At 41.8% G+C, this 127,872-nt stretch overlaps 6 protein-coding genes across 13 annotated transcripts; 2 read left to right on the forward strand and 4 right to left on the reverse strand.

The window, feature by feature from the left end:
• The first annotated feature begins 2,005 nt into the window (after nucleotides 1-2,005).
• LOC110478247 (tubulin beta-2 chain) lies at nucleotides 2,006-4,631 on the forward strand. The gene is made up of 4 exons (XM_021544783.3): nucleotides 2,006-2,137; nucleotides 2,642-2,750; nucleotides 3,008-3,118; nucleotides 3,339-4,631. The coding sequence occupies exons 1-4, from the start codon at nucleotides 2,081-2,083 to the stop codon at nucleotides 4,397-4,399; spliced, it is 1,338 nt and encodes a 445-aa protein (XP_021400458.1). The 5' UTR covers nucleotides 2,006-2,080; the 3' UTR covers nucleotides 4,400-4,631.
• An 11,189-nt stretch (nucleotides 4,632-15,820) lies between these two features.
• On the forward strand, nucleotides 15,821-18,571 carry LOC110478245 (tubulin beta-1 chain). Its single transcript, XM_021544780.3, has 4 exons — nucleotides 15,821-15,939; nucleotides 16,586-16,694; nucleotides 16,966-17,076; nucleotides 17,297-18,571. Exons 1-4 carry the CDS (start codon nucleotides 15,883-15,885, stop codon nucleotides 18,355-18,357), a joined length of 1,338 nt encoding a protein of 445 aa, XP_021400455.1. The 5' UTR covers nucleotides 15,821-15,882; the 3' UTR covers nucleotides 18,358-18,571.
• A 151-nt stretch (nucleotides 18,572-18,722) lies between these two features.
• Nucleotides 18,723-37,945, reverse strand: BPHL (biphenyl hydrolase like). Of its 2 annotated transcripts, none has more exons than XM_021544782.2 (7): nucleotides 37,811-37,945; nucleotides 34,727-34,830; nucleotides 32,533-32,699; nucleotides 28,177-28,330; nucleotides 25,791-25,853; nucleotides 21,929-22,052; nucleotides 18,723-18,944 (listed from the first exon to the last, which is right to left on the reverse strand). In XM_021544782.2, the coding sequence occupies exons 1-7, from the start codon at nucleotides 37,918-37,920 to the stop codon at nucleotides 18,857-18,859; spliced, it is 810 nt and encodes a 269-aa protein (XP_021400457.2). In that variant the 5' UTR covers nucleotides 37,921-37,945; the 3' UTR covers nucleotides 18,723-18,856. The 2 variants fall into 2 exon arrangements, with proteins under 2 accessions (XP_021400457.2, XP_021400456.2); XM_021544781.2 differs by having other exon boundaries at nucleotides 25,722-25,853.
• A 6,878-nt stretch (nucleotides 37,946-44,823) lies between these two features.
• On the reverse strand, nucleotides 44,824-69,900 carry RIPK1 (receptor interacting serine/threonine kinase 1). Of its 4 annotated transcripts, none has more exons than XM_021544779.2 (12): nucleotides 69,820-69,900; nucleotides 64,247-64,458; nucleotides 62,390-62,543; nucleotides 61,337-61,474; nucleotides 58,793-59,021; nucleotides 57,809-57,958; nucleotides 56,577-56,653; nucleotides 53,500-53,590; nucleotides 50,754-51,311; nucleotides 49,193-49,264; nucleotides 47,235-47,399; nucleotides 44,824-46,561 (listed from the first exon to the last, which is right to left on the reverse strand). In XM_021544779.2, exons 2-12 carry the CDS (start codon nucleotides 64,396-64,398, stop codon nucleotides 46,275-46,277), a joined length of 2,073 nt encoding a protein of 690 aa, XP_021400454.2. In that variant the 5' UTR covers nucleotides 64,399-64,458; nucleotides 69,820-69,900; the 3' UTR covers nucleotides 44,824-46,274. The 4 variants fall into 4 exon arrangements, with proteins under 4 accessions (XP_021400454.2, XP_021400453.2, XP_021400452.2 ...); XM_021544778.3 differs by lacking the exon at nucleotides 69,820-69,900 and adding an exon at nucleotides 68,873-69,031; XM_021544777.3 differs by lacking the exon at nucleotides 69,820-69,900 and adding an exon at nucleotides 68,758-69,031.
• A 2,902-nt stretch (nucleotides 69,901-72,802) lies between these two features.
• On the reverse strand, nucleotides 72,803-81,482 carry LOC110478241 (ribosyldihydronicotinamide dehydrogenase [quinone]-like). Of its 4 annotated transcripts, none has more exons than XM_077785967.1 (7): nucleotides 81,384-81,482; nucleotides 80,981-81,033; nucleotides 79,421-79,585; nucleotides 78,398-78,540; nucleotides 76,787-76,900; nucleotides 76,305-76,406; nucleotides 72,803-75,175 (listed from the first exon to the last, which is right to left on the reverse strand). In XM_077785967.1, the coding sequence occupies exons 2-7, from the start codon at nucleotides 81,021-81,023 to the stop codon at nucleotides 75,002-75,004; spliced, it is 741 nt and encodes a 246-aa protein (XP_077642093.1). In that variant the 5' UTR covers nucleotides 81,024-81,033; nucleotides 81,384-81,482; the 3' UTR covers nucleotides 72,803-75,001. The 4 variants fall into 4 exon arrangements, with proteins under 4 accessions (XP_077642093.1, XP_021400451.2, XP_077642100.1 ...); XM_021544776.2 differs by having other exon boundaries at nucleotides 78,398-78,528; nucleotides 81,384-81,475; XM_077785974.1 differs by having other exon boundaries at nucleotides 80,981-81,040; nucleotides 81,384-81,455.
• Nucleotides 81,483-85,297: 3,815 nt separating this feature from the next.
• NQO2 (N-ribosyldihydronicotinamide:quinone dehydrogenase 2) lies at nucleotides 85,298-91,806 on the reverse strand. Its single transcript, XM_077790854.1, has 6 exons — nucleotides 91,724-91,806; nucleotides 90,498-90,662; nucleotides 89,490-89,620; nucleotides 87,885-87,998; nucleotides 86,462-86,554; nucleotides 85,298-85,587 (listed from the first exon to the last, which is right to left on the reverse strand). Exons 1-6 carry the CDS (start codon nucleotides 91,728-91,730, stop codon nucleotides 85,414-85,416), a joined length of 684 nt encoding a protein of 227 aa, XP_077646980.1. The 5' UTR covers nucleotides 91,731-91,806; the 3' UTR covers nucleotides 85,298-85,413.
• Between the last annotated feature and the right edge of the window lie 36,066 nt (nucleotides 91,807-127,872).

Here is a 127,872-nt window from a genome sequence, read left to right on the forward strand (position 1 = left end):
GTCCCCTGCAGCTGCTAATCTGCAAGCTATTCTTGAACAAATAATTATAGATGAGGATGTTGATTATGCAGTTAGCATGCCACAAAAGAATGTTCGCTTGGAATTACAGCTACACATTGTTTGTGAAGCGTAGTCAACCAAATAATTAAATTGTTCCTGGCTTAGGCCAGTAAAAACAGATTTCACAGGGACTGCAAATGATCGGATTAATTTTTCTCAAAATCACTACTGAAGAGACAAACGTGATTCTGTATTTTCTAGCATGCCTTTTGGAGATGGGATGCCTTCTCACCGTAAGGCAAACAAAAGAAAGGTGTGGATGCACTGGCATATCAATCAGAGGAAACCGGGCTGTGGTGAGGATTGCCTTGGAAGAAGGTACAATTAGATCAGGAGTAATCCATAGGCAAGGTTATCGATCTGCATAAACCAGGTTAGAGAGATTAGGGATATCGGCACGTGTACAGAACAAAGGAGGGAGAAAGAAGAAGAAATATATAGAATAAATATTGGTTGAAAATGGTGATACACTTTAATCTGCACCTCTAGAGTAGCTGAAGCATAGAATAGATGAAGTAGCCTTCCTCTAGCGGGTCACTAAAACGGGATTTAGTGGAGTCCCGCCCGGCGCTGGCTACGGGGATCTTGCCTGGGCTGTCGGTGGCTCGGAGCAGCCTCCCGAGAGAACCGCTCCCTCCCTGCGCTGCACACGCACACCGAGACCGCGGTGAGAATCAGGCGATGCCGAGGAGGAGCCGCCACGCCGGGCTGACCGCCCCGAAGGGCACCGGGCACGGCGCGAACCGTGCCGCGTTGCCCGTGCTCTTCCTCCTCGCCACCTCCTCCTCCTCTTCCGGCGGCCTGGGCAAGTGCCGTGCCCTGCCCGCTGCCGCGGCCCCCGCCTGCCCGCCCTGCCACCGCTGTCATGCCCGCGGCGGCATAGGGGCTGCTCGAAAATAAAGTGAGGGATAAGAAATCATCTCTGGAGACCACATGTTCAACAGTCTCCTGCTCCCCGCCCCCCCACCTTCCTTTCTTCATCCCTCGGCATCTGTAAATCCGCAATGAAGCGGCGAAAAGCAAGACCCGTTTGCTGCAGAGCTCAAGGAACCACCCCACTCAAGCCCCCGGCCCTGTGCAGCAGCACCCGCGCTATTGTCTGCTTGAGGGTCGCTGGTGGCTGCGGCCGGACGGGTGACAGCGCGGAGCGGGGCGCTTGGCTGGAGCGCGGCTCCTGCCTCATCTTCGGAGCAAATCCAACCTTCTTAGGCATAGAAAGAGAAGCCGAGCTCGGTAGCGAGGAGAGGCGGGCGGGAACCGCCCGAGGGCAGGCAGGGCTGGCGGACAGGATCACCGCAGCCCGTGCTGGAGGGAAGCCCACCCGCGTCGTGCCGGGGGTGGATAAACCGGGTCAGGGCGCGGGGCTCCTGACCGCCGGGGCGGGCTTGTGCGGGCAGACGGGCGGCAACCACGGGCGACTGGTGATGCCGGCGGGCACACGGTGCCTCCACGGGGAGGGAGTCTCCCGCCGGCACCTAGTGAACGGAGACACTGGCGGGGGGGCGGAGGCAGCCGCGGGGTTCCCCCTCCCACCCCCCGACGGCAACGCCCGCTGCTGCGGCAGGGAAGGCTGCGCTTCACGGGGAACAAAAGGCTGCGGCGGCGGCGGCCGCGGGAGGGCGAAGAGCGGGACGGCGGCCGCAGGGAGGTTCCGCGGTTCACACGTGGGCGGCTCGGCCCGGCTCGGCCGCCCCATCGTGGCGCTCGGCGCCTTTGTCCCCGCTGTCAGCGCCGGAGCGGGGCGGCGGCGGCGCGCCCGGCCGCTCCCGCCGGCCACGCCCCGGCCGCGCCCCCCGCCCCGGCCGCGCCCCCCGCGGGACACAATGCCCGCGCCCGCCCCATCCCCGCGCGCTCATTGGCTCCGCGCCGTTCCCGCATGACGTCACCGGCGGGCGGAGCGCGGCGCCCGATTTAAGGGGCGGCGAGGGGCGCGGCCGCCGCAGCGGCGAGTGCGGGAGCGGGCGGAGCGGGCTGTGAAGGCGGCAGGAGCAGCGGGGCGGCACCTTCCGACACCGGCACCATGCGTGAGATCGTGCACATCCAAGCCGGGCAGTGCGGCAACCAGATTGGCGCCAAGGTACGGACTAGCGCCCCGCTCGTCTGCCCGGGACTCCGCGCGTGGGGCGGTGCCAGCTCAGCCGGGCTCCGCGTGTCCCGGGGATAGCGCTGCCGGGCGGGAGAGTTCTCGGCTTCCCGATACGGAGCACCATCGGGCTCGCCCGTCCCCGGGAGGGTCCGCGCGGCATGGTTCCCGCCTGTTCCACCTTACGGGGAAGCGCGGAGGGGCTTCCGCGCCGTGGGCGCGGCATGCCTTGAGGAAGAAGGGAAGGGCGGGGGCATCAGCTGCCGTCCATCAGCCCCTCGGGGGCTGCAGGGGTCCCAGGCAGGCGGGGGAAGGGGCGCCGGGCAGTGCCACACCCCTCCCGTCGGTGGAGGGGGAGCGTGCAGGGCGCGGTAGCGGCTCGGTCTGGCGGGGGGGGCGCACCCACGCGCGGCGAATCCCCGCGCGCCACGTGGCGGGGATTTGACCGGGGGGCGAGAGAGGGGCGTGGCGGCACTGACCACCCTTCTGTCCCTTTAGTTCTGGGAGGTCATCAGCGATGAGCACGGCATCGACCCCACGGGCAGCTACCACGGGGACAGCGACCTGCAGCTGGAGAGGATCAACGTCTACTACAATGAAGCCACCGGTAACGCCCCTCTCTAATGAGCTTCCCGGGGGAGTGGGCAAGGGGTGTGCAGGCAGGGGTCCCCCAGCCCTTCTGCACAGTGGGAGACGCCCCAGCACAGCTTAAATGGCTGCTTTGTTTTCCCATCTTGGATCTTTCCAAATTCCCACACCCTCCATGTCCTCATCAGCAAATCCTGGGGAAGCGGATGGGAGCACAGCAGGGCTCCTGTGGCTGCCAATTGCGGGTTGTAACGCTGCTGCTGGTTCCTCCCACAGGTAACAAGTATGTCCCCCGTGCCATCCTCGTGGACCTGGAACCCGGCACCATGGACTCTGTGCGCTCTGGCCCCTTTGGACAGATCTTCCGTCCCGACAATTTTGTCTTTGGTGAGTGACTGTGGTGTGGAGGATTTCCCAGAGTAGGAACTCCTCACACAGAAAAGGCTTCGCGTGGGCATGCAAGTGACCCTGACCCTGGGGAACATGTATGTCCTTAGCAGAGTGGGGATGGAAGAGAGGGGTGGGCCCCTAGGGAAGGGGCAGGGGCATCATCTGAGTTTGTCCCTGGGGCGCTAATGTGGCACCTGGCTTGTGGTCTGCCCTGTAGGTCAGAGCGGGGCTGGCAACAACTGGGCCAAGGGGCACTACACGGAAGGCGCTGAGCTGGTGGACTCTGTGCTGGACGTGGTGAGGAAGGAGTCGGAGAGCTGTGACTGCCTCCAGGGCTTCCAGCTGACCCACTCGCTGGGCGGAGGCACGGGCTCTGGCATGGGCACCCTCCTGATCAGCAAGATCCGGGAGGAGTACCCCGACCGCATCATGAACACCTTCAGCGTGATGCCCTCGCCCAAGGTGTCGGACACGGTGGTGGAGCCCTACAACGCCACCCTCTCTGTGCACCAGCTGGTGGAGAACACGGACGAGACCTACTGCATTGACAACGAGGCCCTGTATGACATTTGCTTCCGCACCCTGAAGCTGACCACTCCCACCTATGGGGACCTCAACCACCTGGTGTCGGCCACCATGAGCGGCGTGACCACCTGCCTTCGCTTCCCCGGCCAGCTGAACGCCGACCTGCGCAAGCTGGCGGTCAACATGGTGCCTTTCCCGCGGCTGCACTTCTTCATGCCGGGCTTTGCCCCGCTGACCAGCCGTGGCAGCCAGCAGTACCGCGCCCTGACGGTGCCCGAGCTGACGCAGCAGATGTTCGACTCCAAGAACATGATGGCCGCCTGCGACCCCCGCCACGGCCGCTACCTGACGGTGGCCGCCATCTTCCGGGGCCGCATGTCCATGAAGGAGGTGGACGAGCAGATGCTCAACGTGCAGAACAAGAACAGCAGCTACTTTGTGGAGTGGATCCCCAACAACGTCAAGACGGCCGTCTGCGACATCCCCCCGCGCGGCCTCAAGATGTCGGCCACCTTCATCGGCAACAGCACGGCCATCCAGGAGCTCTTCAAGAGGATCTCGGAGCAGTTCACGGCCATGTTCCGGCGCAAGGCCTTCCTGCACTGGTACACCGGCGAGGGCATGGATGAAATGGAGTTCACGGAGGCCGAGAGCAACATGAACGACCTGGTCTCTGAATACCAGCAATACCAGGATGCCACTGCTGATGAGCAGGGCGAGTTTGAGGAGGAAGGAGAGGAGGATGAGGCGTAAAGTTGAGATGGGTAGGAGTTAAGTATAGTCTGAGCAGGCAAGTATTCATTGAGAGAAGGAATCTGTGCAGTTGTGCTGAAGCATGCATTTTTTCATTTGGTGCTCTCCACTGTTGCTTCTGTCAGCAGTTTTGTATCCTTGACTGTCCAATGTAACAGTAGTTGCAAAATTCTTCAGAGTCTTCTGTTGAAATGGTTAACTTCTCAAACATAAAGGCTTTTTGTGTCCTAAACTGTCTCCTCTACTTTATTTCTCTCTTGATTAAGCAAATAATTCTTGTGTAGTTTTCTGTAGTTTCGCTTCTCAGTTTATTCCTGTACCTCAGTGAAAGGCTAAACTGAACAAAAAAAGAATTCCCAGGCTGTCAGTTTAGCAGCACGTGGAAACTCACGTAGTAGCTCAGCTAAACGTGCCAGGTAGTTTATACAAAATCCTGTGTTTAACAGCTTAGCTATTTGTTAAGGCAAAAGCTGCTTTATCTGATAAAAACAAGTCACTGCATTAGAATCATACTATTTGTCTTTATGGACATACATGGTAGAGAAGTCAGAGCGAAGGTATTGAATTCCACATTACTGACTGTCAAAACTGATTTGACGGGATAGCTGCGGGCTTCCGTATGGGCATTCAGCAGCTTATTTAACTTGTTCCACAGACTGTAGTACAGGCATATGGGTGGCTGACTGTGATTTGACTTGATGCTGAGCTCACTTCTCTTCCCCTCAGCTCTCCTCTCTAAATACAAACATTCCATACAGAGAAGCATAGGTTGGTACTAGCAGGCAACTTGAGAGCTCAAGTAAAAAACTAAGCTTTTTCTCTTCAAGAATAAAATTTGTGTTTCCCAAAGATAGCCACTAACCTGCCCTTAATTGTAAAAGGATTGATTCTACAGGGCAATCAATTCCCTTTAGGAGATAGGAGGTAATGAGCACATTTCTAGGCTCAAAAGTGTGTCTAGAGCATACCATACAATCTTAGTCAACTGTACACCCCCTGACAACAGCTGTCTCCAAGTTACATGTTTACAGGGCAATTGTTTGCTCCTGGTTCCTGCAGCAGGAGATGAACCTCTACCCAGGTAGGGGAGAGCAGTGCAGCTGCACCCTCCTGTGCATCTTTGCAAAGGTAAGTGTTATTTCTTTACAGTGAGGGAGGGGGGATTGATGTTCTTATGGGATGCAAGAACCCTGAATGAATCTACAATGTTGTTAACAGTAGTTAGCAAAGTTTCATAGATTCTAATCCTCCTACAGAGCAAGAATGAAATCCCTCCTGGAGTTTAACAGTTACCCAATATATAAGCTTAGTCCTTAGTTCATCCAAACACCACTCTAGGAGAGTGGTCCTGCACTAAAAAAAAGTGTTGCTATGATAACTGCTACCAATACTACAATTACTGCAGTCCTTACTGCTCTGAAAGAGCTGGTATTCACATGTGTTCAGCCTCTATTGTGAGCCTTTGCTGAAATGCTTGCAAGGCATTACTGGAAAAAAGAATTAAAAGGGAGCTGCTGTGCATGACTAATATCTTGCCTGAGTCCTCTGCCTGTGGATGCTGCTCTGAATGTGTGCTGTTCTTTGCCAATGGGCCTGGCTGCACTGGTGTGTGTGGGACAACAGGCACTTGCTAAAGCTTTTCTCTCATTTGTAGGTTTGGTCTCTGGTGTACAGAGGAGTGAGAAGCTCTTAAACTACCTGGGCTGTCAGTAAACAAATACAGCTGTTTATATCCACAACAGTACTTGTATTTCTTAATGCTTGAGCCATTCAAGGATTAAACATTAGACAAATTGAAGTTGTTTTAGTAGCTGAGTTAATACATGCTGCCTCAGGCCCTTTGGGGAAATAACACTGTATCTGGTTGCCACAGTAACCTTGCCTTGAAATTACCTAGCTGGGTTGCACTTGAAACTGTTGTTCATATAGCTTTGAGTCAGCAAACAAATCCAAACAGTTTCACTAAAAGAGAAGACCTTGGTCTTTGATAGTAATGATCTTGCTTTCAGCTGTGACACTGTAGCAGTTTTCACTAGTATTCAGCATGTCTAGCATCTAATTCTTAGTGTAATTACACTCTGTCTCTAGCTAATCCTTAAATATAGCTACCCAAGTGACACATTTCACTACAGCTCCCTTACTAGAAAGTAGGACACCATCCTACATGGCTTGCTGTTGTTTTTAGTCTGCCTTTTTTTTTTTTTTTTTTTTTTTGTTCTAGTGGAAGAAAACCCAAGAATAGAAATACTCTAGAAAGAAGCATGTCCTTTCATAAATTCTACATGTCTTATTTGCCAATCATAATCATTAAAAATTCAAAATCAAACCATCATTTCAGTAGGAGTTGAGAAATATAGAAAAAGGGGATACTGAAAGATTTGAAGGGGAAGGTTCAAAGCCTGGTAGGAACAGTAAGTCAAATATAAGGGAGGTTGAGTCTCATGGGCCTGGGACTGCAGTACCTATTTTTGTTTATCTTTGATCTTTAGCTGTATTTATTCCCCATGAGACCTTTCATTATAAAAACTGGAGCTGAGTGCTGTATGCCAAACAACAAAGATGTGTCTTCACCTGTCTTTATGGTTGCAATTTTTCTGTTTCACAAAAAAGCAGAACCACTGGAAGGATTTCAGATGAGGTTATCTGACTGACTTTACTTCTTCTGGCTGTAGATTTATATTTGTCCATGTAATGAACAATACATTTAGGGCTAAAGGTCTTGCATGAGGCATCCTAATTGGAAGAAATGGAGATGGATAATACAAATTTAGTGGTCTGCAGATTAAGCTGCTTATAATGTCTGATTTGTGTTGAGATATAAGTTAATAGCATAGAGCAATCTATTCTCATTTCAATAGATCAGTTGTGGCCTGAAGGGTAACATTCTCTTCTTTTGACAATTGGAGCTGATTGTGTTGGAGAAGGGAACAATATGTTTTTTTTTTTTATTCCCTTTTGTTAAGTGTGTAGAATTTTTAATCATGTTAGTAGAGTCTTGACCAAGAAAACCAATCAGTGTTTGACTGCTGTTAAGTACAAGAAGGTAAAGATAAATAAGGTCATAAAAACAAGGAGGCAGCATGCAAATTTAGTTTACATAGAAATGGCAGGAGTCATGGTAGCACTGGGATGCCCTCTCTCCTAATTTCTCAGACTTCAGTCTAAACCATTGTAGCAACAGTGTGGTGGAAATATAAACCAGTATGTGGTTTGATATTTCAAAACTTGCAATGGGATTGTAAACATACATCTGTTTTCCAAGAGAGGTTTTCCAGTCTTTCAAGTGGGATGATTCTTATCTTCCCAATAATGATTTTCATCTTCCCAAGATACATCAAGTGTGAATATAAATCAAAAATTGGATTGCATTAAGTATAAAATTGTCCTGATGACATGATAGTCTTAGAATCAAACCGGAGGCCCATTCTGTTGAGAGATGTATCCTTCCACAAGGTATGAGGTAATGAACAGAATAAACCAAAGTAGCAAAAGGATTTAAAGCCTGAAGAAAGAAGACAATCCATATGTTTGGGTTTTCTCTCCAGTGAATTGCCTGCAAAAACAGGGCAAACATCTAATCTGTGCAGGGAAATCTGCTCATGGATGACAATATCATGTGCTACATAGTTCAAAAGTGTGTGGTTCTAGTAGGTTTTTCTAGATATGCAAGCTCTCTGTGCTTAAAGAAAGTGTGATGGACTGACAGTCCCTATGGGATGGTGCTGCCATGCACTACTGCAAAGCTCAGCTCTGGTCCTGGAGTGACTTTGGCAAAATGGTGCTAGAGGGACAAGTTTTCTTCCCTCACTTGAAAAAGCTGGGGTTTCTTGCAATACTCCCTGCATTAGAAAGAGTTCTCTTGTTTCCTTTGTTCTTTGCCTTCCCTGTAATCCCCATAGACAAGTTATGTGTAAGATCAGGATGAAACCCAGTAGGCTTTCAGTAGGGCAAGTTACATGGTTGTTCCACTGAAATCACTTTCCAAATAACACCCCCTCCCACCCAAAAGAACCCAAACCCAATCCCCCACATCTCATGGTTTTATTACTATATTTTAAAGAAGGGCTGTTAATCTATATTAGGTTCTGCCTCACAGTGGGAGGTATTTTTACTACTTTCTGTTCAATGAAGCCTAATATTTTTCTTTGCTATTGTAGCTATGAGGAGGTAAAATCTTCTCTGGAGAAATCATGTGACTATCCCCTATAATTTGATACACAAATTTTCTCCCAAAGGATGTTATTCTGTTTTTCCTCTCCACATTAAAGCATAATGAGCAAATATGTTTCAGAAATGGTAGCCTGCACAGGAGTTATAGGTAACATTATTCCTCCAAGCCTGTTCATTGTAGGTTAGGCACAGTCTTCTGTTTACAAACAATCTCCTTCTCAATCATCCCATTTGTTTTTTCAGCTGCTTCTACATTTCTACAGAACAAAGCTTGTGGCACCTTTGATGCTTTATATGTGCCTGGGGTAATCCGAATAAAGGTTATTTTTCTCCCCCTTTCTTCAGCTAAAAATAGATCTCTGCAGGAAAGGAGCTGATTTTGAATGTGGCTTGAAAAAAAAACAAAACCAACTTCTGAGAATTTTTCACCTTCCAATAAAATCCATTCATACTAAGCACCTGCCTTTTGATACTTCAGTGATCACCTGTCCTGGTCTGTTATTTTTTTTAAATGGGAAAGAGCTCAGATACTCCCACTTAAATGGGTCTTATCTTTAGCTTGCCTACAAGAAAATTCAAAATTGAAGCATTTGGTCATAGGAAAGTGCCTCAGGGCATGATGGATTTTGGAAAAACATTTCTTGGCCGTGAGTCTCCTGGAGAGTTGTCCAGCTGGAGCCCTCTGAGCAATGGAAACCAAGGCAGAGGGAGGGAGTGGGGTTTGCTGTGAAAGCCTGCCCATCCCCAGACATCCTGCCAGCAAAGCACACAGTGCAAGTGACAACTGCTCTCCCTGAGAAGTTTAACAAGAAGTGAACTGTTTCCTTGCTCCTAGCTTCACTCCTATTTTAAGTATTTTATTTGTGAATCTGCCAGAAAGCAAAATTGTGCCTCTTTGAAGTGTGTGTATAAGAAGGCTATCTACTTACAGTATCTAGGTAAAAAAAGAAATAATTTAAGAGTAGGTCATTCCCTCCGCCCCACTCAAAAAGTCATTTTTCCCTTACGGGCAGAATTCCACTTGTAAGGGAAGAAATCAAGTTAACTCTGTTAAATTCTTGTTTATTAACATTTGATTCTTCTAGTGTAGAGATTTTCCAACTGGCCTCAATTTATCCATCTGTCATCCTTTATAATCTGGTTATTTTTCTCACTAGTCTTCCTTGGAAAGCTTAAGGCAAAGGTGGTGTTTTTTTTTTTGTTGTTGTTAGTTTTTTGTTGTGTCTTTTTTTTTTTTTTTTCATTTCTGGCAAGAATGCCTCTATCATTGAAAAAAAAAAAAATTCAGTTTAAGCAGAATGTGAAAAAAACAACTTGTTCTGGAGTGGCTAAAGTGAAGTGGCTACCCTAAAAGAAGTTCTGTAGCTTATTCAGTAAGTTCTGTGTTGTTTTGCAGTGAAAAATATTTTCACATTTTCCATTAATGTAATAGAAAGATACTGCCTACCTCCATAGTGAATAATTAAACAGGGGTTTCAAGCAGCATTCAAATGGTCTCACAACAAGCTTTACAAACACTTAATGAAATTCATGCACTGACTTCTTATAGCATGCTTCTCTGCATCTAGCCTAATGCTGGTCTTATAATTAATAAAATTATTTTGTGGCTGGTTTTTTTTTCTTTTTTTTTTTTTTTTTTTTTTCTTTCTGAAACTTCAGCCAAAAAATTTCCAGCTCCACCCTAGCAGGCAGGGATTAGAGGTTTTATTGACATTGAGAAAACTGTCACTTCCAAAGGCAGGGCTGATTCAGTATTCTCCAACTGCTGAGAAGGATTCCTATTCCCCTTGCCCCTCTTCAGGTGTTACCTCTGGTGTCATTTCCCCTACCAACTCCAGGGCATGTCTGACCCTTTTACCAGTCTTTTCCTTAACTCCACAGTTAATGACAGAAAATTGAGGGGGTGGGAGAAGGTTTTTCTTCAATTAGGTGGTGTGCCAGAGGGAGAACATGTACAAAGGAGGAGGGAAATGCGAGCAGCTGGAAGGAGGAGAGAACAAAACAAGTTATTTGGTTGATTCAGCCACCACCTACTGCAACATCACCCTAAACTCTCCTGCAGAGAACCCAGGCAATTTTAAACAATGTACACTGAATCCCACCACAAACTATGGCATCTCTTAGCAAACCTCACAAGTAGTAGTAGCTCAGTTTGCCCACTGTCAGTTTGAGTTACAAGTAACTATCAGATTGCAAGAAAAAAGGAGGCTAAGGAACAAAAGAAACAGTAACTAGAAGATCAGTCTTTATCTGTACCTTGTTCTCAATGACGTGCAGGAAGTGAACTGCCCTGGGAAACATGGTATCAGCATTTCATTTATACTGATGCTGGAAGCTTAGTAATCTTTTGACTGGAGGACTCAGTTCGTAGGGATATGAGATGTGTTTCATCTACTGAGCAATCTAAAAAAGGTAGATGGAGCCTGGATGGGGGCAGGAGCCATCTGGCTGCTACCCCATCACATCTGGTGTGCCAAAAGGAAATAATGAGACGCTGCATTGTTTTGCTTTTCTTCTAAGTAAATTGCTGCCTGATGATGATCGCCACATTTTCCCCTTTTTGGAATTGTTTTGTGATGTGATCATGTTTATTATGGTGGTTTTGAAAGACAGAGAACCAGGGTTCTGTTTGCTGTGTCCAATACAAGCACATGCACAGAAATGCCTGACTCTCAGAGGTTATAATCTAAATTCACAAGAGGAACTATATGGTGTGGAAGAAATATTAGATTCACTGAGAAACTGTTCTCCCCTCTAAAGGTGCACGGGTTATTTTAGAATTGACTGTGTCCCAAATTGCTCTGTAATGTGATTTTTTCTCACACACTTATCCTTTCTCCTCTTTTGTTCTTGGCAAAACACATCGACCCTCAGGTATAATAAATACAAGTTCAGAGGGCTCTACAATGAAAATGGTTTTGCTCATTCATAAAAACACACTCAGTATTGTTGTATTTAATAGCTTCTGATTCCTGCAGTGAGTTGTAATATTGAAATAAAAATAGATTTCCCTTTAGGTATTTTATTATTAGCATTAAAATCACTTTCACAATTATTCCAAATATCCTCTTGCTGGCAGAACATCCTTCTATCTTAATGCATATTGCAAATTATTAAGCATCATGTTCCAAAGGTGACTTCATACAGTCCTCATCAGCTGGTTATGTCATAGTTACCAGGTAGAAGGCAAATGATAATGTATTGAACAGAGCCTGCTCATTTGAGTACCAACAGAAGGACTCAAAAAGCCATGTAGTCTCTGATATAAATATCTGAGCAACACATTATATCACCCATCACAAATGACTGAGAATAAAGCCGTGGGCAGACATTTTGTGTGCATGAGAAGCTTTCCTATCTGTACACTTGTGATTCTTTCTCAAACAATGGGAAATCACAGACAGATATGAAAATATTGTGGGATCCCTGTTGCCTCCCTTGTGCATCCATCGCCAGGCTCCACCGTTGCCTTGGAAACTGGGTAGGCAGGGCTTGATTCAGGCAGGGAGGAGGCTGTGGCAGTTTCAGCTGCTGAGGGGTCCATGGATGTTCCTGGGCACAGCACATGCCCTGCCTTTGTATGAACAGGAGAATTTTGGCTTTCATTTGCAATTCTGACAACTTAGAATTTATAGAGCTGTATTCAAAAACCCCAAAACTGTAGGGAACTCCCATATCTAAGTATCATTGATGGATAAGATTTGTTAAAGTGTTTGCCATAAGGAAAGGTTCTGAATTGACATTCAAGTAATTGACATTTAGTTCGGTTCACTGTGTGTTCATGGATGTTCAGCATTGCTGAAGATGAAGGAACTTGTATGCATAAATATGTACTTCCCTCTAGGTACACAGAATAAAACCTGGAGCTACCAGCCCCACCCCGAAAGAAACAGTGGGAATCTACAAAGAGACCACTACTATGGTACCTAAGAATTAGTTTCCTAATAAAAGAATTCTTAGTGGAATAAGTCTAAAGGAGGTCACTGTGTGCATGTGGGAAGACAACATCTCAAGGAGTGTCCAGGTGTCTTCAAGAGAAGAATCATAATACTTCAAGCCAAGCCTTTGTGGATTGCCAGGAATATTCTGGCACCCAAAAAGCTCTTCAGTGTCTGTGTGGATCTCTCAGAGATACCAGAGATGCAGTTGTGTTGCAGTTCCACCAGTAGTTAGATGTAACTGCTGCTGCTGCCCAAAAAGGTGGGTTATGCCTAGAGCAAGTACAAATGTATATGCATAAGTGGTGTGAACAATAACAAAGACTGCCTGTGATTAAGTGTTGCCAAAACATGTCAAAGGAAAATACTGATGACAGCTGGGATATAAAGAAAGAATTTGGTGAAAAGATCTCAGTGCCTGCACAGTGCTGGATATTTTGTGATTGCAAAAGCCACATGGAATAGCACCACACTTACCTCCCTGTGTTGCAAAGCTTAAGCCAATCTGTGCTCATGACATTTCACAGCAGCTGAGGTTTCTGCACTATGGAAGAAAATGAGCTACAGTTGATAAGAAAGTCAATTCACTGGAGCAAACTGAGAGCTACTTTTGAAAATATAGCCAAAGTACTTTTTCAAGGTCACAGCAGCCAAATTCCAGGCTAAGATATGGCACTTCTTTAGCCACTAGGATTTCCTGCTGTTGATGAAAAAAAAAAATAAATAAAGAGTGAAACTGGTGACATTGTGCATTGATTTATATTGTGTTAAGCATAGCTAACCTGAGTATTCTGATCATTCTGGCCTTATTCTTGATAGTGGTAATGATTTCCCACATCAATTATTACCTCACTTTTGCAAAAATCTTCCTGTTTTGAAGGTGTTGTAATTGCAATATGATGTTATACTGTAGTGAGAAACTGAGATGAATAAACTGTCAGTCTGGTGTTGCTGATCAGACACAGCCTCCCACTCCTTTCTTTCCCTTTCATACAACTACACAATTGTGGAGGTTGGACAGAACCTCTGGGATCATCTAGTCTAGTCCTTTACTTTGCCTGACAAGGTCAGCTAAAACAGGTTAATCAGGGTTGTCCCCACCAGGTTTTTGACTGTCTCCAAGACTGGACACCACAATCTCTCTGGGCAACCTGTACCAGAGCAAAGTGGTTTTGGTTTTGGATTTTTTTTTTTTAAATATTCAAATTTCTGTATTTCAGTCTGTTTCCACTGATAATCATGTGATATCATGTGTTGCTCAGACATGTCCACTGCCTCTCCTCCCATTACTGTGCACCTCTGAGAGGAGTCTGGCTCCCTCTTTTTTACTGCTTCCCATCAAGCATTTATACACACTGATAAGAATCTCCTGAGCCTTCTCTAGGAAAATTGGTCCCAGCTCTCAGCCACTCCTTGTATGACAGATGCTCCACTTCCTTAACTGCTTTCATGGCCTTTCATTGGACTGACTTCAAAATGGCCATCTCTCTCTTATACTGGGGAGGCCAGAATTGGATGTAAAACTCCAGATGCGTTTCATCACAGCTTATCCCCTTCATTGACCTGCTGGTAACAATCTCCCTTAAACAAGGACATTGCTGGACAACTCATGCTGTTAGGACACACTGCCCACTCACGTTCAACTTGGTGTCCACCAGGATCTCCAGGCTGGTTTTGGCCAAGCTTCTTTCCATCTGGGTGGTCACCAGCACGTACTGTTTCAGTGAGTTGTTCCCTTCCAGGTACAGGACTTTGCACTTCCCTTTGTTAAACTGCATGAGGTTCCTGTCAGCCCATTTCTCCAGCTTACTGTGGTCACTCTGGATTGGCAGCATAATCCCCTGGTGTGTCAGACCCTCCTCCCAGTTTTGTATCATCAGCAGACTTGCTGAGGGTGCACTCTCTTGCCATTTAACTCACTAATGAAGCAATTAAATGGTGTAGGCCAAGGATCAGCCACTGGAGTATGGCACCAGTGTCTGGCATCAACATGAATTTTATGCTGCTGATGTTAAACCCTGCAGCTTGGCAGTTTAGCCAGTTTTCACTCCATCTCACTGCCCATTTATCTAGGCCATACCTCATCAACTGGCCTACAGGGATGTTATAGGAGACAGTTCAAAAGCCTTCACAAAATAAACAATGTTAACTATGTTGATACTTGGCAAAGTTTTAGTGCTTGCATCACCATGTTGTCTCCCCTTTGTGCTTTAATGTTGTGCTTGAGGTGAACACTCTCCAGTTCCATTATGCTGAACACAAGGTACACTGTTTTGCATTCTCTTTACCAACCTATTCCTTGCTTCATTGTGGGCTGTCATCTCCCTTCCCTGGTGCTAGTGTAAAGCTGTCCTTACCAGGGTGGCCAGATGAGTAGCAAAGTTACTTTCATCTCTGAAAAAAAAAAAAATAGAGCTGTGAATCAAGTACTGTTTTATAATCAAGTTCAGTAGTTTCTGCACAATCAATTATAGACCCTGCTGAAATGTCAGATGTTCTCTCCTTGGCAGCAGTGCAGATACAGGTGTGTATTGCAGTTTGTTCAGTTATATTCTCCTGTTGTCCTTGAACTGTTCCTCCTCCCTTGGTCATCCACCATGTACTTTTCTCAGGGCTTTTTTTTTTTTTTTTTTTCCTATGAGAGATCGAGCAAGATACTACTAGCAGGAAGCAGCATAAAATTTTATGCAAGCCCTCTGTGTTCCTGAAATTAGAGCCTCTTGTATATATGTTTAGCAGCACTATCTAAAACACAGTTTCATACTAGAAACTGGTTGTGGGCATTAACATCACCACCCAATGTCTGCTTGTTTCAGGTGCCCAAGCTATGGAAAAATTATGCTTGTGCTTTAGACATATTGAAATATGATAAAGCTGGCCTGAGCTAGAAATACAGGCTTGAGGGTACTACTAAAACATAGCAGCATGTGCTTTGCTGCTGTGGCTTAGCAGACGCGAAGGAAGCAAGGGCACGAATTCCAACAGGTGCGCAAAGACGAGTTAGGCGGTTTTGTTTTCTTTTTCACTTTTTCACTCCAAGATAAGCCATGTCTCATCCGATCCCGGCCTTTTCCCCGACGGCTGGATGCGAAGTTCCCGCAGCACCCCAAGCCAGCGGCGTTCAGCATGCGGAGGGGCCCGCAGCCTGCCTCTCCCAGACCAGCCCGGGCTCGGACGGGGAGCCAGCCGGGACAGCGGGGCGCGGGAGACAATGCCCGGGCCCGCCCCGCGCCGCGCCGTCCCCGCCGCACGTCACCGGCGGGCGGAGCGCGGCGCCCGATTTAAGGGGCAGCGAGGGGCGCGGCCGCTGCGGGTGCGGGAGCGGCGGCGAAGGAGGCGGTAGCAGCAGCAGGGGCAGCTTCGGACGCAGGCGCCATGCGTGAGATCGTGCACATCCAGGCCGGCCAGTGCGGCAACCAGATTGGCGCCAAGGTACGGACAGGCGCGGAAGCGGGGTGCTGCTGCCGGTGGTGCGCAGCCCGTCCCGAAATGAAAAGCGACCCGGGGTTTGCTGAGGCGTCGTGGCTAGTGTTACCCCTCGTCCGTGCCGCTCCGAGCTGCTGCGGGGCTGGGCGGGGCAGGGATATGCCGGCGCTCCCGTCCGGCGTGCCCGGCCTTCCCGCAGGCAGCCGCGGCCATCCCGTGCTGCCTCGCCCCTCTGCGGCCGCGGCGCCAGCTGCCGAGGGAGGGAACGGGAGGTGTTTTAGTGAACCACTGATCGTGTGCAGGTGTTGCCATCTTGTCGTGGCTGCAGGGTCTTAAGCCAGTGCTAGACAATGGGAGGGCACCAAATTGATACAGCCAGAGATGGTTACTGTTTGGATACAAACTACAAAGGAATTAACTTGCACTTCAGTGCTATGGCTCCTCGTCAGCCTCCTGCTAGTTCAGCTGCTGTGGCCAGCGAAGCCCTTGTGCACTGACTCACCTTCCCACCCGGCAGCTGCTCTGCCATGCAAGGGAGTGGTCAGGGCCACGGAATGCATGGGCTGCACCGGGGGTGTGTGATTGGCACTGGCCAGCTGTTTCCACTGGCACTGAAAATGGCCAATTGTAATTTTTCAAAAATTTCCTCTAGTTCTGGGAGGTCATCAGCGATGAGCATGGCATTGATCCCACGGGCAGCTACCATGGGGACAGTGAACTGCAGCTGGAGAGGATCAACGTCTACTACAATGAAGCTGCTGGTAAGTGCCTGCTTGCTCAGATGTCCTCAAATAAATGGGGCAGCCATGACAGTTCATTGAGGCTGGAAATATCCCTGAGCATGAGCTGTCATCTGCCAGTGACTCCTCTAAGAGACCTTTGTTCTCAGAAAGGCTCTGATAACACGGCAGTCTTGATTGTGACAGTGCCTCTCCAGAGAAATGCAGGGGGGTGGAAGGGAACACAGCAGGGCTCCCATGACACTGGCTGCTGACTGCAGGGCTGTAACGCTGCTGCTGGTTCCTCCCACAGGTAACAAGTATGTCCCCCGTGCCATCCTCGTGGACCTGGAACCCGGCACCATGGACTCTGTGCGCTCTGGCCCCTTTGGACAGATCTTCCGTCCCGACAATTTTGTCTTTGGTGAGTGACTGTGGTGTGGAGGATTTCCCAGAGTAGGAACTCCTCACACAGAAAAGGCTTAGCATGGGCATGCAAGTGACCCTGACCCTGGGGAACTTGTATGCCCTTAGCAGAGTGGGGATGGAAGAGAGGGGTGGGCCCCTAGGGAAGAGGCAGTGGCATCATCTGTGTTTGTCCCTGGGGCGCTAATGTGGCACCTGGCTTGTGGTCTGCCCTGTAGGTCAGAGCGGGGCTGGCAACAACTGGGCCAAGGGGCACTACACGGAAGGCGCTGAGCTGGTGGACTCTGTGCTGGACGTGGTGAGGAAGGAGTCGGAGAGCTGTGACTGCCTCCAGGGCTTCCAGCTGACCCACTCGCTGGGCGGAGGCACGGGCTCTGGCATGGGCACCCTCCTGATCAGTAAGATCCGGGAGGAGTACCCTGACCGCATCATGAACACCTTCAGCGTGATGCCCTCGCCCAAGGTGTCGGACACGGTGGTGGAGCCCTACAACGCCACCCTCTCTGTGCACCAGCTGGTGGAGAACACGGACGAGACCTACTGCATTGACAACGAGGCCCTGTATGACATTTGCTTCCGCACCCTGAAGCTGACCACTCCCACCTATGGGGACCTCAACCACCTGGTGTCGGCCACCATGAGCGGCGTGACCACCTGCCTTCGCTTCCCCGGCCAGCTGAACGCCGACCTGCGCAAGCTGGCGGTCAACATGGTGCCTTTCCCGCGGCTGCACTTCTTCATGCCGGGCTTTGCCCCGCTGACCAGCCGTGGCAGCCAGCAGTACCGCGCCCTGACGGTGCCCGAGCTGACGCAGCAGATGTTCGACTCCAAGAACATGATGGCCGCCTGCGACCCCCGCCACGGCCGCTACCTGACGGTGGCCGCCATCTTCCGGGGCCGCATGTCCATGAAGGAGGTGGACGAGCAGATGCTCAACGTGCAGAACAAGAACAGCAGCTACTTTGTGGAGTGGATCCCCAACAACGTCAAGACGGCCGTCTGCGACATCCCCCCGCGCGGCCTCAAGATGTCGGCCACCTTCATCGGCAACAGCACGGCCATCCAGGAGCTCTTCAAGAGGATCTCGGAGCAGTTCACGGCCATGTTCCGGCGCAAGGCCTTCCTGCACTGGTACACCGGCGAGGGCATGGATGAAATGGAGTTCACGGAGGCCGAGAGCAACATGAACGACCTGGTCTCTGAATACCAGCAATACCAGGATGCCACTGCTGATGAGCAGGGCGAGTTTGAAGAGGAAGGAGAGGAGGATGAGGCTTAAGCCACCTGGTATCAAAGGAACTTCTGTAAAGTGGGCATGCACCTGAATGACTTCTGATAGTGGTGGTGAAGCATGTTTTCTATAAACTGTACCCAATTATCCTCTCAGCTTTTGTGACCTTGCCAGATTTCTCAATGTAACAGTTCTGAATCCTAATTCTTACAATGTTTTTTGTCCTTTAATATTAAGAGCACATAAAGGCATGTATTCAAGATCATGGTTTCTGTCTTTCTTAACACCTCTATTGGACAAAGACCAGCTGTTCTGCCTGGGTGGCAACAAGTAAGTTTAAAGGCATGTCAGAAATCTAGCAGTACAGTGGTATGCTCTGATCACTGAGGCTTGCGTGTTCTTAAGACATATGCTTCTCATGCAAATATGTTTAATGTTTTTCTTACGTGATTCAAATCTACCTATTACTCCATTGAAAATGGAAAGCCAACCAAAATTCCTAAACAAGGCAAAGGCTAAGCACCTCTGACTTGTTTTACAGTTCATGTCAGCGTAGAAAATTTTCCACTTCTCTGTTGAAGTCCTTTGCAAAACGCAGGTGTAAATTATGCTTTCCTTCTGGCATCAGAAGTAACCTTAAAAGAGGAAAAAAAAAAAACCCCACTGATTATTCTGTGGGCATGGGTAATTAAAATGCTTGTTTCATTTTCCTTGCTCTTGGTTATCCCGTAAGGAATTGTAGTAACTCTTATTTTAAGTACTGTCCTTATGTATGTGGTTGGATTGTGAACCACAGCAACAGTTGGAACAGCAAGCATACTACTTGTCCCACTCTGGGGAGGGTAAAATAAGCCTAAATCAAATTTTTGGGTCCTAGATCCAGTTTCTAGAAAACTTTCTGATCTTCAGAGAAGGTAAGTTCCAAAACTTATGTAAGATGCATTTTGAAAGGTGTGTAAAGGACCTGAGCATGAGCACTTTTGCCTCTTTCAGAGAACAGTAGTTGTGCTGGGCAGTGAAATGTAGAGTTCCTGTCATTTCCTAAGCTTAGTTAGTTTGTGTAATCTTTCTGCAAAAAGACCATCCAAAATTAAAACCATTTATCCCTTAAAATAAAAAGGAAGTCAGAACTTCTCTGGCTATACCAAAAGCTTAGAAGTAGCACCTGCGAATAAGGTTCAATTTTTATAATATGAATATAAGTTTCACATGTCTAAAATTCTACTTATTTTTGCTTTCTGAGAAAGACTTTATCTATCAGGGACATACACTTCTTCATATGGAGGTGGGAAATTTTTAAAATTGTTTTGTTTTACCACATCCTAAGCAGTTCCTATAGAGCTAAAACCATTTTGACTGATACCATGCTGCCTCCCTGTCTAAGTCCCACTATAGCAAGAGGAATCAACCTCCTTTTGGTGGTGACAAATGCTGTTTTGTTTTGGGAAAAGAGCAGCAGCATGTGAACATATCCAGATTTTCTAGTGAATTCTGTCTGAATTTCATTGTCTGTTTCTTGAAAGTTAAGCAGCACACTGATGCACAGATTAAAGCACTGTGCATGTTAGTTCCTATATCTGTTAATGCTTCTGACTGCTGTAATGCTACTGAACTCCAGCCATACCATGCAAATGCAGAATGATGGCATACTCTTTCACCATGAGAGAAGCCAGCAATGTATCTGCACTAAAATCAGAAAAAGCTTTTTCTACTTTACTACTAGACAAAAATCAAGGCAAGAAAACCTGATGGTAGAAGCCTGTGTTACTGAAAACATACTGAATTTAGGCTTTTCTGTCTGCTTCACAATGGAATTTCTAATGCATTTCTAATAGGACCATGTGCCCAAGCATTAATTTCTGAGAACACCATTAGTGTGGTTTATTTTCTGACAAATAAGCATACAGGGGAGCACTTCAGCACAAAGACATGCAAAGAATTACTGGTTTATATTTCACTGGATGGCGTTTTCTAACAGTGTTTCATCTTTGACTTGTCTTCCAAAGAGAAGCTATCAGATTCTTGTTGATTTTCTTGGGATAATTTGCCTTAGGTAGCATCTAGAGTACTTTGGAGCTCAGTGAAACCAAGCTGTTCTGAACAGGGCATGTAGGAGTGATAAACCAGCAGACATGAAATAAAACACCTGCATGTGGTAGTTACAAAGATCTCTTGTTCTCATCTTTCCTGTAGCAGAATGCATTATTATAGTCAGCATAGTAACACATGAGATATCATTCATTTTTGCACTGAGATGACACCAGCAAAACAGCTTCCTACACTTCGCATTCATAAAAATACTTTTTCCCCCCCTCACTACTTCTGTTCTCCAGTGCTAATCATCACAGGCTGTTATTAGGTAGTAATAGAATGCTTGCATTTGTGTGCAAATTCATGAAGAAAATTCAGCTGGTAAAATCCCAGCTTTTTATAGGAAGCCTTTCTGGAATTTTCAAGTTGTGCAGGTTTTGGCTGGATAGAGTCAATTTTCTTCACAGCAGCTGGTACTGGGGCTATGTTTTAGATTTGTGCTGTAAACAGTGTTGATAATACAGAGATGTTTCTATTATTGCTGAGCAGGGCTTGCATGGCATCAAGGCCTTGGCTTCTTGTACTGCCCCACTAGGGAGGAGACTGGGGGTGCACAAGGAGCTGGGAGGGGACAGAACTGGGACAGCTGACCAAAGGAATGTTCCATGCTATATGGCATCATAGTGAGCATACAGAGCTGGGGAAAGAAAGAAGGGGGATGTTCAGAGGGATAACATTTGTCTTCCCAAATAAACTGCTATGTGTGATGGAGCCTGGCTTTCCTGGGGATGGTGGAACACCTGTGGGAGGTGTGAGTTAACCCTTGTTTTACTTTGCTGGCATGTGTGGCTTTTGAATTAGCTATTAATCTGTCTTTATCTCAACACATGAGGGTTTTTTTTCCATTTTTACTCAGCTGATTCTGTCCCTGATCCCATGAGTAGGTGAGTGAGTAGTACTGAGTTGCCATCTGGGGTTAAACCACAACACACATGAAGCAAATTTTTCTTGATATTTTTCTTGTTTAAATAATAATGTTTCTGAGCACACCTGTACCTTTTTTTCTTCATTCTGCTTTTCTTATAGACATTGAAAATTCATGGGACAGGTGGAAACAGAATCTTTGAGGTTGTTCACATTATTAGGGCACAGCAAACAGAAGCAAACTGTGTTTCTAATAACTGGGAATCTCTCTCTATTCATAGCATCTAAATTCCCTGTTCTACTGAATGGGACAGAAATGAGATCTCTTGCAGCAAAAGGAATGCAATGGTCATAACAAACAACTTTGCTTGCTTTGATAAAGCTTAGGGAGTAGTAGTTCTGTTTGCATAGTGGAAAGAGGAAAAGGGAATTACTTGGTTTCTCTCAGAGGGCTTTAGGAAGGAGCTTATTAAAATACTGTACTTTTTATACTGCAAGAAAAGTCCAGCTACTCTATTTGCATTGTAACTTGCTAGGGAAGTTCAGAATCACTCTCTGTGTGGCAGAGACAACTTGTCCAAATACTTTTTTTTTTTAACAGTGAGTTTGAACTACTTCATTCCTTCCACAAGGATTTTTATAAAAATTCCATCATTTAACTTACCGAGAGCCTTTGATGTGATTATGAATGTATTCTGCATGAGCTTGTGGGACCAAAGGGTCTTTCTCACCATGAATTATAAATGTGGGACATTTAATATCTGGCAGCAACTGTTGGCAGATATTACCTAGGGAGAAAACAAACGAAGGTCACACTTTGGTTTAAAATTGTATGAAAGATGAAACAGCTTCCATAAAGGACTCTGAACTCCATTGGTTCTAGCTATTGCCTCTCCTTGTGGATTGTGTGATTAATCTACAGAACTACATAAGCAGGACTATGATTAATATTTCTTTCTCCAAAATCTTACTTCACTGCAATTTGCTCCATTAATGGATACTAGCACAAAAAGATACAGAAAATCAAGTACTTCTGTTCTATATTTCCCCCAGGCTCCCTTTGACTCTTCAAAGCAAATGCATGAATCTCATTCCCAGCTTTGTTCTTCTTAACCTTAGAGTCTTGTGGTCCTCAGTTTAAGCTGCATTTTGTTGCAGCAGTTGCCAGGTTACAAGATTTGCTACTTTTTTGGAACAAATTAACTTAGGCTGTGCTCATACCTGTTGCACTTCCCAGGCCCGTTGCTGTCTGCAATATTCTAATGGACTGACCCTGGCTGGATGCCAAGCAACTACCTAAGCCTCTCCATCACTCACCTCCACAGGTGGACAGGGGAGAGAAAACAGAATGAAAGGTTCCTAAGTTGAGATAAGGACCAAGAGAAAGATGAATCACCAAATACCATCATGGGCAAAACAGACTCAAATCAGAGATATTAACTGAATTTATTACTAACAAAATCTGAGCAGGATAACGAGAAGTAAAATAAATCTTAGAAGCTTCTTCCTGGGTTCTCCTGTCCCTCTGTGGTGCAGGGAGATGGGGAGTGAGGGTTGTGGTCAGTTCATCACAGATTCATCACAGTTCCTGCTGCTGCTCAGGGAGTCCTTCCACTCCAGTGTGGGGTCCCTCCCACAGACAACAGTTCTCCATGAACTTCTCCAGCATGAATCCATCCCTCAAGCAATGGTTCCCCACAAACTGCTGCCAGGTGAGTCAGCTTTCCACAGTGTGCAGTCCTTCAGGCATAACCTGCTCCAGCATGAGACCCCCAGTGGGTCACAAGTCCTACCAGGAAACCTGCTCCAGGGTGGGCTCCTCTCTCCATGGGTCTGCAGGTCCCAGCAGGAGCCTGCTCTAGCAAGATTTCCCACAGGTGCAGACAGAGCCCTCTCTTGGGCCCACACCTGTTCTGGTGTGGGTTCCTCCAAGAGCTGCAGGTGGATCTCTACATCCCTGTGGACCTCCATGGGCTGCAGGGGCACAGCTGCCTCACCAAGGTCTGCACCATGGGCTGCAGGGAAATCTCAGCTCAAGTACCTCCTCTCCCTCCTTCTTCCCTGACCTTGGTTGCTGCACAGTTGTTCCTCTCACATATTCTCACTCTGCTCTACTCTGTCTGCAGTAACATCTGTGCAGTAACTTTTATTCCTTTCAAAATATGTTTTCACAGAGGTGTTTCTGCCATCACTGATTGGCTTGGCCTTGGCCAGTGGTATTTCCATCTTGGAGCAGGCTGGCATTGGCTCTGCTAGACACTGAAGAAGCTTCTAGGCACCCTGCAACTCCCCTGGTACCAAAACCTGGCCATGCAAACCCAGTACAAATGCATAACCATTTGATATCAATAGTACTAAAGCTATTCAAAAGTTGTTTTCCCTGCCCATTCATAATTTTATGTTTACTACTCATTAATCTCATTAGAAGTAATTTTAATGGTTTTGCTTAAAGACTTTGCTGAATTTTCTCCCTTTTTTTTTTTCCTAATTTCTTAGTAACCCAATTTTCAAACTCATTGCCGAACTTCCCACATTCTTGCAAAGGAATCTTTGGGCAAAACATCCTTGATGGGCTTTATATTCCATTTTTCTTTGAGATAACTTTGTCTATTTGTAGTTGTCACTTTGCAGCTACAAACAACTCTAAGATTAATGCTCATACATGTACACTTTCCTTAGCTGTAAAGTCAGAGACTGTTTCACAGTTTTTCCAATTGTTTGGTTAGTTATGCAGTCTTTGTTTGCTGTTCTACTGGTTAAATATTTTCATTTAGAACATTTTGCCCATAGTCCTCTAAAGCCTGCAGAAATGTTGACTATTTTTCAGAATGAGCACCAGGTAATTTTAGGTTATTTATCTAGGAACATAGTTGGCAGTCAAACTATTATTTCCCAGTTTTCATTACTAAAATAATCACTAAATTGTATTTACTCTAAAAGCATGGAACAGCAAGAAGAATCTTGGATGTTGCAACTTTATGCAACTTACTCAGTTTTATTAATTGTTGTCTCCTTCTAAAAATTCATTTCTTATGGTATTTTACACTAAAAGCTGTCTCATTTAGGGAAAACAGTCTACTTTTAAAAAGAGCTTAAGTTTTTGACCAACATTGGGTTTACTGTCCTCCTTTCATCTCTAATGGGTTTTATTAACACCTTTTCTTATATCTGCTGTAACTCTGCCTTTGTTGCAGTGTTTTATCTTTAATTGCAAGGTGATCTGTTTGTAATCTAAATTGGAAAACTGTTTTTCCTCTGGAAAAAAACCTCTGCAGTCTGATAGCTGTTATCTCTTGCAGCAAACATTAGGCTTCTCCCAGTATCTGACCCAGTTTCAGCATCTAGGCAATTCAGCTCCTTGTTGCATGTTTCTTGCTGGCTTGTTTTTCACAGTCACTTTATCTCAGTGTCTGAGGCATGTGCAGGCTGTGAAGGGATGTCACAGCCACAGATTCACCAACCTAGGCTTTGCACTTCAGAAAAAAATAATTCTAAGGAGATTCCAGAAAAGGTAAAATAAAATTGGAACCTAATTTGTTACATCACTTTACTGGGAGAAATCCTAGTCCTGTGTTGATCCTATATAAAAATTTATGGCAAAAATATGACACAAAGGAACATTTTCCTTGTAGTACCTGCTGCTGTTAATGTACATCACCTTCTATCTTCCATTGTGAGAGCTACAGGAAAACGTGGATAAGAGTTACAAACACCTTTTTTATACATTATGTATTACTGCGTTAGGCAAATTAAAAGCAAATTCCCTCTGAATCAAAATAGAACTGCAGATTATTATTCATAATATCCTTGGCTGAAAAAGTCTATGTAGAGTAATTGCAGAAATCTTCAGGAATAAACAATTATATTGTCTAGTTTAACTTTTTTTTGTTTTATTTTTAAACATCTGAGCTGCTTCAATAGTGTTTTTAAAAAGTGCCTTTTTAATTCCAAGTTCTCAGAATCTGAAGTCCCTTCTTTTTTAACTAAAACATTGCTAAAAGGATTGAAAGGATGCTAAAAGGTTTGAAAGAGTATTTCAGCTCTGTTTTGCAAGAAGTGGAAAGCGCATGCCTTACTTTTGGTACATCTTAACTATGCCACCAAGAGATAATCCTTTGACACAGAGACAGAAGAGGAGAGAAAGATTCTGCCTGAGCAGAACCCTTCCTATTTAGTCTGCACAAAAGCAATGACTTAATAATGCAGTTTTGTGGTGGAACAAGAGGAGAGACTCGTCAGCTAACGTTTTCCATAAATGTTTTCCTCCCATACCTTTCTGGTTCTGTGAACCATCTACAGAGTAATTGTGTTATTCCTGAGTGTGAGTCAGACACAGCTTTTAATGCCATATGCAGAGTCCTTCCTTTACTGGCTGCTAGAAGTACTGTTAGAGTAGTAGGCAATTCTGGATTAAAAAGAATTCTAATTGCCCCAGTTTAACACTGTGAAAGTCTTACCATCTGAATTTTCAGCAAAACGCGATATTCCATCTACCCAAGCCTCACAGGTTTCTGCAAAGTACTTATGTCCATACAGCTCTTCCAGTGGTTTCCTGACCTTTTCACTCCATTTGGAAACATCTCGGATGCCTACATAAAATAAAGTTGAAATATGTCATGTCCTTTCCAGCAAAAAGGTACAAGCCACACCTAATATGGGGAAGTTCTCAAACCAGACTGCAAATATGTATTTCAAACTCGAAAATGTAATGGATGTTTTAAGTAATTCATAGTATGGAAAGAGTAAAAATTACAGTTGTACAACCTCTGCTGTGGTCTTCTGAGTTGTTGAGGAACATCTGAGTTGTAGAGGAACACAAGGAAAACCGGAAAAAAACATAATATTCGAAGGACTCAGTCCTAAAACTTCTGATGGTTCTTTCTTGAAGGCTTTCATAAGAGAAATTCAAGGGCTACCTTGTGTATAAAACTGGGACTGTTTTATAACAGTGTTCTAGACCTGGCAGTTTTTTCATATCCTTTAACCTTTTGCATGGCCTCATGGATGGAAGTTCTTCCATGGCTCCTACCAACTCTCAGAGGAAGGAAGCTCTTACTAAGGCATTCCAGCAAGCTGACATCATGGTACATTTGCCATAGTTTTACACAAAAACAAGTGACTCAGTACAGATCTGTGACTCATGGCAGGCTGGCTAAAACTGTACAAATAATCTGATATTTTAGTTATTTATCAGATTTTTCTATTTTTTTTCCTCTAAAATTTTCAGTACTGCTCACAAACTAGGTATTCAAAAGGGTTATTTTCACTAAACTATATTCCAGCTGTGCAGCTTTGTACTGACAAAATCTGAAACAAAGTTGGCACAGCAGAGACCAGGACAGTACTGAATCATCAAACTGCAAAATATGCCACTAGCAAAATTTTTAATTGGTTTCAAAAGTTAATTAAGGGAAGAAAGGAATGAGATGTTAATTAACAAAGAGAACCTGTCCAGCCAAATGATAAAGGTAGCTGTGACTGAAAGTATTTTATAACAGCATCTGATTTGAAACGAGACTGCTCACCCCAGGCTAGGTGCTACTGAACAACTGTTTCCCATATAATCTACTGTTTTGTCTTTGTGGTGGGCATTAATTTAAAAAGAGAAGGGAGAAGCCAATGTTGAAAGGACATAGACAACAAATCAACACCTTTCTTTCCTGCTAAACCCTCCAATCCAGCTGACATGCACTGATAAGCCAGTTGTAGAAGACTTGTGCTGCTACTCTCTGCACTCCATCAGCCAGGGAGAGATGTTGAAAGCAACAATTCACAAAGGACAAAGGTCAATATTTCAGTGGGCACTCAATGTAAATAAGGTTTCTTTTTTGTTGTTGTTTTGGGTTTAATTTTTCTTTTACATTTTAGTCTGCTGTGCAGGGAGGAGGTGTCCATTTCATAGTTATACAACAAAAAATTCATAAGTATAAAAACATGTGAAGCATTTTATGGAGCTAAAAAGTATTTTGCTTTCTGACATAAAAAATATATTGCTATTACCACTACCACTTTGAGTTTTAGTATAGGTGAGGTAAATACAGATATGCAATATATACACTTGTAATTTTGCTGAAGCAGGAGAGATTTCACAGCGGATATAAATCAAACTGCAGTCACTAAAATGAAACTATAATGGGTTACATTTGGTGAGAGCAAACATGGTTAACTCTTTTCACTTCTATGTTCAACAGGAAATACGGCCCCTTTCAGAGCTCACCAGCCATTTCTTCCTATTTTTCTTTACAGTGAGCAGTGATCTCAGATTCTATTTCACATGAGTGGAATAAGGACCAGAAACCTCATATTTCTTCACTTTGCAAAGGTTTTCTAATGATAATAATTAACTCTGAAGGAATGCAAATGGTAAAGACACCTTGGGACATTTACTTGAAAGATTAATTTGCTTCCTGAACTTAAAAGGTAAGTTATGAACTTGTTTTCTTACTGTCTATATTATATAGCCCCTAGAGGCAAAAGCTGTAATGAGCTAGCCCAGTAATTATCTGTGGACCTGGTTTTAAAAAGGTTGTGCAAGATGTGAGATAAGAAATCAAACCTGGGGTTTGAGAGCATTATTTGGAATTTATTTTTAGAAATTTGTTATAGCAACAAAACTTTCACTTTCTGAAAACTGCTGATAAGCTGCTGTTAGTCCTACTTTTCATCATGGTAAACCGGAAAGGGCTTACTAAAAGATCTATTATATTACCCTTATAATAATTGTTAGAGAGTTTCTCACTATAAATTTAATCTATCTCTATACCTAGCAATGCAGTGAATTTTGTGTCCTGTCTCTTTAGGTTTGTTTTGTCCTCAGCTCTGTCTCCACTTAGCTATTACATGACTAAGATCCTTGGGTCAAGTAGAAAGTAAAATAATTTATTTAGAATACAATATGCAGTTCATACATACCACCGTAAATTCTCACATCCTCTTGAGTAACGCTGGCATTTGCTCCCCAGACAACCAACTTGTGGATAAGATTTGGGTACTTTGCAGCAGCAATGAGTGCTGTAATTCCACCATCACTCCACCCCAGCAAGGAGAACTTCTCAAACTTCAGTGCCTTGATTCATACAAGAAAGTTATATGCAAATCATCAGCTGGCTTTACAGCCAAATGTCAAGTATTTATTGAAAATTAACTCTACCATTTTAGGCACAACACTACGTAGTTAATCTATAGTTAGCTTTAATAGTTAGAAAACATAATTTTCTTACTATATATAAAAATGCTAAAAATAGTCAAATATTTAGAAAACAAAAAATGACATCTGCCATTTCAATTTTCTATAACTCTTCTATGAAACAGGCAGTAGTCCTATTAGATTCTTGCTGCATTTTAAAAAGCCCTCCAAAAAAAGAAAAGTTGATTTAAAATGGAGAGTAAAGACCTTTTCAGAGAGCCTGATAATACAAAGAATCTGTGGAAACTCTTGGTGTGAAGTTGGCAAAGACTACCACAGTGTGGATGGTAAGCAATCCAAGATTAAGCTAAACTTAAGAAAAAGAAAAATGTAAGACTTGAAAAATGGAAGCCAGTTATCTGGTTTACTGATGCTATCTTCTTTTTGGTAACAACCAAAAACCAAAAAAAAAAAACCCAAAAAAAAAAAAATCTGCTTTTTGGTAACAACCAAAAAACGCTTAAAGTATTTTCTAAAGGAATGTATCAAATTTTAGTTGCTTATTCACATTTTCTGAAGCTTGTGAGTGTATGTTTGAAATGTTACTTCACGGTCAGTTGCAATTTGAAACATGAATAACTAAATGCCTCTTTCTTCAAAAGGAAAGCTTAGGGCAAAAACTTTTACAACCAAGACCTTAATTCATTCTGACCAGTGACAGGACCCAAGGGACCAAGCATGAAGCTGAGTTGGTGGAGGTTTAGGTTGGATATCAGGAAGGGGTGAAACTGGAACAGCTCCACAGGGCAATGGTCACAGCACCAAGCCTGACAGAGCACAAGAAGCATTTGTACAATGTTCTCAGGCACATGGTGTGAGCCTTGGAGTGTCCTGCACAGGGCCAGGAGTTGTACTCAATGATCCTGATGGGTCCCTTCCAACTCAGCATGTTCTGTGATTCTATGATAATGCTTTGTTCTAGAATTTCTAACTCTTGTTTCCTCATAAATCACTATATGTTGTAGGGAGTACTGATAGTCACAGGTGAGAGAATTTTGTGTGTGTTATGTTCAGTGAAGAAAGAGTGGGGAAGGTAAAGGCACTCATCTGAAGGTTGTAGAGGAACGATGGTTAACCAACAGTACAATGGTTAAGCAATATTTGAAGTTTTGCATACAGGAACTGCGGTTTGTGAACTCACTCACAAGAAAATATATTTCACAGTGTGTTTTGCTTTTGTTCTGCAAAAAATACAGCCTTTTAGATGTAATTAAGGAGACTATTGTACTTTTGGAGCAAAAAGAGCAAGTTAGTTGAATGAGCTGCTTTGGTGCTTGCTGGTGTCAGAAATCCAGGCCTGCTTTGTTGTGACAGAAGAAAGCAAAAATGCAGGCAATGACAGAAACAACTCTCCCTCATACAAAGGGAGAAAAAGAAGTTTCTACTTTGCTAGTAAACTTGATGATCAAGTGAGGCACAACTTTACTAATCAACTCAATATTTAGCAGATTTCTATCCCTATAAGGCTTTTCTGTTTTTGGCTTCATCCTCAGTATTCTGCTCACTGTAGTTTTGACCAATTTTAGATTCCACTCTGCAAATCTGTAATTACTAAACAGAAAATAAATAAGGTAGGGGAAAGAAAGGGACATGTGAAGTAAGAGCTGACAACAAGAAAAGAGAACTTTGAATTTTTGCAGCTGATCAGAAGCTGGCCTTGGTGTGATGAAGAGGTAGTTCATCTGTGTCCAACTTTCACTTTGTGCTCCTGAAGGGTTCCTGGTATCTTGGCAGATTCTGGGGGTTTGCAGCAATGCTTGTAAAGGCTAATTTTTGATGTTGCCACTGTTCCCTTACTGTCAGTAGCAAATGATGGGGCTTAAAGTTGGCTGATGGATGGAATAGCTGATTAAATTTTTGTTCTTCATGCCAGGTTATTTGAGATCTGTTTGCCTCCAGTATTTCTCATGTTTACTAGCCTTTATCTTGATGCATTCTTTGGGGTATCTCAGGATGCCTTTCCAGCAGGAGGAATTTAATTTATCCTCTGCAGCTTTCAGAAAAACAATGTGATGTAACAGATGTGCTGGATAAGGTGTGCATGTTTGCTTGCTTTAATTTTTAACTACTTACAGTATAGGTCACTAACCTAACATGGCCGATACCCTGAAAGCTGATTGCACAGCACAGTTTTGTGGGTGATTTTCTGCTGCCTTTACTCAGTGAGTGAACAAAATTTATTTTGAAGTCACCTTCTCCATCCAGGCCTATGTGAAATGCAATCCAGTGACCACATACAACAGTGAGCTGCAACACATCACTGTGCACTGCATGTATGCTTTCACTGCATCACAGGGAGTGTAGCACAAACAAAAGTTACAGTTGATGTACAAAAACATAGAGAAGCCTAAGCCCATCCTTTTGCTAGGACAGTGGCTCTGAAGAGTAAGAACTTCTTAAATATAAACACAAATTATTTACCTAATGATTTTTTTAATGCTATTGACTTTGCTAGCATTAGACATTGGGGTAGAGGGCAGCAAAGTGGACTCAGGTGCAGTATATTCCTTCTATTTCAAGTAAACTCCTTCACAGAAGACAAATGGAGATACAGAACAGTTTCTTCTGCATAAAGGTGCTAAATACTCCACAGAATTTCAGCTTTTGTTATTTCACAGAAACCTTGTATCACTCACAGCTCCAGCAGAGACACCAGAATATGAAGGAGACTAGAACAAAGGTGCTGAAGGCTCACCATAGGGATATGTTTTTTGGATGATTGTAGGTTGGATGATCTATATAAACTTATATTCTGGAAGTCATAGTTAGAATGATTCCTTGGGATTTGTGCTATCCTTTATAATATCCTAAAATAGAAGTAAGTCATCCATGCTTGGAAACACTTTAGTAAGTTGTTATTATATGTTTATATTGAGAAACATCTTCAATAAAACAGGATGCTATGCCTCATTTGCTTTGGCAGCTCTAGAGATTGGTAGGCTGCTGTTCCGTTTGGCTGGAAGCTACATGGTTACATTCCCTCTGGGGAAAACTCTGTTTAATATTTTGCATTTATTAGTATTTGATCAGAGACAAGAAAGGGGGACGACCATTTAGACTGCAAGTTTGTCACCTATTCATGGCAGCATCTTTATTTTCTTTGCTAGTGTAGCAGAAAAAAATTGAAGATTTACAGTACAGGGAGATAGCTTTTATGGTTAGAGGGCAAATCTGTGTCTTAATCCTGATTCTACTGTCAGACTTACTTTGTTTCACTATGCAGAATCCACCTGGAAGGCCACATTTCCAGTTTCAGATGGGTTTTCAGCCAGGTTATTGTTTACTACAGAAATAGAGTTGGACTGACTGTCTGAATCTTGCCTCATATTTTTGGAATTTTAATGCTCTGTCAAATTTCTTAACATGGTCAAAGAGACTGTATATCTTAATATAAAAAGACAGAATATTAGTTAAAGCTAAACCATAAAATAGTGTCTGCAGTTATAGGACAGAATAAAAGAGGAACACAGAAACACAGATTAGAATAAAAAGTTCTGCAAGAAGGAGAAATAATAACAGCTTTAGGCCATATTCTTTATAACCACAATAGCAGTATTAATTAGTAAGATTTGGTATGGTCACAGGAAGCCTTTGATTTCCCACAAAAATTACTTCAGTAATGTGCTGTAAAATAAAGCATCAAGTTAATTTTTAGAATCAAATGTTGCTTAAAATGGGCTGCTCCAGGCAAAATGCCAAGATTCTATTAGATAGAAAATTTCCTAAGAGCCCTTCAGTTAAAGGGCTGGTAATCCCTTCAATTAAATTACTTTGCATAGACTTTGTTTCTTATACACATTTAACTAAACTTATATGGTTTTTGGCTGCAAACCTCTTAGAGCAGGGCCTTAGAACAAAAGCACATTGCTTTATATTAATTCCCACTGCTGAACCTCTATGTATCTTGCAGAATAGGTGGAAGAAGAAAATATTTTCTAGAATAGTGTGTATATCCTTTTAAGCCTTCATTTGTATGGTCTTTTCATAATCTGCTGTCTGCTGGAAACAATCTTCCTCCTTCTCAAAATTTAAGGAAAACAACTTAAAAAAAAGAAATAATAAAAATCTCATCATAGATTTACCTGCATAAGATCCACAGCATCTTTTGCATCCCTCTCAAAGAAATCTGGAGGAAAGTCTCGAGATGGAGGAATGGACTTTCCATAACCCCGAGGATCCCAAGCAACAATTGTGAAAAGTTGCTTATTCATAGACTTAAGCTGAGGTCCAAAATCAGTTTGACCACTCCCTGAAACATTATAATTTTTCAATTTTATTAACCACCATACTGCATACATAGTATACATTCTTTCAAGGGAAAGTGGGGAAAATTTGTAGCTTCACTCCAAATAAGAGATTATCCAACAAGTGAAGTACTCTTTAATTGTAACTATCCATTGCAATTCTTAGACAGGAAGAACCACAACTAAAATCTTTAGAAGCATCTGCAGTATGTTCAGAGCAAACTGTTTCTGGTAGATGTGAAAGGTTTTCAAGAACAGCATTCTCATGTATGATTAAATACAATATCTTAAACTGAGTTACTTGAGTAGAGATTTATATTTGACAGATTTAAAGTACCAGCAAGGTCATTGCTGTTTACCTGGGCAATACAGGCGACACTGAGAGGGCAGGAATATTTTGCTACAAATTTGTAAGTGAAGAAGCACTGTGCCAGATGGTTACTTATTTGATAAAGCATCTCTTTTGGTGCTTAAAGCTGACCTTTAAATACTTTGTTGCCTGAGGAGACTGTGGTACCACAGAAGCATAAAATTATGTAATTTTAATTTTTTAATATGTAAAATTAAGACAAATACAGCCTTTTTTTCTGAGGTGGACCCATTTCTCCTATAAATGATTCAGACCTTCAAAGGATTTAAAAATTAAGTACTCCTGTCTATTACACTAAGCTATCTATGAATGAAGGTAACCTAGCATGAAAGTAAGACTGCAGTTTGTGTTGCTTGTATTGTGGTCATGTGGTAATAGTATCAAATGCTACTTGATTAAAACTTGTTCAAATTTAATGTGCTGAAATATGAAATTTGCTACCTGTTGCGATATTAAAAAGCCATTTAAAGGCATTTTAGAGTTTTTTTTTCTGTTGACTTGGAGAAATCAGTCCTCAGATACCATCAACAGGTCTAAGTTATAAAAGAGGCTTTATATAGCCTGCTATGATGATATCAATGTATGCATAATAACAAAAATAATCAATAACAATAATATTGCTCACAACTGCAGAAATACATTATTTCCATTTAAAGAGTTTGCATTGGCAACAGTATTGCTAGTTTAAAAAGCTGTTTAAAATCAATAGATTGAAACATATGACTACTTGACATATGACCAGTATTAATTTTTTCCACCCTCCCCTTGAGAATTCTTTGAAAGAAAGAACCACACCATGAAGACTTGAAAACATTGCTGCCAAGAAGAAAATGTTTCCTGCTCTTCAGTTCTTGACATTTTATCATCTTATCCAGCAATTCAATTAAGCATTTGCCCAACTCTGAGCACAGTAACAGTCTTACTGACAGCCTGCCATGAACTGTTGGTAAGTCTGATGGATCCTTTAGAACTGCAAGAACCCAGAAAAAATAGGCTGTGTTAATTTTAAAAGGTTGTTATCAAAAACAGAGTTTTCAATGGACAAACACCACTCAGCTAGCAGAACCTGTTGTCAATCTCAAAAAAATCACTGAGAATCTTAATGATGTTGCCTTGAATAAACAAAACATGAAAATACATCTTTAAGCAAAAAATAAATTTTAACACTGACTTTTTCACAATAAACTGTAAGGGTTACATCATGTCTATAAATTCAGTTGGAATCCATCCAGCTTCTAAAGAGGAATGCATAATTCAGTCTGCCTAACAAATATAGCTGACCTGTTTTTTCCTCCCTTCTGCTATTTTCCACCTTGTGTAGCTATTTGCCACCTGTCCTGGACACCACCTTTGCACAGTTAAATCCAAAAGTCCAAGTGACCACTAGGTGAGTCAAGACATCGTATAAAAGGTGCCTGGTAAGATGAAATATTTTAAAAACTGTTAACTGATAGCAACAACTCTGCAATTTCCCTTCTGTTTTAAGTGTAGCAATTTTTTAAAAATGACAATGCTCCATAATCAGGAGCATTGTCATTTAAATTGTTGAATGTCATTGTCATTGATGTTGAATACATTACAAAATAGTTTTGTGCATTCTTGCTGGAGACCACTTGGATAAAGAAGTGGGTGTTCTACAAAGACAAGATAAAATCTCCAAACCTAGCATTCCTGGAAGCAGAAGAACTGCATGGCTTCCTTCTCCTGTTTGCTGATAATGCAGGTGAACTCCATTCACTTGGATTTTGGCAGATGTTATTGAAGTACTAGGGACAGAGAAAGAAGAGAGAAATAGGAAAACATTCAGAGAGTTAATTTTTATTACTACCTGGTCACTTCAGGAATACAGAATAATTACTTTTCCTAGATATTAATGACACCACTGTGAGATTTTAATGGGTCACTTGCCTTTCATGGGTGCATAGAAGATTAAAAAAAGCTTCTCAGGAAAAGAGAATAATTCAGTTGTGACCATTATGTAGCATCCATACCTAGGCTAAAGGATTGGGGGTGGGAAAACAGTTTTGATGGTGCAACCAGGAAAAAATAAAGGCAGCTTTACATGGCTACAGAAATATTGAAATAAATATATTAGAGAGGAGAAACCTCATTCTGTCACAGCATAACTTTCAAAATGGCTGGTGTTCACCTTGCTATTACTAAACTGAGCCTCTTCATCTGCCAGAGAAACCACAATCTATTGTTGCTGCTCCTCATGAACCACAGGGTCTGCAATGAAAACCACTTTGCACTGAGATGAGAGCAGAGAAGAAGAATGTGATAATAATATTTCTGTCAGTGTAATCTCACCAGGAGATAATGCTTAATTGAAAAACACCACATGAGCAATAAATCCACACACTAAAAAATCACCACATAAACTGACTGCACAGGCCATCTCTCAGCCCCAACACTTAAACCCCTACACTAATCTTCAGTACAAAGGAAGACATATGTGTAAATGCAAATAAGTGACCTAAGAAACCATGTCCAGATACAAACCCCTAGTGAGAAAGCAGAAGTAGCACAGATTCAAAGTATCTTCTTAAAAGTATAAACCATTACATCTGTTCTCCCAGGCAAATTTATGCCCTAATGGTTGCAAAACATCTTTTCAACAGCCTAATTAATTTTATTTAAAGGTAATATGAAAAAAAATCTTGTCATTTGGTTACATATGGCTATTGAGTAACAATAATTTCACCTAGATTAAATATTCATGCCCTATGAATTCAATCACTGTGAATTTCATGTACATAGAGACATGTTGTTTTCCAGCCTCAGATATAATAACAATCTCTATTCCATGATATGCACTGGACAATTCATTAGCAATTTAATTTTTATATATAAAGTCTGAACTACTTACAGTATGTACAGAGGTGAAAGTGGTGGATTACAGATAAAAGCAATCCCAGTAATTTAAACCCTTTTCATAAGAAAAATGAACAGTAGCTTGCAAACGCAGGTTCCTAATACATAAGTGGCAGTTAAACCACAGAACCTCTTCAACATAAAGCCATTTTAATTTTAAGTAAAATCTTGGATCTGTGTAACCCATCATGCCACATGCCTGAATAAAAGCTGTGACTCTGAAGAATAGTATCAGCTCCTTATGTGCAGATCCAATTTGAGAACTGGAGTACAAATGCAGATCTGTGGCAAGAGTACAGCTCAAAGAAACTGTGTAATTATAACTTCAGTGAGTTTTGCTAAATTGCTATGCTAATGTGATTGTTTGCCTGTAATGCAATATACATATATAATGAGCACTTCCTTATAGTCCATAGTCCATCTATCACATTTGATGTGGTTTATTACATCTTACAATTCAAATTCTGCATGTAGCACTCATATGGCTGCCTTACCCCCTTTTTGAATACTGACTTTCACTTTTTTTCTTTATAAGGGTTTTGTTTTTATTCTTCATATGCCATCTTTTCTTTGCCATCAATTTCAACAGGCACTTTATTATACTTCTCACCACAGTGTATCAGCACATTGCTCTTATTAAATTTTAAGAATAATGTGATGGGCTTTTTTGCTTATGATTAATAATTGCCAAACCCACACTCAGTTCCTAACAAAACAGAAATAATCAATATCTTGTTACTTTTTAAGAAACAGGTTAGCAATGTACAGTTTAACAGACAGTTATATATTCTACTTTCCTGATTCAGATTTTTTTTCCACATAGTTCTGTGTTTTTAGGATTAATTATTAACATCTGGGCCTTGAGAATTTTGCTGAGTCTGTGATGCTTTTCCATTCTTGGATTATGCTTTGGTGTGAAGCTCACTGAAATCCAGGAGTTTCACACAGAGGGTATTTTCAATACTTTTTGGACTAACTACAAACGAGTTGGGGTTTTTATGCACTGAGAAATTGTATTGGAATTGGCAACATCTAAGGCATACTTAATCCTTCCAATACCAAATTTCTGGGAGCCTGAAATCTTCAGGCTTCATCAGTGTGCTTGTCAGTAGGATGACTTCACTTCCGTTAAGGTTTTGTAAATAATGTTTTTTTCATTGGTTGAAAGAATTGGAAACTGTGGTAAAACAAAACAAAAAAACCAAAAACCCCACCCTGGTGTTTTGGATTATTAATGTTAAGGTGTACAACTCTTTGAGAAGCGTTGGATACATACTGCCTATGTTTACCACAGCAGCACAGATGCAGAGTGGGCAGATCTTGTTCCTCGTACTCTTAATGAGTGCAGGTTAATCTGGGAACTACCTCTGTTCCAGCTTTCTACAATACGACCTGCTCTTTATCTGTGCAGGGGAAAAATATTATGGTACTATGTCAGTTTTCCTCAACAGGATCTGCGGAATAATCGGGATGATATAGATTAGATATTTGATTAGGCGAGTGCTCTCTTGGCTACCTCGGCGACCTCCAGGGAGCCCCTTTCCAGCAGCAGGCGGCGGAGGGCTGGCGGCCAGCGGCACGTCCTGCCCTGCGGGGACCGCCACAGGGGAGGGCGACAGGCACTGCCCAGACGGCGCTGCGGAGCCTTCCAGGTCCGGATCCCGGCAGCGCAGGGAAAGCAGGAGCCGGCTCCTCAGGACACCGCCCGAGTCCCCGCTGTGTCACCTCCGCCCTCCCGATCCCACGCACCACCCCCTCTGCTGACACGCTTTGTCTATCCCGCCGCCTGTCTGACAAATATCCCCTTCCCCAAGCCGCGGGAAGGGAGGAGGGAGCTGGGGAAAGGGAGGAGGAGGCGGCTGTGGATTTTACCCGTAGCAGGCGGCCGGTCCGCGGGGCGGGAGCGGCGCTGCCCGGGCGGGCGGCTGCAACTGCAGCAGCGCCAGAGCCCGCAGGGCCCGGCCCGCGCTCCGCCAAAACATTGCACCCAGCGAGGCCGGCGGGGAGGGAGGGAGACGGGGGAGCCGGCCCGCCTCTCCTCCCCTCCCGCCCCGTGTCCTGCCCCCATCAGGGCCGGCCCGCCTCTCCTCCCCTCTCCTCCCGCGTCCTGCCGCCTCCCCTCCCGTTTCTCCCCCGCCGGGCGGGAGGCGGGGCCACTCCAGGGCCCGTGCAGGGAGGGGGGCGGGGCGGTGTCCGCGCTCTGATTGGTGACCGCCGCTGTCACTCAGGGCAGAATGGGCGGGATTGGCCGCTGGGCTGTGGCCCCGCCCCCCGCGGCAGCTGTGGGGCCGGAGCAGGTCTGTTGGTTCCTCCTCCCGCATCCTTTCCCGGTTCCTGATCCCGCCTGGGAGCCGTGGAAGGGATAGTACTGCCCCCGCTTGAGAGCAGGAGGCGAGGGTTGAGGGCTTTGCCCTCACCAGCCTCCTGCGAGAGTAGAGCAGCGCCCAGCGCAGCACAGGCGTTTGGCTGCGCTATCGGCCGTGGCTTGGAGCGGGGCTCTGTGAGCGCCTCCCTCCTCTTCCAGAGGCGGAGACAATGGAGACGCGGCAGCGCCCGGGATGTCTGCAGGGAGCAAAGATCCCGGCCCTGGAGATAATGGGAGCTGAAGCCATGAACTGCCCCTCCGGCACTGCCCGTGATGCAGAAGCTCCGTGGGCTGTGAGAACACAGAGGACACGGGATCGCCTGTGGCTCCAGGTCTGCCTGGGAACGCTCCCCGGGCAGCTGGGGCACTGAGCTGTGATAGTGCAACCTCCCCGGTGGCCGTGCCTTCAGCGTCTCAGCGTCCAGGCGTCCCCAAGCGCTTGGCAGGAATCATTAACACTGCCTCACCAATGTTATTGTATAGGGCCTGCTTGTAGGGAACATCTGGAAAAAGCTTTTGCACTGGCAAGTCCCCGTACTCATCAGGGCTGGCCACTTCTGAAGCAGCCTGGCTGCTTTCATTTAATGCAGCGCTTGGCCTGGCTTTCCTCTGCATATTCTCACAATTTGCACATAAAACACCAAGGAGACCAACTGCTTTCCTTGGTGTCTAGCTGTGTTTCTTGGTGTCTGTTTTCCAAGCATGGAGGAGAATGGATTGAGTCTGAGTCACAGCCAGCCAGGGTGATGGTGGAAAAGGCAGTTAGGAAAATAGCAGAAAGCTGCAGAGCTGATATAAAGCTTGAAGCAGACCTAAAGGTCTCCTGCCTTATACCTGGATGAGAGGAATTTCCTCAGGATAGGTCAGTGTTAGGTATTCCAGCCCAGCAGAAGCTCAGTGGCTGTCCTGAGAGTGAATAGTTGTCATCCTTCTCACCCCATTGCCATATGTGTGCATGGAACTAACAAGTCTTCGAGACAAATGACAGTCATAACAAATCCCAGTGCATAAAGAGATTAACTCAACTGTGTGAGCATACTGGTTCGGTTTATCCCCTGAGCAGATCAAACCATTTAAGATTAAGGTCTTTAGAATGGATAATTACAAGCAATCCTTCATCAGGACAAGCTGTCTTTGCTTTTGCCTGGTGACATTTACAAGCCCCTGCAGTTTCCTTGGTTCTTAGGCTACTTTCAGAGGCTCATCTTTGTTGTGAGTCTCACTGTCTAAGTTTCTTTCTGGTAGAAGATGACTGGAGGAGATGGCTGACTATTCTGTAGGACAAAGAAGTAGCTTGGTCTACTGCTGTAAAAATGTAATTTTTTCTGAATTTTATATTTTCTGTGAATCAAAAGGGGCTCCTATCTTGTGTGTCACTATGAGCTTTCAGAGGGAAAGGTCTCCACTTGTATCCAATTTCATGCTGGTTAAAATGCCTTTCAATCTATTCTTCCTCCATATCAACTACTTACTAAGGCTGAAGGAAACAACAAATTCTCAGAATGTGTGCTGAAGGGAAGAGGTAAGTAGAAAGGTAAATCCAAATGCTCTTCCCGGATGAGAGAAAAGGGAGATGGGGAGATTTATGTACCACCTAGATCTGGGAAAGTTTCAGGTGGGTTAACTCCATTGTCAGTGTGGCAGAAATTGGGAGGTGTCTGTGTAGAAAAGGCTGTCACATTTGAGCTGTTGCACCGTGCATCTCCAGATGCAATCGCAGCTCTGGAGCATAGGAGGCCTGTAAAGCAGCCATTCCTCTCCCAAGTGCCTGGACCATGCAACCCCTCCCACAGGTAGTGTCCTGCCTTCTTTGGCCTGAAGAGAAAAAAATAGTGTAGCAGTTAGGCAGAAATGGCATTGGCAAAAAACCTTTGTCTGTGTGTGTGTTAAATCACTGGCATTGTGAGGGGAGCAGGGAAACGGCCCCACGTAGAGCTGTGAAAACAGGACTTTGCCAAGGCTGAATGCAGGTGGTGGATGATCTGAGGACAGTGTAAACTCACAGATTCAAACTCTATTCAACCTGCTTAGCTCACCAGAACACCCGGTCTTGTTAGTAAAGCAGATTTGCACATTGTGATGGGCACCTGGGAAAATACAGTATTTTGGTTCAACTATTTCCTCAAATACATTTTCATAAATTAGTGGCTGAAAGGAGAGGAAAAGCTTTGAGCAACCCAGACACAGGCTGCTCAAAGGTTTTTGCTTTGCTTTTACACACATGAAAGAGTTGAGAACAACTGGAACACTAGTTTTCCTGACCACTCTCATAAAATATTTTTATTTGTCTGATTATTTCTGATGGCTCAGGCTAGAAACTACCTGTTTTTGGTCATTGCATAGAGGAGAAAAGAAAAAAAAAAAGAAAAAAAATGAAAAGGCGATGTTTAGAAGAGGTAGCACTGCTCTGTGGGTGATGTGTTCCTGAGAACAGATTTCCCTTTTAACTGCCCCTTCATTTTTTGACCCCCTAGTGTACCATCTCTTCACTGTGGTCATCGACTACTGGCAGGGTTTCCCTCATATCCAGGTAATGCTTTGCAGGGCATCACTGCTGCACAGTGGGACTTTGTCACCTCTGAGGAACTATCACAGTCCCTGCAGAAGACCAGGGAAAAGTTTTCCAAAACGTCTCGTAAAGGACAAAACTGCACAACAGTGAGATTTTCAGTATGCCTATTAAATTGCAAGGAGGAGTCTTCTGACTCATGGTTGGACAGAAAATATGTTATCTGCTATTTCTGTACTTCTGCAGGTTGTAGAAAATCTAGAAAAGACCTAGTCAGTTGTTGACATAGTGGGTCCCTTGGGATCTGCTGAATCATCAGGCAGAAAGCCTAATTCCAGTTCTCAAGAGGCATTATTTTCATCCACACATGGGATTCTCCTATCAGGAGCTGCGATCCCATACAAGACACTGGAATTATCAGCATTAGCAGGGATCTAACTCTGGAGTTTTCAAGGAAGAGCTCATTTGTCAGGACCATCAAGGCACTAAGAGGCTAATGGCCACAATCAGCCTCAGCTGGGGTCTCTCCCACACCCTGGCTCATGGGTCCTGGAACCTAATTTCAGCTTACCACAGTGCTATCAGTCCCTGCCCCTGCTCCAGCTGTGTTACAGCCATCTCTGTGACTCATTGGGGTCTCCAGTGATCCAAGTACTGTTGTAGGCATTGCGTCCTGAGTCTGTGAACACAATGGCTGATTATTTTTATCTCATTTATTTTAGCTGCTTCTATGAGGTGAAATATCCTGCTCTTTCAGGACTGTTTTGTTACTTGGGCTCTTGTGCCTCTTGGATGTTGATTGTTATGTTTTCACCTTAGGAGAAAAGTCTTGCTGCTTCAGCTCCACAAAGAGGTAAGATTTGGGTAGTTGGGAATTGCCAATTCAGAACAAAGATGTGAAAATACTGGTATTTCTGTGATTTGGTATTGACCTTCCAAATGAGAAAGACTGAATAAGGCATGACTTTTGAAGCTGTGAAAGTATGTGGTTTTGTAGCAGGAGACCTATTTATTTAGAATATTAACCAAACACAAAGGAATGGATGCTTTGTCATAAGCAGAACAGATTGTAGAAAAAGATCCCAGATACTTTGGCTCAGAGAACATTTCAGACTGATGAGGAAACTAAAACACAGTATGTAATAATTTTCTTTGCTTGCCTGCAGTTTTCTTATGCTCACAAAGGATAGTGTCTGTCAACTTAAGCAGTGTCTGGATATCTTTTGTATTTTCATGAATAACTGCATTATAAATCTAACACACCTGCACTTGGGTGCTTCAACGGGAGGTGGTTTCATAATTTCAAAGTTGAATATAATCTCCATCTTGTAAATCCAATCATAATCTTGGTATAATTTCTGACCATATTTAGGACATTCTAGACACAGAGACTTGAAATTACTTCAGATACTCTGGTATGAAGGCAGAAACAGATTGTTCCTTGGAGAAGGCAAGAATTACATCTAGAAGATAGTTCTTGATTTGTTTATGGAAGGGGTTGTGTCAATCTATTTTGATGAATTCAATGACCAAGACATCCTTTCCAGTGCTGCATTTAGGTCTCTCAGCTAATGAGAGAGGGGTGTGAGTAGGGTGTACAGGAGTTGCAACCCATCATTCAAAACCCAGCAGTATTTCTGGTTAATTAAGGAAAGTAGTGTGGGTTTTTGTTTCAAGCAGCTTTTATCAAGCATCTCTGAGCTCTATAGGCTACAATGCTTATTATCAGATCACATTTAGTCCTGGCAGAAGTTAGTGTCTGTACAAACATGAGGAAACTGTACTAAAGAGAAAGGAAGTGACCTACTTAAGAGTTGCAGAGGAGGGGGAAACCCAGCATAAGTCAGAGCTCTGGTCCGCTTTGTTTCACTCATAGGCAATACTTCCTCCAGCACAAAGATCACTTCTAGTCTCTACAGCCTAGAGCCTGTTCTGATCTTGCCTTCCCCCTTCCCTTTTTCCCAGGGGCTGTATTAAGGGGCTGCACTTTCACTAGCTGCTCTTGTTTGTTGAGGAACAAATGAGCGTGGTCGGCTGACTCCTCCTATTGCTAATTGGTATGCTAGAAGGGAAACCTAGCATGCTGCAAGGAGCACTTTTTGTATCTTGTAGAGATTGCAATGAGGAAGGGGTAGGAAAAAATGCTTGGAGGACACTAAGATCCCATGAAGAAAGCTCTCCCAAGTGCTGCTTAGCTGTAATGTGTCCCTGCTTGTACTGGATGATGCTTCCTACTTTGCTTTGCTGTAGCTCCTTCTCACTGGGTACATGGCTGAGCATGTTTCAGAGGCTTAGGGATTCTTGCATAATTTCCTGTGTGCTTCCATGCTGAAAGATGGTTTTCATTTATTATTGAACGGTGCTAAAAAATCCATCAGAGAAAAGTGGCATAGTTTACTTAAAGCTGTTGGATCAGTCAGAGGTTAAGTGCTGACTGTTGCCTCTCCTTGGAAACTGGCCTCTGAGGGAGAGGAATTGTATGTTGCCAGCTCAGTTCAGAGGTCACGTATCCAATACTTGCAAAAATGTATAAGTTTTTAATGCAGCATTATTAATTGGTATTGTTTTGCAACTATTTTGGAAGGTGTAAAAATTCCTCATATTTCTTAGCTGCTTGTACACTGTTAGTGGCAGCATAGTAACAAAACTGAACAAATGAATTGCTCTGAATTACATGGCCTCAGTCCTCTCTGCATGTAAGAGTTTCAGCACAGACTGGCTGCTGTGTGATGAGGGTAGCTAATGGGCAGGGGTAAATCTCTGTAAAGCTGCTGCATTACTGCTGCCTCTGCCCTTGAGGCTGTTAGCTTGCCAGTTTGATGTGAAATTTCTCTTCTGTCCTTTCTCTCCTTTTGTTTTGCCATGAAAGGTATCAGATCTATGTCATCATACATCACTCTCTTTCATCCTTGTCCCCATTATTTTCCTGCATTTTTTATCTCTTGTGAAAGGTTGGTTTTTAAAAGTCAACTCCATCCTTAATTTTTTTCCTTGGTTTTTATTTTGAGCAGGGAGAGAAGGGTATGGGGTGGTAGATTAAATGAGCAATCCAGTAAATTAGTATTAGCTTCTCTCTCTTCCATACTTGATGTTTCTGTAAATTTTTAGGTTGAGGAGAACACTTTTTGTTGGACCTCTTGTACACCATTTGCTTTTACATTTCACCTAGTTTACCTTGTATTGAGACTTACAGCTTTGATTTCAATTATAGCCATCTTAAGAAACAAGACCAGTCTTAATTAAGAGATAATAAGAATATCCACAGACTCCCTAGGTAGTTTATCCCAGTAATTCATCATCCTTATGATTGAATATGTATTCTAGTTTGGCATGCCTGGCTGCTGCTTTCAGGCATTGTGTCCTGCAATGTGGTTTTCCACAATATGCTAAAGGACTTGTAGTACTTTAGCCCTTCTGCCCAGGAAGCTGAATCCTCTCTGTGTTTGAGTTGTGCAAGGGCTGTAGTAAAGGAGTTTGTCTCTAAGTGAGTTTAGTTTTGTTCTGTATCATCTACAGTGTCACATGAACTTTGTAAGCACTAGTCTAGAACTGGATTGATAAGCACCAAAGCTAAAACGACCTTCATCTTCCAAGTCCTGCATTAAAGACCTATGACAGCTCTATGCCTAAGTCTTGTTCTAAAATGCTTCATGTTTGTGCTCTACATCTCTGTTCTTGTTTCAGAAAGTAAGGTCCAGACTTGCTTTAATAAAGAGCAAATGAAGCATTTAATGTAGGCCCATTAAATTATCACCATTCATTCTGTGTACCAAATAAGACAAAGATCTCATGATTGAAAAAATGCATATTGTTTAAATAAAGACTGCAGATATGGGAGACTTTAAAAACCAAGGGGGGTGGAGGAATTGATGTAGCAATGCAGTGCAACCAGCGTTAACAAAACATAAATGGACCTTGTGATCTGTTCAGAGATCTGTTTAAAGAACTAACACAGTAACTGCAGGCTGTAGCTCTGTGGACTGACATAGAGAAGACACCCCAACACCCATCTCTCTGTTTAAAGAATAATTTTTCTTTTTCTGGGATGTGTATGCGTATTACATTAGACAGATAAACCACATCATTATATTGTACTCAAGAATTTATAGAAAATTTAGCATGTTGCTAAGTCAAAACTGTAAGGCAATGCAATAGATTTTAAGTAGGTTTAAAGACACTTGCTTTGATTAGTTTCATTTTGCTTCCACTGAAATGGTGGGTGCTGTATCAAGGAGCAGAAATCCATTGTAACTGCACTCCATTAAGTTATTAGCTTTTTTTTGACAATTAAAATTAATAATTATGAACACCTAGTGCTCTATGTACAGCTTAAACAATTACCTGCTCCAAAACATCTGCCTGAAATATCTGTAAACCTGATGGAACAGGAAGCATTGTCCATCATAAGAGGAGTTTGGCATAATTCTTCAGACAAAAAACTTTAAGTAATTCTTCTTTCATAGATACTGCACACTGAGATTATGTCAATTTGAGGAAGTCAGAGTGACAAGGAACACTTCCAGGCACTGGGATATCATCATCTGAACTACAGAGCTGTTCCAGTGTTCCCCAGAAACAACCTGAGTGCTGTGAAATAGTCTTTGCACAACATTTTGGAGAATTAAAGAATGTGCTATTCTGGCAGCAGGCTGCAGCATGCCAGTTTAACCTCAGCATCTAGTAACATTTCAAGGCACATTTAACTTACTAATATAAATGCAGCCTAAGAGATTCAGAATGTAGTGACACTGTGCCCTCAGAGCAGGTAGGAAACTTGGGTCTTCAGTCAAGAGGTAATAAGGCACCTTTCCCTTCCCAAAACTCTTGTATTATTGAGATTTTACTTTGGATTGCATACTGATTTAACTTATTTTTTCATTATTTCATAAAGCAGATGAGACTTTTACCCTGCAAAATCTTTTCTACCAAATGATGTAAAAATCTAATGCAACATTATAAAATACCAATTACAGACTTTTAAAGCCAGAAATAGATTTTGCTTTTATTTATGCTGCTGTTCTGCATAATTCTATACATCCATATTTAATAAAATTTATAAAAATATTTGAAAACCATTATTGACTTGGACCAGTAAATTACTAGCATGATAAGTATTGGCACTTTTGGTAAAATATAAGGGTTGATTTTGGTTTCTGTACAAGTTTTTCAGGCAATAGGTCGATCTTCGGAACTGAACAAGACTACCACATGTTTCAAGATTAGAATGTAAAAATTTTGTGTAATGCATTCTCCTTGAATTGATATTTGTCTTGCATTTTGTTGTTGTTATCTTTGGGCAATTGTTCTATTTGGAAGGAAGATGCTTTTTTTTTATCCTTTGGAATATGAAATACTGTGACGTGAACTTTTTAATTTATTGCAGGTATTAACTAGTTGTAAAAAAATAGGTTCCAAAAGTCTGTGCAAAAACGAGAACTCTAGAAAGTCTGTTCTCAGTAAACTTATTCTTCCTGGATTTGCATCAAACTCCTAAGGAGATCAAGTCTTCGGCAGCCAACAAGGGCCTTGGCGAGTTTTCCAACTGTAGCACCTTTGGCGCCTTCCCTCATTACCCACTTGAGCAGCATTTGGTAAACTTTTTCTTTTAGTCCATCTCGTTCATAGTCATGATCAATTTCATCAATCTCAGGATCACCAAAGCCCAGTTTCCGAGCACAGTGCTTCCACTGCTTAGCCAGATTTTCTCTCACTAGATTCAAATGTTTTTCTGTCAGGACAGTAGTATTGTCTGCAAAAAGAAGAGTGTAAGAAAATGGCATCATTCAACAGTTCTTCTGTTCCTTTCACTCCCTCTCTCCTGTCCTCCCCCAGCTACTTATTGGTAATATCTAGAGACAGAATCTTAGTGATGCAATCAGAAGTGGATTTCATGGAGGCAGCATAACCCAGTGATGGTAGGCAAGAAATGTCCAGACAGCACATGTGTAGTCACACGTCAGTTGCTGGATTTGCTCTTTGATCTGAAGCTATCACAGGTTGTCACTTAAACCTGCAAGATTGAAAAAACCCTTTCTAGAGTTCTTAAAGAATTGTATATGTTTGATATTCTGAAACACAAATGTTACTTAAGAATACACAGAGATAGTTTAATTCAGTATTGACCAATGAAAATAAAGTACATTTCAAAATTGTCCCACTTCTATCTGAATGAAGTTGTCATGGCTCTTGCTTACGCAGTTTAACTTTTAGTTTTCCGTGTGTCGTGTCAGGCACTGGACTCTATGATCTGCACGGGTCCATTCCAACTCAGGATATTCTACAATTTAAACTAGAAGTCAGGTGAGGATCTCCAATCCCAGCCTTGCTTCTACTAGTGTGAGTGTTTTATACATTCCAAACCAAATGATTCTCAGGTAATTATATGGGGTGAATACATGAAAACTAGGGATTATTTCTCTTACCAAATACACCTGCTGCTTCATAATAAGTATAAATGTCTTCCATAGAAACAGAATAAGTGCTGACATGTGGATTCTGCTCTTCAATTTTCATTTGATTGTAGGATCCAATCTGAATTCCAGAGCTGTTATTTATGTTGTACTTGATTGAATCATCTGTATAGGGAACTTTAACACAAATTTACAAACAACAGCATCAGTTTCAAATATCAAGAATAACATAAGGAGGAAAAAGTTCTACTAATAAGGGGAGTGATATTCATTGCACTTGATGTAGAAATAACCATTTACTGGCAACTGTGCTGTGAGCACATTTTCACTATGCAGTATGACACCAGTGTACTTTAGTGAAAACCCAGTCTATTTTACAACAGAGTGCCACAACCAAGTTGATAGTTACTGACTCTAAATAATGTTCTCTGTGCCTTGGGAATGCATAGTAGCAGTCTTGCTTTCTGCTGCCTAACAGCTTCAGGATGTCAGCCTTGACTTGAATGTTCTTTTTGTTTAAATTTTAAAGCCTCGCTTCATCCTCTCAGCTTTCCTTTTCATGGATGTAAGTACAGGTTTACAGTTATGACTTCTGAGTTCTGTGACACTACAGCAAATTGTTTCTTGTTCCTCATAAAATATGATAAGTAAAACACATAATTTGATGTTTTGTTTACTGTTGCCTGATTGCCACATGCAGCACGAAGCTAAGTCACTGTTCATTTTAGGTGATGTCAGTTTTCTCTTCTCTTGACAGTGTTGTCTGAACTCTGCTTCGATAATTATCCACTAAACATTCTAACTCTAGTTTAAATGGTGACTCTCACAACCTGTGTCTAAAATTGAAGTACAGATACTTAAAATGATACACCAAGCTCTGTATTTAATCACCTGGAATCATAGTTACAGCCTTGTTACACACTCAATTGCAACGTGAAGTGTGAAAATCTATAGTTATGTAAGAAAATCTGACTAAGTACACTTAATATATGCTAACCTGGGACTGCAAGTCAGAAATATTATATGTATGTATGATGAGATTGATGAAATTGCAAAAAAGGAATGCATTTTATGTCTCATAACATCATTACTTCTACTCATAACATTATGATTTCTGTATTTTTTAAGAGCCAGAGGACTCAGGAAACACATCATATTTGTAGTTAAAAATATAAAGAAACCTCATGTTTGCTATGTTCTTATCTGGCAACAAAATGAATTTAGCATAAGATATGAAAACGTATACTCATACTTAGTCGATATTACAGTATTAACAGGAAAACTTACTATGCTTATAAATCTCCTTTCCCAAGTCTTTACACTTCACTGCTTCTCAGACTTGGGTCATCATTTAAGGGGTGCAGAGTCAAGAAGACAGAAAGCTCTTTCAAGTTTTCTTTGTAGTGCTGACCGCTTAGAAATTGGACAACCCTTTGAAAGGGTTAAATAAAGAATTCAGAGTGTCCCAAGCAACACAGCTTTAAGGAGCATATATTAACAACCCCTGATGGATATTACATGATTTTAGGGGTTCAAGCGAGTAGAACTGTAGAGATCTGTCCCCCAATGAAGGCTGATCAGCACAAAGCTTGTAGCTCGAAATCTGTATTAAAATGCAGAGCAAGACAGGACAAAGTATCCCAAATGTGTGTGTGGTTCCAGAGCTGGGCAGAGTGACAGCAACTTGAAGTTTAATCTAAGGAAGTGGTTAGTTTAGGTGTGCAGGAGATCTTGCAATGCTTTTGTATTTTTAAAGTTCTTACATTAAAAAATATGTTGTCCTTGATTTATCAAATACACATTTAATAGTGTGTTTAGGTCCTGCTAGAGACAGGAATTAGTTTTACCTACTGATACCAAAAACTGGTTAGAGGTATTAAGCAATAACAGGAATTATTTCAAGTTCCTGGAGTTTTTTGCTTTACTGGTTAGGATGCAAGGCATGGCCTGTTGGCTACCAGGGCACTTACCTGGGCTTACTCTGGGTGCACTAGTATGGTAGGCGAACGTTCCCCTTGTGAAAGAAGTGGAATCCCTGTAACCTGTAGAAAGAGAAAAAAACCCCAAAGAAATGCCAAAAGCATTATGTAAATAGAAAAGCAGATACTTAACAATGCCATATTTTTAGCAGTGTGAGTATACAGTGCTCTTACATACAGAGATGAGAAGCTTTTTAATTAGCAGCATTGTGTCTTGTTGAATAACTCGAATTTAAGCAATGATCTTATTGAGGTTTTGCTGAGTTGCTATTAACCTTAACCATCCTTGGATCTCCGTGTGGACAATGGGCTTCCATATGGGTGTAGGAATACCTGGAAGTGTGGGATCACAGCACTCTGCAGTTACAGACTGAGTTGCACGTATGAGGTATTCAAACTGGCAAATTCCAGACTCCCTAGTGTGAGTTTTTGGATGCTCACAGATGAGCTCTGCAACTCATACTGGGGCAGCAAGAGCAGATGGATTACAGCCACCCAACAAGTCAGTGAGAACTGAAATGCAGCTCTTGTGCACCTCAGTCTGGTATCTGCTACACTATTTCACATAGCCTTCCTATAATGTTTTCCTTATTTCTTTCAAACAGAAGGTTTTCCTTTATTAGTGATGTTGAAAATTTTAATGCCTGCCTTATGACATGACAGCCCTTGGATTCATTTTTGTAAATAAATGCACATAAACAACTAATCACAGCCTCTGCATTAATAATTTAACAGAATAACACCTTTGTGGAATTCTGCTTGTAAAAAGCTAGGCATTTTCTTGTGAGATGACCTGGAAAATAACACCATGCTAAAAATATTCAAGAGTACGAGCAGGCATATCATGCTGTCTTTAGTTCCTCAAAGTTGTATCTTGTAGGTCTCCAGTTACCATTTTTGTAGCTTTTTTTGTTTTAATGCCCAATATTCTCTTCCTTCTTTGTCTTCATACCTTTCTACTCTATGGCTTACCAGCAAACACCAACAGAACTCTCTCTCAGCACAAGGCAGAGCTCCCTGGAGAAACCAGGTAAAAGTCTCAGCTCCTTGCTGGCTCCCTAGGTTCAGGAGTCTCTCAGCTTGCTGCAAGTCAAGCTAAAAAATACCCATCTATTTCCTGAAATGCTACAAGTGTTGTTTCTGCACAAGCAGAACCTATGGTATGAATGTTACTGTTTTCAGAGTCAAAGGTCTCAGCTTTCCTAGAATGACTGGTAGCAGCTCCTGGTTTTGGGAGCTGCTTTGGCAGTACTTGCTGTCTGTTCTTCCTTGGCTGGTAGCTGAAGAGTCAGCTGTTGGGTCTCATGCTCTTCTGTTACACTGATGCTTTAGAACTAGTTCATTTGAAATTGGCAGCTTGACATCAGTGAAAGCAGCATAATGAAGTCAGAGCTAGAGTGTTTTAACTTTGAGTAAACAAAGAGAACTTAATGAAATAAATTCACCCTTTCTATATTACAGATCAGCCTGCAATAAGCAGGCTGTTCAATGAGCTAAATAGAGGAAAAATGTGTTTTTATAAACATAGGTGTTGGAAAAGGAGGAATCTCACCTGTATCTGTGTCTGAATTCTTTGAATTCCAGTTTACGTTGGTCTGTGATTTCACATTTTGTCCAGATTCCAGCACAGGAGGTTTATTTACGATAGAGTTAGTGGCTGAACTTAATCCATAGGTATCTACTGGCTTTCCTGTTGGAGGACACTTGGGATTGGGCCCATAAAAAACATCTACATTTCCCCATTTTGGTGTTGTTGCAGCTGGCCAGAAATATGGATTAGTGTTTGATCCTGTCTTCTCAGCTCTTGGATACATGTTACTCAGTTGAGAAGTAGGGGATGACTTTGCAAATGGATCGCAGGAAACTCTCCGTCTCCTTTCCTCGTCTAGCATTTCGGGGCTGTGTACCACAGGTGGAACTGCTTTATCCATCCGGCTCCCAAACGCGTGGTAGTTGTATTCATGCTGAAGTTTTCTTTCCAGATTATCAGGAGGTGCAAATGAGGTCTCACAGCTCTCAACGGGCTGGTTCTCAGGGGAGGCAGCAAACAGGGCTTCATCGACCTTACTGGTCATGGGACCTTGAGAGCTGTGTAGAGAATTAGGCTGATCTGAAAGGGAAGAACATTAAATGTTTGAAAGCATTCAAATGCAAGTATTTAACTTGTTGCAATGATAGTAAGATCTATTAAGCTACTTTATTATTATTGTACATCTAAAAGGTTTAAGGTTTAAATAAAGCATTACTTCCAGCATAATACATTCTATAAAATAAAACATACCTTTACTGACAAGTAGAACAGATTTCTATCTAGGAAGTACAGGTTTGCTTAAGCTATCAGTGTTCAAATCTTAGTATCTTGAGTAGTGTAAGAATTCACTGTGTACTCTGTTTGTATTGATATCAAGTTTTCAACCATTGAAACAAACATTCCTGGAGGCCTTTGTAAGATCTGATTTACTGGTGTGTCCCGTCTGGCATTAACTGGAGTTTGATCAGTGCAAAACTGAGGTGTAACAGGATGCAAAATAATGCCACTGTAATAACAGATGGAATTTCATACAGCACAAATAATTAAAATATTATTTTAAAATGATTATGTGAAGTGTCCTGTCTGAGTATTTCATGATGAATACTCTTCCAAAGAATACATTTTTACAAGTAATGTCTACCAGATAAAATAGTGTGTGTCATCTATACCTTTCAACATAATTCTCAGTAGCAAACGAAGCTCTACTTCAGAATTGAGCTAGATGGAGTTATAATCTCTATGATGCTGTAGCACTCCAAGACTAAATAAGAAACATAAAAATCTGTTTGTTACTACTTGTAATAATTTTTTTAAGGGTAGGACTACAGATGCTTTCTGAAAGCTTCAAACTTTTCTAGAAAGTATCATACATTGCTTGAAGCAAGGGACACTTACAGAGCACTGTAAAACTGGAATAAAGTGTATCTATGCACTTCTATTTAGCTCAGATAATGCTAGTGAACTGGGTTCCCCCCCTCTGCCCCAAATTACATTACTTTAGACTAATTAGGCAGGACCAAAACTAGTTCCTTTGAATGGCTGTATATTCAGTCAGACTTGCTCTGCTTGTTTTGCTACCACTGCTAGAGAGGGAATGGGAGGAATGACTAATACAGAAATAAACCCATCCAAAGTGACGGCTCTTAGCAATTCAGTATTAGCATAAACTATATGGCATCTGCTCTCCAGGGCAAGCTTGAGATGTATGAACAGATGTTGTAGGATGCCTTTCACTACCTGAAAGACTACATGATGTCTGAGTGATGCCCATTGACTAGAGGAACCCCTGCCTTTGACTGACAGGCTGGCAAGATGGCATCTTTCTGCAGTGGAGATTCACAACAAAGTCCTTTATACTTAAAACATGAGAGCATCTGCAATCTGCAGCAATCTTACACAATTCTTTCTGCACAGGAAATGTAACTACACTCACTTATAAACACAGTGGAGCTGTGGAGCTGCCCTAAGTCCATCAGTTTTACTGAGGAAGAGCTGTGGGAAACCTAGCTTTGGGGAAGATTTATTAGTTGCATGTTATAGTTTAAGATTACTAATTTAATAATGTCTTAGATAACTCAGCAGAATTTTATTTCTACTAGATTTTTTATTATTTCTTTTAAATCAGTCTTGCAAATAAGATCCTGTGTCCTTTGACATTAAGAAATCTTGGTAAGAAAATTCCAGATACACTACTACACAGCTCTATCATATTAGATATATTATCACATAGTAGAGAGCCAGCTCTATAAAATCACAAAACATGCAAGTCATCCAAGATTTCATGAAGGTATGAGAGAAAAGAGAGAAACCTATCTACTAGTGTTCCTCGGATTCCTTAGAGAGCGAAGTCCTAAGCAAAGGAATAGTTTACAATTATATATCTTGGTCGTATTCAGAGAATTCATAAGAAAGGATGGAGGGAGAAAATGAAAAGTCTTAATGAAATTAAAGCCTACAAACCAAGCAGTTGGCATGACTAAAAAGATGAGAAGAAAGATCAAGTACGAAAAGTAATTATCAAAGTGACCACTGTAAAAGCTTAATGTTGAACAAAATTTTGGGCATGGAAGAAAAAGTGTAAGCATGTAGAAGGAGATGGAAATTGTAAGTGTGACTTCTGGGAGCAAATAACATCTCAGTGATTACAATTCTTTCTGAGGTGCTGAACAATTGAGTCTCTTGATAACCCTTAATGGTAAGGTTACTTGCTTTGTACACAACTTCATCTTTGGCAAATAAACAGAATAATTATGTACTAGTGACTTACCTACTTGACCATTGCTGGTATCTTCTGGTACAGCGTCTATTTCAAGGGATTCCATGCTATACAGCAGTTCATTTGTCTCGGGCCACATTTTCTGCATGTGAGAAAGAACAAATGATCAAATTACAGGCAAAAGCTTAAAAATGGGTATACCTGTAGAGTATGAAACAGCACAGCTTCACTGTGAAGTGACCTGGATGAACAGATTCTGTGAATCTCTGGGAGAAGATCCCACCCTCTTTCAGATAGCACAGCTTGACAGAAAATACCCATTGCTTTGCTATAGGTGGGCAAAATCTTTTCTTCAATGCAGGGAGGGAGGACTGCAGTATAACTGCAGTATATAATACTCTGAGTTGGCCAAACAATACCCTTGCCTACATGAATGTGACCTTAATCCAGAGTGGCTCTGGATTGTCTGACTTGTATTTAATAGCCAGACTTTGGCAAGAAATCTCGGTGAGGGGATGATGCTGAGGTAAAGGTAGCAAACATGCATCCTGTTCTGTGGATCTATATTTAATAAGTTCATTCATCATCAGGGAAGAAGAGGTGAGAAATAATTAACATTCAGGTATAGGCACAGGTATTGACTTCTGTGAAGATTATTACAAATGAGGAATTTAGAGTAAATTTTCAGAAAGAAGCACTGGGAATTTCCTTTCTATAGCCCTCATCCTCACTTAACTAGAATGAAGGCCAAATCTACTCCTGTTCTACTCTTTTGATGCTCCCATTATTCAGGCTTTGCTGGAAGTAATTTTTTTATTAACCTGGAAAAATTACTTCTCAACTTCCCCAAGTGTTGCTTACTCACAAAATAATTTCCAAAAATAGAGTTTCTGTTAGTGTTTCTTTTTTTTCCAATTAAACCCAAGAAGTAATTTTACAGATTAAAAACCAAGAATTCCTACCTATATCTTCCCAAAAAATCTACTTCCCTCCAATACCAAAAGGTAGCATTCTAATACACATTACAACCATTGGGCCTTAGATTTTACTTGAGTAATGGAATTGTTTGAACACAGGGGTTGAAGAAAATGACTTCTGGTCCCTTTCAACCTCAACCATTCTGTGATCCTTTTAGTTAGGAAGCTTCCACAATTGCTGGGCAGGAGCAGGGAGGCTATGCCCAAATTCACTGAGCCATGTTGCTACTAAAGCTCTACTAATAATTCACACTGGATCCACTCTTCACAATCTGTGCCCTGACTGTAATGGATGTTTTCCTTCCTGAGAAAGGAATAAACTCACAGCTCATTTCCTAAATAGTAATTTTGTCCCTATGATATGAGAGGTGTATCTGCAGAGAGCATCTGCACGTAGTAAAATTTGCCATGGTCCAGATTTGGAGTTGCTGTCATAAATTAGACATATATACAGTTCATATTGGGAGTTTGATCAAATAAATCCAAGAAATCCGTTTAATCAGTTTCATTTTGTAAAACTCTGTTGCTTTTTGGAACAGTTACCAGTGCTTTGTAAGCAGCACACAAAATGAATAATTTTAATTTCCACAATTGAAGGCTTGGTGAGAAGGAAGCACTTAAAAAAATGTGAAAGAATGGTTTCACAAGGAAGTTTGTTTTGTTTTTTTTCCTTAGTTAAGAATACTGTCTATATTGTCTGTGAGTGAAGTCTATGTAATCAAGTGCTTATATTCGTAATATCTGTGATAAAAAGGTTCCATTATCAGCCCAGTTGTTCAAGAAGTTCTGATTCTCTTATTTTCAGGAAATTATTCTTTTAATCACAGTTTTAAAACTTACAGCAAAAAAGGTAAGAGAAACCAACTTGGACCCTCAGGAAAACTATCTCAATTTTAACTTTTACCTGTTAATATTACTATGGAATAGCTTCCTGGCCTCAAGCAGGCTGAGACTCATTAGACACTGCCTGAAAGCAGGGCAAAAATTACCAAGAATTTTATGAAATTACTTTAAATCAGATTTTGCCACTTCTGAATTGATAGGAATAACATTTTATTTCATGAGTGAGACTTAGTGGATATATGAGGAGCTTTTGCAAAATATCATCATGGAATCAGTGTGCCCCTCAGGTGGAAACAGACCTTGGGCCCACCTCCTGCTCAAAACAGGGTCACTTATGGGATCAGACTTGGTAGTTCAGAGCTTTGTGCAGTCAGGTTTAAAAACCTCCAATGAGCGTGACTGGACAACCTCTTTAGGTAACTTGTGCCGCTGCTCTGCTCTCCTTAGAGGGAAAAGTTTTGGGTTTTTTTCATTTCACACTTACATCCAAGTTTAAATCTCTCTTGTTTTCATGTTTGTTGTTTTTCTCTAGTCCTCACACAATGTGCTGCTGTGAAGAGCTTGGCTCTGTCTTCTCAAACTCTTCACATGTAGGGGCAGGTTGCTTTGTCCTCCAAAGCCATTGCATGTCTGGGAAGAAGTAGTCCCATCTCCTATTAGGACTAACAAGGTCTGAGCAGATCTGCTGGTGCCAGGCAGGCTATGGCTGGTGCCCAGGTTGCTGCTCTCCACCACCCTCAGGTTCTTCTCGGCAGTGCCACCCTGGCTGGCATTGAAGCCAGGGGTTATTTAATCCCAGTCACAACACATGCCTCTTGTGCTTTCTGAATTTCACAAGGTTTCTGTCACCACATTCCTCCAGCCTGCAGCTATCAGCCTTATCCCTGTGACTGTATTGACTAGTCCTTCTAGTTTGGTGTACACTATGTTCATCACTTCTGTCAGGTTACTGACACAGGAGTAAACCAGGTCAGGTCCCAGCCCCCTGCACTCCTGCAGCTGCTTCTGGCCTGCAGGTGAAGTAGGACCCATCAACTGCTCTCCTCTGGGACTCACCATCCAACCTGTTTTCATCTGCTCATCCAGACAGCAACATCTGAACTTGAATACAAGAGTAATTTGGGAGAAAGTGTTGAAAACCTTCTGAAGGTTGAGATAAATGACATGCACTGCCCTGCCTGCATTCAAAAATCCATCCATTTTATCACAGCAGGAAATCATATCAGTCAAGAATCAGTGTTGAAGTGGCAGAATCTGGCCATAATTAGGGCAGGGATGAAGGTATGTGAGGAACCTTAAGCTACTCACTTTTAAATTCTTCAGGTCATCTTCAATATTTTTTCCTAGATTTTCATAGTAAAATGGCTTGTATCTTTCACTGATTTCTGCAAAAATAAAAGAACTAAGTGAAAACGGTTTTCAAAGGAAAGTAAAAGTGACTTGTATTGTTAACAATCTTGATGGAAAAGGAAGAAGAATGAAGACTTCTACAATGTCAGAAACAAGAAAGGTATACATACATTTGTAATTTGTTCACATGGTACATTTAGTCTCAAACAGTAACAAGAACAGGATGACTTCTAGGGATTTGTTGTTGTTGTATTGCTTTTTAGGGTGAAATCTGTCTATGATCAGTAGTTGAGAGCATATTTCCTTGCATGTGGGAAAATGAGAAGCTAAGATCCAATACAAGTATAAACTTAATCTATTAGCAGTAGATTATGTAAGTTTAAATGGAGATAGTTGGTGGGTTCCTCATGGGATACACATTTCCTGTGAGCATTTAAGTACATGCCTGCTGTATACAAAGCTGTTGGTGCTTCTGTCTAAATACAAACCTCAGTTTCCCATTATTTGTTGGGGTCTTTTTTGTGGGTTGGGCTTTTTTCTTCCTCTTTTTGTTGTTTTGTGGTTTTCTGGGTTGCTGGGGTTTTTTATTTTATTTTTTTTTTTTTTTTTTTTTTTTGTTTGGTGGGTGTTTTTTTTGGCACTATGCATTGAAGCAGAAAGAAGAGACAATGAGATCTAGAATTTTTACTTATTTGCTCTTAGTCCTTCCCAGACCATTCAGCCAAGACTTCTACTGATTGGAAGTGTTTTGCCATCTGACCATATGAAAGGATGATTAGCTATCAGTCAGTCATGTTGCTTATGGAAGGATAACTAGGACAGCTTTTGAATCTAGAGTATTTTGAATAGGATATTTTCTCAGTCATGGTCAAGATATACTATATCCCTTGATATTAGTTTTATGTAAATTTCAGCAGTAAGATTATACTATGCTGAAAAGAAATGATCAGGGATAAAGTGTCTTAATTAGCTCCATTCACTTACTAAGATTTCTCAAATCTGCAAATGCTGGCTCAGATCCCATTTTTGGCCATAGTACAGTGAGCATGCTTTACAGAACATGTGCATGGCTATTTCAGTTTTCAAAAAAACCACACCTTATTTCAAGAGGAATATACTCAGGTTTGTTTTCTGGCATTATAAGTTATCAATGGACACAAAACAATACAAATCCTAAAGTAATGTCTTACCTGCAAAGGTTGGACGTTTCTCTGAATCTTCATCCCAGCATTGCTTCATTAAGTCAATAACTTCCATTGGACATTTATCAGTGATCTCCTTTATGTCTGGTCTGTTTCCATTCATGATGCCAAAGCAAATCTGGGTTTCATTTATACCATCTGAAATTTAAAATTTCTTATCAGGTTCTGCTCATGGGTTTTGCTACCTTTCCATAGGTAAAAGAAACAATGAAGTGGCTCCCTGTGTGTTTGTGGGTATGTAAAACATAATTTCAAAGAGGTCCAGGTTACAGCTACAAATCTTTTATATTAGTGAATTTGAATCCACTGCTCTGACTTCCATGGATTAGAGATTTATTTTTATGATTAATGGATTTACTTTTATATGTAAGACATGCACAGCGTGAGTAAAGGCGGCAGATGTACCTCTCTAGAACCTGCTTCTCAGATGCATCAGCTCTGCATTAGATATGAACACAAAGATGGCCACACAGGCAACATTTAGCCATTTAAATAGCAAAAAACCCATTCAAAATTATAAACATGTTACCCTGGAATTCCACAGTTGGCTCCTACTATTCTACATAAGCCCATTGTGCATGTTGAGAAATCAGCACCACACAGCTGAGAATCAGAAATGTGAGATCATTCTCATTTCCAAGTGTAACTAGTCCCCCTCAGGAAACAGTGTCCATCAAAGTTTCCATCCTGGCCCACCTGAGGTTTGCCTACTTTCTGCCACCAAGTCTGGTTTGTGCCCACACCATGTAGATGTGAGCAGATTCAGCTTATGGCTGCATTTCATTCAGATGTTCTTGTCTATGCTTAGAAGTCAGGAATGATGCAACTAATTCCTCTGACTGGCCAAGAGGTGTCAAACCAGTGCAATTCTAGGCCAGAGGTGATGCAATCTACTAATCTTAATTTTATAATATTAAATGCTTAATATTTGTAACTTATTTTCCTGATAGTATCCTTTGGGAAGTAACGTACTTTCGTATGGCTCTTTGTTAGCAAAAATTGCCCAGATCACAATGCCAAAGCTGTAAACATCTGATTTCTCCACTGGTTTAACATTAACACAGCGTAAATGCTCTGGGGCCATATAGAAAAGAGTCCCAGCATTGTTCTGGTAAGTGCTCTTCATTTGCTTCTGTCGGCCAGTTTCTTCTTGGGTCAGCCTACTCCAGCTCTTAAAGGAGGCAACACCGAGATCTGCAATCTGAAAAATGAGACACATCAGAACTAGTGCTGTAATGAAGAGGAGATAAACAAGTATTGCATTCAGTGCTCAATTTCAGCCAGTCTTAATAAAAATCTAATAACTTATCTAAAAACTAAATAGTGAACAAAATACAACTTAAGAAAGGAAAACAAATTATTTTGGTTTTTTTTTTGTTTTCTTTGTTTGTTTGGTTTGGTTTTGTTCTAAATAAAGTATCACTGCCAATTGGGAGCCATTAGGCTGTAATTGTGGAACACTTGCACAATGTGAGGATAGAAGAAATTTGGTTTCACTCATATTGGTAATCATATTTGAGGTCTGCTTGCAGTGCTCAAGGGAAAACAGAAGATTCATAGGAGAAGAATCTAAGATTCAAACCTTAGAATCAATCTATGAGATGGGCAGATATGCATCCTCCCTCACTACCCTTTCCATTCAGATTCCATTTAACTCAACCATCTTAGATCTTCCTTCAGAAAAGGGCAAGAAGAGGATCTAAAATGGTGTGATATGTGTGACAGAGACATGGAAAAGAATAGCATGGAATAGGTTAAAGCAGAGATACCTGGGTACTGTGTGCTTGACAATGTGATATTATTGAAACTTTAGGATGCAGTTTTGCAACTAGACTAATAACTGGTGATGATGAAAGTAATCCTTCCCTCCTCTTCCACAGTCTCCTATTCTGTGTCCCCTCTGCTCTCTTGTTCCAGCACTGACACTTACCTGGGAAGACCCAGTGCAAGGCAGTCAAGCAGCTTGCTGAACCAAGTGCTCCCCAACAGAAGGATAGCACTGCCAACAAGATAAATGGCAATCTGCTGGCTTGGCTTCCTAAATCAAGACAGGCTGTTCACATTAGCACCAGTAGTAGCACAAAGAAACAGGAGGTCAACAGGAGAGGAAAGCTGAAAGAAAATGGGCCTGTCTCCCTTGGCCATAGAGAGCTGTCAAACAGTCATGTAACGTAACTCAATTACTTCAGATAAAAGTGAGATGACACCTTGCCTCACTTCTAACTCACTTTTTTCTATGGTTGCCTCTAACCAGCTTATTGTTCCTCTTGAATTTCTGAGGCCTTGGGCTACATTTAGAGGTTGTGTATTCAGAGGAAAATCAAAGCAACATTCAGCTAAGGAAAGTAGGAGTCCAGGTTAATGTCTACAAGTGAGAGGAGGTCTAGTGATAGAGAAGGATATGACATATATCTTTCTACATTTACAATTTCCTGGAACAGCTATTTTCCTTTCTAATTATTGACAATGTTAGACACATTCAAGCAGATAGATTGTACAACAGCTGCCTTAAATTATACTTTTGATCAAGCTGCTTGAGGAAGTCTTATCTGATTCTGAATTTGATCCCATGTTCTAGATCAGTTTGTCATGAAATGTGATGATAGCCTAATTTGGTCCTGTCCATATAAGTGAGCTGAAACCAAACTCCCCATACAATTTACATTTAAAGCAGATAATGATTAGGTTTTTATTTTTGGAAAATAAAAAAATTTGTAATTCTTACCTGCAAGCTGCACTTGCTACTATGTTAACCTTGTCGAAGAACTTCTCATTAATTTATGTGTGAAAAATAGAAAATGTCAGAGTTCTCTTCACAGAAATTTATTCTATAGTTTCAAACTGTAATGGGGTCATTATTTCAACAACTCACCTTAACCAGAGACAGGATATTTGATGAGGACTGCTGCAAATGCCCCTCAGGTATTTATTCCAAAGTAGCCTCTATATTTATGTGTCTTGATCCAAAACCCCACTGAAGTTAATAGAAGGGCTTTGGAATAGGCTTATAAACCATTCTTTGAAGCAGTATCCTGATGGGGTTTTTTGTAGCTCCTGGATGTCATTTTAAAATGAAGACTAAGGGAAAAGAGGGATACAAAAGAGGAGAAGATAACAGACAAAAGAAAGAAAAGAATAAAAAAAGGAAGTGAAGGCAGGAGGAGAAATTACAGCAATAAAGGACAAAAGACATCATACATAAAAACATTCTATTTTGTTTCAAATGCCGTATTAATATTATTTTCATTTAATTGTTATGTTATTTACAGCTTGTTAATTCTCAATAACACTGTTTTTTAATGTCCTCAGTGGTTTTATTTTGCAGTTGGAGGAATACTGTGCAAATCTCAGACTCAGAGGTTGTAAGGCCACCATAATTCAGTGATTGAGGGAACACTCTCACTAAACTACAAAGGCATTAATCTACCAATTCCACCAGGAACTCTAACCAGCACAGCTGTGGTAGGTTCTTCGACCCAAATCACCAACCTTCTCCATTCACACTCTAACAAATACCTTAATATGGAAGTCTCTGTCCACAAGGATGTTTTCTGGTTTTAGGTCTTTGTGTACAAAGCCCTGCTCATGCAGATAAAGCATCCCCTCTGTGATTTCCAGCACGAAACGCCCTCTCACTGACAAAGGTACCGAGATCTAAAAGAAAGAATAAGAACTGCCATCTATTAAAAAATTCAACTACAACAATCAAATTAAAACTCAGTCTTTAAAAAAATTCCTCAGTCTCAAGGGTACCTCTGCTTAAGCTATGTTAAGAAAAACCTGCATCACTAGCGTGTTGAGGGAGGTGATTGTCGCACTCTACTCCACTGGTATGGCCTGACCTTGAATACTGTGTGCACTTTTGGCCACAATTTAAGAAAGATGTAAAGCCATAAGAGAGTCTCCAAAGGAAGGCACAAAGATGGTGAAGAATCTGGGGGGAAGCTATATGAGGAAGGGCTGAGGTCACTTGGTCTGCTCAGCCTGGAGGAGACTGAGGGGATACCTACTGGTCTACAGCTTCCTCATGATGGGAAGTGGAGGGACTGGCACTGATTTCTCTCTGGTGGTCAGTGATAGGGCCCGTCGAAATGGCACAGAGCTGGATAAGGAGAGGTTTAGGTTGGATATTAGGGGAAGATTCTTTCCCAGAGGGTGGTTGTGATTTTTGGGGTTGTCCTGTGCAAGTTGGATTTGATGATCTTTCAAGGTCCCTTCCAACTAGGGATATTCTATGGTTCTAAGGTCCTTCTTGGATTGACATTTTGGCAGTAAAATTCTTGAGTCACTCCATATTTACAAACACTTGCTACATATTTAGCAAATTCTCCACTTATCTCTACAGCCTCTCTAGAACGTTTTAATCTGTTATTGGTTTGCTCCTCTGTGATGCACAGAAAAGCCACTGTCATTGTCTGCTGTCTCTAGAGAAGGCAGTGTTGCCACTGGCTTTTTAATACAAAAAGAAGAGTAAGAAATTAAAGACTCCATTCTCTGGATATAGCAGTAACATCCTGTCCCTTTCAAGCAGCTCACCAACCCTAAGGGATGAAGTAATTGACTGCTCACATTCTGTAGCACTTTCATCATGTTCCCCCGGTCCACATACTCCATCACAAGTGAGTAGTTTCCGTCTTCCAAAATGACGCCAAGCAGCTTTACCACACGGTCATGCTGCAGCCTGCGCATAATCCTACCTTCTTCAAGAAGGGAAACATTGTACCTGTAAAACAGAAATTACACTGAATTTAGGTGCCAGCCTAGAAAGAACAAAAGGATGAAAATCACACTGATTCAGGATGAAAACCATGGTCAAAAACGTCAACATCCCTACAACCCCTGCAAGATTAACCATACCTTCAGCTGCTTTTGAATTGATACAGATTTGTTCATGCCAGTTTATATTCTCTAAGATTCTGCTCAAATGCCTTACACAGAGACTGTCTGCTCAGTCTGATTTTAAGGCTTGCTTTTCAGAAACTGCATAAGCATTCTTCTTGTAGTTAGTGGCAGATGTGCAAATATTTAAACTGGGGTGAGAGCTAGGCAGAGCTGAATGAGCCTTCGAACAAGAAGATCAGGATCTACATTCACTCCACTGCTTCTGGTACAGGAAATGTATAGAGGTCTTGTTTCCAAAGGGCTTCATGTTCAAAACGGATTTCTTACAAGGGAGCCACACACATACTAAATGATGACAGTATCTGCTAACAATTACTGGTTTAACAATTACCTCGGCCTCAGTACAGCCCATCAATAATCACAGGTACATAGCTGGGAGCTCACTAAAGGTCTTAAAAATGGATAGTATCCATTACATAATGAATAGAAGGGGTGGTATTTTTATTATTGTTCTTGCTCTAGTCATCAGACAGAAGGATGTAAGAAAATTTCAAAACAATACTGCTTGCTAATGCTTTCCTACCCTCCGAGGTAAAAGGAAACTGCTTTCTCCATCTGCATTCCTCTGTATTACTAGAGAATAAACTGGTTGTTTTGTTTGCATTAGGCTCAGTTTAAAAATTTGCTAAATACTTATGGTTCAGTATTTTAAGAAATAACAAAATTATGAGCCCATGTAATTAAAAAATAAAAACACAAACCTAAAAATACACTTGGCAGGCATGTCCATTTTAACTGTAATCATCCAAACTGTCATTGCAGGCTGCAAACTTCTATAATCTCTTAATTTGCTTTCCACCAGCAAAATTAAAACTCAGTTTATTTATTTATCATAATCCAAAGTAGAAAAAAACATGGAATTTTGTCTCTCTGTAGTGGATGACTTATGGGAGAGTTTTAGGATTGTTATGGCTGTGAGGTAGTAGAGCTACAATGGGACCTGAATCCACTGAAATCAACAGCTAATTCAATCTTTGAATTAAATCAGTGGGCTCAGCTCACTCTGCTCTTTCTCAAGGGAGAGAGGGTCACATTCATGGTATTAACACACAGGAGGTTGGAGTTCTGCTGATAATTTATGTGTATTTAGTTCCTAGGGACATCTACAGTTGGATAATTTCATTGAAAACATATCTGCAAGTCTGAAAATATTGTTGGCCACTACTGAAAATATCAGTATGGCCACCGAGTTCCTGCATTTCCTTAAGTATGGTCACTGAGTTCCTGCATTTCCTTAAGTGTGCAAGAGTCCTCATGACTTTTAACAATTCATGATAGTGCTCACCTTGTAACAAAGACCACAAACTTTACTGCAACGATGAGTTAAATAAAAAAGTTGTCTCAAGAGGGAAAAAAGAAGCAAATTTACAGGACAGCTGTTAGTATTGTTTTCTTTTCCCCACATAAAGGATCGCCAGAAGCCAAAGACCTGAAGTTATTACAGTCCCTTTAGGTTTATCTTAATTGAATTTAGAGGACTTAGACTAACTGAAGTGAAAATCAGAACTGAGATCTGTAACTTACTCAGTGCGCTGTGGTCCTGTATACACTTTTTTTAATACTACATATCCATGTTTCTTGTGAACACATAAAGAAATTGTTCCAAATCCTCCAGCATCTAGTTGCTTTTTTTCAAGCAAATCCTTGGTGTTCATGTGGATGTCTTCCAGTGACATGGCTGCAGTCTTTGTGGCTTAACAATTAAAACAAAATCAAGCACCCTCGTGCTTCTGCACCTGCAGTATAAAGGAAGAAAAATAAGTGTAATTAAAAGCATTTAGCTATTCCACTAAATAAGTGTACATTTAAGGAGTGGGACAGAAACATAAACTCTCATGACCCTTATGAATGCTCAGCTGGAAGCCAAAAATGCTGTGGTTCTCACAGAATCAAACCTTTACATTTATCCTGTCAGCTCACTACAATTATAATCAGTTGATGTAAAATAATTTCTTCACCTGAGGATCTCAAAGTGCTGTATGGATAAATAGTTTTTACCCATACAATATGCAGTAGATCAGTACTGTCCCTACACTTCATATGTGCAAAATCCAAACCCCAGAAAAACCAAGCGCCACAGTCCCAAAGGCAGGTAGTGCCTAATGATTATCTTGTATCTTGTTTTCTGAATTGCCTGAACATGGGCCTGTCATGTGCCCAGATTCCCTCATAACCCTAAGCTACTTTTTAGGCATCTTTGCAAACCTAGCTTTTAAGGCTTTGCTTAAAGCTTAAACCAAGCAACCTAATGGAGGGTGAAATGAAGGACTCGGCTTCTATGGGAAACTTATTTGCACATGAACTCAAGGTGACAAGTGCTAGGAAGGAATAGGTATAGCAACTTCTCCTCTGCCCATTAAAAAGAAGAGGAACAAAGAAATTATGAAGGCTTATAGTAACTCCTAAGTGCATCAAGACAAAAAGAGAGTTTGGGGCATCCTATGAAATGGGTAAGTAATAGGTAAGTAAGTAGTTGTGATAAGTAACAGATAAGTTATAGGTAAGTAATAGGTAGGTAAACGCAAGTGGATGCCAGAATTATTATAATCCTGTGGTAAGGGTGTGATACTCTCTTGCCTAATATGCTTCCCAGGCTAGACAGCCCCTGCCTTCAGCACATGCCAGCAAGCTGCTTTGCTAGCATTGGTGCAAGCCAACACGCTCTGCTTTTCCCCACTCTAAGTTTTTAACTTAAGCGCCTTACATCAGGTAAAGAAAGAGTTTGCTGAGAAAAGCCAAAGTCCGAGAGACTGGCAGTGCTGTTCGTTTTCCACTCATCCTGGGTAACTACAACACAGACACAGATAGAGGGGGCTGGGAGAAAGGCACCACCTCTAAGTGCAACTATCAGCAACAGTAGATGGGCTCTCCTAAGAGCTCTAACTTGTGTAGCAAAGGGACTCCCAAGTTTTCCCAGATCAACAAATGACTGCTAACTCCTGCAAACTACTGTGCATCCAATCTCTAATTGAAAAGACTGCTTAATGTTCTTGTGAACATCGCTGCAACCTAATTTTGACTGCCTCATTACCACAGCCTCTTCGGGAAGCCTGGGATCTAAGGACTTAGTGTGTGTGGAATATAGGTACCTGAGGGAAAACAGACATTTCAGTGCTGAGTTGGAAATGGTCTGATCAGTTCAATACTGACAGGGTATTGTTAATAAGTTAATTTTTTTAAAAAATAAATGAATTGTGCCTGTAGAGGAGATAGAGCAAGAGCTTTCTTTTCAAAGTACATATAGAGACTCTATGGGCTGTCATAGTACAGATGGGGAACAACCTCCCCTACACCCAGAGCAGTGTTCTCTCTTCAGAGTTTTCTGCTTTGGCTTTACAGACTTCAAAAAGATGCAGGCTTTGTTTTGCTGCAGTGCTAGCCTGCATTATGAGCAAAGGCCTGAGGACATGGCTGCATTCATTTAGTAAGAAGGTAAGTCCTGCAATACATAATAATGATTAGAGGAAATTATTCTTGTTTTGTTTGTTGTGGTAGTTTTTTTGGGTTTTTTTTTGTGGTTGTTTTTGGTTTTTTGTGGGGTTTGTTTGCTTGTTTGGGGGTTTTTGTTTTGTTTTTAAATTCCTCTACAGTCAATCAAATAGATAACAAATTACTCATAGCAGGGCCATTGCTACTTTCATAGCTGAGCTTTCATCTCCCTGGAAGTTTCTGGTGATGGTTGTCTGGATTTGTTAGCGTGGTCATACTGACTTTTGTGCAGATAGGGTGGATGTCACATGTACAAGGGCATAAATTCAGTCATGAGAGTCAAACATGGCATAAACTAACATCATGCTTCTTTATCTGGGTGTCCCTTCCAAGAATAAGTTTGAAGTCACTTATGTATATTAATTTTTCCATGCTAACAGCAATTAAGCATCTAGGTAGTAGTTATAAGACTTGTGTGTGAAGATGTGTACTTTTGAATGGTGAATCTCTAAAGTTGCATTGATATCACTTGATAGCTTGGGACTGGCAATCAGTACCATATAACCTGGCAAAAAATATCTCTGCCCAAAACTGCAACAAATGCAGAACCTTGTTCCTATTTACAATGTTAATTACCTGTTGCTTCCAATCAAGCTACATGCAGTCACTATGACCAAAAGTCTTGGAAATTCAAAAGAAATAATAACTTAAAATTGTAATGTCTGTTGAAGTGAGCTGTGTAACATTCAAGAAGAGGGAAGTTTTTTTATTAGATGGGAGGGAACCTTCCCCCTTGCGCATGGAAAAATGCTACTGCTTTTTTTTGGTGTTCTTATTAAGTAATGAGGTACTCTGAATAGAAGCTCTCTATCTAATTACTTATTTCAAACCCAGTGTTTTGGGGAACTTTTCAAAGAATGAGTATCACAGGAAAACAATGTCTAGCCAGGCTTTAAAGCAAAGACTACTTATTCTATTTAACATGAGATATTGGCTTATGATAGCTTGAAATGTCAAATTATAAAAAAACAAGGATGGAAGCTCAAAGACTCAGGGTCACCCCAACCTTCTTTGAAATACAGGGTAATTGATACGTATTCTCAATACTAAGGACACACCAATTAATGCATTATGTATCTGTGGTTAAGATAATAAAAATTTTGTAGTTTAATTTAGCCAGCCCTTACAAAAGGTATGCATACTTCTAGTGGTTAATTTATGTTCTGTGAAGTAGCTGTCATCTGTATACTTGATTAATTTTAAAGCAGTTCTTCCTGTATACTATTTGAACATTTGTATTCGGTTGGGTTCATATTTACCAAGTACCAACATGTGTTATGAAAATTTTGAATACCATTTGCTAGAAGAGAGGAAGTTATGTCCAACAATATGACTGGTGTTCTTCAGAAGAGGATAGAACTGTGCTAAATGGGTTTGTGGCATTTTTCTTTTTAACACCATGGTTATGTCCTCTCCTCTAATGCCTAAAGGGCATATAAATTCACAAGAATCATAACCTGGACATTAGGTCATCATGTCATATTCCTAATCACTGTTCAAAAGTGCTTTGCTCAGTTTTAACTGCATCTGATCTGATGCAAATTCTAATCTGTAATGATGTGACCTGCCTGCCTGGTTAAGGAGGAGCACTGAGCACATTAGCACAGTAATATGAAAAAACATGGAACCTTTGTAGTTTAATGATGCTTCCAGCACCTAAGTTTCTAAGAGGTGTTAAACTTTAATTGGAGAAAATTAGCACCTTTACAAGCAGCAAAACTCAGCGGCCACTGAGTTATTAGTCAGTAATGGAACGGAATAAAGAACAGAAGCCAAAGTTGGTATTCCCAAATGACCAACAGGAGACAAATAGAAGGGTTGCTATAGCTGATAACAAAAATATTGCCTCTGTCAATGATGTTTCAAAACAGGGTATCTCAGATCTGTTGCTGTAAATGTCATAACCCACTCCATCTAAACCTTTCCCTTCTGCTCAGATTTTTCAGCTGATGCATCTTTTCACTAAGGAATGATTTCCCCCCCACTTTTTTTTCCTCTTGGAAATAGCAAAGACAATACCTGTGTCAGATCGTCAACAAGTTACACAGGAACCCGTGGGAAAGGGAGGAGAAGCCAATACAAGGGAAACAAAGGTGTTATGCAACACAAATTTTCACAGGAGCAGAGGCAGCGTGGGAAGAGGAAAGGATGGGATCTGTGCAGTAGCCAGTACCCGTGCAAAGGTGTTGCAGTCGGTTCTGGACACAAAAGTGTGCATTCCATATGGGGATCGGGAAAGGCTGTCTCGGCTGCGGCGCCGGGCCGTAGCTGTCGGAGACGGGCGCCGCGGGCGCTGCCACTCGCGCGGCCAAAAGCGCCTGCTGGGCGGCAGCCGGGACGCGCTAACGCGGGGCTGCTCTGGCCTAGTTCCTCGTCGGCCCATCTGCCTTATCGCCCTTCTCCTCCCGCCGGCTTCCTGCCGCCGCGGCCGCCTCCTCTCTACGTACCGCGCCCTCGCCCAGCGCTTCCCGCTCGCCGTGCCCAGGAGCCCCTCCGCAGCGCTGCGGGATGGGACGGGGCGCTAACACCGCCGCCGGCCATCTCACCTCGGAACGTCACCCCCCTTCGCACCCTCGCTCGCGGGGTCGCCACCGTGGTTTCGGTTTCGGTGCAGCAGCGCGGCCTCGTCCAGCTGCCCCCTCTCCGGAGTTCCTGCCTTACCGTGCTCTGGCCTCTGAGAGTCCTGCCGCTTCTCCGGGGGCCGCTGGCAATGGGGCTCGCCCCCAGCGCCCCTTAAATTATGCCTCGGTCCCGGAGCAGGATGACGCGGAGCGAAGGAGGCGGCTCGGAAGGCTCGAAGCGGCGCGGGTGCCGCCCAGTGACTCCTTAAAGTGCCCGAGCTCTCTGCGACCGGCGCCACACGGCGGCTCTATCGCTGCCTCGCCTCTCTGGGCACTACCATACTTGCCTAGAAGTGACTGTGTCGCTTCCTCAGCTCTGTGGGCACCCTGATCGGTGCCGCCAGAAAAATCTCTCACTGCCTGAGATCTCTGGGCGCTACGATCCACGAGCCACACCTTGGCTTTGTCCCTGCCTGAGCTCGCTGAGCAATGCGGTCGGTGCCACACGATGGTTCTATCGCTGCCTCAGCTCTCTGGGCACTCCGAGCCGTGCTACACCGTGACTCTGTCGCTGCTCCGGCCCTCCGGGCACTACGATCGGTGTCTGCAGAGAATCTTTCAGTGCCTGAGCTCTGAGCACTGCGATCGGTGCCACAAGAGAATGTGTCACGGCCTGAGCTCTCTATGTATTACGATCATTGCCACGCCGTGACTGTCACCTGTCGAGCTCTCCGGTAAGTACGATCGCTGCAACACCCTGCCTCTGTCACCTGCCGAGCTGTCTGGGCACTGCCATCTGTGCCACACGGTACCTCTGTCGTCTGTCGACCTGTCTGTGCACAGTGATCGGTGGCACACGATGACTGTGGCACTAGCTCGAGCTCTCTGTGCAAACTGATCGGTGGCATAGCCTGACTCCGTCAGCCACCGTGTGTCTGTGTCGCTGCTCGAACTCTCTGGGCAGTGCGATCGGTGCCACAACGTGACTTTGTCCCTGCCTGAGCTCTCTGGACACTGCGCTGCCCCCGCTCCGCGCTCCTGCCTTACCGTGCTCTGGCCTCTGAGAGTCCTGCCGCTTCTCCGGGGGCCGCTGGCAATGGGGTTCGCCCCAGCGCCCCTTCAATTATGCCTCGGTCCCGGAGGAGGCGGAGCGAAGGAGGCGGCTCGGAAGGCTCGAAGCGGCGCGGGTGCCGCCCACTGACTGCATTAAGCGCTTTAGTGCTCTAGGAAATGCGAGCGGTGCCGCCACAGAATCTGTTCCTGCCCGGGCTCTCTGGGCACTGCAATTGGTGGCGCACAGGCTCTATCCCTGCCTCAGCTCTGTGAGGACACTATATTTTTCCCAAGAAGTGACTTCGTGGATTCCTGAGCTGTCTGAGCACACCAGTTGCTCCTACCCTGTGGCCCTGTCACTGCCTCAACCTTCAGGGCACTATAAACAGCGTCGCATCTTGACTCTGCCGCTGCTCCATCTCTTTGGGAGCTGCGATGGGTGCCACACCATAACTCTTGTCACCTGTTGAGCTATCTGGGCAGCCCAATCGGTGCCACACCATGGCTCTCTCACTGTCTGAGCTTTCTGAGCATTGCGATCACTGCTGCATGGTGACTGTCATTGCTCGAGATGCTTGGGCACTCCAATCCGTGCCACACAGTGGCTCTATTACCTGTTGAGCTCTCTGGGCACTCTGATCCGTGCTACACCGTGATTCTGTCACTGCTCCAGCCCTCCGGGCACTGCGATCAGTGCTGGCAGAGAATCTGTCCCTGCCTAAGCTTTCTGGGCACTGCAGTCGGTGCCACACAATGGTTCTGCCACTGCCTCAGCTCTATGGGCACTACGATAATTGCCAAGTGACTTTGTTGCTTCTACAGCTCTCTGGGGACTACGATCAGTGTCACATCTTGATACTGCTGCTGCTCCATCTCTTTGGGGATTGCAATAGGTGCCACACCGTAACTCTGTCACCTGTTGATCTATCTGGGCGATCCCGTCAATGCCACAATATGACTCTGTCACTGCCTTAGCTCTGGGCACTCTGATCTGTGCTATGTCTTGACTCTGGCACTGCTCCAGTCTTCCAGGAACTACAATCAGTGCCAGCAGAGAATATGTCCCTGTCTGAGCTCTCTGAAAATTGTGATCGGTGTCACACGGTGGCTCCATCATTGCCTCAGCTCTCTGGGCACTATGATAATTGCCAACAAGTGACTTTGTCTCTTCCTCAGCTCTCTAGGCACCCTGATTGGTGCCGCAAGAGAATCTGTCACTGCCCGAGATCTCTGTGCGCTATGATCCATGCCACATCATGTCTTTGTCACTGCCTGAGATCTCTGGGCGCTATGATAATTCCCAAGAATCAACTTTGTAGATTCCTGTGCTCCCTAGACACTTCAATCACTGCCACAATGTAGCCCTGTTTCTGCTTCACCTCTCTGGGCACTAGGGTTGATGCCACACATTGATGCTGGTCCATCTGTTTGGGGGCTGTGATCAGTGCCACACAGTAACTCTGTCACCTGCCAAGCTATCTGGGCAGTCCGATCAGTGCCACACCATGATCCTGTCACTGCCTGAGCTCTCTGGGCATTATGAGCCTTGAAAACCTGCTGATGCTATTGATTCTGAGAGCAGGGTGGGACTTCAAGGCGTTGGAAATACCTTTGTCTATGGAATATTTAGTGCTGGATATGTGGGCATTTTTTTGTGTTCAGGAAGGCCCGAGGCAGGAGTTTGTTTGTCAACAGAGTTACTAACACAGATGACAGCCCTAGGGACAGTTGCAGGAATACGTAACCAAAAGAGTCACTGTAAATCATGTAGTTCAGCCTCTTCTGGATGTCAGGTATGTAGTTAATACAGCTTCTTTACAGAAGGGCCTTCCCACTGCCATTCCTCTTTGAAAAGTTTGGTGATAACGAGTGTCTAATGTCTTTACCATGATCTTTCCCACTCTCGAGAACTGTTGCATTCCCTATGATACTTTCAAGTGGTAGTGACAGAAGAGCAGCAGCATATCAACGTGGTAGGGCAGCATCAGCCCACAACTATGTTTTAAATTTTTTCCTTTGATGGTCAGCAATGCAATATAGGAGCTCCTAAACCATCCATCTACCCTTATCTGCTCTTCCAGGGATGGCACTGTCTGCTTTGTGCCTTGTGTTGGCCCACACAAGGCTGCTGGGAGCAGGGGCTCCTCCCTTCTGGCTTTCTGGAAGGTGTCGCATGGGAAAGACAGGTGGGACACGGAACGATGCGGGCGACCCTGGGTTTGGAGAGATAGCACAGCCTTGGTGATCACTTTCAAGGAGAACTTTTCTCTCTGATTATGAAACTGCCCTATGATGGGCAAACTGAATAAACAACTTCTTTCTAGGATTTTGCAAAAAGAAAAAAAAGAAAAACGGAAGTTGACAGTGGAATGAGAAGAATTGATGCAGGACCAGCACATTCCTGTTTTCCACCCATGCTGGATTAGCTGGTATTCAGACAAAACTGGAGTTTAATGCTCCGACAGCTCCTGATGTAAGGGCTGATCACACTTACTGTAAAGAGGAGACTCAGGACCAAATGCTGACTTGTCACACTGAGCTCACTGTAGTTTAAATGCTGCAATTTTATGTCCATCCACACTGTGAGGTATCACAAGGAGAGCTTTATTGAACCTGCAGTCCAGAGAGTCTGGGACATTTGTCAGGTAAATAAAGCAAATGCAAATATAGACATGAAATATGTTATAATTGGCCACCATCTCTGGTGGGCCAATTATTCAGTTTTTGTCTTCTGCAAGCCCAAGCATCACAGAAAACTTTGGATTACATTTGACTTCTAAGGGTTTTTTTTCCCCTTTTTATGGTCAGTTGGTTTGTCTGGTTTGCTTTTTCTGCTGTTTAGCTTTGCATTGGGTATGGGGCCAAAGGTGTGGTCTAAAGATGGGAAGAGAGATAGCTGAATTTATTAGAATTGCTTGGTTAAAAACTTGTCAGTCTCATTCAGTGGTGATTTGCCAACAATCACTATGCAAAGAAAGAGGTTTATTTGTCATTTATTTGTATGTGCTTGGAGGTTGGTGTTGCCAGTTTTGACATTAATTCATTAAATGAATAGGGAAAATAAACTGATCCAGAAATGCAAACTGAATTTACAGAGAAATGTCTTAATTCTGATAGAGGAGAAGGAAAGATTCTCTTGAAATGGACAAAATGATTGGTACATTTTTAGTGCTTTTCTCAATAATGAATTTATCTGAGCAGAAGTCTTCAATTTTAGTATTAATGAGAATTTAATAAGCCCATTAGTTTTCTTTCAACTTTAACTGAACTTGCATTAATCTCAACATTCACATACTTTGTACTACAAATCTCAACCAACTTACTAAACTTAGTGCTACCATGTGTGGGAGCTGGCATGTGTCTGCCAGATAGTGTCAAGCACAGTATCCTCAACATACAGGTCAGTCTGACATTCTTCATCTAATAGTTAACCCCACTAAGCTCTGCAATTGATCCCAAGCAGTAAGATTGGTTTGACATTGCAACTTCTGCTTTTACCTCAATTTCCTTCTTTCCTGAATAGTCTGCTAATTGAACACAGTGAATAGAAGGATGATTTCTCTTCTATGCAATTTTAAAATTTGTGCTCAGATTTCTTTCAGTAACTTTAAGTTGTTCTCCTTAAGTCTTTAAGGCATGAATCTGCTTTCTCCACAACTTAGATGTGTAGTACTTTCTTCCTTATTCCTTTTCACTTTCCTTTTCCTATAACAAAGCTGTTGAGACAAAGCAAATTTTCTGCTTCTGCAACCTAAAGACTCTGGCTCACGTACCTCACAGCAGACATCTGCAACAGCTTGGGGCAGCTCTGCTTCCTGGGAAATGTCTCTGTTGAATGTGGCCCTTTGCTTCATATGGGAGCAAACAGGAAGACTGACCTTTTCCTGTGGTGGCATTTCCCAGCCTGGTGTATCAGTTTACACAGAGCCTCCAGAGCTTGGGTTCAGCATGTTTATTATCCAATTAGTCCCTAAGGAACTGTAAGGCTGGGGTGTGATAAGACTGCCACAAAGCAGGTATGGCAGATGCATAGAGGCTTAGTTGTCTTTGACAGGGACTCAGGGAATGGGTTCTTACAGTGGCCACAGTCTTTTAATATCAAAGTGCAAAGGCAGCTGTTAGGTGAGCTGGTCAAAGCAAGAAATTCAGTAGCTAAGTGAGAAACCCACCCCCTTGCCATATGCACAAACAGGGTTAACAACTCTAAAGCACAAAAATAACACTGCTACATTTCCAGGTAAAAATCCTGGATATTAAGAGCCAGACAATTCATTTATCCCATAGATCCTGACCCATATACAGACAGTGCATCTGCAGGCTTTCGGGTTAGTGCTCTGCCTCACTATCTGCTGGTGCTGGAGATCTCCAAGGAAGCTGATTGATGCTGATGCTGGAGGGGAAGCAAACACCCTCCAGACCCAAACACCAACACTGACTGGTGTGAGAGGGCAGGCTACAGACAGGATTCCTTTTTCTCTCTACTTTGGAAAGATGCATACTTTACAAAAGGGAGCTGTAGTCTACAAAGGAAGGTAAATTAATGCACATATCACTACATACATATTTATTTTTTTCTTTTTCTGGCATCTGTCATAGCTTTAATATTGCTATATAGATAGGATCTGGAGAAGCCTAGATTTAATCTAGAGAAGCCTATGGCTGCCCACAAGGATTTCCAGCTGTTTAAGACACTTTGCAATGGTACATCCTTTTGCAACACTAGTCATAACGTGGTTTTTGTTGCTCCAAGGCACAAATATAGCACTATCACAATCCATCTTGGGCTTTTAAAGGTTGAGTATGGGCACCATATTCCCTGGCAAAGGAAAAAGAAGTGTCAATTGGTACAAAAAGTGTTAAAATAAATGTGGCCACATACTGTTTCACAAGCAGCAATGGTATAATCTGCCATGAAACACCATGTGTGCTATCAACCACAAGGAGGCAGGATGACGGTGTTTATGTGAGCAGAGAGAATTTCAGAGTTTTGCACCCATCCTTGAAGGGAATCTCCTGGGAATCACTGAAGATAAATGCACTGTTGTCAGTTAAACTGCTAGAAGCAGTATTGAAAATTGTTAAAATATATCTGAATTAGGAGATTAGTGTTCAGATATTTAGATAGAGCATCAAAAAGAATGGAGAAAAAAAAATCTTGTAGTCTTGCACCTGACCACTACTTGAAATACCACTCAGGAGAGCAGTTTATGGGTTCTTCCTTCCAAAGAGTCTTCAGACGCTGGGTCCAGGCAGCCAGCATCTCCTTCCTCTTCTCCTCAGAGACATTCTCTGGAGCATAACAGATGTGAGGTTCAAGGACTTTGACACCACAGAAGTGCATGATTCCATGCTGGATGCAAAACAAAGAAAGAAATGCCTCAGGAAATATCTACTCTTACTTTCCTTTGAAGAACATGGAAGATTCAAATCTGTTCTGCTTCTCTGATCTGATATCAGCCAGGTTCTCTAAACCTGTGCATTTATCAGGAGAAGGAAAATAAATTGCAGAAATTCACCACCTATCCAGTCAGACATTATTGAAGGCATTCAGCAGAATAGCACACAAGATACTCAAAGGGCAACTTCATTTCCTCTGCTCTGGGGAATTTATTTTTAACTGCTGCTAATCCCGTAGAATTTTTCTTTTTGGGAGCTGTTCACTGTTCAGTTTGCAAGGATCACAAAAGTTCATTGTTCAGTTTGAAACTCTTCAGATGGGTCTCTAACTGCAGTGCTCCACATCTACTTCTAAAATGTTTTTTTTTTTAAACTTTTTCCCTCTGGCTTAGCTGAGGTTTCTGTAGGAAGACTAGTACCTCTGGAATCAGCTCAACTTGCCATTTTCCCTCTGTGTTTCTGAATTTAGATCTGTGTTTCACATTTTTGCCAAGTTGACCTGCAAGCTCTGCAGCTGGACAGCTCCACAGGAGCAGGCAGCTGATAACAGTGTGGGAAGACCATGGAATTTTGGCTCATCTCTTGTATCAGGAAGAAGCTGGCAAAACTTGCCTTACCACCTGTATTTCCCAAACCATGCTGGGTACTTCTGAAAAAAGAGTAGCAATTAGAAGAGGAATGCTAACTTTGTGTGTTGACTGTTACTGCGAGGGTAACGTGTGGCTCCCCTCCTGCCCTGCATCCTAAATGAAATGGGAAACCACTGGGAACAGAAATGCATGACTGCGTGACTGAGCTAAAGGAAATCCTGTAGCAGGGAAACTGAAAAGACTCACAGTGTTAAGCTTTCTCTACATTCTAATCTGGAGGAAGCGGGACAAAACAACTTTAAAAGTCAGTGGACTTTTAAAGTATCCCAGCATTTTAGGTAACAGTTTACAACCTGCAGATCCTTGGAACTGACAATTTGAATATTAACTATTATATTTCATATCTAAAAAATACCCAATAAAGCAATTGCTAAAAATAGCTGGAATAATAAAAAATTATATAGACAATAACCAAATGTTCATATATTATACCTGCATGGGCCACAGGACATAGCGAATATCACCACCAATACCTTCTTTTGAATATATCTCTTGGCTTACTCCCGTGGTGAAAGAAAACAGGGATAACTTGTCCTAGAATTAGGAAAGTTGTGGTTAATTAAGACATATTTAAAGAGGAGTGCCTGAATGGTTCAAGAGATATTCAGGCAAACCTGGACAGCAAGGATTTCTAATGAAGAGGGTGACTTCTTCTTTCTCAGACCTTACATGAAGTGGCAGTTCTGAGGCAAAGATTGATGTCATACAATTAGACAGTGGACTGCGTGTCTTTGGAAAGACAGAGGTTAAAGAAAAGGAATTATGTGTCTGACACCCTTGTGTGAAGTAGGGCTGATACACTACAACATAGTGTAAAGTGAGAGCTGTAAACAGCTACAATGGAAAAGAATGAACAAGGACCCATAGAACATGGTGCAAGCCTTGACCTTAGTAAAACAATTCCAAAAACATACCTGAAGCAAACCATCATCATAAACCTTTGACAAATCGTAAGCAAAGCCTTGGACCAAGACTCTGTCCATCCAGCCCTTCAGGATTGCAGGCATGTTGAACCAAAACAAGGGAAACTAGGCAAAGAGAAATGACCTGGTTAGCACAGAGAGTCTGGGTCACCCTTAGGCCGGGTTTATAGGAAAAATCCTGTCCTCTGAACCTGCTCAGATCCTGTATGTACCTTCTCCAGCTCTCTGTCAGTAGAGGTAGTAACTATGGCTGGCAAAAGAAGCCAAAGTGCTTTCTGTTTGTGGTAAACCACAGGGCCAGACCTGAGTATCTACAGCACACCAACATTGTGGTGCATGTGAGGGCTTCCATCCAGAATAAAGTTGTAATGTGTTGAATTGGTGGGTGCAATTTAATTCTGATTTAAGGCTATACAGAATCATGTCTCCTATGGCTGAAAGGCAAAATAAACTACTATTGTATTAGCAGGATTGACATCTGCTGATCAGTTCTGATCTGACAGTCTGCTGACAAATGCCAGGGCATCATAGGAAAGACTTACTTTCAAAGCCTTATTTTCATGACCCCTAATCCCTTTACTGAGAAGAAAAAGAATTTTTTAACAGTTGGACCCTTGGTTTCTAGATCTTCCAGTTAGTCCGTGGGACTGCATGCCAAAGCTATCATGTCCATGGCATTATCTTGACTGCTTAATGGGCTCTTATACGAGGCTGCATCACTACTCTTAAACCTTTGTACACATTGCAAATAGAGAAATTCTATAAACAAGTAACCACACTTGGCTTAATACACGGTGAAAACAAAATGGAAACTGGGCAACCACCACTGTAACTACAAACAGTGAGTTTAGTCTGTAGCAAATCTAGAATTCCTTCATCATGTCCTTTAGAGGCTTTTAAAATTTATTTTGTATTTTCTCCACCAGAACACACTCAATTCATCATAGCATTTTACACATGAAACGTAGACGGCAACTACTTCCTTCAGGGCATGTCTTACTGTTCTTATATGGGAAGTGATAGTGTGAAAATTACAATGACTTAGAGTGAAATGCTTAATTGATATATGGCCCCAACCTAAATTTAATCTAACTTTAGACAGAGGAATATATATAGAGATGTCTAAGGCCAACAGGGACACAGAGAAATGTAAGGCTACTACTTCCCTCCACAATACTTTGTGATTTGTAGAGTTGGCATAATGGAGAACAGAGATGGGCTGTAAAGCTCTGTTATCAATTCCCAGTAGTGTTTCTGCAAGTCAGCAACAAATGACAACAGTCAACTTGGGAAAGCCCAATTCCCTGATTTGCTGGTTGCCCCCAGCTCCTTGCCCAGGAAATAATCCTTCCTCTGCTTTCTGCCTGCCTGCCTGCCTGCCTGCTATCCATGGTCACATGTTTTTGAACATCCTACAGGAAATTTGGCCCAGTGTTGGGGAGTTTCTGGGGTTGCTGTTGTTTTCAACCTGCATCATTGTGCTACTCAATTACTGGATTTACTGTAGTAATGACCCAGATAATTGTACTACTGACCTGTAGTTTCTACTGTACCATTTACCTAAAGTCAACAGCACAACTGAATTCTGTTTAAAATAATGACCTGAAAAATCAGCAGGTCTGCTTCCCGCACTTTCTTCTGCTCTTCAACCAGGTCTTTGGACAAACATCCTCTCTTGTAAGCTTCCCAGGTTTCCACACCATAATTGAACGCTTCTGAGTTGTGCAGGTGACCTGTGGGTAGAACTGAAAAGTCATTCCTTGGCCCCTGTGCAGTATCAGTGCCAGATAAGAGTTGAATGCAGGTTGCCATTCACAGTTCTAAACTGAGTTACTGCTTTCCATTTTTCCTGCTTTTTGTCATTGTTGGATATTCAGCATCAACCCAGCTGATGGCCACTTGATTTTAAAAAGGAGAGGAACATAGGATCTCAGAGTTCTAAAGCTTCATCTTCCTGTAGCAACACAGGAAGTGCAATATGAGGACCTAAGCTTGCCTCAGGACTCTGGGGATGCAGGTGGAAGATTTAAGAGAATGTTGTGAATTGTTCTGCCTCTGCCTTAGGGCTTGCTGAGGCCATCCTGCACTTGTAAGCTTAACTATGGAGCTGCTTTCCAGCCTCTATAACTGGGACATTCCCCAAGGGATGGGGGACCAGTATTGGGAATCAGCTCTACTGATTCCACTAGCAGACCATCAGTCTCTAGCAGAAGACAGGGGCAGTTGTAGCCTCGTGAACTAAACTGTAACTAAACTAAGTCCCAGAAGGGCATCTGAAGGCATTTCCTCTCCATGAGAAATGGTCTCTGGAGGCTGATTATGGACACGTGCTAATGACTTTTTTCCTGTCAGTAATTTCACTGTGATACAAAGTTCATGTTCAGGAGTGGACTTTTAGAAATGCAGATGTCTGGTCATGGATAAGTTTCTTATCAATTAATTTTGTTTCTTACTAATCTCTTGAAGATCTGATGGCTGGAGCACCTCTCCTACCAAGCCAGAATGAGAGTTGGGGTTGTTCAGCGTGGGGAAGATTTCAGAGAGACTTTTTTCAGTCTTCTGACACTTGAAGGAGGTCTTACAAGTCACTGTTTTTTGAGAGAGGCATATTTTGGCTGGGTTCACCAACAATGTCATTCCTTGTTGCTCTGGGCTCAAACTGCATGGTGTATAAATCCGACACGGTGACACTGCAGCCCTGCTTGGTCAGCTCTTCCACAGCAATCTTCAACAAAGATCCATTGAAGGACTTGGGCTCTTGATGTGCATACACTATCAGGACTTTTTTCCCTGGAGGCAGAAAGAAAACCAGGAGACCATTTGGAATCCGGGAGGCAGGTGCAGAACAGTTTGTAGAGTTGGGGCTCACTCCTTGCTCCTTCTGTGGTGTCTTTTCCCAAGGACACAGAAGCAGTGAAAGTAGTGACAGTGGCAGCATTTGACTCCTGCTCAGTAGCACTGAGTGGCCCCTGAGGCCCTGATTGCTGCATGTGCCCAGCGCAGCAATTCTGTGCTACACTGGGCTTTCCTAGGTGGAGCCCAGTGCATAGAGGGGGTGTTCCATATCAGGTCACGCTGCCCTACATCAGCACAATACAGCCCCTTCTCTTGAGACAACATTTCTGTTGGTCTGATTCCACTACCATCCAAAAAGCATTGCCAGATAGATTGCCCAAAAGTGTCATGGAAGTGTCTTAGAGGTTGGAACACCTTCCTACCGCAGTGGTGGTTCCCTTCCTGATCTTTCATTTCAGTGCTGTGCAAGTTACAACACAGACATTAAAGATAGGGATTAAAGATGCTCGTGTCCCACTTCAGCACAGTTACAATTACTTCTGTACAGAGCAAAAGGGTTTTTTTTCCTCAAAGATGAGATTCTTATGTATATTTCAAACTGTTGTCAATGTGGATTCAAGGTAAACTGAGTGTCCAGGCAGTTGTGCAAGTATGAAATATCTGAGAGGCACATAACAAGACTCTGCTCAAAGAGCTCCACTGTGTGCTTTATTAAGCATAGGTCCTACAATTTTTATAATTCTCTTAAAAATCATTCATCAGAGAAACAAAGGAAAGATTTTGTATGGGGTTTTTGTTTATAGATAACCAGACAGGGAAATTCACAGGCACTATTGAAAATGACAGGGTTTGCAGAATATGCAGCTCTTGCTTCCTGACTGCCAACCCAAAAATTCAGGCATTTCCTGAACTCGGTTTCTCTGTGCCGCAGCTTCTGGATATGGGTACCTAATGTCTATGAAAGAAGAGGTATGCAAAAAAGACTATTAAAACTTGCAGGTCAGATGCTATCATAAATTTAATGTGTCTATAAACTCTTTAAATCCCTGCTCCTTACTCTACTCTGGAATTTCAGGAGCAGTTACAACTTCGCTGTTTCTGCCAGATCTCAACAAATGGAGCTCAGTGATTGCACGTTATCAAAAGCTCCAAAAGGTGCTAACTTTCATTCTGCAAAAATGCTGATTTGTTTCCATTTCAGTAGAACTGAGGGCACTTGGGCAAAGGATTTGGAGAGGCTGGAGTTTTCCAAGGCATCACTTACTGAGGTAATTTCAGTCTTTTGGAAAAGTAAGACCTCAGTGTCCCAAAGGCCCAGAGGCCTCAACCCTGAGGCACCCAGCGCTCAGGGCTGGAGCGAGCAGCATTTTCACCCGGATTTGCTCTTACCTGCCATTGCTGGGGAGCGCTGGGGAGCTTCACTCTTGATCATCTGTCACTGCCTGAGAACTCAAGTGAGAGATTGGCGATGAGAAACACCCGGAGCAGGTGCAAGGAGAATCGCTGTTTCAGCGGAGATGTGCCGTGGTGTGGCTGCGGGCACTCACGCACAGCCGGGCACTGTCCAAGCGCGGCCGCCGCAGCGGAGGGAAGCCGCCGGCTCTCGGCCCGGCCCCGGAGCAGGAATTCCCTCTCCTCCGGCCGCCGCACGGCGCTGGGCGCCCGCGGCACGGCCGCCTCGGCCCGGGCTGCGCCGGGCGCACGGCGCCGCTCCCGGTCCCGTGCCGCCTATGGAAAGCGGCTGCGGAACAGCCCCGGCGCCCCGCTCCCGGCGCAGCCCGGGCTGCCTTACCTGCTCCCCGGGGCCCGCAGCACATGTGCGGCGGGGCTGGAGCGGCCCTTCCCGGCGGCCCCGGGCCTGGGGCAGCGCCGGAGCGGGGCGGGATCGGGATCGGCGCCGCCCGCCGCTCCGGCTCCGCCGCTGTGACAGCGTGCGACACCTACATCATCTCTGGATAGGTTTTTTTATTCTGGGTCTCTGCTCTTCTCCAAGTACAGAGCTTGTCCTTCATTTCTCTCAGCAATGCAGTATGAGAGCTCCTAAACCATCCATCTACCCTTATCTGCTCTTCCAGGGATGGCACTGTCTGCTTTGTGCCTTGTGTTGGCCCACACAAGGCTGCTGGGAGCAGGGGCTCCTCCCTTCTGGCTTTCTGGAAGGTGTCGCATGGGAAAGACAGGTGGGACACGGAACGATGCGGGCGGCCCTGGGTTTGGAGAGATAGGACAGCCTTGGTGATCACTTTCAAGGAGAACTTTTCTCTCTGAGTATCAAAACTGCCCTATGATGGGCAAACTGAATAAACAGCTTTGTTCTGAGACCTTAGGAAAAAGAAGAAAGAAAAAAACCCCCAATAAACAAAACAAACCTCCACCACCACCATCACCAATAAACAGAAACAAACAAACAAACAAAAAACAACAAAAAACACAACACAACCCAAAACAAAACAAAACAAAAAACCCCAAACCCCCCCAAAAACCCCAAAACCAAGCGCAGTCGTTTCCCCTGGAAAAAATGGAAGTTGACAGTGGAGCAAGTAGAACTGATGCAGGACCAGTACATTCCTGTTTTCCACCCATGCTGGATTAGCTGGTATTCAGACAAAACTGGAGTTTAATGCTCCGACAGCTCCTGATGCAAGGGCTGATCACACTTACTGTAAAGAGGAGACTCAGGACCAAATGCTGACTTGTCACACTGAGCTCACTGTAGTTTAAATGCTGCAATTTTGTGTCCATCCACACTGTGAGGTATCACAAGGAGAGCTTTATGGAACCTGCAGTCCAGAGAGTCTGGGACATTTGTCAGGTAAATAAAGCAAATGCAAATACAGATGTGGTATCTCTGGTGGGCCAGCTGTGCAGTTTTGATCTTCTCCTGCAGTCCCAAACATTACAGGAAGCTTTTGATAACATTTGACATAGTTGTCTTTTGGTTTGGTTTTTCTAATTTTGTATTTATTTATGATGGGGCTGAAGGCAGTAAGAGAGATGGCTGAATTTATAAAAATTGCTTGGTTCGAAAGGTTTTTTCCAGCGTGTACTAGGTAAAGAAAGGGAGTTATTGGCGTCTATTTACATTTAGAGGTCACACCTTTGACATGTAGCTGTGTGGTTTTTTTTTGGTTTTTTTTTTGTTTTTTTTTTTTCCAGTGGGATGAAAACTCTGTGTGTGAAATTTGCAGGTTTCATTGCACCACTGGAAAAATTATAGGGACTGATGAATAAAAAGAATCAAATCTCCACAGTGATAGACCAAATGGTTACCAATGGTAACCAGATGATTTCCTTATCCCTTAATCTTAACTAAAAATCCAATCACAGTAAGCTTGTGCCATAATGGGAAGGTGACTTTGTACCTGTTTTCCTGGTATTAATTTAAGGGCTGGATAGTAGTAGTAAACTTTGCCAACACAGGTTTAATTTTTAAGTCTCCTTTCTCTCCTCCTGTAGTTTGCTGCCAGGTATCTCTTTAGAGACTTTTTCCTCTCCATTTCACTGATGAATTTTAAGATCTGTAGCAACCTGAGTGTATTCATTCTCTGGCTGTCTCTGGCTTAACACTTTGCCTGGCCCAGCAAGAATGAGTGCTCTCTCACACAGGAGGTTTCCAGCTCAGGAGATGACTCAATGCTAGAAAATTAATTCTGGGCTCTATACCTCCTCTGGGGAGGAGGATCATTGGTGGGCAAGAGTAAAGTATTTTTCCTAGTATTTCTGAGGAAGTACTTGTCTATATTTTTTGTGTTATCTACCTTTTAATCTAAAAGTAAAGCATTATCTGGTCTGATTGATTCCCCCGTTGTTCAACAGTCATGAAGATATTATGCTGTAGAGCTTATTTTAGAGAAAGAAGCTGTGTTCTTAGTTAATTTTGCATCATCTGTGCACCAAAACTCGTATTTCTCTAAACCCCTCAGAGAGCTGAGGTGGGAGAAACTGCAGCAACTAACAAGGCTGATGCTTGTGGAGCAGGGTTGCATCCACCTGGGGAGTGTGAATGCAGAATGGGAGGCTCCAAGAGCCTTGGGAACCACTGTGGTTGGTGACTGACTGCAGTCACAACTTTTCACTGCAGTTAAGTTCAAAAGAGCACTACTTGACATTTCCCATAGATACTGAGCAGTGGCCTAGCAACAGATGGCAGAAATACAAGGGTGTATGTGTAGAGAGGATTTGAGAGAGGATTGACATTGAGAGGATTATTTTGATGAATAATTTATTACAAAGTATATTCCTCTGCAAGCTGGCAGCTCACCTCAGTGATGTTGCTTCAGGAACCAAATATTAAACCACAGAATGAACAACACCTGCCTTAAATATCAGGATTTTTGAAACCTGGATTAAAAGCACCTTACTGCAAGACATCAGTCTTGGTTTCTCTAGGCTTCTTGGTAACATAGTTCAGATGGGTATCTGTTTTCTTCTATTGTTCTGCAATTGCAAGCATGTTTGACCTGCCATTTCAGAACATCAAATAAAAGAAATACCATCATGATTTCTGGAAAAAAATGTCATACAAAAAGATCAGACCACTACTTAGACATCTGTGGGAGAGCAGGACCACCAGCAACAAAAAGCAAATACCCAGACTAAATGGAAGCGGAAAGCACGTTCCTTTATACCCTTCTCCCCAGCCTGAAGTGCAGCTACAAGTCACTCACCTGATTCCAGCTCCATTCTCATGAAATCAATGCTGGTTTGGCAGAGTGACATTTGACTTTTAGTGTTATGTGATTTAGAAGGACAATTATTCTTTAGTTCAAAATGTCTGTAATACTTCCAGTGCTGCTAAGACTGCAATACTGGCACTTCTTTTCTCTCTCCTTACTAAGCACAAACAAGTGCACACACTAAAAGAACATCAGGATAGGGACAAAACTCTTGGCTCACCACCCACTGCCACTTCACAGTTGATGGCTTCCAAAGCATTGCAACAGCAGCAGCCTTCTGGAATCTGAAAACTTTGTCTCACATGCCCCACAGCAGACATCTGCAACTGCTTGGGGCAGCTCTGCTTCCTGCGTCCCTGCTGGATGTGGCCCTTCACTTCATACAGGAGCAAACTGGAAGAGGTGACTGATGTGAGAGGGCAGGAAAAAACTAGGATTCCATTTTGTCTCTACAAAGGGTAATCAAAATAGAGAAGTCCATTTGATTTTAGGAAGTTGCATACTTTACAAATGGAAGTTGTAGTCTACAAAGGAAGGCAATTCATGCATATAGCAATATACAAAATTTGCAATTTTTTCACCTTTCTGGTATCTGTTATGGCTTTAACATTGCTTTGTAAATATGTCTGAAATCCTGGGGCTGCCCACGAGGCTCTCCACCTGTGTAAGACACTTTGCAATAGTACATCCTTTTGCAACACTACTCATAATTGGTTTTGTTGCTCCAAGGCAAAAGCTTTCACAACCAATGACAAGTGACTTTGAAATGACAAGTTGGGTATGGGCAAGATATTCCATGATAAAGGAAAAAAAGTGTTAAAATAAACTTGGCCATATACTGTACTCTTTGACAAGCAGCAATGGTGTAATCTGCCATGAAATATCATGTGTGCTATCAACCACAAGGAGGCAGGATGACGGTGTTTATGTGAGCAGAGAGAATAACACAAAGAGTTTTGCACCCATCCTTGAAGGAATCCTCTTGGGAATCATTGAAGATAAATGCACTGTAGTCAATGAAACCGCTAGATGCAGTATTGAAAATTCTTAAAATATATTTGAATTAGGAGATTAGTGTTCAGATATTTAGATAGAGCATCAAAAAGAATGGAGAAAAGAAAAATCTTGTAGTCTTGCATCTGAACACTACTTGAAATACCACTCAGGAGAGCAGTTTATGGGTTCTTCCCTCCAAAGAGTCTTCAGACGCTGGGTCCAGGCAGCCAGCATCTCCTTCCTCTTCTCCTCAGAGACATTCTCTGGAGCATAACAGATGTGAGGTTCAAGGACTTTGACACCACAGAAGTGCATGATTCCATGCTGGATGCAAAACAAAGAAAGAAATGCCTCAGGAAATATTTACTCTTATTTTCCTTTGAAGAACATGGAAGATTCAAATCTGTTCTGCTTCTCTGATCCGATATCAGCCAGGTTCTCTAAACCTGTGCATTTATCAGAAGAGAAATAAATTGCTGTTAAACACACAGGACTGTCCTCTTTGTATGCTGTATGCTGTTCAAGTTGCAAGGATAAGGGACAGTCTAAAGTTCACTGTGTTGTTTGAATCTCAGATTGTTCCTGAACTGCAGTGTGTTTCACATCTACTTCCATGTTGATTTCCTGGATTTTTTTTTTTTTTTTTTTTTTTTTTTGTTTGGTTTTTAAGCTTTTGCCTCTGGCTTAGCCATATGAACCTGCATGATGTCTAGTGCCTGTGGAAGTTCAGCTTGCCATTTTCCCTCTGTGTATTTCTGAATTTTGAGTTGTGTTTCATGTTTTTGTCACATTTACTTGTGAACTGTGCGGCTGGACAGCTCCTCAGGGGTAAGGAGCTGGTAACTTCAGTGAGGAGGAGACATCCTTCACAAATTGGGTAAACACGGCAAACAGAAATCCTGCATGCTAAAGCTAAAGTTAATCCTGTAACAGCAGACACACTGGAAAAGCTGACAGCAGAAGATTTCCCCACATTGCAAGCTGGAGGAAGGGGGACAAAACAGCTTTAAAACTCTATGGACCTTTGAAGTAATCTCAAGATTTTAGAGTCGAGTTTATAACCTGCAGATGCTTGGAGCAGGCAACTTAATTATTTCTTATTATGTTTTGTATAAAATAAACAATAAAACAATTGTTTATAAATAGCTGGAATAGTAGAAGTTAAAGCAAATAGTAACCAAATATTCATATATTATACCTGCATGGGCCATAGGAGATAGCGAATATCACCTCTGATTGCATAATTCTCTTTGCTTCCTCCCGTAGTGAAAGAAAACAAGGATAATTTGTCCTAGAATTAGGAAAGTGGTGCTTGAATTAGACACGTTTAAAGAAGAGTGGCTGAATAGTTCCAAATATATTTGGGGGAACCTGGACAGCATGAATTTCTAGAGGAGGGGGTGTCCACTTTCTCCCCAGATATTCCAAGGACTGGCAATTCTGAGGCAATGATTGATGTCATACAATTACATCAATGGACTGAGTGTTTGGACTTTGGGCAGAGATGGGTTAAAAAGAAAATAAATTATGTGTCTGACACCCTTGTGTGAAGGAGGGTTGATCCTTTTTCTTCCTTATGCAACAGTTGGAAAACTGTGTCTGGAAAGCCCTCTGTTACTGTGAAAAATCTCTATTCCTGTCCTCTGCAGAAATTTTTTGTTAAAAACCCTCTTCAAACTTGGGCTTGCTTAACCACCATGTTTCTTCTGCTCCTGTGATTATGGTATTAGCCAGGTGCTCAGCTTCTCTCATCTCAGTTTTAGCTTCTGTAATCGAGCTAACATTTTTCCAGTGCCGTATCCCAAATGTCTCGAGCCTGTACTGGGACCATTGGGGATTATACCTATTTATGTCAGTGAGGTAGTTATTCAATGTAAAGAAATTTAAATATTTGAAATTGTTAAGAACATCTGAACTAACAGAGATTAACATGCACTGAAATAAATTGAAACTAATATTGACTGTTTTTTGATGCTGCATTTGTTAGCAAATAAAATCTATCAGAGATAGTGGGCCAGCATTTTCAGGGATATTCTCAGTGCTGTGGGGAATTAAAAATGTATTAATTGACAATGAGAGATACTTCTCATGCCAAATTAAAAGCTACAGAGAGGAAAAGGTTCAGAGTAGATAGTTGTGACAGAGGCTCACACTCTGAGTATTTCAGATTTCTGATTAAGTTTTATAGTTCAAGTCCAACCTTTGACATCTAATCCCAGAACAGGACTTTGACACTTAGCATGTCAATCATTACAGGTAAGAGCAGTGCTAGACTTCCAGGACTGCTGTAGTTACAGAAAATGGATTGATATAAAATGTTTCCAAGCTGTATGATACCACAGTATACTCTAATACTCCTAACAAATTATAAAGCCCACATAGTTGGCCAATAAAGGTCTTTAGGAGATAGTGTAAATCTTTAGGAAATGCTGCAGTCTCCTTATTTTCTTACCCTCCAGACTGTGTTAAGAAGCCAGAAAATCACACAACATATTACCAAAGCATTATTTCAGAGCAGTGAAAAGTAAGAGCTCTAAACAGCTACAATGGAAAAGAATGAACAAGGACCCATAGAATATGGTGCAAGCCTTGACCTTAGTAAAACAATTCCAAAAACATACCTGAAGCAAACCATCATCATAAACCTTTGACAAATCGTAAGCAAAGCCTTGGACCAAGACTCTGTCCATCCAGCCCTTCAGGATTGCAGGCATGTTGAACCAAAACAAGGGAAACTAGGCAAAGAGAAATGATCTGGTTAGCACAGAGAGTCTGGGCCACCCTTAGGCCGGGTTTATAGGACAAATCCTGTCCTCTGAACCTGCTCAGATCCTGTATGTACCTTCTCCAGCTCTCTGTCAGTAGAGGTAGTAACTATGGCTGGCAAAAGAAGCCAAAGTGCTTTCTGTTTGTGGTAAACCACAGGGCCAGACCTGAGTGTCTACAGCACACCAACATTGTGGTGCATGTGAGGGCTTCCATCCAGAATAAAGTAGTAATGTGATGAATTGGTGGGTGCAATTTAATTCTGATTTAAGGCTATACAGAATCATGTCTCCTATGGCTGAAAGGCAAAAGAAACTACTATTGTATTAGCAGGATTGACATCTGGTGACCAGTTCTGATCTGACAGTCTGCTGACAAATGCCAGGGCATCATAGGAAAGACTTATTTTCAAAGCCTTATTTTCATGACCCCTAATCCCTTTACTGAGAAGAAAAAGAATTTTTTAACAGTTGGACCCTTGGTTTCTAGATCTTCCAGTTAGTCCATGGGACTGCATGCCAAAGCTATCATATCCATGGCATTATCTTGACTGCTTAATGGGCTCTTATACGAGGCTGCATCACTACTCTTAAACCTTTGTACACATTGCAAATAGAGAAATTCTATAAACAAGTAACCACACTTGGCTTAATACACGGTGAAGACAAAATGGAAACTGGGCAACCACCACTGTAACTACAAACAGTGAGTTTAGTCTGTAGCAAATCTAGAATTCCTTCATCATGTCCTTTAGAGGCTTTTAAAATTTCTTTTGTATTTTCTCCACCAGAACACACTCAATTCATCATAGCATTTTACACATGAAACGTAGACGGCAACTACTTCCTTCAGGGCATGTCTTACTGTTCTTATATGGGAAGTGATAGTGTGAAAATGACTTAGAGTGAAATGCTTAATTGATATATGGCCAACCTAAATTTAATTTAACTTTAGACAGAGGAATATATATAGAGATGTCTAAGGCTAACAGGGACACAGAGAAATGTAAGGCTACTACTTCCCTCCACAATACTTTGTGATTTGTAGAGTTGGCATAATGGAGAACAGAGATGGGCTGTAAAGCTCTGTTATCAATTCCCAGTAGTGTTTCTGCAAGTCAGCAACAAATGACAACAGTCAACTTGGGAAAGCCCAATTCCCTGATTTGCTGGTTGCCCCCAGCTCCTTGCCCAGGAAATAATCCTTCCTCTGCTTTCTGCCTGCCTGCCTGCCTGCCTGCTATCCATGGTCACATATGTCTTTGTGCATCCATCAGGAAATTTGGCCCAGTGTTGGGGAGTTTCTGGGGTTGCTGTTGTTTTCAACCTGCATCATTGTGCTACTCAATTACTGGATTTACTGTAGTAATGACCCAGATAATTGTACTACTGACCTGTAGTTTCTACTGTACCATTTACCTAAAGTCAACAGCACAACTGAATTCTGTTTAAAATAATGACCTGAAAAATCAGCAGGTCTGCTTCCCGCACTTTCTTCTGCTCTTCAGCCAGATCTTTGGACAAACATCCTCTCTTGTAAGCTTCCCAGGTTTCCACACCATAATTGAACGCTTCTGAGTTGTGCAGGTGACCTGTGGGTAGAATTGAAAAGTCATTCCTTGGCCCCTGTGCAGTATCAGTGCCAGATAAGAGTTGAATGCAGGTTGCCATTCACAGTTCTAAACTGAGTTACTGCTTTCCATTTTTCCTACTTTTTCTCTTTGTTGGATATTCAGCATCAACCCAGCTGATGGCCACTTGATTTTAAAAAGGAGAGGAACATAGGATCTCAGAGTTCTAAAGCTTCATCTTCCTGTAGCAACACAGGAAGTGCAATATGAGGACCTAAGCTTGCCTCAGGACTCTGGGGATGCAGGTGGAAGATTTAAGAGAATGTTGTGAATTGTTCTGCCTCTGCCTTAGGGCTTGCTGAGGCCATCCTGCACTTGTAAGCTTAACTATGGAGCTGCTTTCCAGCCTCTATAACTGGGACATTCCCCAAGGGATGGGGGACCAGTATTGGGAATCAGCTCTACTGATTCCACTAGCAGATCATCAGTCTCTAGCAGAAGACAGGGGCAGTTGTAGCCTCGTGAACTAAACTGTAACTAAACTAAGTCCCAGAAGGGCATCTGAAGGCATTTCCTCTCCATGAGAAATGGTCTCTGGAGGCTGATTATGGACACGTGCTAATGACTTTTTTCCTGTCAGTAATTTCACTGTGATACAAAGTTCATGTTCAGGAGTGGACTTTTAGGAATGCAGATGGTCATGGATAAGTTTCTTATTAATGAATTTTGTTTCTTACTAATCTCTTGAGGATCTGATGGCTGGAGCACCTCTCCTACCAAGCCAGAATGAGAGTTGGGGTTGTTCAGCGTGGGGGAGACTTTTTTCAGTCTTCTGACACCTGAAGGAGGTCTTACAAGTCACTGTTTTTTGAGAGAGGCATATTTTGGCTGGGCTCACCAACAATGTCATTCCTTGTTGCTCTGGGCTCAAACTGCATGGCGTATAAATCCGACACGGTGACACTGCAGCCCTGCTTGGTCAGCTCTTCCACAGCAATCTTCAACAAAGATCCATTGAAGGACTTGGGCTCTTGATGTGCATACACTATCAGGACTTTTTTCCCTGGAGGCAGAAAGAAAACCAGGAGACCATTTGGAATCCGGGAGGCAGGTGCAGAACAGTTTGTAGAGTTGGGGCTCACTCCTTGCTCCTTCTGTGGTGTCTTTTCCCAAGGACACAGAAGCAGTGAAAGCAGTGACAGTGGCAGCATTTGACTCCTGCTCAGTAGCACTGAGTGGCCCCTGAGGCCCTGATTGCTGCATGTGCCCAGCGCAGCAATTCTGTGCTACACTGGGCTTTCCTAGGTGGAGCCCAGTGCATAGAGGGGGTGTTCCATATCAGGTCACGCTGCCCTACATCAGCACAACACAGCCCCGCCTATTGAATCAACAAGGAAAGAGGAATATTTTCTATGCCGTAGGAGTTGTTTATAGATAACCAGAGAGCCAAATTTATAGGGATTATTGGGACAAGGGACAAGGTTTGCAAAACATGCAGCTCCTATTTCCTGACTCCCAAGACAAACATTCAGGCATCTCCTGAGGTCATTTTCTCTGGGACACAGCTTCAGCCTGGAGCAGCACTTGCTGGGTAACAGGCAAGTTTCCAGTTTCAGGGAAAACTAGTAGAAGCAGAACTGAATATTCCATGAAACAACAGCACATTTTTAACTTAAATGATAAGAGGTAATTATTTCACGATGATGTACAGTGTCCATGAAACAAGAGTTCTGCAAAAAAAGAAAATTAAAACTTGCAGGTCAAATGCTATCATAAATTCAACATGTGTACAAACTTTTTGAACTCCTGTCAATATGTTATTCTGGAGTATAAGGAGCAGCTGCCTCTTTGCTGTCCCTACCAGCTCTTAGCAAACAGGGAGCTCTAGGGAGTGCCTGGAGATGGACAATCTCCCCAAGGTGCTCAGTTTGATTCTGCAAAGCTGCCTAATTTTTTCTGTTTTGGTGGAGCTGAGGGCACTTGGGCAAAGGGTTTGGAGAGACTGGAGTTTTCCAAGGCATCACTTACTAAGGTAATTTCAGACTTTTGGAAAAGTAAGACCTCAGTGTCCCAAAGGCACCCAGGGCTGGAGCGAGCAGCATTTTCGCCCGGATTTGCTCTTACCTGCCATTGCTGGGGAGCGCTGGGGAGCTTCACTCTTGATAATCTGTCACAGCCTGAGAACTCAAGTGAGAGATTGGCGGTGACAAACATCCAGAACACGTGCAAGGAGAATCGCCGGGTGCGCGGCGCCGCTCCCGATCCCGGGCCGCCCTCCAGAGCGGCCCCGGCGCTCCGGCCCCGCCAGGCTGGCTGCCCTTACCTGCTCCTCGGGACCCGCAGCACACCTGCGGCCGGGCTGGGAGCGACCCTTCTTAAAATCACTGAGTATCCTGAGCTGGAGCGGACACACAAGGATCATCGAGTCCCTCTCTTCCCGGCGGCCCGACCAGGCAGACCCTGGGGCAGCGCCAAGTGCGGGGCGGGATCAGGATCGGCGCCGCCCGCAACCACGGCTCCGGCTTTTTTTCCCTCTGCACCTGGTTTCGTTTGATACCCCCACAGTTGTAGTTCTTGTACTGTGAGTGGCAGCGAAGGGTTAATCCGTGCTCTTCTCCCCTGTCCTCTGGTGATGTTGTGGACTTGCAGCATGTGCCGCCTGAACCACCTTTCTCCTGGTGGTTCTGTTTCCAGAAACCGTTCTGTACTTTCAATCCTTCTCAGTGCTCTTCTCTGCCCCTTTCCAGTTTTGCTGTATCATGTCTTGAAGCAAGGAAACCATCTCTATACATAGGTTTCACACTGTGGAGATGACTTGAATATACCTAGTAGTCTAATGATTTTCTGCTCTGCAGATGTAAAATTTGTGCTTTTTTGACTGCTATGGAGTGTTGAGCTGATGAGCGTGTGAAATTACCTGTTATAATTAGAAAATTTTACTCCCGTGTGGTGTTAGTCAGCTCATAGCCCTTTATTTTAAAAGTGAGGCCAATCTGGTTGGTTTGTCTCCCATAAGCATCTCGTAAGGTTCACAAAGACTGAAAATAACTTTCACTTGTCTAACCTCCTCAGCAGCATTCAGAACACTCTGCTGGTCTCAGTTCTCACAGAGGTTAGAAACAACCCTTCTGCTCTATGAACGACTTACCTATTGGAGGAATTTGGCACAGGTTTGTAGTTTAAATACTATTCTTCAGATATATTATGGGTACACGTCCCTACTGGTATCTAAAATACTTTTACTCTTGATTTGTAGCCCCAAACCATCTAAAGAAGATGAATAACTTTTATTCTCTGAAAATCTAATCAGGAAACTTGATTTTCTGTTGATTTTCTTGGGGCAGGCATTGGACACATGGAGAGGAAGGTGGAAATACTTTAAAATTTTCTTTCTTAATTGCTGCAGTATTTGCTTATTGGTCCATTTATTTAGAAATGTTATGAGTTGGATTTAATTCTGTCTTCAGCTTCAGAGAAACCAAACACCCATTCTTAAAGAATGACCCCCAAATCACACTGCAAGTTGTTTATTCTGGAGTGGGTACATGATCAGTTCTTGTTGAAGCTGTTTCACTGCAGAAAAATACTTTATGTTTTGGTGAAGGAAAAGAGAGAAAGTGGGCATCATTTTATTTCTTAGGCACTGGGATGACCTTGGAACAGGAAAGTTCCAGTCTTTATGTCAAGAATTGCTGAAAATTTTAACATGCAATAGCAGATGAGTGCTGTAGTGACCCACTGCAGAAGGTGAGGGTAACCCAGGTTCTTGTTGATAAATCCCTTGGGGAGGATTAGAGGGAAACAACACTGAATGATTGGTAAAGAAATGCTTCCTAATGTCCAGTCTGAACCTGCCCTGGTGCAGCTTTGAACCATTCCTGCTGTCACTGGATCCAGGAGAGGAGAGCTCAGCACTTCCATCTAAACCACTCTGAAACAGACAGGTTTGTTGCTTCAAGGCAACAAAGAGTTGAGCCATAAACACAATCAAAGCCATTACAGATGCCACTGTAAAGTACAAGAACATGCAGCACTTAGGTTGATTGGTTTCTTCAGCAATTGAACTAAATGAAAGCTTCCCCCTCCCACTTTATCAGATGACACAGCACACAAGCGGGGCTGATGGGCAATAACTGTTGTATAAATTCGTCTGGAAATGCTAATACCGTATTTGTGTGTGTGTATGTGTGCATTTTCTTCTATACAAATTGTGTACTGTGGTTTAGAGTGTTAGGGACGGTCATCTTAGAAAATAAATTCATTAAGATAAATGAAATAGAATATAACAGCTCAGGAACGACTTTAACTATTCTTACGGCTTTTCCTAGGATTGATACGAAGTTTACTGTACACATTGTTCTGTCTTTGGAGTAGTTTATCAATATTTTAAGAGACTGTGCATCTAAAGGATATTTGTTGTGCCCTCTAGCGCCCAGTGTGAGGCTTTACCTTTACAGCAGAAGCGAAGCCTCCACCGAGGACGAATCCCTAAGGCAAATTCCGTCCCAAAAAACCTGTTTTTAGAATCTTTGCTGCCAGTGATAATAAATAGCAAGGAAAAACGATGCTAACAAACGTTAATGTGAGAGAAATCCTATTTAAGATTAGTTTTCCGTGACTTTTGCAGAGAACAGAGCCACTGGGGGAACGGTTCTAAGCAGTGAGTACTGTGGTTCTGCACTGAAAAGGAAGAAAAAAGGAGAAACTGAAAAATAATATCCAACAGAAGATAGGTCTTTCCCGCCATACGTGTCACAATAACACTGTAGTTATTCGTAGGCTTGTTTTGTCATGTGATAAAGATGACAATCACTCTTGCATTGCTCTTTCTCCTTAGAACAGAAAGGTTGATGGGCTGGTGCAACAGGAAGGAGGGAAGGAAGGAAGTAGAAGGACTGTGGGACTACCAGCCTCTCACTGTGACCTGTTTTCTTCTCTGTCTGTATGGTAATAATAAACAGAAATTGAAAATGGTAACCTCTGGGGTTAAGTCTGTCATACAGTCTCTAAATCAAAAGCAAACCAAGAACAGGGATAGTGTCCCAGAAAACATCTATCAGGTGTTTAGCTTATTTTTAAACTTTGTGATGTTAAATATTTAACACTATGAAAGTATATAAATTAAATATATATCTAAGACTTTTATCTGTTTGAAACTGAATTGCAGCTTCTGCTAGCAGATCAGGTGTAAGAGGACTAGTTCAGTCAAATACAAATTTGTTACTTTCAAATTTGAAATCCCTTCTGTAATTTTAACTGAGGAGTCTGGCCTGAAATGCTCTTTTGATGAGAGGCTAAAGTTTCAAATCTGGCTATGAATTCATTCTTTGTCTGTAAAGCATGGCATATCTAGGATTTGTCTTTGCATCTGAATAATGAGACTCTTTGCTAAACGTGACTGTCTTTCTTTGCCCCATTTGTGATAGCAAAAGACAATAGGAAGTGTCTGCACTCTCCCTCAATTACTTGTGGAATAGTTAATGTAAATATAGAGTGAAAGTAATATTAACTGGTACTTAAAGAGGCAATGAATAAGCAGTTTAATTTCAGGACAGGGTACTTTATGGAGTATTTGAACTGAAAACGGCGATGTGTTAGCTATGATATAAAAAAACTTGAATACATCTGATCATAGTTTTCTGAGAAGGTATTTTAAAATCTGATGATATTTTACAGCTCTACCTATCTGACTTTGAACAACTTTGAAACACAGTTTTAAAAATTGTGATCTTTTTCAGGAGAGAGGTGAAGAAGGGACTAAGCAGATTTTCTATGCCAATAATTCTTTCCTTAGATGAAACAACAACTTGGGAGACCTGTTTCAATAGTCATTGCACATAAAAAATGCTTTCTATCCCTAATGTAAGATTCACATTTGGCTATTATGGAGAAAAGACCATACATCATATTGGCATTCTGTTTTCATATTCAAGATGATGCTTCTTTAGATTTGAAAAGTGATGCTGGAAAGAAGCACAGCTGCTGCCTGAAGTCTGTTATGGTGTGGGTAACAATCCTATACAGCTGATCAGCTGTAGAGAGGCAGCAGAATGTACATAAGGGGCTGCCTCTGGTGAGTCCAGTGACATGTGTGACATTATGTACTTCAGAAGCAACTAATTTTAGATATTCTTTCCAAAGGAGTTTTTACAGGTTCCTCTCACATGCCAGAGTACTAGTCTGAAACATCTGCTGACAGGTCGTTCTGTGCACCTGCAAACGCCATGGGGAGAAAAGCCAGGGAAATGAAGAGGGAGCACCCCCTTGCTCGGTGTGCCATGACCTCATGCTGGCATTTGTTATGGGATGTACCCATGATAGTAACTTGGTGATTGCTTTCCAGTTACTGTTGAGCCTTTCATTGACTTGGAATCAAGCTATGGTATGAGATCAAGTCCTGTACAGGAACACACCACCCCATGAGCTGAGCGCTAGCCATCCTGGTAAAAAAGCCATCAAAGGAAAATTGTTTTAACACATAGTGCCCTGCCCAGGCTCAGAATTAACAACCTGGCACTGGAAATTGTCACAGCTCAGTGGCAATCGGCTTCAAAACAAATCCAGCTATTTAGTCAGAGTTCACAGGAATAATGTTATGCAGAGGCCATAATTCGGCGGGGAGGACCCTCTGAATTTCCACCAAAACCCGACTGTCTAAGGCTTCAATAGGAGCAAAGCAACTTTTCAGTCTTTAGTGCCCTGACACCAACTAATCGAGCCTGTTGTGAGCGACAGAATAGTCAGGAGGGCGCTTGCCCTGCCGAACCCCAGCTGGGGGTGCTGGAGAGCCGAGAACGGCGCCGTGAGATGCTCTAAACTCCTTGAACCGCGCAGCGCATCAGAGCCACCCCCCATACCAGTGTGTTTTCTCCCTTGTCCGGGGAGTTGCAAAACAAATAGGGAGTTAATAAAAATCTTGCTTGTGTTTGCCACCCAGCAGGTGTGGCTCTGCTGAGCAGCTGTTTTGTTGCTTCCACCATCCTTTCTTGGTTTGTTTTATGTGTCAGGTAAAGAATCTAGATACCTTGGGTTTCACCCGTACATTTAATAGTTTATTCATAGAACAGATATTGTTATCAAAGTAGTTGATACAAATTGAGGGTAATGATTAATGTTTGGTGGGTAGGCAAACTGATGCTTAGAGACAAAGGGAGGTTCAACAAAAAGATAAAATCACCTCCAATCTGCCTATGGATAAAACTTCAGCCCAGTGTTATCCAGTTTGTTATGCTCAGAATCCACTACCAGAAAACTTTCTTAATTAGGATTTGATCTGGAATTATATAGGTAATGATTGTGCATGTGAAATACAGGGAAAATAAAATCCCCGGAGTCAGAGCTGGGATCCAAACTCCTCTCTGCACTACCAGGGCCAGCCAGCAGGCCACAGCCGTGCTGCGCAAGAGCTGCTGCTGCTTGAGCTCTTCTGCAGGTGGGAGTCTCTCCAGCACGGAGGTGCCCTGACTCTCCCCAGTCCTCACCTCCTGCTCTTCTACAGTTTCGTGGCTGAGGTGCCCTGAAGTGTGAAACCTGTGATAAAATTCTCTCCAGGGAGAGACGGTTTCAATTCTAGTCTTAATCATTGGACTATAACATGGGAGGGAAAAAATAAAATAATCAGCACGTGCATGCTTGGGAAAAGATATGTGCCAGCTTCTGTGTATGGGAGTGGCAGCCTGTTGGTAGTTGTCCCCCTGGGATGTACCAAAATGGTTGGGGAAGCAGATGATTCAAGACATATTCCTGATATTACTTGATGTTGCATTACTATTGGATGGCTGCAGATAATCTGTCTTTCTGTGACTCTTTGACTCCTGAGCCTGAAGCCTCTTTTCCAGAATGTCCATATTGGCTCTTCTCTCTCTGTCAATGGACCCTGTGCAGGCTGCAGCCAGCAAGGGGCTGCCCAGGGGAGCAGCTGCGGTTTGGTTGGTGGCCCCTTGGGAAATGACTGCTTGCATCCCAACTTCTTAGTCCCTGCCAGGTCAGGGCCCGAGCACTGCCATGGGCTGCTCATGGGTTATTATTCTCTCAGACAAATAGTAGGTTTATAACATTAATATACAAATAAGCCTTTGCCGGGCTGGAGCATTACTATATCTGATAGGTACTCACGTCCTTTCAGGATCCCAGCCTTCAGAGGTGTGAAAGGGCAATCTTCACAGAAATGTAACCAGTAACCATATATGCCTCCTCTCCATGTGGGGAAAGGAGGAAGGTGTTCCCATAAAAGGAGGTGTACCTCCAGTACACTGAAGAAGCCAGCTTGGTAAGCTGCCCTGAAGGGTAGATGTTACAGTTTTACAGGACAACCAATACAACGTTTTGGCAATTGACTGAGTGGAGGTTAGAGTGATGCAAAATTACATGTTCATACAAGTTGTTGTTAATTCAGTGATTTGCTTATGGTTTGGGTGTTCTAGTTTGAAAAAGATTAAGATTGTTGCTGTAGTATGAACTAATATGCACACAACTCAATGTGCCCCATTACTTTTGATTGCCTCTAGTTTGGTCTGCATGAAAGAGTAGGCAAAGACTTGTGTATGATTCAGAAAGGTCTGTCCCAGGCACTAAGGGGCATTAGTCACACAGCTATATGCATACTTCTTTTTATTCATGTTGCTGTGGGGTATCCCCATTTTCTCCCAGACCTCCTATGAAAAGGCACAAGGACAAAGTTACTTCCCTGCAGCACCCTAACTAGTAGTGCAGATCCAACACTGCTGACACAGAGCCCTTAAATTTGAGAATTACTTCCTTGCTATATATCTGTGCTGCCCAGCCCCTTCCCCTCCCCCTTTCTTTGCTATCTGCAGTACTGCAAACCCCAAGAGCAATGAGCAGAGCTGAGAAATCCCCCAAACTCAGTTATCCGTGCAGCTACTCAGCATGACTTTGACAGCACTCAACAGTGCATTGCTTCCCCCACTGGGTTTTTTGACCTTTTCTGTGGCCTATTGTCATCTAGCATCCTGTGTTCACACCACCTCACAAGCCAAAATAGTTTGTTCTGGGATTAATTTCTGTGGTTCAGGGGCTCAACCTGACAAGTAATGTAGCGGCAGCCAAAGCTTACAACAAAACCCCAAGTAGAAAATTGAAAGAGAGATAAGTTCCTTTCCCTCTCCTCCCTCTGTAAACTCAAATGATCAAGCTAAAGGATTGTCCATACATTTTCAGGTAAAGAGGCATCATTTTGTTCCCTTTTAGTTACTCTGTCCCATAACAGAATTCCTCACTACTGCAGTTTCACCTTGTGGGAAGACAGCATAGCAAGGTATGTGTAATTTCTTCCCATTCTCAAACTACTGCAATGATAGCACAATTGTTCCTGGAAAAGTGTGCATTAGTGTTTGTGATAGTGAATATACAAATATGAAAAATTATTGTGGTTTAGAAGTAGGACAGTCAGGGGAATATGTGCAAGTCTGGGAAGTAGTAACAATTAATTTCTTCCATTGACAATCTCCTTGCCCATGGGAAAGTTACACAGACTCCTGTTTTGAACAGTCATTCACTCAAGTTCATTTATCTTGATTTTTGGATGTCTATCTTGAAACAGATGGCGTGGGAGCACCAAAGGGCTATTCAGCTCCTGTATCAGCATATTCCTTAGAGAACCCTTGGCAATAGGCACTCATGAGAGCAAGCTTGGGTTGAACACTCAGAAAAAAAAGCTGCTTTTGAAAGGAGGGCTTTAAGGCTAAGGTTATGAAAATGCTGGTTATCATGAATGCTTATTTCAAAAGGTCAGCTAGTGCCCAAGATGAGTGTTGCAGGAGAGTGAGGGGAGGAAGGATGTATCCCCTCCTGCTGCTGTTTCTCTGGGGAATCACAGTCCACAAGTGATATGAGGGCTCACAGCATTTTGCCGCCCTGCTTGAAAAGGTTGGCCCCTTTGGGTGACGAAGCTTGGATGCACTCTGCTCAAGAATACTGTTGCTGTGACCAAATGTTGCTCCACAGCAGAGCTGTAAATTATGATGGTGGTTTAGAGCTGATCTTAGGAGGCCTTGCTGCCATGTAATCTCTTCAACCAAGGTTGTTTTAACTGTAAGAAAGAAATTAAAATATAAACAGAAATATGAGAGAAATAGGAACAAGAACATGCACTTTATGTTCCTGGCCAGTGTAAATGAGTCATGGAATTGAGTTAAAAAAAATAATAAGGGAATAGAAACCTCTGTAGATAACTAGTCATTTGTTTTATTAGTGATATAATTGGATTTGAACAGGAACATTTGGTCTGGGACTAAAAGCAATTTCTTCCCTTCTTTCTACCAAAATCTTTAACCAAGATGGACATATGCTGCTCTCTTTCAAACATGTCTGTTTCATGGCAGACTTCAAACTTTACTTAATCTGTTGCAGTACAGACAGATTTGGATATAATTGAATACATAACCTGATGGTTTATGGATCACACTTGAATTTCTCTGAGCATTGCTCTAGCAGTATCACAGGACAAACACTGAGCTGCTTGCATAACCTTGTAGGTGTCAGTGGTTTTGCTGCAGAGGCATTTAGTCAACTGATTCTCCCCAGCAATATGTTCTTAAGCACAGTGGTGTTTTCAGGCCTGCTGCAAACATACCAGCTTGTGCTGAACCTTACATGTGCTGGGGAATGACTTGGATTAAGGCTGTGTGAATGTATGGCCTTTAGTGTTCACTAATTGTAATGGTTTCATCCTTTATGACATAGTGACTAATTTCTTTATTTGCATGGACATGGCAGGTAGTGCTCCTAAAGCTCCTCTTAGGGTTTCTGATGAGGGCTGATACTTGACTTTCTAATGCCCATGTCCTCTCCTCATGACATTGCTTCTGGAAAATCTTGTCCTCAAAGACAAATTTCAATTTCATTTTGATTGCCATATCCAGCCTCCTTTCTTGACATGCCACCCTGTTGCAGCATAAAACCTAAAATCATTCTTTCACTATGTTGAAAGGTCTCTAGAGAAGAATGACACTGTGATAGTTCTTTGTGTAGTACATAGCATCTATTATTTGGTTTCTCACTTGCACAATACAATTGTATTTTGGAAAACTGCCTGCTTACAATTACATGCTGAGATTCATATAAAAGATTATGAAAATATCATTTGTTTGAAACAGATGTGGGACTGCATGCTTGTGTATGCCTCCAGGATTTGTGTGTGTGAGCACCTTGCTGACAATACCATACCATCCTACTTAGTAGCTGTACTGAACAGTTGCTGAACTGTTCACTTTCCTCTAAATCCTGCTGTGATCTTTTCTTGGGGTGGAGAATCTGTGTGACAAGAAGGAAATAGCAGTGGTCTAGTCAGTTGTCTAGATTGCATCATTTTTTCCTGGTCCCCTGCAGAATTTGCAGGTGAGGGCTGTGTAGATGAATAGTTTTAAGCTGAAGGTGTGTTAGTAGCACTAACCCCTCTGTGCTACAGGACATGCTGTGTAAAGGGAGAGCTGGGTCAGAGCCAGCAGCATTTAAAAAATGCAGAAATCATGTTGCATGCAGCAGTGCTGCCATGTGTTAGGGATGCTGCTCAGGAAAGTTTCCTCTGTCTTCTCCTAGAGTGAGAAAGACACATGCAGAGCCAAAGGATGAGCTGCAGCTTGTGCAAGTTTGGACTTCAGGCTTTAAAAATTAACACCGTTTTTCCCAGAGCCCAGGACTGTGCATTATCATGTGCCAAATTGTAGTAATAATTTTGGTACTTAAATGAAAAATGTGGGTGTATGGAGAGAAATGATTGTATGGAAGTGATGTCATGCAATGTGAAAGAAGAGAAAGTCAGTCTTTGTTTCCCTCTGTACGTGATTTTCCAAATAGAGGAACCTTTGCTGCATTCAGATAGTATATAGGACTAATAGGAAAAGAGCTGTCAGCATGAAAACCAAGAACAAGTCTTCTGTAAGATCCAAACTAAATAACTTGCATGAATATAAGACTGTGAGTCTTGGATGTAAATCTTCACTATTGATAAAAAATGAAATAAATTTTTTGACAACAGAAGGGCCCATCCTAAACTGGGTACAAGTCTTTACTTAATCTTAAATCTGTGGGGTACAAGATTTAAGCAGTCAGCTGAGTTACCTCAGTATGTAATGTCAGCTTTTACTGCTTGATAACCTTTGTTTATAAAGTCAACATATGCAGTCCAGGATGCCATTTCTGTCACCTGCATAAATATCTTAAATTTTACTGGCAGTTTTTAATGTCAGAGGTACTTATAGAGTTTAGGAGGGCCTGGATTATCATTAATTAGAATAGCTAACAGTTACTGCAGACAGTCTAAGTGCAGATGCAATTACAGACACCTCCTCTATAGAAATGAAGCCAAAAGATTTTAACCCAGTTTTAATGAAGTTATATCTCTGTGTCTGTATTCCAAAACTCTACCTCAGAAATGAAGTCATATTCAGAAAAAGTCTCAGATCTTTATCTCATATTTGTAATATGAAAGATGGAAGGATGAGCTGAATTTCTTGGGATTTGAACTGTTACTGTTGTTAAATATAAAAGGAACCTAGTGACAGAACGTCAGCAGATGTACTTCCTCAGTAGGTGCCTCTGTAGGATTTGATCCATGGAACACTGTAGTTTAACATTCCTAATAAATAATATTACAACTCTTGGCAGTTGTCTCTGTTACAAAACATACATCTCACAATCTCTGTCAGTCAACACTTTTATGGAGGAGCTATCATAGAGGAGTTGAGATCAGGTCTGTTCTATAGTGTCTTTTCCATGTAACTGCCAGGGGGGGAAAAGAAGGCACTCTGAAAAAAGCTTTTCAAACTACCCGCCTTAATACTGAACCCTGTGAATGAAAATCCTGTGTAGTGAATTGATTGCATCAAACTGCAGCCTGATTCTGCAGCTTCTCACTTTACAATGCTGGCTTGCAAGAGATCTTGGAGGAAGAGCTTGTGAAAAAGGAGAAGTTGTTTAAAAGTCCTGTCCTTCTTTCCCTCCTTCCTTCCTCTGTTGGACTGCTGTGGAGGTGTCTAAGTCCTGCTGTTTACTTTGGGTTTTGTTTAACTTTGCATTTGCCTTGCTGAGGGTTATGGTGAAGGACTCTGAAGAGAAAAGGCTTTGAGCTCACTTAGAAAATGCAACAAAAATGGTGGAGGCTGCATGAAGGGATTAAAAAAGGCAAAGATCCTGAGCAGTCTGGCAGCCATGTAGAAGCTGGTCCCAGTAGAACAGTAGTGTGGTACCTTAGCACGTGTATTGTACAAGCTTTTGAAAAGGAAGTTGTGAGAGAAAGCAAAGGGACCACATGCATAATGAAATTACATTATGAGTAACAGAAGTACCACCAGGCCTGTGGGCCTCCCTTTCTCCAGGATCTATTTGAACCTTCATTTCCTTGTAACTGTATTCTGTGATGGGCATTGTTTCATTTCACGCCTGGTTAGGAAACTCTTCCGTTTTTGGTGGCCCAGATTGTCTCACACACAAGTAGTGCCACCATGTTCCCTGTGGTGACTTACCAACACGTTGGCCAGGAGCATCCCAGTGCCAGAACTAACGCAAGGATGTCAAGGCTGGGTAGGTGTAGACAAAGATGGAAGAATTGGAAAGTGAAATATGGTGGAGCTTAGGAAAGCCTTCAGATGCTCCTGGGGCAACAAAGAATGGTGAAAATAATTGCTGCTGTTTCCCTGATGATTGCTGCCTCTCTGAGTATACCCATCCCTTCATAAGTCTCCTGCCTTGCTTTCCAGGGCTTTGAACAAGACAAATTGGCCACTTCAATATCCTTCCTGAACCATATGCATAGCATCTTTAATTTAATTCTTCAGAAACTGAGTGAAGCTATAGATTTCTGATTTACTATTCTTATATTCCCTGCAAATGCTCCCTGGGCCCAGCATGGTCCCAGAAATGGGATTCTGTGTCACCTTTTCCAACAGGCAGTAAATTGACCACACCTGTATTGATTTTAACCTAAATTCCTGAGAAAAGGCCAAGATTCATAATTTCACCTCAAAAATCTGTACAGGTACATCATGCTATCTTTTATCAATTTTACTGCCTTCTTGTTCTATTGCTTTAGAAGAACTTTGCTTGAATACAGAGGTAGTTCCTAATAACTGAGCAAACCTCAAGTTTACTGATGAGTGTGAAGTCTTGCTGCCTTGAAACATGAGACCTCTGGGTTGGAATGGCTGAGTTCTGAGAAGAGAGGAGAAAAGATAAAAAAAACTCATCTCTTAAGAAATTGATTTGTGGTTTGAAGGAATTCTGGAAGTGTGTGGGGAGATAAACATGGGAAGCCTAAACCAAAACTGCAGTAATTTATTTTGAAACTAAATTAAAAAACAAAAAACATCCTAAAATCTCATCATATCCCTTTATTAAAGGCTAACACTATCTTCTAGTGAATTTTCTGTGTCCTAAAAAATTAAACCAGTATGATTTCTTCTTGATCTTTCTTAAGTTCAACTTGTGACTGTTACTAGGAGGAAGTCGGCTGCTGATGTTTTGCATGAAGTTATACTATATTGCTTATATGTTACAATTTATACAAATTGAACTTCTGCCAGTTACTTCTGTGCTCAGCATAAGAAGCTGAATCTTGACCTCGAAGACAGGTCAGAAATAGGATAGTGGTGTACTGATGGGCTGCCTTTGATGGGTGATTGTTTAGTTTTTGGTTTTTTTGGGGGTTTGTTTTTTTTTTTTCACAAAAGCAGTGTGCTAAGAAATTTCCATTGAACTTTCTGTAATTAATTCAATTTAATATCAAGGGTTGGATTTGTAGATGCTACTCCAGCCCCTTTCAGACCTGCCTGGAAAATCACTGTGACGGAGAAGCTCATGATATACTCATGATTTTCCCATCAAGGGAAGTCCCCACTCGATGGTGAAGCAAATCTAGACCTGCCTCTTGTTTAGAGGCACATGAAAAAATTTGCCCTTTGGCATATTAGCTCCAAAAAAAATCATTATTCCTCCCAGTCTTCCTGCGTAGTTATGGGGCTGGGTATACTAGAGATATTACAGAAGGTGCCTCTTGCCTTGTTGCTTCAGGTGTGTGCCAGGCACAGTTTCATACCCAGGTCTGAGATAGTCTGTAAGATTAAAACCAGTGCATCTCTCCAGCCACATAAATTTAGCTTAAATTTTGTGAAATTGTTTTCTTTTTAGTCACTAACATATATGTGCATATGCCTGTACTTACATGAAAAGTGTGTACTGTCATATGTAATAAAAGTAAAGGACAGAATATAAGGCCTGCACAAAAGCACAGAATTATATTTTTTTTTTCAAAAGTAGATTTTTTTTCTAAATATTTTCTATTAGCAAATACAGCAAAGATGAGGTAGCCATTTTCACTAAATTTATATAATGAATATTTCCAAAAGATCCAAAAGCTTGATACACTGACTTTGCATAAAATTTTAAAAATTTGAACTGAAATCAATGCCTTCCTACTCGTTCTGTGTCCTTGGACCTTTTCTGGCTGCTTGCTGGACTCCTAGATACTTTTTAGAGAGAGGTTTTTCCCTCCATCTAGAACTGTAGTTCTTCAGCTTTTTACTTATAGGGCTTACATGGTTTCCTTTCTAAACCTATCCTTTCCCTCCCTTGCATTATTAGAAAATTTAATTTCATGGAGGTCACTTGGGAGACTCAATAACCAGTGGTTTTGGTAACATTGCAAATATACAGTAAGGTAAATTAGTTATGTACAGTTAGGAGTTTCCTGGCAAAGCTGAAAGTAATCATCTCAGGTTTATGAAGTTCCATTCTTTACCAGGGATCTAATGGTTTGCCAAATGTACAGGAGGATGACAAATAATATTTAATGTGCTGAATGATGGTATCCAGTGGGCTAGATAAAAATATTCTGAATGAAATTGCACTTTGATTTTATTTCAGGTTGATTTAAATGGGAATCTGTGACTAATGGTTTGAGTTGACCACCACACTGACTTCTACAGCCAACATTTGCCAAAACTAACAGAACATCCTTGATGTGTTTTCAGTCCTTCACAGAGCAATAGAACAGTGTTTTCAGCTCATTGTTCCTGAAGGGAGATTGCCTCGGCGGCAAGAGTGCTCCTGTGCAGGTCCCAACCCTGTGCATGATAAATCCCATGCAGATATGAATGAGATCCAAGGCTGTGGGATGGAATTGTTCATGAACAGTTGGTTTCACTGTGAACTGTGCTCTCAAGCAAGAGGAACATATTCTACAAACATTGTCTGGTAACCCACAGCACCCACATCCTCTGCAAATGAGAGGCAAGAGGTAACAGGGATGATAAAGGCGCTGTGTATGCTCCCTGCAACTCGCAGGTCGTAATGAGGTTATTAATGAGAGAAAACTCCTAAACTCAGCCCCCAGTGCAGGGCAACCACTCTTCCCCTTGCCTGGAATTTTTCTTTGAAGAGCACATTAAGAGTTGTAACCAAAATTTGGCACAGTATTTGATATAACTGTACTCTGGTGAAAAAAAATTGTTCTTTCATTAGGCCTGACACAATGATGAAGCAAGTTGCCCAGCACTGTTCAGAGGAAGTCTATAGCAAACCAGCTTTGGATATCTTGCAAGTGCCACAGATTTGAGATTTCCTTTTACAATTTTGTGTTTTCCTCCAAGTTTTGAATGAGCAGTAATGGAATAACAGCAAAATGCAATGTTGTAAAGAGAAGTTTCTCAGGGACCAGTCAACAAACTGACTACAGCAAAGAAAATACAAGTGGCCTTATTGTGGAAGGTTTTGTTTTCATACTGTGTGCTAGAAGGAATCTGCTTCCTGGTTAGTGTGTAGAAATTGTGTGATGTTTCTTTAAATAGCTGTCATTATCTGGTGCATTTCCTGATCTGAAATGATTTGCAAATCACTGTGGCTCTGCTACAATAAGCAGATGAACTGATGTTTGTATCAATAGAAAACAGTTAGTATGAACCCTAGAGTGCTAATGAAATTAGCACTCATCTGAAAACATCTTTCTTTAGAAGATGTTTGGCTTGGGCATGAAGTAAAAGCATTTAGATTATTCTCAAAGGTTTTGGAAAATGTAAGGTGCTTGGTTACCCCCATCTGTATCTGGTAGTTGGTCGTGCTCTTCAGTATTTCAGGACAAGAGACTGAATGTTCAATGACACCTAAAGTGAGGCAAATTTGGCTTGGAAGAGACTGTGACTTGCTTTCTCACAGGCTTGTTTTCCTGATGGTAGTTTCTGGAACTTTGCCTTCCTGGAAAGCTGTTCCCTGTAGCTTTCATCTCATCACAAGCTTTTTCTCCCATCTGGTATTCTCAGGAGCTAAGCCAGCTTTCTGCCTTGTCTTACTACTCCCACTCAGAAGAATTTTCAGAGCAGGGTAGAGTTGCACATACAATTGTGAGGGGGTCTTTTTTCTTAACCTAGGAGAGCACTGTAGAGATTTTCCACTCTTTTTGTGTGGGTACAAATGCTTTGCACAGTCTGGTTGACAGGTCCAGTGTGGCAGCTTAGGGAAGTGGAGAAGGTGGCTGTTTCATCTGGTTTTGCATTTGAGTTCAAGTGGCAAAAAGCCTGGAAGACTCTTCATTTGCCACACAGCTACTGGCTTCCAGGAGTAAGAAACACATCATGGCTGGTGAAAGAAAGGTTCACCTGTCTGAAGTCTCAGAATAAATCCTTGTTTGTTGGTGACAACTGGCAAAAGCCTGCTGGAGGACATAATGAATGGAGAACCAGAGGTCTCTGTGAATTTGCCCTTAGAACAGGGTGACTTGTAGAGGGGAGAACAGAGCAGCAGATGGGGGAGAAGAGTCAAATGTGTTGAGGGGTTTTGATACAGGGGCATTAGACTAGAGGCAGCTGCTGGTTTCATCCATAATCGTGCTGCACATGGCAAAATTATTTGAAGATATAATGTAAGCGTATTTGAATAAAACCATGCAGCATTTACTTTTGCCTTGGCATTTAGCACTCAAACTTGTTGCCTATCAGTTTGAAATAAGTTATGTACTAAAGGCTTCTACAGTAACAGCAGGATCAGGGTGTGTATCAGGCTAACCAAAAGGTGCATTCTGATGGCTCTTGCTGAACTTGAATTGGGTCTTTCAGTGAGGTAAACCAAGGCATGGCCATTTGGCATGATCGCCACCTGGATCTGGAGTGTTTTTTCACCCCATAGGTGAAGATCTTTTGTGCTCAAATCTACAATGGAGCAAGACTGTAGGAGAAGGATTACAAACAGATTTCAGTTGACAAGGCTTGACATGAACACCTGCACATTGATCTCACTGCACTACTTAGTAGAAGAGTCGTATTTCTCTGCCATGGGTCTATGTATTTAATGATATTGTTTGTTCACTGCTTATTTCATCAATCTGAAGAGAAGACAAGATAATATGGACCCAAATTTTGGTATGCAAGACTGGTATGGGTAATGTTCACTCTCTAACTGATACTCATTTTACTGCTTTACTGTCTTTTATAAAAATAAAATGTTAGATAGTGCAAAATAGCAAAATTACTGTTTCTATGACCAGCATTTTTACTTTCTAGGATTTTTTGTTTCATGATTGATTAAAGTTCATTTTTTTCTTTGGTAATGAAGTTACTATTAAAATATCTGTACATGCAAAAGAAGAGAATATTAAAATTGGGTTATTGAGATTCATGTTCTTAATTTTTAATTTATTTAATTTTTGTATTCTTCACATAAAAGCTAGTCCCTGATTTAGACTGTGACAGGATATATTGACAGACACCCACAGGAAACTATTAATACATTTTTTTTTCCCTTGTGGCTCTTTCTTAGTCATGCCTTCTTAAAATAGAGGGAGAAAGTAATAACATGGATTAGTATCTGTGGCATAAGGATCTAGTGGAAGTTTTTCTTCTCAAGATGCATTGTAGAGATAAGAAAGGAAGTGGCATGTCAAGCTGGAAGCTTCAGGATCTGATTCAGACAGAGAGTATGTAAGTTATTAATTCCAGTGTTTGAATCTTCGTTTCATCACTGACACAAGAGAAATGGCAAAAATAGAATTATGGGTGAAAGAATTCATACTGTGTAATGTACATCCACTGAACTGAAGCTACAAAGTTTACTCTTCAAAGCAAGAATGCAGAGTAAAGAATATTGGGTTGCACTACTTCATTGTAAACAAAAGATGTCACTATCAGACACAAAAAGCACTGAGATAATTAAAGTTAATTCTGAAACTATTCAGATGTTACCATTAAGCTTTAATAGTGGTTATTTTTAGTTTCTTTCTTTCTACAAAGGGAAACCACTGAAGACACTCTGTGAAACTACTTCATCTGAAAAAAACCCAAAACCCCTACCCCAAATTCTGTTTTAAAATATTCCTTTTTTATAGGAATGTTAATAGAAATGCTTCCAAGTTCCTGTAAATGCCCCCATGTTTCACATATCTACCACGTGAAGCTGTTCTTAACCCCAAAGAAGATGCGATTGAATCATTAAACCAAAATGAAAGAAGAAGAATATGGAGAATAGAAAGTGTGTGAATTGTGAGGACAGACACAGTATAAAGTGGAACAAAAGAGGAAGTTTCAAAGTAGTAGATATTAGAGAAAAAATTACACTAAATGAAGAGATTTTCTTCTGTCCTCATCCATATTTCAATGAGGTTAAACTAAATGCAGTAGGACAATATCTGGTGCAGCATGGATCTCAATTTTCATGATCCCACAGATATCAAAATTCTATTGATTCTTCAGAAGTAGGATTGGAGTAATGTGTTGCAATCAGGCTAAGCAACAGGGCAGTATTTTCACAAAAGGAGCATCATTAGCAACAAAAATGGACCTGCAGACACAGCCAGACCCCTTCCAAAGTCAGTTGGACTGACGTATCCTGCTCTCTTGTTCTGAGTTACTTCCTCTGGAAATATCTTGGGCTGGATATGAAAGTTGTTACATGGGCCAACTGTCTCTGTTCCAGCTTTCCTGAGAGTTTAATCTCTCCTCTCTGCTTCTCAAGTGTGATAGAGCTGAATGTGGTCCTCAGGTTGTCCTCAGCCTTTATTGAGGTTGAGCTCCCAAGGATGCAGGCCATTTTCTCAAAACCCATATTAAGCAGAAATGCCATATCTGCATGCATGATCCTCTTTATCCCTCCTTCCCCTTCTGACTGTGCATCTTCTGCTAGGCTATCAAGATTCTTGTAATTATTTTTCAGTCTTTGCTTTTTGTGTCTGTTTTTTCCCTTCTTTCTGAAGGGTGAGCACAAGATTCAGAGAGGAGGAAGTTCATGGGAAGAAAAACTGTCCCTCTGTTAAGTCTCTTGGGGAATCTTTTCGATGCTCAGTACAACTGGAGACTTGCATTTATTTCTCTGTGAGTCCTGTCTCTTTTGGGGAACTTCCCCATTTAGGGGGAAATCCACATTCAGTCACAGCTGGGGGAGTCCCAGGCAGCTGGACAAGAGGTGAGAGGGGTGTAAAGGACCTAGAAATTGCTTCAGAGAAACTAAAGCATCTCTCTGGGCAATCTTCAGTGCACACCAGTAGATGTAACTGAACTTGAAAGACCTCTAGACTTGAGTCCTAAGCCTACTTGCTGTCTCATGGTGAAACAATCTGGATATCTTGATCCCACTCCTTGGAAATAGTGAATTTGGAAAGTTTGGTGAAAGTTTGTTGTGGAAAGTGATGGGACCTTTTGCCTCACAAAGCAGTGGGAAAAAGCTGAGCGAACATGTTGAGATTTCATCAGATGAAAGAACAGGAGAGGAGGCCTCTGATATTTGCAGAATTAAAAAATAAAGCTTAGTAGGGATGTAGGAATTTCATGTACCAGATCAGGTTACAGACTGGTGAGACATTATGCAAGGAAGATATCTGTATCTGTAATTGTGTCAATACATGGGCAGGGACACTGTGATAGAAACCAGGCTCTAGAAATCAAACCTATTATTGCGTATTTATTTCCAGGTCTGCTAATGAATAGAGATCATTGGGTCAAGTTAACTGTGGACATTATCCCATGCTGTTTTTAGGGTGAAAATTTATATAAAACTTTGTCTTCATTTAGACAGCTTGTTCTTTGAGAACAATTCAGAATAAGAATTTTCAACCTATCCAAACCAAAGGAAGTTTTTCTATTTCTTCCATAGCATCTTTAGACCAAAATATAATTTTCCAGCTGTATGATAATGAAAATGTTAGTGGTTTGAACTTACTATAGATTAAGGACTAGAAAAAGCACAGTGCTGTTTTTTTCCCATCTTAAAGAAACTATAAGGCAGATGACAGCAGAAGACGTATTAAGAAATAATCAAATGTTGATAAAAATGTTGATCAATTTTGGATCCTGTAAGAACTTCCCGGAAAGGTGAAAAGCACAGCTTTCTTTCATTTTCCTTACCTTGGCACTTCCTTAAATCAGGTATGTCACTCAGCAGAGTGTAGTATTACATTAAATAAATCATGCCATGCAGCATTTAATGAAAGCAAACTCATTAAATTCAGAAAAAATCTAAAAGTCAAATTACTTCAGCTTCTTAAAAAGTTCTCATAATATGCAGAATTTCCATTTCCTTAAGCTATTTCTATCATTGCCACTTTTTCCTAAATTTTTTACATATGCTTCTGTATAGTAAAGTGGTTACATGGTATATTTATAAATGTTCTTTAGTTGCCAATTCACATTTTTTATTTTCCAGCAATTTTAGAATATTCCTCTCCAGCAGTTTTTTCCAATTACACTGTTATAAAATTTCATATATGGATCAAGAATCTTCACTGTTCAAATAAATCCTTATATGCAAAAAGCTTTTATTTTTCTGCTCATATCGTATTCCAATAGTGGCATATGTAGACATTATCCTGCAATGCATTGGATGCTGATTTTTAAAAAAAGGTATTATAAAATAAATCTGCTCAAGTATAAGTGTTAGGGAGATCATCAGAGTTCTTAATTTGTACTGTATTTATAATTGCTTATTGATTCCCAGGGTTTCCAGACTGAGCATACATGTTCTCTGGAGACATTTTACTAGACTGTGGTGAAATATGGGATGCATCTGCTCTAGTAAGTAAATAAGATTAAACTAAATAACCTGATACACAATTATTTGCAATGTGCAAGAATTTATAAGTCTTGCTCAGAGTACTTCAGAAGAAAATTTTATTTAGAAAAATGTGTCATTTACAGGAGGATTATGTTATGTTATGCTATATTATGTTATGTTATGTTATATATTTAGGAACTCTGTACAGAACCATACAATAATACAAGGACAAGACATTATTAATTTGCATACATTTCTATTAAAATTAAAATTTTTACTCAGGAGCCATAAACCCCTCTGCTGTCAAGGTGGTTCTCTCCTCTTGGAGTTTGTAATCTAAGAGTAACCCAAAAACATAACAGTAGAACACAGTCTAGTAAGGAAGATGGAACTTAAATTATCTCACTGTTAGCATAATTAGGACTCATATTTGTTGTAATGGAGCATTTTACATGGAAACATGAGGGCACACATCAGCATGATAAAAGATAAAAACAGAGGTGTAGATCTCAAAATGTGACAGGTGCAACAAGATATTTGAAAGGACCTCTCATACTCAGCATTTGAATAGGAAACATGCAGTCACTAGATTCAGGTCTAGACTGTGACAAACAGAAAACTGCTTGGGTTAAATTTCACATAATATAAAAAAGCAAGGATAAGAGGTGTCTCAAAAAAATGAGATAAAAAAATCTTAATTGTAGAAAGCTTGTCTTTGCTGAAATACTTGGATGGTGCAAGACTGTGTTGCCAAAGCTAGGAAAAGCAATTATTGCGGGGGGAACAATTAACCATATTAAGCTTCCACTGATGATTATACACAGCCAGAGTGAGCTGCCCGGAAAGACAGGCTGAGCTGTTAGCCTGGCTAAAATGATTCATGCCTAGAATGGAAATGTGGATCTCTTAGTTATGAGTATGAAGTTGTTAAGTGAACCAGGGGAGTGATTATTCAGAGGTAAAGGACAGGAGAAGGGAATAAAACTCAGGATTTGGTAGAATACCCCATCCTCCTTGTAGTGCTGGGGTGGAATGGAGATGCTTCCAAAGAGCTTTGTGAGCTGTTACACAGGATAGAGGAGAATCAGGAGAGAATGGAGACCCTGAAGCAAATGAGTGTGAAATTTTCAGAAATGATGTAGTTATGCCAAGAACAACCAGCAGACCAAGAATGGGAAGTCTGCAGTGCTGGAACTGTAAGCTGCAGTAAAGAAGTCACTATACACTATCATGGAAACAATTTAGTTGAACTCAACTGACAGGAACTGAACTAGTGGAGGCCTAAAATGTAATTTAAAAAGCCAGCTCTAGGCAGTGTGCTTACAGGTGCCATGTGCAACATACCTGGAGTGTCCAAAACCATCAGGTGCATTTGCTGAGTAGAGACCATGTTACAAAATAATCCTAAAAGAATGAGCTCTTCCATGTTTGAAGTATCAAGCCTGCAATAAATAGCTGTATTTAGTTAAGGGAGAACACTGATAGTGTAGGATGAATTAGTTGAAAGAAATTAAAATGTAGTAAGGAAGTAAAACTGAGTGGATGGTTTGGAAAAAAACAAATCCCACCCAGCATGAAAATCTCACCAATGCAATGTAAACTAATCAAAACAAACCCAAACTAATAATGGTACATAGTGGAAAAAAAAAAAAGTAAAATAACACAGCTGTTGGAAAGTAACAACTAGAAATAATTGACAGAGTTTAGAAAAAAATACATTTTAAAAATCAACAGGTAACGTTTTGTGTACATTGCACTGATTTCAAAGAGAAAAATATGCTGCTCACATTTCTGTCAATGTCCTGTACGTGAATATTGGCAATGTGTATGTGAATTTTAGGCATTTTGCCTTATTGATAAAAATTGTATTTATCTGATTCCTAATGAATCTTATTCCAACAGAAATGAGAGCAAAAAATCTGTAGAAGTAGCAGAATTAAGAATAGAATATAATCAAGGTTATTTGTATTGGGAGGAGAAACAGGCAGACAAGAAAAGCTTGTCTGCAAAAGAGACCAGGAACCGGAATAGGAAAGGATCATGATGGCAAGACAAGATGTTAAATGAGGAAAGCAGATTAAAAAATTGCTACTTGTGAGGTGAGAAGAAGGAGAAAGCCAAAGAAAAGGCATGAGCAATTGAAGGCAAGCTAAAAGGAGGAGGAAAATCACAGTGTATTTAACCAGTTATCACTGGAAAGAAACTGATGGCTTCTGGTATGATTTAGTACATGTTCTTTGACATCCTGAAAGTTCTCAGCCAGAAAAGAGATCCATTATATTACACACTAAATAGCTGTAAGTACTAATTTTAATAGTTTTTCCTGCTGGGCCTTTTTTGTGTGAAATAAATTTATTTTCCCAAGTATCTTCTTTCTGATCCCAAATTCCAGCTCTAAGTTTATATCTGCCTTTTTCTTTTATTAATATTTTTTTTTCATGTGAGAAAGATGGTTAAAAGCATTTAATTTGTTCTGGATTATTTGTTTACTCTTCAGCTCTCACTTTATGAACCTACTCTATTGTATTAGAAAGTTCTTCTGCTGACCACTACTGAATGAGTGATATTTCTACACAGAAACATAGGGAAGCTACCTTTCATCTTTTCTTTCTAAAATTGTATCAAGAAGCTGCTTTCACTATAGGTTCAGTTTTTTTCAGACCTGTTAATTCTGTCTTCATTGCCTGTGGTGGAAGATAATTTTTTTTTTCTTCCTTATTCAGACTAAAAGTCTTCTGGAAATCACCAGATTTGTTTGAATGCTGTATGCATCTGAGATACAGATTTTAGGTCTAGCTTTACAATAGAAGGCTAAAGGGATAGATCTGAATGGTGAAATGAAACTTGGGAGTACTTGGAACATTGCAAGACAACAAACCAAAATAAAATATTTTAGGTTCTAATTGGAATGCACCCAAAACTAGCAAAATGTTTCAGTCAGGAGAAAAGGGTGCGAAAGGCTTTGGGAAGTTCCTGCAAAAGCTGAGATTTGATTAAACATAATCTTGAAGTTCCCCCACCCACATATGTCACCTGATATTCAAAAATACTCTCAGAAAACAGAAACTATATGGAAGATTTTAGTTTCAGCTGCATTTCCTAGCCTAACTTACAGGACCAAGATGAAATTACAGAAGTTACTCTCACTGATTTTCTTAGAAAGTGGAATCTCTTCTGAAAGGCTGCAGTGTAAGAAAAGATGCATTTTTTAAAAGCCTGCCCTTTAAAGACTGAAGCAATACAACCTGATGGTGGTGTTTTGTTGTTTGGGGTATTTTTGGGGGGGCTTTTTTTTTTTTTTTTTTTTTTTTTAATTACTGTTTAAATCTCTCCACTCATTCAAAAGAGTGGATATCCAGTTATTTGTTGGAAATGTATTTTAAAATATATTCCTTGCTGGAAAGATGTTAAAACTGTCATACCCAGAAGAAGTTTAAGAGGGTGGAAACAGTGTTATCCCTATTTTTCTGAAGTGCAGCTTTTAGCTTTTGGTTATGTTTACCCTTTAGACTTCAATAGTTAAATAGATATGAAAGGCAGAATTACATAAAGAATTCTGCTTTCCAAATGTAAAGTAAATGTCTCAAAGTCTTCATGTATTTCAACTGAAGCACTGCTAATTCATATGAAGCTCTGCACTGTGGATTTACTGAGATGCAGGAAACAACACCAAGTGTTATGAATCTTAAATTCACTACCTTTGCAACCACCCTCCTATTATCTAGTAGTAAAGATATGACCTGAGAACTAGAAGGAGAGCTAAGACCATGGTATTAATCTTAATTTTAGTTTTTAGAAATTACCTTTTTAAAAAATTGTCCAAGAAGAATAAGTCTTTTAACAAAAGAAAAAACCAAATGGAAAGCAAAAAAAAAAAAAAAATTGTGGAACTGTAGAATATCTCAGATGACTCACCAAAATGCAGAAAAAATGCAACCAAATAACCCACACACAATGTTGTACAGAAGTAGATGTAATACTAATATAAAGCTTACATCTCTGGACCCCTATCTTAGGTCCCTCATTACTGAAAGGGAGGGATGAGTGTAAGAGATTTGATGTACAAATAAACGGCAATGTTTAGATAAATCTTGAATATGTAGTCTTAAAAAGCTGGATAAGAAAAAGATGGTACCTAACAGTGAGGCTGAACTTGAGGATTTTGGAAGAAAGGCTTGAAGTTCTGTCTGTGCTGTCTTTAAACTGATGGCTAGACACCGTGAGAAAATACTGAAACAGGGCATTTATTAGGGACAAAACAATTGTGAAAGGCCAAGGCTAGCAGGGGAGAGCTACAGTAGCTGCATTTTTATGTGAGATCTCCCATAACAGTGGGTGGTAGATGGGAAAAAGAAGCAGAATCATTGACTCCAAGACTTAATTGAAGTTGGAAGGGATCTCTGGAGGTCATGTAGTCCAAGCTCCTGCTCAGAACAGGGAGCGTGTCACAGACAGATCAGGTTGCTCAGGCCTTGCCCAGCTGGATTTTGGCTGCACACAATCTCTCTGGGCACCTGTTTGAGTGCTTAACCAGCCTCCCTGTGACCAGGCATGAAACTCTAGAAGACTGTATAAGATGTTGGAGAATGGTACAATCATTAATTTTAAAAGGATGATTTCAGCATTAGGAAAAAGTGCCAGAAATGATCAGTGAATGAGGTTTGAGAAATGGCAGGTCAAAAGCAGTTTTGTATAAGCCCTTGAAGTATGGCACAGAAAGAGTTGAGACCTTTCTAAAAGGCTCCTATGAGCACCAGGAATAAGAAAACTCAAAATTTATTTTCATTGGTAATTGATTAATTGGTTAATTCTTATGTGATTTTGCAGATGTTATCCTTTCAATGGTTGACCTATCCACATTTCTAGACCAGGTTTCTGTCCCCATTTGTCTGATATGTTCATGGTCAGATACCTTTTCCAATGTTTAAAATATTCTGGGGAAGCAGAGGCAGAATTAAAAAGAAAGATTTAATTAACCAAGTGCTTTCAGGAGCAGGTCTTCTTTTGGAGGTTCTTTTTGGCCCAATACAAGATAAAATGCTTTATAGAGCACAGCCATCACCCAAACTCAAGGTCAATAAAAATACTGTCAAATTTTGTTGAAAGCAGAGTTAGGCTGACACTTTGTGGTTTTGGAAATTCTACCCATAGATGACAATTGAAACTACTCGTAATATTAACTGATGGAAAAAATGCATAAGTAATAATATTTGAGACTGAGAGTTATATTGCACAACTAGTAATGCCATGTACTTGTATAGGTGCTAGATCAGCTCAGTTTTCTCACCTCCATGCCACAGGCAGTGTGACACCCAAGGCAAGGCAGAACTACTGTATTTTCAAAAGGGTGTCTCAGGGGGCCACAAAATAATGAAACAATAGCTTGAATGTCATAGGCACGCAACAAGCAGGAAAAGCATATATCAGGCTCACAGCTAAACAGCATTCTGGATGTTTATTCAACTGCTGAGTAAAATTTCAGGTCCTAGGAAGGGATATGCACCTGTTCTAAGATTAGATTACCTGCTGGAGGGTACATCAGTTCCTCACAAGTTTGTGTATCTAGGCTTCACTGCCAATGTGCCAGGGAGTGTAATTGTGAGGTTAGACTCCAGTCAAGCTGGTGTTTGGATGCAGCTAAGGCTGGTACCTGGTCTCAGGAACTGGATAGCTTTCTTCTATTTCTTAATCTTGAAGTAGCTTCAAAGCCTGTCTTTAATTTCCAAGAAGTGTAGTGCTTCTGATTTTGCTGCTGTCACTACTTCTCCTGCATTTTTGCTGAAATAGCACCTTCTCGCTGGTCAGCCACCAAACTAACATCACAAAAGGGTCACTGAGGGCTCACTAAAAAGAGATCTGTTTCTAAAGCCAAGAAGAGCCAAAGGCCACTTTAAATCTGATACTGTTCTGAAGTCACCATGGAAGAATTCCACCTTCCGTAGGAACAGCTGTCATAATCACTTGTGCCAAAGAAGGGGTTTTCCCCTGATTTTACCTCTGTGCAGCTAGGTGACCAGTTAAAGGAGCTGATATTAGATTCAGTCCTGTATGAAATAGTTCAGGCTTTTGAAGCAAGGACTTTCATGCCTTGACTCAATGTATACAGGAGCACTCCCTTTGAGTCACATTACATTTTGGCCACTCTGAAAGTGGTAAGTTTGCATAGAAAATATTAAGCAACATAATATGATAGTCTGGAGAAAAGTTTCGAGGAGAGAAGCTATCATAAACTTTACAAATCTGGCTAGATTTATGCTATCAGACTGCAGAAACAAGGTAGTCTTTCTTCCACATAGACAGAAAACCTGTGCACAAAATACAAAAACTGTTGTATTGAGTGATGATTCATCATTGCAACAGAAATTGACATGCAAACAAATTTACACTTTCTCATTTCACATGGGCAGAGGAAAACAGCTTGTTAATTTTAAGAATTAGCATCCAGACTTTCAGTAGATAATCAAATATTCATTGGAGGTGCCAGACTGCCAAGTGCATCTTTCCCTCCCTCCTTTCCTAGTACTGGAAATGGTTGAGTAATCTCTTCTATGTCAGCAATGTGTTCGAAACCTTTCAGAGTTAGGGGCAAGTGATACAGCTCTGATGATTTCAGTCAGTGTTGCACTTGATGGACTGGAACTGGCTGATTGTCACCTTTTGGTTTGCAGTAGAACATAAACTACATTGGCAGTTTTTGAACACTCAGTCATTTGACTCAGCAAAATCAATCCTTTTTACGAACATTGTATTTTGAATTCCTTTTACAGGCAGAGAGGCACTGAATATGCAGCATGGGCAGTATGTCCATAGCTCCTGTTCCTCAATAGTTGGTACTTTGCCCTGGTCTATTTGATGACGAACAGCACAAAAAATTATTTCCTTTAATTTGTGCTCTAGAATTATCCCCACTGCTGGAGTGAATAAATCAAAAGAGGTCTGCTTGTTTCAGAGAACATCCTGCTGCTCCACCAAAACGTAAAATTGAAACACTTCTGTCAGATCACTCCCATGGATGTCAGGTGTGTAAGTGGAGGAGGCTTCAGCAAGGAGAGGACAGAACAGGCAGCATGTGGAACAGCTGTTATCTTTTGTGAGAACCCTTTTTCCCTTGAACTTCTTGGGATTGGTGTTTCAACCAGAATAAGATATTGCCATTTGGACTAGCACCAGCTCTGCTCCTCAGCTGAAACCTGTATCACATGTAACAGAGATACAGTCTTGGGAAAATCAGACCAGCAACTACCTACCCCAAGGAACATGTAGCTTTAATCTTCCACTAGCCCTCCTCCTTCCTATATCCTTTCTCCCAAATATGACAACACACAAAGAGACAGAGAGAAAAGTTAACTCACTCATCTTCCTCATGTTGCTTCTCTGTTTCCTATATTGAAGGGCACAACATATTTGATTATTACAGATGCAAATGCATCTGTCATAATCCTGCTGTCTCCAAGGTGTGGAATAAAGGTGAATCTGGTGAAGATGTTTAGATTCATCAATTGTATTTGTAAACTTCTTCAGGTTTGGAAAAATCTGTGTTTTGTCTTTAGCTCTGTCTTTCCAGGCATGTTTTCTGGGCACTGAATCTCTGGAAACACTATCCAGGAAAAGGGATCTTGTGGTCCACCTGCCTGAGCTAATTTTTCAAAGCAGCTTTGTTCTAGCAGGTTTTGACTCCATTATTTCTTTCCTACTGTGATATTTTATACTCAACTCTGCAGAAATCCTGATGCCATTAAGCCAGAGCCATCCTATTGTTCAGCTGTGTTTCCAATTTGCATGGAAAATTATTCATGTTAATAACTCCCCATTATTAATGTCTTATCATCCTAAGTCATGTCAGAGAGCTACACAATGCAAGCCTGCTGTCACAAGGTTTCTGTACACTTAAAGGCATGAAGCCATTTGCCTTCAGTGAATTCAAATGAATTAAAGGTTTTAGGGACTTATGTAAAATCAGACAGAATTCTTAAGATTTTTTTAATTTCTTCTCAGGTCACGTTATCCACCTCTGCCTCTGCTAGCAGTCTTTGACCCAAATACTCCTGCCTGTGCTACTGCTGAGCCTTGTGTTTCAGAGGGAGGCCACCTGTCATTCTGCAGCAATGGGAGTTGTTCATCTCACTGTGCAAGGGAAAGGTACTTTCTCAGCTGTCATCAAGTTAAGGTGTTGATTACAGATGTCATGTGAATTCAGCAAACAACATTTGGCCTACTCTTGCATTCACTGCAATGGAGTTTGCCTTTTTCTACAAACCATAATTGCTGGTCAAGTGAAGTTAACAAGGCTTTTAAGTTTATTGCCCTTTTCCCTCATTTGTACACATGTTCCAGATAAAAAGAATAGGTTTTAGCAGTTAAGTTCATAAACATGTTTTCTTAATCTTCAAAAACTGCTGGCATGCACATATAACAATAAAAAGTTAATGTTTGATGGGCATAATCCAAACTACAGAGCTACCCTGATATAAGATGCAGTGTCTTGTACATAATCACAGAAAACTCTAACATGGTTTTAGATTATAGGGGAGTGCTTTAAAAAAAACATCAAAGCATCTTTTCAGTTGCTGTTTAAAACCACTCTTGTTTCTCAGTTTTTAAGCACTATCACTCAGCACTGGTTTTGCTTCCTAATGTTGATTTACTTTGAGGTGAGCTTTTGTTTCACAAACTTTGTGAAACACACCTGCTTAAACACTTTGGCAATATGGAGCAAACCTGAAAATGGCTCAGTATCTATTATTTAATAACTGAAACCCAGTCAGGTTTCTTTTGTATTTTAGTATAATACTGTAAGCCACACAGGAAACCTACCTTCATTTCTATAGTGACTTATTGTAGAATATTTGTTCAGATATTATCAACCATATAATATATTAAAATTACTCAGTGTTGGCACCACTCCTAAATACAAGCCCGTATACATGCATTATAGCTCTATTCAGACATTAGGAGTATAAACTGAGTTTCATTTTCTGACAGATGACAAATAAAGTAACCATCAAAGCATGCGGAATAATAATCAAATGAAAAAAAAAGACACTGTGAAATTTCCTGAGACATCTTGTTTTATTATTTACAAAAAAACAGGTCAAGTGAATCTTGAATGACAAATAGTGCACCTTTTCCTACTGAAATCAGTGACTAAGCTACTCTGACTTCAGTGGCAGCATAAGCTGTTCCTGTTAGGCAGTAAAAATGCAAACCCTGAACTGTGCCTTCATGAACTTCAGTATAAACTTGTATTAGCCCCACCCAAATCTAACTGGAGTTTGAGTATTGCATTCCCTCCCAGTGGGTTTGACTCCTTCTGAACAAAGTACAATTGTTCACTAAGAAGAGACAAAAGTATTCTTGCTTACAAAACTGCATTCAAAGAAATTAGTAAATGAAAAAAAACCTTTATAATTTTACTAATAAGCTGAACATTCAGTTCATGTTAACAGTATCGCCAAATGGATTTCAGTGGAAATATGCTGCCTTTTCACAAGTAGTGCTCTGGAAGACTACACCATTTTCTCAGGTTAAGGGGAAGTTTAAACGTAAGAAGGCTAAAACCTTTCTGGTCTCAAAGAAAAATACTCCTTGCTCTCCACCATTTTCTCTATTCCAATTTCCCCCAGCATTTGTATAATAGCATTTTTCAGAAATTTTTTTCAGAGGATTCCCCAAACTCCAGAAGGCTCATTAAAAAGCCTTTGTTTGAAGGAAGATCCTTTTGCGAATTAGTAACAGGTTAGAGGATGAAAAACAAAGGGGGAAGCTACTGATCCTTTTTCACAAACTTGACCTGCTGGTTGCCAGAAACTGGAAGATATAAAAGAGGAAGAAACCTTCTGTATTCACCCTGTTTCTCATAGGTATCCACTACTTGCTACTGCTGAGAGAAGATGGAGCTGTATGGATCTTTGCTACAGCCTAGAACAGCTGCTCTTACATGCTTATGTCAAATGAGCAGTTCAAGAGACTAGATCTAACCTGGAGTCACAAAGAAAAGTGAAACCATAGAGGTACACAACTTGAGAACCAATGTCTCAAGTTCCAGACACATCAGAAGAAACAAAAAAGCCTCAAAAGAGATCACAAGGAGACCCTGGATTAACCTTGCCAGTTTAGAATATTACTGGGTGTTCTGGTGCTTTAGCAAAGGGTGGACCGACAGTCCAAAATACCACAATAAAACATCACAGTAACACCTGAAGAGTTGAAACACAGACATACCTATATCTTCTGCAAGAGGTCTAGTAGATGCAAAAAGAGACAGACATTGGCTAAGAGATCAGAATGAAAGCAGAGTATCAGCAGTTCCAGTAGATTTCCCTTGGAAGGAGGCATTGGTTGAAAAGAAGACCAATGAACTGCCAACCTGAAAGCAGACAGTAGCCACCCCAGACTAGTAATGCTTCTGTGACACAGCTTTACTGATGACTGTGCCTGTAATGCCAGACAAGGCATATTGGATATTATAATATCTGAAAATATCTTTGGTTTAATGGCCCTGAATTTACACTGTGTGCAGTGGAGCACAGGTTTACGTATCAGCATGAGGTGTCCATCTGCACTTAACTGGGTCACTTCAAGTGGGACGGTCTGTCAGCAGTGGATGCTTTCCTCAGGGGAGACAGTGCTCAGCAGAGGATGATGTTAGAAGAATAGGGATTTGCCAACAGCAGAATTTGAAGTCCTGGCATTGTTACTGCTTCCTGAGCTTGACATGATTCACATCCACAAAGGTCCTTAACCATTGATGAGAGTAGCTGAAATCATACTGATCCAGGGTGTCTCAGGTGGCCATATATTTAGAAAGAAAACACATTTTTAACTTTAACTTGCAGAAAGCGGAAAGGAAAGGGACACTGAGTTTGCTGCTTAACCTGAGAACATTTTAAGGGTTTACACCTACTCACTCCAAGAAGCAGGTTTCTTGGCTGTAAGCATGCTCTGTGCTCTGCTTCCCACTCATCTCTTGTTCCCAGGTCTGTGCTACAGACCGCTCCCAAACAGCACAATGAAGTGCCCTGGACATGCTGAGTCACAGATGCATTGTAGCTAGAATTTTTAGGTAACCATGTAGCTTGGAAGCAGCTTTGGAGCAACTCTGCTGACACAGATAACTGCAACAGGGTAAAACAATGAAACCAAGTAAAAAGTCTACAAGAAAAATCAAATATTTAATGCTGCATTATAACACTCTTGTATCAAGAGTGAGCTACAAAAGTAACAGTGCTAGGGCCTCACAGGGTAGCTGAATATTCTTGGAGAATGTGGTCACGTAACTGCTTGTATTGGTACTTAATATGTGGTATTTAAGGGCTATTATCTCAAATTTTGACCAAGAAAACATAACATAGAATTGAGAACTGTTTTCAGTTTTTCAAATACAGATCTTAAGACAAATCCTATTAAGGAGAAGCTATTGGGAAAATGCCATCAAAATAATGATCTCTGTCCAGCATGTTGCCTGGAGGCAGGCCCTGATTACTAAGTACCACACTCTACAGTGAGTATCATGTGATGATGGAGGAACCGGGAATTATCTCCTGGCATTGACCACAGCTTTTTATGCACTTGATTCAAAGATTCCTGCTGATTTTGGGGGGTCAAGCCCTAATGCTTCTCAACTAATGGCTGAACATCTCAATGATGTTCACCAAGTTTCAGTGGGAAGATCAAAAAACCTGACCTCTTTCTACTCTGAAGAGTTTCCACAGACCCTACAAGAGGAGTCCAATGGCTATAATGGTCTGTGGGCCTCCTCCACAGAGGTGTTGTGAAGACTCTGTTGTGTTTCTCCAGGATTACATGCACATGGCCTGGAAGTGGAGATTAGGCTATTATAGCATTATTTTTCCATTTGAGGACACTTTGACGTGTGCCCAGAGAGAGTAATACATGCTTAACTTATCAAGGGAATGCATTTGGATATTTTCACTCACACTCAGCAATGGACTATTCTTAGTAACTAATAATATGCATGTGCCTTGCAGCATGCTCTTTGATAGCCTTTTTTCCTATTCCTTAGGGATCTAAGATTTTACAAAGAATCCTGGAGTATAAGAAAATGTCTTTTTCTTTTTATAACATAGCAGATTCTTGCAGAAAAATCTTGCAAAAATCAACAGAGCTGCTGCTAAGACCACTTTCTTTCTTATAAACACATTTGAGGTAAAAGTATCAGGTTGACCTGATAAATATGTGCAAGGCAAAGCAGTACAAATGCAGGGTTAAAACTGCCTGCTATGACTGTTAAAGAAATTACATATTTTTAGCCACTGAAATCAGAATTTTCAAGGGCTATTATTTTTTCTATCTCTATTTTCTAAATGTTTAAACCAAGCATCCCACAGCAGTCCTGGTGTCTGCATGTCATTTGCAATCCCTCATGAGTTTTAAGGTGGTTTAATTGGTTTTAAAGCCTGAGGTACATGCAAATAAAATTAGCTGCTGGCAGGTTTAGAGACACAGAAGTGGAGTAATTTGGTACGTGGTTGCCATGGAAGCTAACCTACATCTAAATTATCCTACATGCTTTTCTCAGCTATTCTCTGGCATTGTTCCTTCTGTCTCAATTGTTGATTTCTTTATTTTTTTTTTTTTTTTTTAAGCCCTGCCTGCTGCAAAGCCCTTTTTGTACCACTTTGGCCTCATCTCCATGCTCAGCCCTCACATCCTGGCATAGTCTACAGGCTGCTGATATTATCCATTAATGGAAAGGGGAAGCAAGGGGAGTACAAGGCACAATTACAGTCTTCCAGCTACTCTGCCTGTTGAGAGCAGCTACCTGAAAGCTGATTTTTGCTGAAGTAAACCACAGTAGCAATTCCCCTCATTTCCAGGTCTTAAAGCTTGCTGCAAAATCATTGATTTTGATGAAGTTATTGCGATTCACAGAGATATAGTAAAAGCCAAATTTTGCCTTAAGACAGTGAATTTATCAAATTATTAATGATCTTTGGTCTGAGGCAAGATGGCAGTAAATCAAGGTGTTTTCTATTCAGAGAAAACAGGTTTTGAAATGCTTTGGCAATGTTTATTACCAACTAGAAGTACTAAAAGAAATGGCATGAGTCCTCCAAGGTCTTTCCCTACCATTGATCACCCTCTCAGAACAGCTAGAAAACAAACTCAGTGCCATTTATGAATGTTAAAGTTTTGTTATTTATTTCTGATGAAACAGTTCCTTTCTGTAAAATTGCTCTATTTCAGAGGAAAACCATCCTACTGGCTATTTCTGACCAACCGTCCTTTTTATCTCCCGTCTTGCCACCTCTGAGAACTAAGTTGTGACGCTGCTTCCCAGGAACCCAGCCCAGGTTTTATCAGTTCCTGACAGATCATGGATAGCCAACATGCCTTCTGCATGGCTGCATGTGACCTCAGGGTTTAGAGAAAGTGAGATCAGAAGATAAGACGTAGAGAGTATTTACTTACTTATTTTTAACATAAGCTCAACATACTGTCAAAGCAGAAGTTTTTTCAAATTTTTAAGAAGGTTCAGTTTCATTATCAGTTTGGCTGGTTGGTAGTTTTCAGGCAGTTGCCTAGAAAACGGTCAGTGCTGTTGAAGACTTGACATTGCCAGATACATTTGTGTGTGAAGTTAAGTAGGGATTACTCAATTTATGATCCTCGTATCACAAAGAAGTAGGAAAATCCCTGGATTTGTGGGATTACAGGCAATGCTAAAGTGATCTCTTTGCAGGGATACTGACTGTAGACTGTGAGATTCAGCAAGAGCTTTATTCTGAGTTCATTTATTCAGTCCAGTCATCTCAGGATAGCTTGCTTTTTAAAATGAACTTTCAAAATATTAAAACCACGCTCAAGGTATAAGTGAAGTAACAATGAATCTTGAGAAGTGTCAATGAATAATCATCTTATGAGGATTTAGGCTTACTGAAGACCTGCCCCCATAAATGCATTCTGTGGTATTTTATTAAACAATTGGCTGAAGAACTAAAACAAACACTTTTTAGAATAACTAGGTAAGAGAGGCAGGCCTGGCAAGAGTATCAGGATTTCCCCTGTAGATCTGTGGAGAGGCAAAGGATGTACTATACATAAGGATAAATGTTTAAGAGATAAGTGTATTTCTTCTCATTGCTTTTAAATTTTGGTATATTTGTATACCTCTATAATTTCCCTAATTTTCACTCTTTCACTGTAAAACATTGCATGGATGAAATAAAAGCTTAATATGGGAAAACAGTGCAGGCTGAAGTAGGCATCCTGAAGAGAATCACCAAACCTGAAATTAAAACAGAGGATCACACTTCCCATTCCGAAGAATAAGGATGTTTAACACTTCCTATTCAGAAAAAAAGTCAGAGACTAAGTTAGATATTCTTCTATTACTTGCATCTGTATTGCCTAATATAATAATTTCACATTAACTCCCCATGCACAGTACTTTTCCAGGGCTCTTTAACAAAAGGTCAGAAATATTGTTATTCATGTTTTTCAGATAAAGGAACTGAGTTATGGGGAAGCAAATTGACAAACCCAGGCTTCCAGCAAATTGACCACAACGTCTCCCAGTTACCCCGGTCCTCTTAGCACAACACAGATCCCTGCAGTTATTATGGATATTTTTACTTTTTATCCTTCTTGCCAGAGTCTCTGACAACTTTCACTTTGGGGATACAATGTGTTTAGCAGTTATTATGGTAACCTGTGATTCATACTGTTTGGACCCCATTCATATTTTGCATGGCATGAGAATAAAGTAAATTACATCCTGGAGAGCTTTGCCAATGAAATATTAAGGCCAATATCTGAGATAAAGCTCACTGCAGTGCTTTTGAGCAGTAGGGAAGGAGAAGAGCAGCACATGAAACCTGATTGCTATTCTTCCTGGCCTTAGAGAGAGACTGCTCTGATGTTTTTCAGGCTGATGATGACATGATACAGCCCCCAAACTCTGTTGACCCTCAGGGAGGGAGAGGTTCAGGAATGGTTTTCCATCTTTTTATGTACCCAAACGTAACTTCTGTTGGCTTTCAGATGTGCCATTGCCTTCTGTGGGAACAGCATCAGCTCTTCTTCAGGCTTGTCCTGATCCCTGTCTCTGTGTGCACTGGTCTGACCCCACAGGGAGTGGGTTTGTGACTCTTCAGCTTTCTACAGGGTTAATTCTCTGAATTAGTTCAGTCTTACGTCAGGCAGGTGTCAAGGGTTGCCTAAAGAAAGGGGAACAGAGGTACTATCAAGGGCAGTGCAAGGACACCGGTGTTTGATTGCAACTGGAGGTTGTGAAATTTTTCCCTTGGAGTTTGCTTGTACTGGCAACCACTGACAGTAGGTAAGAGTCCCCTATCACTAATCTATCCTTTAGAGAGTTCATCAATCCATTATTTCATACCTGGCCTTGCTGCCCACTGGCTTTACCATGTTCTCCACCTTTCACTAGACTGTGCTGGACTGCAGCTGCCCCTGACCTACCTAGTCCTACCAAGGTGTGCCCCAAAAAATGACATCTTCACTTTTTACACCCATCTACCACTGACAAGGGTATAAATGCACAGGGAATCTGATGGTGGCCATACAGCAGCATCCTCCTTTGTATTAGATTTGAGCCGTTAAAGATTTCAGGTTTTTTAGGTGGTTTTACTGTACTGGTTATTGGGAGAAACCTTATGCAGTAGTATCCTGTCCCTGCATATTTGAACCGTGCATATCCCCTATCAAATTAACTCTCGAGACAAAATTTCCCTCACTAACCACCAGATACCCATAACCAGACCTTGAAAAAAACACATCCTCATGGATAGAGGGATGCGACTCTAGCATGTCATGCTTAACTGTGCATTAGGGAGCAAAGCATGATGACGGTGGAAGTAGTGAGCATGGCTTAGAAGCCACGCCTGCCAAGGCTCAGCAGAACGCATCTTTCCCAGCTTGGGGAAGATGGTTGAGGCAGAGGTGTCTTCCCATTTCAGTCAGTATGATCTTGCGGTGTTTGCTTCAAACAATCTTCTCTCTCCTGTGTGACTGTCTGAGTTTAGGACATTAATGTCCTTTGTCTACCTGCGACCTCAGCTTGCCCGCAGCGCGGCCGGGGTGACCAAGCAGGAGCCGCCGCAGGTGCCGCAACAGGGCACGGGGCGAGGCTCAGTTCACGGGCGGGCAGCGGCACAGCGGAGCCGCACGGGCCGGGAGCGGGCAGCCACAGCAGCAGCCCCGTGCCCAAGGCCTGCTGCCTCCTGCCATAGTCCTCTCTTAGCCGAAACCAAACGGGTTTCGGGATGGCGGAGGCGAGCGGGCAGCACCTGCCCGCTCCCGCACCGCAT

This window comes from Lonchura striata, chromosome 1 (assembly GCF_046129695.1).
Source record: "Lonchura striata isolate bLonStr1 chromosome 1, bLonStr1.mat, whole genome shotgun sequence".
Classification (NCBI taxonomy): Eukaryota; Metazoa; Chordata; class Aves; order Passeriformes; family Estrildidae; genus Lonchura; species Lonchura striata.

What these genes read in the sequence shown, in the direction of transcription:
- LOC110478247 (XM_021544783.3), top strand. Translation starts at nt 2,081, where the DNA reads ATGCGTGAGATCGTGCACATCCAAGCCGGGCAGTGCGGCAACCAGATT. An exon ending in GCAACCAGATTGGCGCCAAG is followed by an intron (nt 2,138 to 2,641) that starts GTACGGACTAGC and finishes CTGTCCCTTTAG; the next exon opens with TTCTGGGAGGTCATCAGCGA. An exon ending in CTACTACAATGAAGCCACCG is followed by an intron (nt 2,751 to 3,007) that starts GTAACGCCCCTC and finishes TTCCTCCCACAG; the next exon opens with GTAACAAGTATGTCCCCCGT.
- LOC110478245 (XM_021544780.3), top strand. Translation starts at nt 15,883, where the DNA reads ATGCGTGAGATCGTGCACATCCAGGCCGGCCAGTGCGGCAACCAGATT. An exon ending in GCAACCAGATTGGCGCCAAG is followed by an intron (nt 15,940 to 16,585) that starts GTACGGACAGGC and finishes AATTTCCTCTAG; the next exon opens with TTCTGGGAGGTCATCAGCGA. An exon ending in TCCCGACAATTTTGTCTTTG is followed by an intron (nt 17,077 to 17,296) that starts GTGAGTGACTGT and finishes TCTGCCCTGTAG; the next exon opens with GTCAGAGCGGGGCTGGCAAC.
- BPHL (XM_021544781.2), bottom strand. Translation starts at nt 37,920, where the DNA reads ATGTTTTGGCGGAGCGCGGGCCGGGCCCTGCGGGCTCTGGCGCTGCTG. An exon ending in TTTTGCTGAAAATTCAGATG is followed by an intron (nt 22,053 to 25,721) that starts GTAAGACTTTCA and finishes TTTTCTCCCTAG; the next exon opens with GTAATATCTGCCAACAGTTG. An exon ending in AATCACATCAAAGGCTCTCG is followed by an intron (nt 18,945 to 21,928) that starts GTAAGTTAAATG and finishes TCCTCTTTTAAG; the next exon opens with GTTACTTCTGATGCCAGAAG.
- RIPK1 (XM_021544779.2), bottom strand. Translation starts at nt 64,398, where the DNA reads ATGTCACTGGAAGACATCCACATGAACACCAAGGATTTGCTTGAAAAA. An exon ending in GAAACGTCCAACCTTTGCAG is followed by an intron (nt 56,654 to 57,808) that starts GTAAGACATTAC and finishes TTATTTTTGCAG; the next exon opens with AAATCAGTGAAAGATACAAG. An exon ending in ATGACCTGAAGAATTTAAAA is followed by an intron (nt 53,591 to 56,576) that starts GTGAGTAGCTTA and finishes TCTCACATGCAG; the next exon opens with AAAATGTGGCCCGAGACAAA.
- LOC110478241 (XM_077785967.1), bottom strand. Translation starts at nt 81,023, where the DNA reads ATGATCAAGAGTGAAGCTCCCCAGCGCTCCCCAGCAATGGCAG. An exon ending in GCGCTCCCCAGCAATGGCAG is followed by an intron (nt 79,586 to 80,980) that starts GTAAGAGCAAAT and finishes TTCTGCCTCCAG; the next exon opens with GGAAAAAAGTCCTGATAGTG. An exon ending in AACAAGGAATGACATTGTTG is followed by an intron (nt 78,541 to 79,420) that starts GTGAACCCAGCC and finishes ATGACTTTTCAG; the next exon opens with TTCTACCCACAGGTCACCTG.
- NQO2 (XM_077790854.1), bottom strand. An exon ending in AACAAGGAATGACATTGTTG is followed by an intron (nt 89,621 to 90,497) that starts GTGAGCCCAGCC and finishes TTCTACCCACAG; the next exon opens with GTCACCTGCACAACTCAGAA. An exon ending in ATCTCCTATGGCCCATGCAG is followed by an intron (nt 85,588 to 86,461) that starts GTATAATATATG and finishes TTTTGCATCCAG; the next exon opens with CATGGAATCATGCACTTCTG.